The 144,179-nt window shown below is 42.8% G+C and overlaps 3 protein-coding genes and 2 pseudogenes across 10 annotated transcripts in view; 1 reads left to right on the top strand and 4 right to left on the bottom strand.

The window, feature by feature from the left end:
- PNPLA1 (patatin like phospholipase domain containing 1) overlaps positions 1–9,101 on the bottom strand; it is a 56,882-nt gene extending 47,781 nt beyond the window's left edge. The window contains exon 1 of one of the 7 annotated variants that reach the window (XM_060189705.1): positions 8,455–9,101. In XM_060189705.1, coding sequence (XP_060045688.1) covers positions 8,455–8,659 — 205 coding nt within the window. In that variant the 5' untranslated portion in view covers positions 8,660–9,101. The remainder of the gene's footprint in view (positions 1–8,454) is intronic. The other 6 variants (XM_060189706.1, XM_060189707.1, XM_007534259.2 and 3 more) reach the window with 6 other exon arrangements.
- A 34,548-nt stretch (positions 9,102–43,649) lies between these two features.
- Positions 43,650–91,069, bottom strand: BRPF3 (bromodomain and PHD finger containing 3). 2 transcript variants are annotated; one of them, XM_007534243.3, is made up of 13 exons: positions 90,670–91,060; positions 80,850–82,336; positions 77,324–77,480; positions 73,871–74,002; positions 69,337–69,465; positions 68,729–69,041; positions 67,696–67,998; positions 66,180–66,692; positions 63,258–63,351; positions 56,122–56,219; positions 51,699–51,796; positions 47,977–48,131; positions 43,650–46,043 (listed from the first exon to the last, which is right to left on the bottom strand). In XM_007534243.3, exons 2-13 carry the CDS (start codon positions 82,307–82,309, stop codon positions 45,860–45,862), a joined length of 3,636 nt encoding a protein of 1,211 aa, XP_007534305.2. In that variant the 5' UTR covers positions 82,310–82,336; positions 90,670–91,060; the 3' UTR covers positions 43,650–45,859. The 2 variants fall into 2 exon arrangements, with proteins under 2 accessions (XP_007534305.2, XP_016048510.2); XM_016193024.2 differs by lacking the exons at positions 66,180–66,692; positions 67,696–67,998 and having other exon boundaries at positions 90,670–91,069.
- Positions 88,213–92,970, top strand: LOC132538207 (collagen alpha-1(II) chain-like). The gene is made up of 3 exons (XM_060190812.1): positions 88,213–88,242; positions 90,082–91,368; positions 91,657–92,970. The coding sequence occupies exons 1-2, from the start codon at positions 88,213–88,215 to the stop codon at positions 91,345–91,347; spliced, it is 1,296 nt and encodes a 431-aa protein (XP_060046795.1). The 3' UTR covers positions 91,348–91,368; positions 91,657–92,970.
- Positions 92,971–122,999: 30,029 nt separating this feature from the next.
- On the bottom strand, positions 123,000–123,640 carry LOC103123582 (large ribosomal subunit protein uL22-like; annotated as a pseudogene).
- Positions 123,641–124,189: 549 nt separating this feature from the next.
- On the bottom strand, positions 124,190–137,838 carry LOC103123593 (large ribosomal subunit protein eL32-like; annotated as a pseudogene).
- Positions 137,839–144,179: the final 6,341 nt, after the last annotated feature.

The following is a 144,179-nucleotide window of genomic DNA, read 5'->3' as shown; positions in this document are numbered from 1 at the left end:
ATGGATAATTGTCTTGCCATGCAGTTTCTAGAGGGAGAAAGTTTTCAAGTAATAGCTTGAACAGAGATGGGGTTAGAAGTCCACCATATCCTCATTCTTTGATAAGGAGAGTGTTACTTTTCCAAAATTATGTAAGCATAGCTTTGAAATAAATTTCCAACTCCACGTTTGGCTAGATTATACATTCTAAGTTCCCAGTGAATGGTTTCATGGAATCATCTCCTCAGTGAGTGAATGAATGAAGAGACATTTACTACATCTTCAATGAAAAGCAGGCACTATATTAAGGGCTTTTATAAACATTTTCATGTACTTCCAAATCAGTTTATCATAGAACTAAACATGCATTGACAGAGATGCCCCCACCACTGCTTTCAACAATATACAACCTCAGAGGGGCTGGGAGGTGACAGATAACTCATGTTTCCATGCTCAGGGACATGGGTTCAAGCCCCCAGTCCCTATCTGAAGCTTTACAAGTGGTGAAGCAGTGTTGTGTCTCTCCCTCTCTGTCTCCCCTTTCCCTCTCAAGCTCTCTCTACATTTATAATAAATAAATAAATAAAATATTTAAAAATAAAGCAAATTAAAATATTTTAAAACACACACACACCCTCAGAAAAGAAAAGCCTGGGCATGGGGTCAGAGGAGAAAGTATAGCCCGTAGGGGTGTGGGCAGGTTAAAGAAAAAGAGAAAGACAGAGAGACAGAGAGAAACCAAAAATGTTCAAAAAGTAGAACCATCTACACATAAGATGTGAGCTACTCTACCAACAAGCTTATGGAATTACTAAGAAGGGGGAGTCAGGCGGTAGCTCAGCAGGTTAATTGCATGTGGCACAAAGCGCAAGGACCAGTAAGGATCCCGGTTCCAGCCCCCGGCTCCCCACCTACAGGGGAGTCATTTCACAGGTGGTGAAGCAGGTCTGCAGGTGTCTATCTTTCTCTCCCTCTCTCTGTCTTCCCCTCCTCTCTCCATTTCTCTCTGTCCTATCTAACAACGACATCAATAATAACTACAACAACAATAAAAAAAAGAATTACTAAAACAAGACAAATATGCAAAAACCACCAGCAGTCATTTATGTTGGTAATAATTGTATTAGAAAATGCCATAAGAAAAAAGATCTCATCTCCACAGCAACAAAACAAGTAAATCTAATAAAAGACACACAAAATTTTTACTGAAGGACAAAAATGATCAGAAGAAATAGAGACAAATCACATTTATAAGTAGGAAGATGTCCTTTCCACCAAAACTCCTACTGAGATTTTTTCATATGTAGAGGGAAAAAGGAGTTAAGAGTTAGAAGGCAATATTTTAAAGAATAAATTGGAAAGGGGAGAAAGAGAGGAACTACCATATATAATGCAGCTGTTATTAACAGGCTATATTGATTAAAATAATGTGAGTTAATGGTAAAATTCCCTAAAGAGCAAGAAGAGAGAACACAAAGCTTGAATAAGCCCAAAGCAAAATCTCAGACAAGTGTGAAAAGAGCCTTGGGGACTAGGTGGTGACTCACCTTGTTGAACACACATGCTACATTGTATGAAGACCAAAATTCAAGTCTCCAGTTCCCATCTGCAGGAGGGAAGCTTCATGAGCAGTGAAGCAATTCTGCAGATCTTTCTTTTTCTTTCTCCCTCTCTAGCTCCTTTCTCCTGATCAATTTCCCTATCTGTCTCTAGCCAACAAATAAATACATATATTTTTTAAAACAAATAAAAGACTAGATTTCTGCCTTAAACTAGTCACAAAATACATTCCTGAGAGATTAACCTACGTTTGAAAGAGCAAAACTTGGGCTGGTGAGATAACTTACCTGGGAGAGTGTGCTTTCCCATGCATTGAGACTCAGGTTCAAGCCTGACACTCCCCCACTCCACTCACACACACACTGGGGAAAGAGTGCCATGGTGTTTTCTCCCTCTCACTATCTCCCTTTCTATCTGAAAAAGTTGATCCAGAGAGATGAAAATATATAAGAAATCATATAACAAAGTAAAGACACTAAAAAAGAGAGATAAATTATAAGAAGAAAAGATTGTTGCAAATGAGTTTTCTAAATGACAAGAAAAACACTGTACTAAAAGGGAGGGAGGGGAGGGAGAAAGAGAGACCATAGAGTAGAACAAGAGCTGAAATTTCTATAGCTGGAATATTTGTATATAGATTATATAATAATACAGGTTAAAGATTAAAAGCTAGCTTGACCCACCTGTGACCAGGGACTGCGAGCTCAGTCTGACAGGGACTTAGAGGTTATACAGGCTCCTGTGCTATGAATAGATGGGCCCTGGGTCAGTTCAATAGGGCAAACAGTTAATTGTATTTATATATTTTCTTCAAGTTTGGGAGCTACTTTCTGCCCTAATCTAGCTTTCTATTCTCAACTCTGATACCACCTTCCCAGACATTTCTAGTCTACCTCCATTTTGACTATCAAACTCAAGCAAAATTTACTAAGTCATGGTCCCCTAGGAACACACCTAAAATAGACTTTCTGGCTTCTTTCCACCCTAAGTTCCCCATTATCATCTGCTTTCTTCCTACTTTTTGGTTCCTATTTATTAAACATTTTGTCTCGCTTAATATCTTACTGCCTTTCAGCCACCATGTTGCAGGTGCTATTATGATTTCATCTTGACTTCCCTTGACAGATAACTTTGTCAGTGCTGCCTGGCACCTTACTCTCCAGAGCTCTACCCCACTTGGGAAAGATAGAAAGAGGCTGGGGTGGGGGGGAGGCAGTGGTGCACCTGGTTAAGCACACACATTACAGTGAGCAAGGACCCAGGTTCAAGCCCCTGGTCCCCACCTGTAGGGGGAAAGCTTCACAAGTGGTAAAGCAGGGCTGTGGGTGTCTCTCTGTATCGCTCCCTCTTTACCTCCCCCCCCCTCAGTTTGTCTCTATCCAATAATAAATAAATAAATAAGAAAGAGGCTGGGGGTATGGATAGAACTGTCCACATCCAGGTCCAGCGTAGAAGCAATTAACGAAGCCAGAACCCCTACCTTCTGAGCCTCCAAAAGAACTTTGGTCCATACTTCCAGTGGGGTAAAAGAATAGAGGGGAGAAGATGAGAGGGTTCGGAATCTCAATTCCACCAGGAATCTTGTCTTAATATCATCATTGAAAGAGAAGAAAATCTGGAAAATACTAGAGGAAGTCAGGCACTGTTTTTCTTATCTGAGAGAGAAAAAGAAAGACTTGGAACCAGTAATAGGTATAGGTGTTACTTAGAAGAAAAAAAAAAAAAGCAATACAGGGCAGGGGAGATAGCATAATGGTTATGCAAACAAACTCTCATGCCTGAGGCTTCAAAGTCACAGATTCAATCCCCCACACTACCATAAGCTCTGGTGATTCTCTGTGTCTCTCCTGCATCTCTCTCAAAAATAAAATATTTTTTAAAAGGTAATATATCTATATCTATAAATCTAGGCATCTAGACATATAGATATAAAGTCAACCCATATCTGCAACCTGGGGAGAACTGCTGCAGGGTCCAATGGAGGGAACGGGAACACAGAGTTCTGACGATGGGAACAGTGTGAAATTCTACCCTACTACCCTGTAATCTTTAAAATCAACTTTAAGTCACTAATAAAAAAGAAGAAAAAAATGTCTGCCACAAACTCTAAAGAAAAAAAGACAGCTTGGTAGAAAACAATGAGGAAAGATCACGAGCAGACAAGTCACAGAAGAGGAAACACAAGTGGTCAATAACTACATAAAGACACTCAGTGTCACTGGTAATCACGATGTGCAGATTAAATCAAATGAGATATGATTTCACATTCATAGGACTGATTAAAACTCTGCAGTCAGACAACGTCAAGGGTTGATGACATTACAGTGAAATTAGAGTTTGTGTATTCGCTGCTAGTATTTAATTGGTATTGTCAATTTGGGGAGTAATTTGGCAAAGTCTAGTAAAGTTAATGGGAGGCATACCCTAGGGAAATATTTGTTGTGGTCATGAGAGACACAAACAAGGATGTTCATCGCAGAGCTGTTTACAATGACAAAAACTTGGCTGTCTCCATCAATAGGACAAGGAGAACCAAGATATATTGCTTTAATGGGATACACACTGACAGCTGAGAAGCCTTGAAGAAAGTCAGGAGATCTAGTCCTGGTTCTTTTGCTTCTAATGATAGGCTGTTACACTGGTCACTGGTCATTTGTGCCTCTGCATGGAATGTTCTCCCCACCAGATGACTTTAGAGACTACCTTGACCCCACCCCTGACACTACTTTGTTAAGAAATGAAGTAGTGGTATGGGTGGTTGATCATACCCATTACAATGTAAGAGGACCCAGACCTAAGCCCCTAATCCTCACCTGCAGGGGGCAGTTTCACAAGCTGTGGAGCAGTCCTGCAGTCTGTCTCTCTCCCTCTTTCTTTCCCCCTTCCTTTTCAATTTCTTTCTGTCCTATCAAATAAAATAAAGAAAGAAAAAGGGGGCAGGTGGTAGTGCCCCTGGTTAAGCGTACAAATTATAGTGCACAAGGACCCAGGCTCAAGCCCCTGATCCCCACCTGCATGGGGAAAGCTTCACAAGCGGTGAAGCCAGGGCTGAAGATGTCTGTCTCTTTCCTCCTCCCCTCCTAATTTCTCTGTCTCTATCCAGTATAAATAAAAATATAATTTTAAAAAAGAAAAAAAAGGCTCCCAAGATCAGTGGATTCACCATGCAGGCACTGAACCCACCAATAGCCCTGCTGGCAATAAAAAAAAAGAAAGAAAGAAAGAAAAAGAATAGAAAGGAAAGGAAAGAAGGAAGGAAGGAAGGAAGGTGACTTAAAGAATGAGAGTACAGACTCTGGTGCTAGACTTGTTCTAATCCCAGCTTTGCCAAGCACTGTTTGCATGACTCCAGGCAAGATATTTAAGTTTTCGTTGAGTCAGTTTCCTCCTCTGTAAAATAGAGATAATAATGGCTTTCAACTCGCAGGGTTCTTGTAAGGACTGAATGGGTTAATATGCCAAAGACATAGAACAATGCTGGATTTGAAGGAAGTGCTAGTTAGTAGCAAACTACATGGCAGTCAAGATAAGGAAGAGGACCAGAATGATGTGGATAAGTCTCACGAGCATGCTTCTGAGTAAATAGCAAGTCCCACCTGTGTCTCGACCCCCACCCCCACCCCCATCACGGGCAGCATAAGGTCCTGCTCCTAGTTACACTCACAGTTAGGGATCCTTCTCAGGGGTTTTGTTCCTCTCTCCTGCCTAGACCATCACAGTTTGGCCAAGTCAGATTTGAGAAGTATTTTTTAAATTGAATTGAATTAATTCTGAAGAGTCTCTGAGTACCAGAGGATAAAGACACTCTGAGTATCCTCCTCAGGCAGTGTATGTAAGAAGTTGCAGTCCAGGGTGGTACACACTGGTTAGAACTTTGGACTCAAAAAGCATGAGGTCCTGAGTTTGATGCCCAGCATCTTGTGTGGCAGAGTGATGCTCTGATTCTCTCTCCTTCTCTCTCTTTCATTCATAAATAATTTTTTTTGGTGGCCTGTGAGGTGGCACAGTGGATAAGGCATTGGACTTTCAAGGATGAGGTCCTGAGTTAAATCCCCAGCAGCACATGTACCAGAGTGGTGTCTAGTTCTCTCTCTCTTCCTCCTATCTTTCTCATTAATAAATAAACACAGTATTTTTAAAAACATCTTTTCAAAAATGTTTATTTTAAGTGCTGGCAAAATAGCTCACTTGAATAATGTGCTGCTTTGTCATGTGTGTGACTGACCCAGGCTCTAGCAGGTCCCGTTACACTGAATGAAGCTTCAGTCCTGAGGTTTTTTCTGTCTCATTCTGAAAAAAAAAAAAAAAAAAGGTCATCCTAGAGCACTGAAACACCTGCAGATGACAAAAAAGAAAAAGGAAAAGGAAAAAAAAAGGAAGAAAAAAAGAAAGAAAAAAAGAAGAAAAATTCAAACAAGAAGTTGAAATAAAAGTATGAGGAGTCTGGAAGCAAAGGGGGCAGATGAGAAACAAAGACCCACAAAAGTGGAGAAAATCTTAGAGGCTGGGAGTCTTTAGAACAGAAACCTGTGACTCCAGCATGTGGAGGCGGGATGCTCTTGCCATCCCTGTCCTAGGGCCCACCGCCCATCAGAGGACCAAAGCCTTAACTGCCACATTCACTGAGGATTCCGTGCATAAAAGAAAAAAAAAATCTGGAATGATTGTTTGACTTTTGTACACTGAGAAGGAATTTGTTTATTACTTGGGAATATTGAAAAAAAGAAATAATCTTGAAACAAGAGGTGCCCAAGGAATGGACATCACTCATATTCTCTAAAACAAAGTCTTCCCACTCAACACTGAGGTCCACTCCCCATGAAGGCACCCCACTTGCCCTCTTCCTCACCCACAACCACTGGACTTTCAGTCATTTCAACATCACTTTCGAAGTACCTGCTGAACCTAATCACTTCTCACCTCCCTCCCTGCTACCCACCCACCACCATCACCCTTTGCCTTGATCTACAACAAACTGTTAGGACTCTCCTTGTTCTACCCATCCATGCCTCCTCCAACTCACCACACCCAGTAGTTAGGCTCCTTAAAAACCCAAATCAGTCTACAGAGCCCAGAGCACCCGCCATGCGTGAGGCATGGTGCTGAGCAGTCCACTCAGATGAGATCAGCTAATCTTCTAACACACACACACACACACACACACACACACACACACACACACACACACACACGGGTGTTTAGGTGTTAGTGGAGTCTCCACTTTACAGGTGCAGAAACTAAGGCCCAGAGTTCCAGGTCCACATGGTGACAAGATGAACTCTGATGCTTTCCTGCCAAGATTTTTACCCATAGATCTTATCACTTCTTAGCATACATGACATATTGTCAGAATTGACTCTTTACTATCTGTGTCCTCTCTCTCTCTTTTAATTTTTAATTTTTGATTAATAATGGTTTATCAAAGTTCTGTATCTCACCCTCCCACATCCCAAATATAACCACCATAGTCCCCATAAACTCTTAGAAACAGTTTGCTGGAAGTCGGGCAGTAGTGCAGTGGGTTAAGAGCATGTGGTGCAAAGCGCAAGAACCAGAGTAAGGATCCCGGTTCAAGCCCCTGGCTTCCCACCTGCAGGGGAGTCGCTTCACAGGCGGTGAAGCAGGTCTGCAGGTGTCTATCTTTCTCTCCCTCTCTCTGTCTTCCCCTCCTCTCTCCATTTCTCTCTGTGCTATCCAACAATGATGACATCAGTGATAACAACAATAATAACTGCAGCAACAATAAAAAACAAGGGCAAAAAAAGGGAAAATAAATAAATATAAATTTTTTTTTTAAAAAAAGAAACAGTTTGCTTACAATTGAATGAAATCATCTGATCGTTGTCTTTCATTTCTTTACTTATTTGGCTAAGCACAATTACTTCCAGCTCCACGGAATACTACTCCGTAATAAAAAGTTAAAAAAAAAAAAAAAAGATGATATTGTGACCATTGGAACAAAGTGAATGGAACTGTGTCCTCTTTTGATAACCTGTTTCTTAGGGGGCAGGTACTTTGTTCCTAGTGCCTGGAACAGAGCAACAACACAGATTAAGTGAAGCCCGTGGCAGCCTATAGATATAGGACTAGACCTGCTGTGTTGGGCTGCTAGGGACACATCTGCTCCCCCTGCACAAGATGGTCCCTCTGCTCCCTGAGGCCCCATCCTTTTCTCTGGGACCCCTAGACTATCAGTGCAGAAGGTGAGATGCAATCAGCCATATTCCTTCCCAGTCACTCCCCTTCTGGCCCTTCCACACCTCAAGCCCCAGGGCTCTCACCTCCTAAGTCACCTGGAAGCTGGTCAAATTCATTCCCACAGAGGTGGAGGTAAAAGGGATGTTGGGTCCTGCCCTGCCCAGTCAGATAGAGAATAATTAGACTGGGAACTGGGTGGGTGGGTGTGTGGGTGGTGGTGGTGAAGTGGTCTGGGAGTAGAGCACATGCCTTGCATGCTTAAGTCTCTGTGTTCAACCCCTGCACTACATAAAATGACAAATTTCTGGGGAGAGAGATATAGATAGATAGAGATAGAGATAGAGATAGAGATAGAGATAGAGATAGATAGAGATAGAGATAGAGAACACTCAGGCAAGAGCAACACTTTACTCCAAAGTCAGATTGTGTCTTGGAGTAACTTCTGAGATGTCAGACTAAGACACCACCTTACCCACATCCAGGCCCAGTATGAGAGCAACTCTCAGGTTAAGCAGAGATGGGTCTGAGCTCACCCAGTGGGGCAGCTGCCCTAAGCCCCTCTCCACCCACCTCCTGCTCACCTGCCCCCAGTATCCTTTGCACTGTTCTAAAACACCCTGGAATAAATCTTGGGGGTAAATAAATCTGTTTGGGGGTATAATTCCTCCAGAGACACACCCCTCCCTGTTCCCAGGGCACTCAGCGCAAAGGTCTTACCCATTTCAATCCCGCAGATGACCAGGGCCGCCACCACTGCACCTGCTGAAGTCCCCGCAAAGCGATGGCTGGTTTCCAACAACCGGGGGGCCAGGTCTCGCAGGGCGTCCACCACTCCTGCTTGGTAGTAGGACAAGAAGCCGCTGCCGGAGAAGGAGATGGAGTGAGGGGTGTCCGGGTCCCCTTTGAACACTTGCTCCTCCATCTCCTCGGTCTGGGAGCTCCGCGCCCGCTGGGGAGGAACTTGCCCTCAGAGGCGCCCGCCTGCCTGAGCTCCAGACACCTGGCTTGTTGGAACTCGTTGCCCAGCTTCCCTTCCTGGAACGCTGCAGGCTCTCTCCACTGTCGTTGCCGGGATGCCTGTGAGTGGCAGCAGCTGCTGCCCTGGTGTAAGGTGGAAAAAGGGCCCCAGGCCCCGGAAGAGGTGTGGGCGGCCCCCAGGAAGTGTGAGCAGAGCCCCCCTGGCTTCATTGCGCGCCCAGAGTCATCGCCCGCCCCGGCTTAGGGCACCCCCAGCAGCCTGCCACCACCTGCCACCTGCCTTGCCACCTGCCACCAGGCAGGAGCTGCCGGGGAGGCGGTGCCTCACAGGCCTGGGCCAAGAAGGCTGCCCGCATCACCTTGCACAACCTCTCTGATGGTTATCACGGTGATCCAGGGCGCCTCCCTCCTGACTCCTGCCCAGGGAGTCAACTGGTGGCCTTCCCTCACCCAGGGCAGGGTCCACTCCTGGCAGTATACACCATGGCTGTAGGCTTTGAGGGGGACACACCCACACTGCCCCCCCCACACACACACAATAATGCCTCTATTGGCTCCAGGGTCTGTGCCCTGTGTGTGATTTATGACAAAAACTATTTGTATTTTTTCTTGCCTAACTGGCACTTTGATTATCCACTTGTTGATTCACATATCAGGACTGGCCAGGGGCAACACTGCAGAAAAGGATAAATTGGGTCCAGGGGCCCCACTCACTACATCTTTTCTCTGGTCCCCTTTACTGACTCACTGGCCTTCTGTCAGCCCCCTCTCACCCAGCCCCACACCTACACTCTGCCTCCTAAATGTCCAGGAAGAAATCAACCTGAAATATTTTAAGATTGTGTGTTTGTATGTGTTTAAGAGAGGGGGCTAAAGGGGAGAGAAGACCAGAACATCCCTCTGGCACTTGATGTCAGGAATAGAGTTCTGGAATTCACACTCAAAAAGTCCAACATTCTAGCCGTTATGCTATTTCCCAGGAACACTGATCTGAAACCTTTTGTACACGCATCTTCTCACCTTGAAGTGAGAAGTGAGATGTCAGTACTTAGCCTGAAGGGGAAACAGCTTGAGGACTAAGCCAGGGTAGAGAAGTGTTTGGGGGTCCAGAGGTTAAAAGAGGTAGCATAGAGGTGGGGGTCAGCTCCAGCTCCAGGGGACACCAGTGACATACCCCTCTGGAGCTGTGCAGCATAGAGAAGTGGGTCTTCCTTGTAGTCCATGAATATTCTGTCTGATAATATTGCCAAGCATCATGGTGGGACCCCAGGACCATGCAGTGGCAGGACCAGAAGTAGAACTAAGCCACCAAGCCCACTCCCACCCAACCTGGGCCCAGTCCAGCTACATACTTTATTAGGATATGACATCATATTTTATCCACCCCAGGGAGCTCACACCCACTCTGTTGGCCTTACCCATCCACAGTGGAGTCCCACAATATGGCATCCAGTCAGAAGATGGGTTTCTTGTTAATGCAGGTAGTCTTGAGTGTATATTTGCCTCCATTTAGGAGGAAAACTTTTGATCTACTCTGTGTGTGTGTGTCTGTGTGTGTGTGTGTGTGTGTGTGTGTGTGTGTGTGTGTACATACCCAGGGACATGCATCTTACTACTGTGGGGAGTGTAACAGCTGAGCAGCCCAGTCAGCTTTGAGAGCATTCTCCTCCTTCCTGGGAAATCAGGTCAGCTCCACTGAGTGTTTCTGTTCTCTGCTCACAGCTCCCTGGGGTGGGGTGGGGGGGGGCCCTGGGGGATGGGTGTGAGTGGAAGCACCATTCTCTCATGCAGACACTTAAAGGCTTCTTGGCAACATAACAGGCAAATATGGAACAACCAGAAAGCAGCATGAGGCAGACTATAATTAAGTACCAAACCAGGCAGGACCAAGATTCCTTCCAGTGAAGCTAAGAATTCAGGGTGAGCCACAGGGGGGTGGGAGCATCAGAGGCATTATTTAGTGAGGCAGTGGACTGGCAGATTTGAGGAATCTGGAAGAAGTTGGGGGTGCTGTGAACTGGAAGAGCAGAGCTCCTTACAGAGAGGGGCTGGGCCAGATGGTTGGCAGTCACACAGGATGCAGTTTGGGTCAAACAGGCTCAGCTTGAACACCAGCTCTGCTGCTTACAGGCAGCTGTGTAACCTCTTGGAGCCTCAGTTTTCCTCATCTGTCAAAGTGACAATAATACCTATGCTGCACATAAGTTGGGAAGGTTAGAGAAATAGTCATAAAATATCTGGCATGTAAAAGCCAAGGTTTCTGGGTCCTAAGGACCTGGGGATGAAGTGGAATAGAAGTGGGGGGAAGGTATCAGGTGGCCCAGGAGGTGGCACAGCAGGTAGCATGAGGTTGCAAATTTGAGGTTCTCACTTCAGTCCTTGACATCCCATATGCCAAGGTAAGCTCTAATTCTCTCTCTCTCTCTCTCCTTCTCTCCTATAAGAAAATCTTTTAATAGGAAAACATGAAGAAAGGAAGAGAAAGAGAGAGAGAGAGAGAGAGAGAGAGAGAGGGAGTTAGAAGTGGGAAATATAAACTATGCAGAAGAAAATGGTAGAGTTCCCAGATAGGAGAGTCTTGAAAGGGGAAAACAGTACCAACTCTTCCTGTGGATGTTGATGGCCAGGCAGGGCAGTGGCTGAAGGAAGACACATTAAGGAAGAAACTATTGCCACAGAAGACTCTCAGGACTGGGGACTGGTTAGATAAGTAGGATGAGTCAAGGCTGAAGCTTCATATTAGCCTGGGGACTGAGAGGGGTGGAGAAACCTTTACCAACAAGGGGAAACTGGGATAGAACCAGGAAAGTGGGTGAAGGACAACTTAGATTTATATCTGAGGTGATAATGCAAGGCTGGGAGGGATGACAAGAAGGGAACAGGGACCCCTGCCATTAAGGAGTTAGATGGATGTTCGACTCTTAGGAGTTTGAGCTCCATTAGGATCACTCATATGACTCATCATCATCTACGGACACCATACACAATTCCAAGACAACCCAAAGTGAATTTCTAGAAGAACCTGGCGCTTTCGAGTGTGAGATATATGAAGTCACTGAGATCACAGCTTTTGGTGGGAAGGAAGGAATCTAGATTGCAGATAATCCTTTCAGGTCAGAAAGACAGGTACCAAAACCTCACCAAACCTTTCCCAGTTTGGTAGTGGCCAGATTCAAACTTGGGTCATATGAGTGGCAAAGTAGGCACCTTCCTGTGTAGCTATCTTGCTGGGTTCTTTTACTTGAGTCTTAAAGTGTTAGACTTTCAAGCATGAGGTCCCAAGTTTGATCCCCAGCAGCACATGTACCAGTGAGGTTTGATTCTCTTTCTCTCCTCTTATCTGTCTCATTATTAAATGAATAAACACCTTTTTTTAATTCAGACAAATTGACACCATGAAGAAGACTAATAGACACTGTTGCTGCTTCCTAGCAGCTATTTCCAGTCCTGTCCATTGCCCACTTGCCTATAAAGCAATTGGAAAACCCTATGCTGATCTCTGTTTCCCTTACAGACCATAAAACCTATTTCTGGCCAATGACACATAAGAGAACATTTTTCAAGTACATTTCATCTCTTTGATAGAAGGCGGAAGAATATAAGGAAGTAGAGTCCCTTTCATTCACTTTACTTCCTGTCTGAGTTGTGGTCCTGTGACAACATGGTGCTTGGCAAAATGGCAACCATCTTACTCCCATCAGAGGACACATGGAAGACTCACTGAGTATACTAGTTACCACAGATTACTACAAAAATTAGTGCCTTAAAATAACAAACATCTGGGAGTCGGGGGGTAGCACATCGGGTTAAGCACAGGTGGTGCCAAGCGCAAAGACGGGCGTAAGGATCCCAGTTCGAGCCCCAGCTCCCCACCTGCAGGGGAGTTGCTTCACAGGTCTGCAGGTGTCTATCTTTCTCTCCCCCTCTCTGTCTTCCCCTCCTCTCTCATTTCTCTCTGTCCTACCCAACAACAATGGCATCAATAATAACTACAACAATAAAACAACAAGGGCAACAAAAGGGAATAAGTAAATAAATATATTTTTTAAATTATGAACCCTATACAGTTTCTACAGACTAGAAAAGCAGGGCCTAGGTGGCCCTGACTCAGGGTCTCTCATGAGGTTGAAATCAGTCTAATAACCAAGGTTGAAGCCATGTCAAGGGTCATTGAAGCAGAATAATTCACTTTTAAATACATTCTTATGGTTGTTGGTAGGCACCAGTTCTTAGCTGGCTATTGATAGAAAGCTTTAGGAAAGCAATACTGATGTCTCCACTAGATGGATCACAATAACAGTTTGCTTTCTCTAGTATAGAGATGTAAAAGTGAGAGAGAGTAAGAGAGAGAGGAAATAAAGAGAGAGAACAAGAGTGTGAATCTGTGGTCCAGGAGGTGGCACAGTGGATAAAGACTGGTCTCTCAAGCGTGAGGTTTTGAGTTCAATCCCTGGCAGCACGTGTACCAGAGTGAATCTTGGTTCCTACCTTTCTCATTAATAAATACAATCTTAAAAAAAAAATTAGTTGTCCAGGATGTCTGGTTCTTTCTCTCTCTCCTCTTATCTTTATCATTAATACATAAACAAAATGTCTTAAAAAATTCAAAATGTGAAAAAATAAGAGTGAATCTACATGGAAATGATAGTCTGTGTATAACCTAATCTGTAAATTGACTTTATCCCTTTTGCCATTTTCTATTAGCCACAAAAACCAGATATAACTGTAGTAAATGTGGGGTGCATATGAATACTGAGGGGGGTGCGGTTAGTAAGGGCTGATGTGGACACTGGCTGCTATGCTGAAAAGAGCAGAAGAGAAAGAGGAAGTCCGGGTCCTTGTGGAGCATGTTGAGTACTCGCACCACCACTCAAACCACTTGTTTGCACCCTCGATGTTACGCCAGATAAGTGAATCTCTTCAATTCATTTGATGTTTTCTGCTGAGAACCTCATGACTAATGCAAGACTTATTAAAGATCTCTAATAAAACATATACTTTGTCTTGAGAAGAATAAAAGAAATATAACCTTTGCTTTCCATAAAAACAAAAAGACTTTAAGGGATATACAGCTTGCTATTTTAGGTGAAATAATTCTGATTCAAAACAATTCTGAAATGTCCAATCTCAAAATTTCAGAAAATGCCCTACTCTTTGAAGGGAGACTGGGCTAGCCTACTCTGCCACTCAAAGAAAACTAGTTTTAATTATGTCACAATCTTGTCAATTATTATTAAAACAGTGATAAAAAATTATTTGAAAAGAAAGAAAGAAAGAGAGAGAAAGAAAGAAACAAAGAAAGAGAGAAAAAAAGAAAGAAAGAAAGAAAGAAAGAAAGAAAGAAAGAAAGAAAGAAAGAAAACTGATCCTGAAATGAATGCAGCCTAGAATGTTCCCAGCTGTGACCATCAACTGCAAATACAGACTGACAAGTACTCGGAAGTTATTCAGGCTCTGACACTAAATATGAATATATATGGGCCCTAGGCCAACTTGGTGGGGTAAATATAATTACCTTTATATATATTTCCTTCAAGTCTGGGAGCAACTCTCTGCCCTAATCCATCTTTCTAGTCTGATTTTCAACTTTGACACCATCTTCCCAGACAATATTTTAGTCCACCTCCATGTTAGCTATAGAAAAAAATAGAAAAATGATGGGCCTCTAGGAACACACTTAAAGTAGACTTCCTAGCTACTTTCCACCCTAAAATCCTATTACCATTTGCTCTATTCCTACTTTGGGGTACCTGTGTATTAAACATTTTGTCCTGCTTTATATCTTACTGCCTTTTAGCTGCCAAGTTGCAGGTACTACTATGATTTCATCTTGAACTCCCTAAGCATATGGCCCCACCAATGTGTCCCAGAACCTTACCTCTCGAGAGCTCTACCCCACTAGGGAAAGGCTGGGGATATGGATCAACCTGCTAACATCCATGTCCAGCAGAGAAGCAATAGAAGAAGCCAGAACTCCCACCTTTTGCTCCCAATAAAGAATTTTGGTTAATACACCCAGAAGGGGAGAAATGATAGTGGGAAGATGACCAGAGGGCTCTGAACTCCATTTCCATCAGGACCCAGAGAGAGAAGAGGAAAAAAGAAAAGAAAACCACTCAGAAGTACTAGGCGTCACTTAGAAAGGAAGAGAAGGGGGCCGGGTGGTGGTGCACCTAGTTGAGTGTACATGTTACAGTGCTCAAGGACTCAGGTTCAAGTCCCCAGTCCCCACCTGCAAAAGGAAACCTTCACTAGTGGTGAAGCAGTACTTCAGGTCTCTCTGTCTCTCTCCCTGTCTATCACCCCCTTCCCTCTCAATTTCTGGCTGTGTCTATCCAATAAATAATAAATATTTTAAAATTTTTGAAAAAAAAAAAAGAAGGGCCATAGGGAAGAAAGAATATATATATATATAATAGTCAACCCACATGTATGATCTTGGGAGAATAAATGCAGTTTTCAATGGAGGGAATGAGAACACAGAACTCTGGTAGTGGGATTGGTGTGGAATCATGCCTCTGTAAATCACCAATAAACATTAGAATTTTTTTCAAAAAAATTGATTCTACATTTTGCTTTTTTAAAAAAGACATTTATTTATTTATTGCTTGGATATAAAAAAAAAGTAATTGAAAGGGGAGGGAGGGATAGTGGAGACACACCTGCAACACTGCTTTATGGCTGGTGAAGCTTCCACCCTGCAGGTGGAGACGGTGGAGATGGGGACATTGTAGAATGTGCTCTCCGTGAGGTGACACCATCTGGCTCCCTACATTCTAGCTTTTAGAAATAGTGTGCCCAACTGTTACATTTGTTGGAAGAAAGAAATATTTTTTTTCTTCATTTCTTCTGGAAAGTAAAGTGGATTCTGCTGATTCAACAGCTTTCTGATATTGCATTTGCCTTTTCAGGTATCTGAACTTAATTTTAAAAAATATCCATTTATTTATTTATTTGTTTACTTGTTTATTTATTTAATCAGGTGGGTAAAATGACACCAGAGCACTAATCAGCTCTGATTTATATTGGTGCTGAGTATTTATATTGGTGAACTGTGGACCTCACAGCCTCGGACATGAAAGTCTTTTGCATAATGATCATACTATCTTTTCAGCCCTGAATTTAATTTTTGAATACTTGATTGAGTTATAGGTGTATCTTCTGTGGGTGTAAGTGTACACATTTCCCAGAAAGTTAACAATTTTGAAAATAGGACTCAAGAAGGGGAAAAAATTGACACAGTTGAAAAGAGGACAGTTTGCTGGCATTCTGTCATGGTATCCCTTTAGGTAACGTTGAAATCATTCATGCAACTTAACTCCTGTCTTCTTCTCACTATGAAATAGCTCAAATATGTGTCAAAGTGCTGAAAATAGGCCACAAAGCATCCTTCTGCCTGCCATACAGACTGAACAAATCTTTCTATTTTACTGTGTCTCAGTCAAATATTTGTTTGGTTTGAAATAAAAGAAAATAGCACAGATAAGAGGAAAACCTTCTCTGAGCTCCTTCCTAGTCTGTCCACCCCACACCCCCAGGAGGAACTATGTTCCAGACTGGTGAGCTTTTTTTATCTTCCCTGATTTCATTGCATGTTCTTATTATTTTCTTTTCCTATTGAGTGAATACATTTTATAAATAATATATGAAATATTATATATATATTGTTTTGGAAGCACTTCTGGGATTCACAGTGTTTTGTAAATATTTTTAGATTTCATATAAGCAAACACTGATTTATTCTTCACTTTATATCTTCCATTTTTCTCTCTCTCTGTTTCCATTTCTAGGGCTTCACTATTCTAGGCTGATTTTTTTCTTTTTTTCTTCTTACTTTCTTTTTTTTTTTCTCCAGGGTTTTCACTGGGGCTCGGTGCCAGCACTACCAATCCACTGCTCCTGGCAGTCATCCTTCCCATCCTGTTACCCTTGCCGTGGCTGCCATTGTTATTGCTGTCATAGCTGCTGTTGTTGTTGTTGGATAGGACAGAAAGAAATCGAGAGAGATGGGGAAGACAGAGAGGAAGAGAAGGATACACACCTGCAGACCTGCTTCACCACTTGTGAAGTGACCCCTCCCCCCCGCAGGTGAGGAGCTGGGGGCTCGAACTGAGATCCTTACGCTGGTCCTTGCACTTTGTGCCATATGCACTTAACCCACTGCACTACTGCCCAGCCCCTGGCTGATTTTTTTCAAATAGAAGCAGGGTTGGCTTACTTGAATAGCTTTGTCATATACGCAACCCAGATTTCAGCCCGACCTCTACTGAATTTAAGGAAACTTTGGTACTATGGTGTCTTTGTCTCTATCAAGACAGACAGAAAGAGAGAGGAAAAGGCAAGAGATAGCTCACCCTACAGAGCACATACTTTACCATCTTCAAGACCCTGGCAACCACATGGGAGTATTACAAAAAGGGGAAGCTTCTCCAGTCGTGGAGTGGTGTTGTGGCATCTCTCCTTCTCTCATTCTCTGTCATCACCCTCCCTCTCTGTCTCTCACCCTCTATCTGGGAAAGGAAAAAAATGTCTGCTGAGACTGGTGGAATCTCACAGGTGTGAAGCCCCAGTGAAGCTGGTGGGAAAGAGAGACCACAGTTCTGAATCTCTCCCCAGTGCCATAGTATTCCCATGCGGTGTACCTCAGGCTTGAACTTGGGTCTCATGTTTAGCAAGGCAGGAGTCTCTCCAGCTGACCTATCTTTTTTAATTTGCTATTTTCACCCAGCTTTGCAATGCAATGTGTACAGGGCTTTAACCTTTTCTATTGTACTGCTCTGGGCATTTGTTAAGAGAGCACAGTCATTATTCTACTATTGATGTATATCCCAGCTCATTTTATTGTGTTTTGCTGTAACCAGCAAATGCTCTGTGAGCATCCTTGAATGCATCTCCCTTTGCATTGTAGGGGATGTCTCAGGTCACAATGTAGGTATAGCAATTGTACTGAGGTGGAGGGTAATTTATGAATGTGACTGAGTGACTACTGAGAGATTTGTATTACTTACATATCTGGAGAAATGACACTGTATTGCCTTGAAAGGTCACATGTAGAAACAGCAGGTTTGTCTGACAAAATGCAGAACAATGAGGGTAAGTATGACCCAGAGTCTTTATTGTGTTTTCTGTGGGAAAGGAAGGGCAGTAGGAGCATCTATGGACCGACAGGTTTGAAATACAGCAGGCTCTGGACACTGTCAAGCACTTATTAAAAATGGCAAAGATGAGGTGCATTCTTAGGCAGTTTCATTGTTGTGTGAACATCATGGAGTGTGCTTACAGAAACCTAGGTGGTACACATACCAAGCTCTATGTAAGATAGGGGTGCTCTCTTACTGTCTGGCACCTAGCCCTAGGGGATTAAAGCAGAGAAACACTGCCTTTTGCAGCCACATGGAGGAGGAGGACTGATTTGCCTGTGAAGGATATGCTGTCTGTAAGAATAGACTAGTCCTGGGAAGGGCAGTCCCTCCCCAGTCAGGCAGGCCACAAAATGCCAGAGCCTCAAGAATACACAGAAGGGCAGGCACTCACCAGGTACAGCACACATTATGATGCACAAGGATCCAGGTTCAAGTTCCTGCTTCCTACATGCAGGAGGAGGGGAAATTTCATGATTGGTGGAGGAGTGCTGTAGGTGTCTCTCCTCCTCTCTGTCCCTACTTCACCCTCTATTAAAAAATAGTTGCTGGGATTGGAAGACTGCCATAAGCACTGAGTGCTAACAATAACCCTGACATATATATATGGAATATAAAGTAATTGCAGTGACCACTTCTTCAGTTCAACTAGGTGTTGTCAAGTTGTTGTCTTGAGTGTGTGCCCATTTTTACTCCCACTGAGAATTTATGAGATTGCTTCCTTTTTTTTCTATATTTATGTATTCCCTTTTGTTGCCCTTGTTGTTTTATTGTTGTAGTTATTATTTTTGTTGTTGTTGTTGTTGGAATGTTGGCTAAGGGCTATCAAGATATTACACCTGGATAGTACATCTGCTTTGCCCTGGACATGACTCAGATATGATCCCAGCCCCTCACCTCACTGGAGGAAGCTTTGGTGCTGTGGTATCTTCCCATCTCTCTCTCTCTCTCTCCAGGGTTTACTGCTGGGGTGTAGTGCTGGCACCACAAATCCACAGCTCCCAGCAGCCTTTTTTTTTTTTGGTGGGGGATAGGACAGAGAAATTGAAATAGGAGGGGAAATAGAGAGGAAGAGAGAAAGATAGACACCTGAAGACCTGCTTCGCCGCTTGTGAAGCAACTCCCCTGCAGGTGGGGAGCTGGAGGCTCGAACCGGGATCCTTACGCTGGTCCTTGTGCTTTGTGCCACCTGTTCTTAACAGGCTACGCTACTGCCTGACTCCCAATTGTTTCCTTTTTATTGATATTACTAGATTTTTAAATAATATTGTCAACAGTGTTTCGTTTTTCTTTTATGATTTGTATTTTTTGTGTCTCAAAGTTATAAAAAATACTTTACCTTATGAGTCTTCATTATTTTAAATGATTTAGCCATTTTGTTGTTACTATTGTTGTTGTTGCCATGACTTTTCTACTCTGAGCCAACTTTTTTCAGATAGAAACAAAGACAGAAAGAAAGGAAGAGGGGAGTGGATGATGGCACACTCAGTTAAGGACACATAGTACTAAGCACAAGGACCTGTGCAAGGATCTGGGTTTGAGCCCTTGGCTCCCCACCCGCAAGGGAGTTGTTTAACAAGTGGCAAAGCAGGTCTGCAGGTGTCTATCTTTCTCTCTTCCTTTCTATTTCCCCCTCCTATCTCAATTTCTCTGTCCTATCCCCCACCAAAAAAAAAAAAAAAAAAAAAAAGCTGCTGGGAGCTGTGGATTTGTAGTGCCAGCACTAAACCCCAGCAATAATCCCTGGAGAGAGAGAGAGAGACAGAGAGACAGAGAGAGGTGGGAAGATACCACAGCACCAACGCTTCCTCCAGTGAGGTGAGGGGCTAGGCTCATACTTGAGTCATGTCCAAGACAAAGCAGATGTACTATCCAGGTGTAATGTCTTGATAGCCCTTAGCCAATATTCCCAGGATTTTTGTCCTATGGTTCTCTCTCTCTTTCTCTCTCTCTCTCTCTCTCCTTCTCTCTTGATAATAAATGATAAGTCTTTAGAAAAATGAAAATAAAATATATGTAGGAACTTTGTCTTGCAGACATACTCATAGGAGTTTTCAAAAATAAAGACACAGTGTGGGGGGACAACATAATGGTTATGCAAAAGACTTTCAAGCCTGAGGTTCTGAAGTCCACACCACCATCAATCAAAACTGTGCAATGCTTTGGTAAAAACCAAACAAAGGGGTATCAGGTGGTAGTGCACATGGCATGAAGCACAAGGACTAGCATAAGGCAAGCCCTTGGCTCCCCACCTGCAGGGCGGAGGGTGCTTTACTAGTGGTGATGCAGATCTGCAGGTGTCTATCTGTCATCCCTTCCTGTCTTGATTTCTCTCTGTCCTATCCAACAGCAGCAATAATAATAACAGCAACAACAATAAGCAACAAGGACAACAAAAGGGAAAAAAAATAGCCTTCAGGAGCAGGATTTGTAGTGCAGGCACTGAGTCCCAATGATAATTCTGGAGGTAAAAAAAAAGAAAGAAAGAAAAATTATATATATAGAACTGTTAAATACAGCATCAGATGTAGTAGCAAAAACTTAGAAGTAACATAAATTTCTACCAGTGGAAAGGTAGATATAACCACACAATGAAACTCTCTTGAGCTCAAATAAAAGAATAAAAGAGGTTCATTGGTTAATAGAAACATTTTTTTTTAATTTTTAAAAAGGATACAAGCATTTAATGCAATACTACTTACATTAGAAAGGAAAAGATTCCCTGTGTATATTCATGTACAATTTCAGTCATGATTGTCACTTCCATGAGGGTGGACTAGGGCTTAAGGTAGGAGGAAAACCCATTTTTCATTGCTGATCTCTTGTGCTGTTTCCATCGTTACTTCTATTACAGTAAACAAAGGAGAATTGATGTGGATGGTCCCATTTGCTGTAAGTTGCTATTTGTTTTGGCATTTGAAATATTCTGAGGTGAAGAGGTCCTTTTGTTCTGATAGCTAGAGAGAAATTGAATTATTAGAAACAGGGCCAGAGACTGGGCATCACAAAGACAGTTTCATTATGTGTTTTCTGTAGCTGGGTCTAAAGACAAAGTGGACAGTGCCTGCAGCAACGTGCTGGCTGATGAGATTCAGGCTCGATGTCAACTGGGGGGAGCAGGCATCTCTGAGCCAAGGAGGGGGATACTGGGAGGAGGGGCAGCATGGTGTCTATGGGACAGTGGTGGAAAATCAGAGGGAAAAGAATGGAAGGCTGAGTTAAGTCTAGAGGACTCATACCTGGATCTTACAGGATGTGCCCTATAGCCCAATACCAGCAGGGTGTGAGTCCTGAGGTCTTGTCCACCCTAAGCTCTGAGTCTCCTTGCACTGTCTGGCTGCTGGGGAAGAACCAGCTCTGCACTCCAAATTCCAGTGGAAGAGGAGAATTCCTCAAAGATTCTGGAAAGTGATTCTCTGGAGGTGGGGGAAGTGGGGGAAGCTACACTCAACTTGGGAAAATGTCCACTTAATATACGGAGACTGGGGACTGAACTGTGACACTTCTGGACCCAGGTTCAAGCCCCTAGTTCCTACCTACAGAAGGAACCTTCCCAAGCAGTGAAACAGTGGTGTGTGTGTGTGTGTGTGTATGTGTGTGTGTGTGTGTGTTCCTCTTTATCTTCCCCCTCCCCTCTCGATTTCTCTCTGTCCTGTCAAATTGTAAAAAATAAGTGGAAATTAAAGGCAGCTTGAATTTGCCATTGTTGAGACTGAAGGAAGGAAAGGGATTAAGTTGGCTTTCATAGGACCAAAACAAGGTTGAACTCATCTGCTTTTTGCAGGGTAGTAAGGCAAAGTGGTTTTGCAGGGTATTTAGGCATAAGAGTCAGGCTTTCTGGGTTCAAATCATAATATGTTAGTTCCAGCTCTGATGAATTACTTAACATCTCTGTGCACTAATTTTTCTATCTCTGCAATGATAAAATATTAATTGCTTCCCAGAGGCTGCCCTGGCATGTGGTAAGGGCTTATCAAGTGTTAACTGTTGTAATGCTTGTTGCCATCATTGTGAATTCCTCACAGCTGGGACCCTGGGCAGTAACACTGTCGTCGGTATGTAGAGAATGGGATTCTGTCTGAAGTGGAGGCCAAGTTCACAGCCTAATGAATCACTGTCACCAGTCCAGTTTATTTACACTGTGAAGGGACAGCACATGCAGATAGATCCCTCAACACCTTTCTCATCTCTCTTCTTCCCATGGTGGAGCACAGGATGCTCTGAGGGGCTGGAGGTGTGGGTGCGGGGTGGGTGGCTTCTCTTTATTTCCATGGCTGATCCTGTTACATGACTGTCAGTCCCATGGGTCCAAAAGAGGACCAGAAAGCATGATTGTCAAATAAATACTTGGTGAATGAGTAAATAGTCATCATGTGTTCCCTGTCATAGCAAAACACTGGAAACAAACTAAATGTTTAACAAGAAGCTGTCATTAAATTGTGGTCAGTCACCGCACAAAACTGAATACCCCTAAAAAGGATAATTACAGCAATTATATAGAAAGATAGAGATATGCCTGTGACATGCTTTTAGAAGAATGTAAAAAAACAAAATGACCTCAACATAATGTGAATTCATTTTGATGTTTAAGTGAAATAAAAAGGACAAAAAAATGAAAGACTACACAAACAGTTAAAATATAAAATATTTCAGGTGGGGGTAGTTAGTATAATGGTTATGTAAAGAGACTCTCATGCCTGAGGCTCCAAAGTCCCAGGTCAACCTTCCTCACCACCATAAGCCATAGCTGAGCAGTGCTCTAGTAAAACAACAATAATAATAATGAATGGATGAATAAATAAATAATAAAAAAGAAAAAAGTATAAAATACTTCTGAGTGAGCTGAGGAGATAGCATAGTGGTGCAAAAATACTTTCATGTCTTAGGCTCCAAGGTCCCAGGTTCAAACTTCAGCACCACCATTAGCCAGAGCTGAGCAGTGCTCGGGAAGAAAGTGTGTGGGGGGGGTGGGGGTGGAGACTTCTAGAGGTAGACAACAGAGAGAGAAGTCACTGGCAGCTTTGCATCCCCTGACTGCTGAATCCTCTGAGCACATTTCTTAGCCAAAGTTTAAATATAAAACACCCCCAGAACATAGAAAAGTCAAATACATCAATGTGTTTTTACTACTCTATCCCTCAATTTTAAAACATGTGTTTTTCTTCCCCACATTTTAAAGTTTCTGATCTCTGGCTATATCACAATTAATGGGAATCCTTAATAAGCTCTTGAATTTTTTTTTCCCTAAAAAGCTTTTACTAAATTAATGCTAAGTCTTAAAATTGGTGGTATTTTAGAGCCAAGGAAATATAGAACACAAAAATATGTGCATGTGGAAAGGAACTGGATCTCTCCTTCTATCTTTCTCATTAATAATAAATAAAATCTTTAAAAAAATGGTCTGGGAGATGGCAAAGGGAAACTGGAGTGTGTTAACGATTGTGTAATGAAATGAGTGGGTATTTTTCTTTTTCAAATGGCTCTGGAGAGACAGATCACCTGAGGCACTTGCTTTGTCATGTACTCAGCTCAGATTCCAGCCCCAGGGGAAGCTTTAGTGTTGTGGTCTCTCTCTTTCTCTCTCTTCCTTTACCTCTGTCTTTGTCTGGAGAAGTAAAGTCATGCATGCACAGGCCCAAAGATGGAAAACACATTTTTCACATTAAAAGGTAGATAGTTCAGGCCAGCAAAGTGGTTCCTTTGGATAATGTGCTGCTTTGCCATATGCATGACCCAGGTTCAAGCCCGGCCCCCACCACACTGAAGAAAGCTTCAGTGCTGTGGTCTCTCTCACCATTCTTCCCCTCTGCCTCTCTCCCTCTCTGTCTCTATCTAAAAGAAACAAATAAATAAGCAAACAGACAAAAATAGTTCTTACTGATACTTTCACATGATATTTTAATAACTTTTAAAAGACTTTTTTTAAGGCTATATTTTACTTTTCCTATATTTGATAGGACCGAGAGAAATTGAGAGGAAGAGGGGGAAATAGAGGGAGAGAGAAAAACCTGTAGACCTACTTCTCTGCTCCTGAAGCTTGCCCCTGCAGGTGGGAGTCAGGGGCTTGAACCCAGATCTTTACACATGGTAAAATGTGTGCTCAGCTAAGTGTGCCACTGCCCAGCTCCTTTTCAATCGTTTTTTGAATTGTATTTTCTCTTTTTTATTTCTCTTTCTTTCTTTCTTTCTTTCTTTATTTTCAGATAGCAGCACTACTTCACCACTCATGACATAACATCTAAACTAAAAACTGCATCATGAGTGGTCTGGGAGATGGCACAATGGATAAGGCATTAGACTTTCAAACAAGAGTTCCTGAGTTCCTAGCAGCACATGTACCAGAACCATATCTGATCCCCCCCATCTTTTTCATTAACAAATAAGTAGCACAGCGGATTAAGTGCATGTGGTGTGAAGCACAAGGACCCACATAAGGAAACCGGTTCAAGTCCCTGGCTCCCCACCTTCAGGGGAGTCACTTCACAAGCAGTGAAGCAGGTCTGCAGGTGTCTATCTTTCTCTCCCCCTCTCTGTCTTCCCCTTCTCTCTCCATTTCTCTCTGTCCTATCCAACAACAACAACATCAATAACAACAATAGTAACTACAACAACAATAAAAAACAAGGGCAACAAAAGGGAAAATAAATAAATATTTAAAAAAAAATTTTTTTAAATACTTTTATACCTGAAACTCTGAATTCACAGGCTTGATCCCCAGCACCACCATAATCCAGAGCTGAGAAGTGCTCTGGTAAAAATAAATATATAACATAAAACAAATAAAATATATTTTTTAAAAAGTTGGAATGTAGGATCTTCAGGTGACCTAAGGCTTGATTATGGGACTGAGTAGGTGAATAAGGAAAGATGAGTGTTGGGCTAGTGATGCAAGGGAGAGAGAGATGACCCAGGAACTAAGCTTGTGGCCGCAGAGCAATACAAATCTTTATTCATTAGAATGCCCCAGAGTCGGGTGGTAGCACATCTGGTTAAGCCATGGCCAACATCAGCCTCCCAGTCTGCACGCCCCCCTCCTCCAGCTCAGGACACGGAAAAGATAAGACAGAAACGGAAGTGGTTTGACAATACCATACATGGTTAGGAAAGGGGTGGAGAAAGGCAAAGAGAGCTGGGAATGGTATGGACCTCCCCAGCAACTGTTGCTAGAGGTTTTAACTGGTAGGATTAATAGTAATACCCTGGAGGCAGGGAGGGTCTTGAGGGTAGAAAGAAGATAGATCAAAGGAATGGAATGGGTGGGGATCTTTCAGGCAAAACAATGATTATGTAGATGTCCCCTCAAGTCAAGTCCTGCCAAGCTCAACCACATCCTCACAATTTCCTGACAGATGAGGTGACTGAGGAAGAAGAAATCAAGAAACAGAAAGGCCAAGACACTGGTGGGCCAGACAGAAGGAGGCATCATGATGGGGAAAGTTAGAGCAGAGTGGTAGGAGCTAAAGTCTCAGGGAAAGCAGCAACAATGGTGAGTGTTGGGGTTTGTAAACATACATTTAATAATGCAACTTAATGATACATTTGGGAAAACCACATCTTGCTTTTATAATAATAACTTAAAAATGCCTGAAAAGCATCAAGAGGTGAAGAAAGACCTGGACCTTTTCCCTGAAAGAATCAAAGTTGCCAGGCAAAGGAATAGTATTCTAATTGTGAATCATAGCCAGCTGAAGTTGGTGGGAAAGGATCTGATTTTCTGTGGGTGAAGGATCTCACTTCATCTCTGAAATATCAAGAGGATAGCCACTGTCTCAGCAGAGACCTAGAAAAACATTATAGTGATATTATCATGTTGAAAGCCATTAACTGAAATGTAGCATTGTAGAGTGGGTAAGAATATCAGCTGAAAGGGCTGTGTGGTGGCATATCCGGTAGAGTGTACATGCTACAATGAGCAAAGACATGAGCTCAAGCCCCTACCCCCCATCTACAAAGGGGAAGCTTTAAGAGTGGTGAAGCAGAGCTGCATGTCTCTCTCTCTCTCTCTCTCTCTCTCTCTCTCCCTTTCTCTTTCTCATCTCTCCCTTCCCTCTCAATTTCTCTATGTCTCTACCCAAAATAAATAAAATAAATGGGGATGGGACAGTAGGGCAGAGGGTTAAATGTACATGGCACAAAGCACAAAGACCAGCGTAAGGATCCCAGTTCAAGCCCCCTGATCCCCATCTGCAGGGGGGTCGTTTTACAAGTGGTGAAGCAGGTCTGCAAGTGTCTTTCTCTCCTCTCTGTCTCCCCTCCTCTCTCCACTTCTCTCTGTCCTATCCAACAACAACGACATCAATTACAACAATAATAACCACAACAACGATAAAGCAACAAGGGCAACAAAAGGGAAAATAAATAAATAAGTAAAATAAAATAAAATAAAGAACATGGGCTGAGGGGCCAGGTGTTGTCACACCTAATTGAGCACATATGCTACAATCTGCAGGGACCTGGGTTCAAGTCCCTAGTCCCCACCTGTGTGTGTATGTGGGGTGGGGGGAATTTCGTAATTGGTGGAGCAGATCTACAAGTCTCTCTCTCTCTCCTCTTTATCTCCCCTTCACCTATCAAATTATCTTTTTATCCAAAATAAATAAATAAAAATAAATTTAAAAGAACCGGGTGGTGGCACACCTGGTTAAGCACACATGTGACAGTGCACAAGGACCCGAGTTTGAGCCCCCAGTCCCCACCTGCAGGGGGAAAGCTTTGTGAGTGGTGAAGCAATGTTGCAGGTGCCTCTCTGTCTCTCCCTCTCTATCACCCCCTTCCCTCTAGATTTCTGGCTGTCTCCATCCAATAAATAAAATAAAAATAATATAAAATAAAAATAAATAAATTTAAAATTTTAAAGAATAGAAAAATAATATGGGTTGAAAAGTAGCTCATCCAGCAGAAAGTGTACTTTACTTTTTAATTTTTTTTTTATTTATAAAAAGGAAACACTGACAAGACCATAGGATAAGACAACTTCATCCAATTCCCACCACCATAACTACCTATCTCATCCCCTCCCCTGATAGTTTTCCTGTTCCTATAAGGACCAGAGGTTGAGCCCCCAGCAACCACACAGGAGCACCATGCTCAGAAGAAACTTTATACATAATGGAGCAGTGCTTTGGTTTGGTATCTCTCCTCTGTATCTCAAACCCCCCCCCCAAACACACACAAACCATTTCTCTCCATCTGGAAAAGATGTGGGGTGGGCCTGGGCAGGGAGTCCACCAGGAGTGGTGGAATTATACAGGCTCAAAGACTGGGTAACAACAGCAACAATAACAGCTAGTTCTGCCTCAATTTAAATCCCAGCTCTACTCCTTAGTATTCAGTTCAACTTCTTTGTTACCAAGGGGATAATTATAGACTCTACCCTTCTGTCTCTGAGAAGCAAATGAACTAAAGCATGGAGATAAGGTTGCCTGGAGTGTAAAAAGACTCAAGAAATGTTGGTCAGATAGTCTGTTCTTCCTGATCTTTGTTGGCAAGTAAACAAGCAAACAGAAGTAGCCTTTGAAGTCATTATGCCACTGCTATTTCCTTATGCACAATTAGCAGCTGGAAGGTAAAGCTGTGAAGTCAGTACTTCCTCTGAATCTCACCAACCACTAGGAGGCAGCATGGTTAAGGGCGAGACAGGTTTCCACTTGTGCACCTGCAGGGGGAACCATCCTTCCTGCCAGGCTCACATAAGGACCAAATGAGGACATGTTCCATGAGGGCAAATAACTCACCGGGGAAGTATATGTGACTCACCTGCATTGAGTGCCCACCTGCTGTGTGAAGTGCACAGAGATTTGGAAGGCAGCCTGCCCTCTTCCCAGAAAATCCCCAGAAATCATTAGATGAGTACTCATATAGTAAGAGTCTGGGCTGGGAGGTTGGGTGGGTGGTGGATGGGGTTCAGATTACAGAAGGAAAAAGGATTTTGTGGTCAAATCTATGAGCATATTTGGGAGAAGACAAAATGGTGCTGAGTATGTTCAGAAGTTTCCCATCTTGTTATGTATATCAGCCAGGTTCTAGCCCCACCCTCACCACACTGAAGAGAACTTTGATGCTGTGGTGCTTCTTCTATGTCTCTGTCTTTCTTTTCTTTTCTCTTCTCTTCTTTTCTTTCTTTTTTTTTTCCCTCCTGGAGGCTATTTTTCTTGTAGTTGTTATTGTTGTCGTAGCTGTTGTTGTTGTTAGATAGGATAGAGAGAAATGCAGAGAGGAAGGGAAAACAGAGAGGGAGAGAGAAAGACAGACACCTGCAGACCTGCTTCACTGCCTGTGAAGTGACTCCCCTGCAGGCGGGGAGCCAAGGACTCGAACTGGGATCCTTAAACCAGTCCCTGCGCTTCACCCGCTGTGCTACCGCCCAGCCCCCATCTCTATCTTTCTATCTGAAAAAGTTGGCTGGTGACCCAGGAAGTGGTACAGTGAATAAATTTTTGGACTCACAAGAATGAGATCCTGTGTTTAGAACCTGGTATCACATGTGCCAGAGTGATGCTCTGCTTCCCTCCCTCTGTCTCTCCTTCCCTCTCCCTAGCCCTCTCCCCTAAATAAATCTTTTAAAATGCTTTAAAAGGGGAAAGGGAATAAATCGTTGCACTCTCAAGTATGAGGTTATGAAGTTCTGAATTCAATCCCTGGAGACTGGGTGGCGGCACACCTGGTTGAGCATGCATGTGACCATACACAAGGACCCGGGTTAGAGTCCCCACCCCCTACCTGCCGGGGTGGAAGCTTCATGAGTGGTGTGTAGTTCTGCAGATGTCTCTTTTTTTCTCTCCTTCTCTATCTCCCCTGCCCCTTTCAATTTCTATCTGTCCTAATTAAAAGGAAAAAAGGAGGGGAAATGGCCTTGTGACCTGAATTCAATCCTTAGCATTGCATGTATTAGAATGATGCTCCGGTTTTCTCTTTCTCTCTCTTCACTCTGTAATAAATTAATATTTTTTAATATTTATTTTCTCTTTTGTTGCCCTTGTTGTTCTTTATTGTTGTAGTAGTTATTATTGTTGTTATTGATGTCATCGTTGTTAGGTAAGACAGAGAGAAATGGAGAGAGGAGGGGAAGATAGAGAGGGGGAGATAGACACCTACAGACCTGCTTCACCGCCTGTGAAGCGACTCCCCTGCAGGGAGTCCCCGTGCGCTCAGCTGGCTGCGCTACAGCCCGACTCCCTAATATTTTATGTGTGAAAAATATTAAAAGAGCTGACAAGCAGGCAGGCAAGCAGAAAGAGTCAGCAATGAAGGCCCAGTAATGGGAGAAAAAAGTTTCTCTTCTAAATCATTATCCAACAATAATTTTGCTCATGAAAAATGGCCTGGGGTCAAGGTTATCGCCGTGGAACAGTTTATAACTGTAGAATTTTAGAAGGTCCCTAAACATACACCACAAAGAGCATGATGGATTAAATCTATGAACTGCAGAGTAGAATAAGGAAAGTCCTTTTGTGAACTGACATGGAAAGACTCCTCAGAACACCATGTGAAGAAATACAACTGGGTGCAAAACAGCATTACAGAATGTCATAACAACTTTTTATCAAACAAAAAAAGTGAAGGGGCATGATGGCACACCTGGTAGAATGCACGTTACAATGCACAAGGACCCAGGTTCAAGTCCTGGTTTTCTTTCTTCCTTTGTTTCTTTGTTTCTTTGTTTCCTTGTTTCTTTCTTTCTTTCTTTCTTTCTTTGCCACCAGGGTTATCACTGGTGCTCAGTACCAGCACTATGAATCCATTGCTCCTGTCAGCCTTTTATTTTTCCTTTCTTTCCATTTTATTCCATAGGACAGAGAAAAATTGGGAGAAGAAGGGGAGAACCTGCTCCACTGCTTGTGAAGTGTCTCTGCTGCAGGTGGGGAGTGGGGGCTCAAGCCCTGGACCTTGCACAGGTCTTTGCACATAATACTGTGTGCACTTAACTTAACCAGGTGTGTCACCATCCGGCCCCTCAAGTCCCCAGTCTTCACTCTATAAGAAGGAAAGCTTCACTAGTGCAGGTGTCTCTTTCTCTCCTCCTATCTCCCTCTTTCTTCTCCATTTCTGTCTTTATCCTAAATAAAGTACTAAAATGTATTTTTTTAAAGCAGGGAAGAATATCTATAAAACATACATACTTATATTTGCATATATTTTAAAACTAGTTACAACAAACTGGTACCATTAGTTGTCCAAAAAGGGGGGGGGAACTGGGACACAGAAGTAATGAAGAGGAAGATCACTGTTATGTCTGTTAACACCCTTCAGTTTTAGACAAGGTAAATACAATTATCTATGGGAAGAAAGAGGGTCAACTTTGGGGGAGAGAGAAGGGCTGCTATGCCTCCAGAATCAGATGGAGGGGCGTGAATTCCACCGCCATCAAGTCTTAGATGTGCAACTATGTACAAGTTACTCAACTTCCTTGAGGCTGTTTTTGCATAAAAGGGGTATGATACTATGAAGCTTTGTACTGAGCGTGGCTATTAGAGCACTGAGACTAATGAGTTTAACCACTCTGGCTCTTAGCTGGAAAATGTTTGTTGCTATTATTTAACCAACCAAGATTTCCCAGTCAGCTTCTGAACTTCCTGGAGGGCACATACAATGCCCCAAGCACCCACCCCACAGGAGTCCTCATGGCTTCTGCATTCCAGAAAGAGGTGACAGTGGTGGGTGGAGTGTGTATATGTAGTACAATACCATACATAACCTCTTCTCTCTCCCAGAATGGTGAAAACCCACAGACCAGCAGGAGGCTCACTGGTAACCAGCTCCACTGAATCCTACATTCCTTCACTCTAAGCTGTAGCTCTGTACTCAGCTGAAAACAACAATTTTCAAACATGATTGCACTCCTGAATTGTGGTGCAAATCAGAACCTTAGGACTTCACCTTTCATGCTTATTTGGGGCTCCAGGATAGAGTGTCAGTCAAATATCTGATGATCAATCCTGGATCCTTGACACTCCAAATCCACCACCCTCAACTACTCATCACTCCCTACGCATGCTCTAACCTTTCCAATTTTACCTCCACACTTTCAATTTAGAAGATCTTTCCTTTGAGATTTCTCCACTTACCTAAATTATTCCTGTCATGGCACAGGCAAGTGTCTCTTTCCCAGGAAGTCCTTCCAACATGGACTTCCTCCCCTTTCCTGCAGGTGTTCTCAGATGCTGGCTTTGCACCTGTCACAGTACTGTCACAGCTCCCTTGAGATAGAGTCATCCTTAATAATAATGAAAGCAAAGGCCTGCAAGTACAACCCCCAGAGAAATGTCACTGTCCCTGTTTTATAAAGAAGAGAGGCTCAGGGATGTGGGGTTTTCCCACTGGTGCAGGGCTGGGATTTGTAGGGGTCTTTCAGGCTGTGTTCATGTATACATTGCCCTGTCTTCTTTAGGACAACACACCCTGATAAGGGTGTGATCAATTTCTTTTTTCTCTTCTTTGTGGCTCCAGTCCAGCCCCACATGAAATACTTGTCCTTGATATGGAGGTGTTCATAAGGATGCAGCAATAGAGGCTGTCCCTGAGAAATCTGTGTGGAGATGGCAGTGTAGGTTGGCTCAGAGGAAAAGGGGAGAGGAAGATGAATATTGTCATCTGGGAGAAGATACTTCTGGTGAAATTAGACAGGGCAGCTCTGGTTCCTGCCTTGGGGAGTGTGGGGAATTCAGGGAGTGTGCTGGGAATTGGTAGAGCAAGGTCACAGGGGAAGAATGACCATCTCCCATTTTCACTTACACATCTTGGGGGGTCTCTGTGTAACACATAGATTCCCCCACATATAGGTGCATGCTCCCACCTAAAAGCTATAGGAGCTTTTCATTGAGGAACTGACTGTAAAAGACTAGAGCCAACTGTCTGTTGATCAACCAGGAACTGGTTATTCAAGCTTCATATAATAGAACAATAGATTTTGAAGTTTAAAAAATGGATAGTCAGGAGAGTAAACATTTAAGCCATAGAAATATGATTTTAAAGTGTGTTTGGGGAATTTATTTTAAGAGAAGAAGGAGGAGGAGAAGGAGGAGAAAATTCCAAGTTTTAGCAGGGAAGTGAAGTAATGGGAGCTCTCCAGCATTCTGGCAGGTAAGTAGATCTATTCATCTTGTCATTACCTGTTGAGGCTGACAGTGTGCATTTTCTTGGATTCTGTAAATGTCCAAGGGAAACTTTTTAAAATTTTATTTATTTTTTAATGCTTTTTAAACTTTGTTTACTTAATTTGATAGGACAGACATAAGTTGAGAGGGGAGAGGGATTGAGAGGGAAAGAAAGACAAGAAAGACTCCTTGTAGCACTGTCTCACTGCTTGTGAAGCTTTCCCTCTGCAGTTGGGGACTGGGAGTTTGAACCCAGGTCCTTGCACATGGTAATGTGTGTGTTCAACTGGATGAGCCACCATCTGGCCACTGCAGGGGAAATTCTTGTCTCCCTTGATTTTTTGTCCCCCTATTCAAGTCCCCCTTGCTTCCAACCATATACCCTCCGGCACCGCCCCCCACACACAGAATTAAGAATATTCACACCAATGTTACAGTTAGAAGAAAAAAATTGAGGCAACTCAAATGTACTTAAATAGTATGTTGAAAAACTGTGGTATCTACATACAATGGAATTTCATACCAAAATGAAATTGAACTACAGTTATGTGTGTTATGAGTATAACACAACCTTGGGATCATAATCATGAGTGGGATAATGTATACACTGTAGAAGGCTGCATGCAATCAAATTCTTTGTTTTCAAAATCTAGAACCATTTGGTCATTGTGGTATAAATATGCAGCAGAACTATAAAGAATAATAACAAATTTTTAAAAGTGTGATAGCTTAACATTCAGGACAGTACTTAGGGGGAGAGGAAGTAGGCCCAGGGAAGGCATGTAGAAGATTGGAAAACACTGCTTTTTTGCCTAGTATAGGTTATCAGTAGTGTGTAGTTTACTGTATCGTGTGTGTGTGTGTGTGTGTGCGTGTGCGTGCGTGCGTGCGTGCGTGATATAACTGCTATTTTTATAGGTACTCAATATTTAATTAAAGCAGATTAAACAAGTCCTAGACCAGTGTGAATAGTGCTGCTGTTTGTATTAAAAAGGGAACATATATACACATATGCATGCTAGTAGTTAAAGTAGTTTTGGAAAATTACATATACAATTGGTAAAACTGGTTGTCTCTGGGAGGGAAACTAGACTAAGAGGTTGGAATTAAGAAGAAATACTTTCTTAAAATTCTTAGGTTTAGGGGTCCTAGTCAAGGAATCCTTGGATTTCCCCATAGATACTTTGGGCCTAGTCCTCCAGCAGATCCCTCACATTACCATCACAGGTCACTTCCACTAGGAAAATCATCATAAACCCTTTTGTGGGCCTCTCCATGGCCTTAACCACACTATATAAACTAGCAGTGGTAAGGAACTGCCCCACTCTTAGAAGGGAGGCTGAGTCACCCCACTCTGCCACTTGAAGAAAACTGGTTCTGTAATGAGTGCAGCCTAGAATGTTCCCAGCTGTGATCATGGACTATAAGTTCAGACTGGCAGGGATTCAGGTTACACAGACTCCTATGTTAAATATGAATATACATGGGCCCTAAGTCAGATCGATGTGGTAAACAGTGAATTGTATTTACTGTTGTTGTTTTTTTTCAAGTTTGAGAGCCACTCTCTGCCCTAACCCAGCTTTCTTGTTCTAGTCTTAACCCTGATACCATCCTAACACAATATTTCTAGTCCACCTCCATGTTAGCTATCAAGGTCAAGCCAAGATTACTAGAGTCCTGGGCTCCTGGGAACATATCTAAAATAGATACCCTAGCTTCTTTCCACCTTAGAGCCCCTATTCTCATTTATTCTATTCCTGTTCTTTAGTTCCCAATTATTAAACATTTTGTCCTGCTTAATATCTTACTGCTTGTCAGTCAGCAAGTTGCAGATGCTACTATGATTCCATCCTGAACTCCCTAGGCAGATGATTTTGCCAACATGTCCCAGAACCTCACTTCTCCAGAGTCCTACCCCACTAGGGAAAGATAGAGACAGACTGGAGTACGGATTTACCTGATAACATCCATATTCAGTGAAAAAGCAACTACAGAAACCAGAATTTCTTCCTTCTGCACCCCCAAAATAGTTTTGGTAAATACTCACAGAGGGGGGCAATGTTAGGGGATGACCAGAGAGTACTGAACCCCAGTTCCACTGGAACCCAAAATGTTTATCACCAGGAATATTTGTTATTATACCATCATTGAAAGGGAAGAGAGGAGGCCAGGTGGTGGAGCACCTGATTAAGCACACACATTACAGTGTGCAAGGACCCAGGTTCAAGCCCCTGGTCCTCACCTGCAGGGCGACAGCTTCACGAGTGGTGATGCAGTGTTATAGGTGTCTGTCTCCTTCTCCCTATCTCCCCCTCCTCTCTCAATTTCTCTTTTTTTAAAAAAAAAATTTATTTATTTTTTAAGAAAGACTAGTGTTTTTTTTAATATTTTATTTATTCCTTTTTGTTGCTCTTGTTTTTTATTGTTGTAGTTATTATTGTTGTTGTTGTTGATGTCGTCATTATTGGATAGGACAGAGAGAAATGGAGAGAGGAGGGGAAGACAGAGAGGGAAAGAGAAAGACAGACACCTGCAGACCTGCTTCACCGCCTGTGAAGCAACTCCTCTGCAGGTGGGGGGGGGTGCTACCCTCCAACTCCCGAGAACTATTACATTTTCTACTGGAGGGGGATGGGGACAGAGAACTAGTGGTGGGAATGGTGTGGAATTACACCCGTGATCTTACAATTTTGGGGTTTTTTTTATTTAAAAAAATGTACTTATTCCCTTTTGTTGCCCTTGTTTTATTGTTGTAGTTATTATTGTTGTTGTTATTGATATCGTTGTTGTTGGATAGAACAGAGAGAAATGGAGAGAGGAGGGGAAGACAGAGAGGAGTAGAGAAAGACACCTGCAGACCTGCTTCACCACCTGTGAAGCAACTCCCCTGCAGGTGGGAAGCCTGGGGCTCGAACCAGGATCCTTACACCGGTCCTTGTGCTTTGTGTCACCTGCGCTTAACCTGCTGGGCTACCACCCAACTCCCTTATCTTATAATTTTGTAAACCACTATTAAATCACTTTAAATTTTTGTGTTTAAGATGAGTGGCTGAGCAAGTTATATGTTGTTTTCAACGGGTTATGTTGTTTTCGCCGGGCTGGCTTCACAGGCGGGTAACAGACGACCAGGGACTCATGGTTGAGCTGTAGGCAGTATCTCTTTATTCATGCAGGACGCAGCACAATCTAAGCCGAGCTAAGCTAAACTCAAGGTAAAGTACCCTAAAACTCACAATGCTGTCTTTATATATACTTGCTAAGTAGGGTGGAAACAGGATGTGACATAGAGAGGGTGGAGAGAAAAGTGACTGGTGAAAATCAGAGTGTGACAAGGAGGGGGTGGAGCAGGCGAGAATCCTATCACTGAACCACCAATGCCCTGGAGGGAGTGCTTTATGTAAATGTAAAAGTGATTTATGTAAATAGACCAAAGCTTTGAATGGGATTAAATCTATCCCTATATAGGCATATGGTTAAGCAGAAGCCAGGGGGAGCTGGCATACTATCCAACAGTTATATATATATTATGGAATACTACTCAGCTATTTAAAATGGTGACTTCACCAGTTTCAGCTGATCTTGGATGGACCTTGAAAAATTCATGTTAAGTGAAATAAGTCAAAAACAGGAAGATGAATATGAGATGATCTCACTCTCAGGCAGAAGTTGAAAATAAAGATCAGAAGAGAAAACACAAGTAGAACCTGAACTGGAATTGGCATGTTGCACCAAAGTAAAAGACTCTGGGGTGGGTGGGTGGGGGAGAGAATACAGGTCCAAAAAGGATGACAGAGGACCTAGTGGGGGTTGTATTGTTATATGGAAAACTTGGAAATGTTATGCATGTACAAACTATTGTATTTACTGTCGAATGTAAAACATTAATTCCCCAATAAAGAAATAAAAAAAAAGAAAGAAATGGGGAGGTGATCTGTGATCTTGCCTGTTTGGGCAAGAGATAACACATGCATCATAACTACTAAAAATTTTTTTTAAATGTTTTTGTTTTTAATTTTTAGGTTTAGAATTACATAAACTAACTGAAGCCAGTGAAATAGCTTTGCCAGGTGAGTGAAACAAGTTCAAGCCCAGTCCTACTATACTGAAGGAAACTTTGATGCTATGGTTTCTCTCTCTCTCTCTTTCCCTCTCTCTATCTCTCTCTACCTCTCTGTCAAAAAATTAAAAATATGGAAAAATAGAATAACATAAACTAATCTTGTGTGTGTGTGTGTGTGTGTGTGTGTGTGTGTGTGATCACCGAGTCTTCATCTCTGCAGGCCAACATTTTCAGATAGAGATAGGGAGATTGCTACCACAGCACTGGAACATCCCTCATGCCACAGTCCTCCTGTGTGGTGCCAGGGCTCAAACTTGGACTGTGCATATGACAAATGACAATGCAGATGCCCCATGAGTCAGTTATCTTGCAGGCCCCTAAACTAACTAAAATTCTAAATGAATAAAAAAAATTAAGAAAGAACATTTAAGTAGCCCAGGAGGAGACACAGTGGGCAAAACATTGGACTCTCAGACATGAGGTCCTGAGTTCAGTTCTTGGCAGCACACATGCCAGAGTGTTGTTCTGGTTCTTAATCCCTCTTGCACTCTCATTACTAAAATATATAAATCCTTTACTTTGTAAAAGGGAGGGGAGACAGCATTAATCTTTATGCTATCTTTATGCAAAAAGACTTTCATACCTGAGGCTCCAAAATCCCAGGTTCAGTCCCCACTTTCCCCCCACCCCAATACCACCATAAGCCAGAGCTGAGCAGTGCTCTGGTCTCTGTCTTTCTCTCTGTGTCTTTCTCATTACAATAAAACAAATGAAATATATTAAAAAGAAGAAAATGTATATATAACTTAAAGAGAAAGTGACAGAGAAAAGGAGACACAAGAGGGAGGGAGTGAGGGAAGGAGGAGAGAGAAGGAGTGGAAAGAGGATCAGTGAATTCTGGCCTACAAAACCTCCCTGGGAAGCCTGAAGCACCACTGGCCAGTCCAGAGCCACATGTGTCCTTAACCTACAGCTCAGGCCTTTATTCAGACCACACTCCCGTGCTAAGGACAGGGCCCGCTTCAAACAGCTATCCACACAGGCCCTGGCTTTGTAATAGTTTGTTTCCAGGGATTTGCTTCCAAACAAAGCTGCCTCTTTCCCTGACCCTGGCTTCTTATCTCAGACCTTCACCTTACCAGTAGCAGTCTCAGCAATTCCTTTGAAGTTGCTTCAGATTCTTCTGAGCCTCCCCCCTTGGTGATTCTGAAATGCCCATGTCACCAAGGTCAGTCAAAAGCAAATAGATCATTTTCATCCCTTTTAAAATCCTTCCTCTCAAGGACTCCATGTCCTTGGCTGTATTGCAATCAAAATCAGTTTGCACTTAAGTTTGTCCATATTGGAATTCGAGGAGCTGAAAAGATACCAAGGCTGCTGGCATGTCCCTAATGGTCATGACTTTAAGTACTAATGGAATATTGGGCCTCAGCCAGTGGCGAGGAAGGATTTGTACTCAATGCACAGGAGGAAACTTCTGCCCTCCTTATATTCAGGATGCCTGAGGACAGAAGTACTGGTGGCTGGCATCTGTAGATGAGAATGAGTCTCTGCCACTTGGCTAGATCCCCAGAGCCCAAAGACCAGGGATGGTTGCATTACTATGAATTAAGAAGTGCCTGATTCCCCAAGGAGCCAGTGCAGAGATCTGTGTGGCATCGTAATAGGTAGGTGGGTAAGTGCCAAGAACGTTCCTCACAGCCAGAACAAGAGGGACGGCTCCCGCACCTCAACCCTCCCTTCAATGGAGGGCAGGTTTCTCCAGGTGCAAAGCACCTAGGCAGCTCACAGATACTCCCTCCAGAGCAAGGCAGCACTTACTGGACAGGAAGGAAGAGCCTGGGGCAGTGAAGAGGGTTATTGACTGGAAAGTAACACGAAGAACTTTCTGGGCGCTAAGAATGTCTTGCATTTGATTTGGGTGGTGGTTTTGTAGTTGGATACTCACGTAATGTTTTTTTTTTTTTAGAAAGTGGGAATTATGATTTTATTTAGTTTTTGTTTTATTTTTTATATAGAAGGAAAGAATCCACAGCACCAAAACTTCCTTCAATGTGGTGAGGGCTAGGCTTGAACCTACATGGCATAGATGGCAAAGCAGAGCACTATGCCAGTGAGCTGTTTTGCCTGTTCAGACTCAAGGAGATTAAACTAAGGTCTGGGTACCTTAATTATAGCATGTAAAAATATCTAAAAACAAAAACAAACCAAAAAAAGAAAATTTAAAGGTTTAAAGTTCTGTTGTCCTTGCCTCTCCCCTAGCCTAACTACCTGGCCACTGGCCTTGCCTTAAGGAGAGTTTGTGTACTATTTAATTATTGATCTTTTTTTTTTTTTACTTTTGCCTTTCATGCCAGGTGCTTTGAGAGCAGAGATCAGGAACTTCTCAAGTTGGGAGGATAAATGGTATGATTGTTCAAGGGCCTCCTTGCTCATTTATTGTTTGATCAAGAGGCAGAATCTGGTCTGGGATTTCTTTCCCTGGAAGTGCACTCCCAATAACAAACTTTTTGTGATGCTGATAGAGAACTCCCAATAAGTTTCAACTGTGGAGACAACTACTACTGTGGCCAAAAGGCCCAAAAGTAATTAACAAGGAATGATTGCCAAATGAAGGCAAGTCAAACTGGGCCAGAGGAGGTGTGGGGCCTTGTGTTCCAGTTACGCCAGGAATTTCTGTGGGGATCTCTGGCAGCTACAGCCTCTTGGAGCAGCTGACTTCTCAGATACTCAATACCAGAAGCCAAAATATAATACATGCTCTACTTAGAAAAAAAGAGAATAAGACATTACGCAAAAAAATGATGAAAGTAGTTATTTCTAGGTGGTTGGAATAATCTTTCTCCTTTGCACTTAAAAAATGATTGCTCAAATTAGACAGTAGCTAACACATTTCAAAATCTTTCTTAACCAACTTAGATAAAATTCTTTCAGGGCCTTCCTGGACTGTGAAGTTGGGAAAAGACTCTCCCCAGGGCCTCCATGCATTCTGCATCCTTGACCATCAAGGAATTATCAAAGCTGCAGCTCCAACACTGCTTCTAAGCCCCTCCCCCCAAACACAGACACTGGTCAGTACAAAAAGAAGACTAAGTGATATAAGGGGAGTTAGACTAACACCTATTGCTTCCGAGCACCTGTTTCTGATTTCCTGGGTGTGAACCACAATACCATGCGGGAGTACCACCATGACACCAGGGGAGCCCCATGGATGATGGAATAGTGCTGTGGTATCTCTCCTCTATCTCCCCTTTAACACACACACACACACATACACACACAGGTTCTTTGTTCAAGGTCAGACTGGCTCCAGCTGGCAGAATCAGATGTTCACACTCATAGCCCTATAGACATTGGGAGGAGCTCTGCATCCCTACCCAGGGGTAGACGGATACACCCCTCAAAGTCAAAGTTCAGAGCTCAGGCAGATCTGGAAGCCCCATGTGAAAGACAAATCCACACTCAGGAACTAACGGCAAAGAGTACATTAAGTGAACAAGTTGACTGTGGCTTTGGCAAATGCTTTTCGTGACGTTTTCCAAAAATATCTTTTGGAGAACTTCATAGTTGTTTTTAGGAACTTTTGTTTTAGGAAAATGAGACTTTTTTATTCCTGGTCAAGATGCTTCTGTTTCCATTATCGTATTTTAGACCAGAGTTAAGTGATTTTCAATTACAATGTTAACACAATATCCATTGAGGATCTTCTTTCCTTCCTTCCTTCCTTCTTTCCTTTATTGATTTAACAAGACCATAGTATAAGAGGGCTACAATTCCACACAATTCCCACCACCAGAGTTCTGTATTCCATCCCCTCCATTGGAAGCTTTCCTATTCTTTATCCCTCTGGAAGTATGAACCAAGGATCATTCTGGGGTGCAGAAGGTGAGAGATCTGGCTTCTGTAATTGCTTCTCCACTGGACACAGGCATTGGCAAGTCGGTCCATACCCCCAGCCTGTTTCTATCTTTCCCTAGTTGGGTAGGACTCTGGGGAGGTGGGATTCCAGGACACATTGGCGAGGTCGTCTGCCCAGGGAAGTCAAGTTAACGTCATGGTAGCATCTGCAACTTGGTGACTGAAAGCATTAGATATAAAGCAGAACAAATTGTTTAATAATCATGAACCTAAACATAAGAACAGAGCAGATAAGATTTGGGGGTTTCCATTTTGGAAAAAGCAAGAAGTCTATTTTAGGTATATTCCAAGGGGTCTATTGTTGTATGCTTTACATTGGGTTGTTCTAGATCTCCCCCGCCAAGAGAATTGGATCAGTCCAGTTAGTTTCGCGGGCCCGCTTGGCCCCGCCCCAAGGAACCCCGAGAGGGTTCCTGAGTTCCAGAGTTGGAGAGTTCCAGAGTAAGAGAGAGTGCTTGCGCCGCTGCAAAGAGACAGCAGAGTTCTGTTTGGTGATTAGTTTGGTTTAGTTTATGAATTGTTATTCCTGAATAAAGAAATACAGCTTCCCTGCCCAGCCATTGTCTCCGCGTCTCTGTTACCCGCCCGGCTAGAGCCTCCGAATTTTAACAACAAACACAGGCATTGGCAAGTCGGTCCATACCCCAAGCCTGTTTCTATCTTTCCCTAGTTGGGTAGGACTCTGGGGAGGTGGGATTCCAGGACACATTGGCGAGGTCGTCTGCCCAGGGAAGTCAAGTTAACGTCATGGTAGCATCTGCAACTTGGTGACTGAAAGCATTAGATATAAAGCAGAACAAATTGTTTAATAATCATGAACCTAAACATAAGAACAGAGCAGATAAGATTTGGGGGTTTCCATTTTGGAAAAAGCAAGAAGTCTATTTTAGGTATATTCTAAGGGGCCTATGACTTTACTGATTTTTGCCTGAGCCTGACAGCTAAATTGCAGGTGGGCTAAAGGTATTGTCTGGGGAGATGGTATCAAGAGTTGGAAACAGGACTAGAAAGCTGGATCAGGGAAGAGAGTAGCTCCCAAATATGGGGAAAGTATATATTGTTAATTGTAAACCCCATCAATATGATCTGGGGCCCATATTCCACACAGGAGCCTGTGTAACCTTTGCATCCCTGTAGGTCTGAGTTGGCATTCCACAGTCATAGCTAAGAACGTTCTTCGCTGCACTCATTTCAGGACCCATCGTCCTCGAGTGGCAGAGTTATGTTGACCCAGCCTCCTTTCGGAGAGTGGGGCAGTCATTGAGGACCTTTCTATTCACCTCAAGAACTCTGGAAACGTGGTATGCAGAGGAAAGTGTTAATTCCTTGGTTCTGGTCCGGTATTACCTTTCCCTGCTCTGTGATGGGTGTGTCTGCCCTCTGTGAGATGATTTGGTTGGGGAGATGGTCCTTATTCTCCAGGATGGCCTTTCTTCTGGAACAGGTCCCTCCATACCATCACCACCTCCACACTGTCCCCCAATCCTGGCCTCTAAATAGTTTTCCTCAGTTCTATTCTCTCCCTTCTACTATTCTCTTAGCCGCTCTGGTGTACACCCAGGGTCCACACTTCCATCATCCATCTGCTCCAACTTTTCTCTTGATTCCAGTCTCAGTTCCACCTACTTGTAGATTTTATTTAAGATGCGCTATAAACAACACAAACTCACAAAACTAAACTTCCTCCCCCTAGTTAGACTTACAGCTAGCTGATGCCACCAGCTGCCAGTGATCCAGTCCTAAACTCCTGCTTTGGATTCTGATGTTGACATTAACTAATTTAATGTCGATTTAAGTCATATTCCAGTCAAACTTTCCTGCTCAGTCCTTCAAATGATGCTGCCACCTACCATGGACTAATTCCTTGCCCTAGCTTTAAGTTCCTCTACCAAGTATTAGAGAGACTCAGAGAGATCGAATACCATGAGACCACAAGTAGTTGAGAGAACAGGGTCTTAAATTCAACACACTGCCTCACTGCAATGGCTTCCACTCAAATGTGAGGTGGTTAGTCACTGGGAATTGAATGGACCCCATACCTTGCTTAAGCTGCTTCATTTATTAATATTTACAATGCTTTCTTATTTTTTTTTTGTATTGCCTTTATTTATTGGATACAGACAGCCAGAAATTGAGAGGAGGGGGGACAGGGAGACAGACACCTGCAGCCCTGCTTCACCACTCATGAAGTTTTTCCCCTACAGGTGGGGTCCAGGGGCTTGAACCCGGGTCCTTGCACACTGTAACATGTGCACTCAACCAGGTGCGTGACCACCCAACCCCCAATGGTGCTTTCTTGTTTTCAGCTGTAAAATCCTACTCATGATCAGCACAGGGGAGGTAAAAGAGCTCAGTGGAGAGCTTGTTGCTTCACTCTGTATGTGACCCAGGCTCAGTCCTAGTTCCCACTACATTGGAGGAAGCTGATCTCTGTGGTGTGGTGTCTTTCTTTCTTTCTCTGAAGTCTATCTAGAGCTGTAAAACCCCCATAATAAGGGGGAAAAAACCTGTCAAACCCATTATTAGCACACTGGAATAATTTGCCAATGACCCATCTGGTCATTTGTCCTTTATTTGTAAAAACACTATAAGGTAAGCTTGTGATTTTGCTCTGAATATCATCTTTGGAATCCAAAATATAAACTCACAAATAAGAATTTTGAATTTTCATTTTCCAAGGCTTAAATTGCTTCTTTCTTCTGAAAGCTTTTGTTGTTCCTTCAGTCAAATGTGTCGTTTCCTCCTACTCGCCATGCTAAGTAGGAGCCTTATTCAGAGTTATCTTTGTCGTCTTATAAATCAGATTGAGTGTGTATCTTTGCGCCCCTACCACATAACACAGAATTATTGGCACAGTGGAGGCACTCTGTCAATGTTATACCAAACTGAGAGCTTTTATACTTTATCAATTTCAATGACAAGAACTGCAAAGGCATCACCATGGAGGAGGTGATCAGGAGACTCAGGTGCACCTGCCATATAGCTGTGATCTATTATCTCCCAAGCACATGCAGGAGTCAGGAAGCACCAGAGAGAATGGGACTGGGCAGAAAGTGGGGGAAGCTATCCCAGGCCCAGCAACAGAACAGTTTATTCCTGGGAACTCTTATCTATTTTCCCCAAGGTGTTCTTTCCAGAAAGGCTGGAGCCACTAAGAAGGGAGCATGGTACAGAACAAGGTGGCATAGCCTGGGCATACTATGGGACCCACAATCAAAGCACTGACCAAACCCTTGGCCCAGGATTCTGCCACCATTTCCCAGCTGACATAAAGAAAGTAGTTCATTATTTTTCAAAACCTAATGGGCCATTTCTACCAAATGAGAAGTTCCTGCAGGAACACTACCATAGTAAGCCCAAAGTTGGACCTTCCACAGCCACAGGAAGGCAATGCTTTTTCGGGAGGAAACATTAGACCACCCTGCCCCCACCTTCACATCTGTCAGGGGGATCCAAGAGACAGGGCCTGGGTGATAGCTCAGCATCACAGCACAGGTCTCGCATGTCTGAGGCCCCAGGTTAAGTCACTGGCACAGTCATATGCCCAGACTTGAGTGGGTCTCTAGTCTTTATCATAAGATTCAATAAATCTTTAAAAGAGACAAACAGTTCTCTCCAACACTTTTGGGCATGCAGTGAGAGGTGGTGGGGTGAGGGGTGTCGGTGGCTGCAGGAATTAGGAAGGAGCAGGTCCCCTGCTGATAACAAGCAAAGTACAGCAACTGCTGCCCATTACAACATTTATTTCTCAGAGAGAAAATAAGTTTCAGACAGTCATATTATAGTAGGTAAAATTAACTTCTGTTTTCTTTACAAGCATAGATTTTCTCTGTTTATTATCTCTCTTATACCATCTGTTATAAACAATTCTAGAAAGCAAATAAAGTCACTTTCTACAATAAATAGAGCATCGTGTGCTTCACAGCAGACGCGACTGAGACACATGGGCCCCATGCCACAGCAGGATCTGAGTCGTTTCCCATTCTAAAAGAGCAGTTTGAAAAATGAGACTCAGAGAGACTGAAAGATTCAAAGGGGGCAGGGGAGGAAGGAGAGAGAGAGACTAAGAAAGAGAAAGTGTGAGTTGGGGGGATAAATACACACAGAAATAGAGAGCATGAGAGACCTGAGCTCTTACAACACAGGTTGAGACGAAGGTCACAGAGTCCACAGTCGACCAACTACCTAGGAAGAGGGGGACGCACTGGCTCCTTTAAATAAGCCACACTGTGTGCATTTCAAATACTCAGCCACACAATGGACAACTCCAGTAATGGGGACTATAGGCCTGAATAATTTAGAACAGTATTTTACAAGTATATACACCATGTCCTTCCCTAGCCATAAGCTGCATTGTGTTTTTAATTATTGTACAAAATCCAAAACCCCATCCTTTATGTTAACAGAGTTTTGTTGGTTCCCTTTAAAACTCTGGCTCATGTCCCAAGAAGTTGTGGTGGTTGGTTGGTTATATTTAAAAAGTTGAGTGTAAAAATGGCAGTGATCTCCCCAGTGACTATTTTGTCCAAAACTCCCCTATGAAAATTTTAAAACAATTAAAAAGAAGGTCAGGCTAAAAATCAACATGGCGGTCAGTGGTCTGCAACCTGGCCCTATGACTTTGGTGCTTAAGAGGTGAAAAGAAACATCCAGAGAACAGACACAAAAGCCTCTGAAATTTGTGTTAGTTTGTCAGTCAGCATTCCCTGTTTCACAGTTTTGTTTTGTTTTCCTTCCTTTCAGAGAAGATGGGGCGTGGGGGTGGGGGTGGGGATGAGAATGGGTGAAGGAAAAGAGAGAAGAGGTCAGAAGGACAGAATTAAAGTGCTGCGTCCCCTGGAACTGGGAGTAGCAGAGGCGGAGCAGGCCAGGGCACAGGACAGGAAGGTACTGGGCTGCAGACTTCACAAGGTCCAAGGTGGCAGAGAGTGAAACTAGAGGCTGCAGCTACAGATAAAAGAAAAGCCCGCAAACAGGAGAAGAGGGGGTGAGGGGACAGACACAGCTAAAAGACACACTGGACCCTAACAACCCTCAACATCTTAAGTGACTAGATGGTTAAGTGCACAGCCAGCCTGACCTGCCAAGAGAAGACTGCTCACCTCGGCCTTCATCTTAGCAGGCCATCAGGGGGAGGAGCGCCCCACTTCAACATAAGGGAACCAGCTCTCGGTGTCTAGCTTCAGCAGTGTGTCTACGACTGATGGGAAAGTTGGGGAGCGGATAGGAGGTCATGTGCTGGTGGAGAGGTCACCCAAGTGGTAGGCTGGGCTCAGCTGTGAGCCTCGAGGAGCAGGGCAGAGGCACCTACCTAGCATAGTTCAAAGAGAATGAGACATGAGAAAAGGAAAGAACTAATTTGATGGTGACTTCTGTTTGGCACAAGAGGAAGAGAAGGAACATGGGAAAAAGAGAGACAGTGCAGAGCTGCAAAAGATGGAGCAGGGATGACATGTGAGAATGGATGGTTGAGGGAAGAGAGAGGATGAACTCAGTGAGATTCTCCAAAGGACCACATATATCTACAGCACCTCTGGGGTCAGCGTGGGAGCCTCTCTTGCTCACCCTGAGGTGTACTTAGGGGGGAGTGGGATGAAAGCAGCCCCGGGCCTCTTGTCTTCTGGAACCAGCTCTATCTCCTCAATGGGGCCCAAATCTCACAGCTGTTTCTATTTCTAACTGGTTTGCCAATGGACTAGCTAGACCCTGAGGGAACCCAGATGGGAGTTTTTGGCACACAGCAGGCCCACCAGGGAAACCATACAGTTGGTCAAAGCTGGGACCTTTCCTTGGGGAGGACATGACCCAGTCCCTGGTCTGCCATGGAAAGGGGGAAGCTGCTGGCCAGCCGTATGTCTGATTGGGGCTGGAAGATGTTTCTCTGAGCCCCATGGGACAGAGGCAGGGCAGGCAGACGCAGACTAGCCCCACCCTTACAGGTAACTGGAGGTGACGAAGGAGTGGGGGCCCCGAACTCGGCTCAGATGGATCATCGCTCGATCATAGGCCACCTGTACGGATTTGCGGATGCTGGTCTTTCGGCCTTCTAGCATCTTGAGTTTGTCCACGGTGTCTTCCACACCCAGGGGTAGGACTTTGTCCCTTGGAAGCCACTGCCTAAAATACAAATATGGTAAGAGACCTTGGCTATGGGGTTCCACAATGGGGTTTGTTTAGGCCACTTGCCCAGGACCAAAAAAGTCAAGGGGAGGAAAAGGGCAAGGGCGGGGCAGACTGGACAGGATAGGAGGCCACCACTAAAACTATTCTACAATCAGACCCTTCCTTGAACTGTCCACTCTGCTTAGGAGGTAAAGAAAGCCACGTGGGGCTAGATTTTCTGGTTTTTTTGTTTTGTTTTAAATTATTATCTTTATTTTGTTTATTGAATAGACGGCCAGAAATCCAGAGGGAAGGGGGTGATAAGAGAGGGAGAGACAGAGAGACACCTGCAGCACTGCTTCACCACTCACAAAGCTTTCCCCCTGCAGATGGGGACTGGGGGCTTGAACCTGGGTCCTTGCGCACTGTAACATGTGTGCTCAACCAGGTGCACCACCACCCGATCCCTTGTTTTTGTTTTTTAACCAGAGCAATGCTCAGCTCTGGTTTATAATGATACGGAGGACTGAACCTGGCACTTTGGAGCCTCAGGTATAAGAGTCTCTTTGCATAACTATTATGCTCTCTACCCCCACCCATGTGGTGCTACCTAAAGGGCTCTGAACAGCTTGGGCTTTGGGGAACAGGGAGCTACAGCTAAAGTGCGGGACAGATGCCAGGAGCTGATGAAATAAACCCCAGCAAGGCTTGCACTGTGTATATGTGTGTTTTCTTAAAGATTCCCAGGTGAATCTAACATGTAGCTAAAAGCAAGCCCTTAGTGTCAAATCTTGGATTATATCCCAGTTCTAGTTATGGGGTTTTAGCTTTTTAGACCTTGGTTTCCTCACCTGCAAAATGGATTAAGAGGGTATTAATAAAGACATAAATGAGAATTAAGTGAGATCACATATTAAAGCAACTTTTCATAAGGACAGAGTAAACCACTCAATAAATGGTAGATGGCTTTTTTACTAGCCAGTCCTAACTACTTGTTTTATAAAAGAAGAGGTACAAATAACTCTCCTATTGATGTTAAGAGAAACCTTAAGGTGCTCATAAACTCCAGGCAAGTCCTTGTAGTGAGGACTGACTGCATTTCCCAGACCAGTCGGCCTCCCGGAGACTGAGATGCACATCCCCAGCTACAGGGAGTGTGGGCAGCTGACAGGCTCTCAACTGAGTTTCTCTCCTTACATCAAGGAAACTGCTTGGCTCAAGGTCATTCCTTCCCCAGGAGTAGCAACATTCAATAATTAGTCTTAGTTCCCCATCTCTACAGAGTATCCAGTTTCAGAGATACCCACCGCCCCTGCCTAGGATTAGCTGAGGCCTCTGAAGCAAACATCCTGTAATTCAATTTGTATCCAAAGTTGTCTCTCACCTCCACACCTCTCTCCACTAAGCTTCCTGATCAAAAGCTCCATCACAGAGTGTTTTCCAGTTAATCTGATCGATTGCACCACCTCAGGTAACTGTTAACACAACGACTGGTGGCAGGTAAGGACTGGGCAATGCTGCAACTGGTAGAGAACATACATTGCCGTGTACAATGACCCAGGTTCAAGCCCCCAACCCCTACATGGAGGCAGTAAGCTTCACAAGCAATGAGACAGTGCTGCAAATGACTTTCTCCCTAACCCCCTTCCTCTCATTTTTTTCTGTTTTTATCAAAAAGAAAGGGGAAAAAGAATTGGCCAACAGAAGCAGTGGATTCCTGATGCAGGCACTGAGCCCTAGTGGTAACCCTGGTGGTAATTAAAAATAAATAAACAAACAAACAAATCACAAGTTGGATCAACTATTAGGTAACTCTTCACGTGGGTGGAGGGAGGTCCACAGTCCCTGTGCACTGCACACACAAGCAGGTCATCATTTGTGTAGTCTAACGGTTACCCCTCTCAGCTTGACCCTGGCACACACCCTTCCTGACAGTAGCGCTACTCACCAGGTGCGTTTGTTGTCAAAGAAGAGGACAAGGAAGAGCTTCTCTCCAGCCTCGGCCTGTCTCTGCTCTCCCAACTTCAGCACATCCAGTGGGGGGACAGGGATGGGGACCCCATTGTGCAGGAGGCCTTCCCGGGGCATCTTGGGGTCGATGATCTGGAGGCAGGAAAGAAGGCAACACTCAGCCCCAGGACCAGTTATTGAACTACACCGTGTTATGAGTTTCCAGGGTTTGGCCCTTTCCACAACCAAATGATGAAAGGTTGTGGGGACTCTCAATCTCCCAGAATGGAAACTCTGACTCCCTACTTCATAGTCCTAATCCCCCAGTCCTGTGCAAACACAATTTCTGATTATGGAGTTTGCTCCCAAGAATGGTCATGCCCCAACTGAAGCAGTAGTAGTGGAAAACCAGCATGAGGCATGTCAGAATTGAGTGGGGTGTCTCTGATGTTCAGGTGAAACAGGTAGACTTCCTCCCCATATCCATCTGTGGAAATGTGCAGGCTGTATTTTTCTCAGATGATTTTCCCTTAATTTTTGCAATTCACCTCAAGGATGTTCCTAGACAATAGGGTTATGAAGAAAGCTGTACATCAGTGGGAGGGCTCACCTTTTCAGTTCTACTGCCTTCCTGTCTGACTGTATACTTCTTCCTGCTGCATGGGCCCAATTCACTGGTGACACCTCCATGGAAGCTCAGAGAAGACTAAGTAACACTGGAGGGTCACTGGAGAGAATGATGTGGTTGAAAACAAGGACCACTGGAGGAACTCACCCTAGAGGCTATATGATCCATAGCAGAAGGGGCTTAGCAAAATGCCTGGTGGTATCAAGACAGTAATTTTTCAGTCCCATGATGGACTGACAAAAATCATCAAACTTCCCCTTCATTCACACGCCATCATCTTATTCTCTTACTGATGCTCAGAGGTCTACTGGCAGATACTAGCTGATGAGGGGTGGGGAGCCTCCACAGAAGGAGGATAGAGCTGTGTTAAGGCCAGGCTGGAACAAAAGGCAGGCATCTGGACAGGGCTTGCACCTCTGCTGCCTGCTGCTTCCTGCACAACCCCCTCTTCCAGAGTAGTTGACTAATAGTAATCTCTGTGTACTAAAGTCAGAGAGACCTGGAAATCTACTGAGGGAGTGGTTTTCTCCAGAGACAGGGCAATCTTAATTCCTATACCCTGTCCCAAAGGGCCTCTTCTCATAATAAATTACTCTCATTTACCTTTGAGTGTCTGCCAGCTTCCCTGCATCCCTTTCAAGATCAGCTGCTGAATGAACACAGGGGCCCTGGTTAACAGTTTAAGGAAGGACCACCTCTACCTTGCCCCAGCTGTATGATTTGTTCAAGCCTCTATCTCCCAGCCTATCTGTACCTCCAGGGACTGAAGCTAAAGTTCCTAATAAGAACTTCCATTAAAACCCTCCTGAGCTTCCTTGAATATCAAACAAGACAGTGGAACCATTCTAATGTTTCCTCTTGACTAAGCCATACTTGTCAATGGATATGCAATGGAGAATATGGGTAAACTATGAAAATGCCCTTCCCTTTCCCAAGAACAGAGACAAGGTGAGTAAAGCTGCCATTTAAAAGAGAGCTCTTCTCCCCTTTTAAAGACGGCAAAGATAATACGTCCCCACATGATAAATAATGGTCCATTCACTCCACGAATGTAAAACAACATGGAAATAAAACTTGGGATAAAATCTGACATACTTCTAGTAAATATACACCTAGACTGGCTGTTCCAGTTAGGTGAGCTTACAGTTGACATATCAGAATAGAAGGCTTTGGGTTGCTTTTCTTTATTTTTCTAAAACTTCTATCATGTAGATATATACTACTTTTACAGAAAAACAAGAAACATTTTTAAAGACAAGAATCTTCTGCTCACCACCCATCCCACAATTAAAAAAAAAAAAAAGGCCTATATTTAACATTAACATTTAAATCTGCATAGGAAAAACATCTAAGAAAGCATAAACCAAATAAAGTAAAAATTCAAGTTGTGTTCAGGTGTTTGGGTTCACAATTGGTGGTTGAATTTTAGTCATGGAAGAAATTTATTAAGATAATTCAAAAAACTAGTTTTAGACTAGCTTTTTTAGTGTCATAAGATTTTTAAAAACAAAAACCTACATAGCCATAATCATTTCTTCAACAGTGGTCTCCCCAGCAGCAGAGCATGGAGGCTTACGAAGGCAGTCCCAGACCCAACCTCCTCAGCAGCTCCATCAGAACACAAATGTCCTCACCTGACACTTCTAGTGAGGCACTAAGACAGGCAACAAGGGCTCAAACAGGGCTCAGTAAGTTATGTAAATCTTGGCAATGTAGTTTCCTCATCTGTCCAAAAAGGATCAGAGTTCCTGCTTCTCTAAGAGTTTGCTATTAGACTTGAAAAGGCCACAGACATGAAAGAGCTGGGGAAAGTCCAGACTATGTGTGCATGCATGAGACTGGCAGAGTGGTCTCAACCCACTGACCTTCTGGGATGCTTTTTAAAAAATTTTCATGACTTGGTAGTTCTGAGATGGGGTTTCAATTTCTACATTGTTAAAAATAAATAAATAAATAAATAAATAAATAAATCCCAGATGATTCTGAAAGGCCCCAAAGGTTTAGAATCATTATTTTCTGGGGCAAGATGGCTAATACCTCCCCAATAATGATATAAGCTCTAAGGAATAATAAGGTGGTAAAATGAAAATTTTGACTACTGTTACTATAGGAAAAAATAGAAATTTGAACTATAGATGGCAGGATTATCTATGGGAACTAACTTTCTAAAGAGCAACTTGATGATCTGAATCAGAATTTTGCACAGACTCTGCTCCAAGACTGCATTCCTAGGAATCTACTATAAAGAGCTAATCATGGATGTGCACGAAAGTAACACTACCATATTTATTGCTGGGTGCTTGTTACCACTTGAAAAATTCAAGCAACCTAAATCACCAATCAGGGGATGGTCAAAATAAGGTACATGAATAAAAACGGAGACTATGCAGATTAAAAGTAGTGCTGATGAGGAATGCTTAATGGTTTAAGACGCATATGGTATGCCATTAAATGAAAGGAGGTTAAATAGAATAAAATATATCATATATATACATCTCTACATATTAGACAACAATTGGTTGAGTGGATATATACCAAGGAGTTACATTCAAATAGATGGGACTGTAATGAGATAGTTTTGTTTGTTTGTTGTTGTTTTTTTAACTCAATGGCTCATAGTGCAGGCTTTGACAGTACACATTTTGAGTCCTGGGCTTAATTTCATCTGTCACCCTGACCAACCCTAGATGGTCATAGGTAACAGCTTTAGTTTTCTTCCCTACAAAACCAGAACAGTCATACCTTCCTCAGTATTTCATGAACTTAGCATGATAGATGCTTTGTAAAGCATCAAAGGTTTAAGGATTCTCCACAATCAGCAGATACTATTATGAATAAACAAATAAGTAAGTGTTATTATGTTCCTAAGAACCTTAACCTCTGCATACTGTCGCCTATTGTAAGTGCCACAAGCTGGGAGTCTTCCTGGTTCAATCCACCCAGGCTAGGGTAAAACCTCCCTCCCTTCTCTCCCTTCTGCAGCTAATAAAAGATACCATAGCTCCCACCATAATCTGCTGGCTTGATCCAATCAGATAAGCCCCCAAGATGAGGCAGGAGAGGAAGGAGGGTGGTGTCTGGGGCAGACTCACCAAGGCAGGGTAGGAGGGGTAGCCTCGGCACTTGGCCCACACCAGCTCCAGGGGTTCCAGGTCTCCGCGGTCTTCAAAGGGCATCAGGAGGCTTCTGCCTGGGGTGGGGGAGGGGAGGAGACAGTGCCCAAAGGGGACTTGGAATGGTGCCCAGGAGGCCTGCCTACAACCTCCATTTAGCTGGGGTGGCCCAGGCATGAGTTGGCAACATTCCCTCAACTCTACCACTTCCCTGGCCCTTTCCTTAGAAGCTTTTAGACTTGACCAGGGGTTGGCAAACTAGTTCTGTAAAGGGTCAAAAAGTAAATAATGTAGGTTTCCGTGGATCACATAGTAACTGTATTGCAACTGCAATCATCTCTCAGCATCTGCAATCACCTCTAGGTATTTAGCACCCTGCAGATACCAAAATCCACAAAGATTCAAACCCTTCACATAGAATGGGTGTTCTGCAGCCTAGGAGGTTGTGCAAAGCATCAGATGCACAAGTGTGCGGTCTCTGATCACAAGCAGTGCATTATGTCAGAGAGATGCTTGAGTTCTAATGCTGCCAATGTGTTATGTCTAGCTTGTTCTATCTAGAATAACTCTTCAAAATGAGGTATTATTTGCAAGCATATTGCATATCCTCAAATATACTTTAAATCATCTTTAGATTACTTGTAACACTTAACACAATGTAAATGTTATACAAATAGTTGGGATACTATTTGTGTTGTTTAGGGGAAAATAACCACACAAAGTAAAGAAAAAAAGAGAGGAGGAGAGAAGGAGGGAGGGAGAGGGAGAGGGAGAGAGAGAGAGAGAGGGAGAAGGAGAGGGAGAGAGAAAGGAAGGAAAAGGAAGGAAAAGGAAGGAAGGAAGGAAGGAAGGGGAAGAGGGTTGGATACAGTACAATGATTATGTAGTCTTCCATGCCTGAGGCACCAAAGGTCCCAGGTTCAGTTCCACCCAAAACCACCATAAGCCAGGGCTGAGCACTGCTCTGCTACAAATAAATGAATAAATAAAATATTAAAAAGAAAAATGATAGAAAGAAAGAGGGTAGGAGGGAGGAAGGGAGGGGAAGAAGGCAAACAGGCATCTAGGGCCTGAGAAGTAGCTCACTGAGTAGGGCCCATGGCCCAGGTTCAAGCCTTGGCACCAACTGGGAGGTATTATGCCATAACACCAAGTGGGATCTCTATCTCTCTATCTGAAAGAAAAAGCAGCCCAAAGCACTGAAATGGCACATATGCAAGAGCCCAGGATCACAATAGGAAGGAAGGAAGGAAGGAAGGAAGGAAGGAAGGAAGGAAGGAAGGAAGGAAGGAAGGGGGGATGGATGGAAGGAAGGATGGATGGATGGATGGAAGGAAGGAAGGAAGGACTTTAGTAACCACCGTAAGCCTAGTTATATAGTACTCATTTTCAGTCCAAGGCTGTTTGAATCTGTGGATGCAGAATCCTACAGCTCCACAAGGTTCAACTATATGAAACTGTTTTTGTAGATGAAAGCAGTCACTGAAGATATGTGAATGACTGAGTGTGGCAATGTCCCAATAGAACTATTTCTAGACAATGAAATTTGAATTTCATGTCATTTTCATGTATTACAAATGATTTTTTTGTTGTTGTTTTCCTTTTCAATCATTTGAAAATGCAAAAACCATCTTTAGCTGTGAGTCCTGTAAGTTTGCCAACTTCTGGACTAGCACAGTAAAATCAGGCTCCTTAGAAGATTACAAGTGCTTCATTATCAGATTCCTTTATTTTAATTTTTATTTGATTATTTATTTATTATTGGCTAGAGACAGAAAGAAATTGAGAGGGGGAAGGGGAACATCATCAGGTTTCTAGGACGAAGCACCACTACCCAGCTTGACAAAACCACAGCTACTTTCTGGGCCTCAATGAATAAAGAAACAACCTGATGGTGGCTTCAAGGGAAAATATGTCTGGGAAGGACATCCCAGTGAAATCACTTGCTGAATAAGGTGGGGTTTTTTGTTTTGTTTTGTTTTCTGATGGGGCCACACCTGGCTATCCAGGTCACTTGGAAGCATAGCATTCAGCAGAGTCAAGTAGGTATGCAAGTCTTTCTTGGATATGCTTTTGTCAGAACCTAATACTAGCATATTTTCCCAGGAGTAGAAACCATCTTTCTTCAATTTACTTTGCTCTGCACCCAATGCAATTGCACTCATTAGAGTGTTTTACAATGCTTCTGAATACAAAAGCTAACTTTCCTTCCCTTCTCTGCATCTAAAACTTGGAACAGGGAGGAAAAGGTGTTTCTTAACCAATGAAAAAGGCCCAAACCCTAGAGTGGAAGGAAATATTTCTCTCACATATATATTTTTTAATGTACTAGAATACTGAGGTGTTGTTTTGTAACTATTGATTCAATAGCATAATGAATGTTAACATTTAATACAGTAAAGGCAGACCATGGGGAAACCGTTGAAATCATACACTGCTGAGGAAATTGCAGCTGAGTCATCTCAAGAGGCATTAAAAAAAAAAATGTATGAAATATCTGCTTTGGTAAATTTCTTCCCTGGGTATTTATTCTAAGAAAAATAACTTGAAAAACAAATAAAATTTGGGTTGGGGAGATAGCATAGTGGTTAATGTAAAAGATTTTTTTGGCTCCACAGTTCCAGGCTCAATCTCAGTACTACCGTAAGAACTGGTAAGTGTCCTAAGAAAGAAAGAAAGAAAAAAAAAGGGATTCTGAAGGTGGGGGGAGATAGCATAATGGTTACACAGACTTTCTTGCCATAGGCTCCCAGGTCCCAGGTTCAATCTCCTGTACCACCATAAGCCAGTGCTGAGAAGTGCACTGGTAAATAGAAAAAAAGGGGGGGAGAAGAATTTTATACAAAACTACTACTTTGTATATACCATCAACAGCTGCAACAGAATGATCACATAAATAATAAAGCAGTGATTAGAAGATACATTGTTCTAATATGAGATACAGAAGGATAATATGTCAACATGAAAAAAAAAAGAGATATCATAGAAAAAGGGAGAATACAAAAGAGCATGTATTCTGGATTAGAGCTATTAAAAATATGCCTGAAATGTAGAATAGGCAATATAGAGACATGAATCTTGGTGTATTGCACCAAAGTAAATGACTCTGGGGTAGGGGAGAGGGTTCAGGTCCTGGAACATGACGACTGAAGAGGACCTAGTGTTATGTGGCAAACTGAGAAATGTTATGCATGTACAAACTATTATATTTTACTGCAAATTATAAACCATTAATCCTTCAATAAAAGAGAAATGAATAAATATTGCTGTGTGATGGTGATGGGACACTGGAAGGCCAATTTTCTTTTTGAATATCCTTTGGTATCACTTCAATAAGTACATGACTTTAAAAATAGAATGATAAAAAGTAATCATCAAGTATACTAAATACTAGTCTTGTGCTAGATACTGTACAAACCCATCTAGAGATGAGCACTGTGTGCTAGGTACTGACAGACAGTAATGAAACACTCAGACATGCACTCATCAACACACATACAACAGAAAGTTGATGCTAAGGGACATTAAGCAGTTGGTCAAAGGAGAGAGGGGAAAAGAAATTCTGTAGTCTTGTTAGGTGGAAGCTGAAAGATAGGGCATGCCCCACGCAGGAGGGCAGGACAGATGTGCAGTCAGAGAACAACTCGCTCTGTACCCAGCCCATCTCTGGCTTTTCCTCTATGCTTTACCAGCTTGGTCCAAGAAGATGAGACCCATATATTCTGCCATCTGGACCAGATGGAATAGATGCCTCATAAGAGGAGGACTAAAAGGACTGGTTTACATGAAATTGACTCAGTGTTGCAGGCTATCACTGATTCTTCAAGTAAAGACAATCATCTGTGGAAATTACAAATGTATACTACTTTCATTATGGCAAATCAAATTCTATAGTTACAGTCCCCCTGAACACAAAATGATCTTTGTACAAGTCTGTTCACTACAGCGTTGACTATAGCAAATAAATGAAAATCTAAATATCTATCTGTAGAGGGGTGGCTAAGTAAAAAATTGCATTCCTATATGGAACACTAGGCAACCAATAAAGATCATAGAAGGATCTCCAAAATAGATTATTAACTAAAAAAGGCAGTATGAAGTTTAATTTACATATGTATACTAAACGTCTCATAAGTTTTGGCTTGTGTATATACATGAATTAGCATCTGGAGAGACAAAAACTAGGTTATTTCAGGGAGGCAAGTGTTGCATTTCATAACCCTTTTGTACCTTTTTAAATTTTTTGTTATTTATTCAACTTTTAAGAAAAATTAAGATTATGAATAGCCTGGGGCTGAGAGCCATTTCCCAGTCCAGTGCCTAAGAGTTTTGAGGAGCTCAGGGATGGGTTGCAATCAACATAATAAGACTCTGAAAGATCCACCTGTACACTGCTGCTCACCTGAGCCACTGTAGTCAGAGTCTCCATTCACACCTTCTAGAAAGGGCACTCTAGATAGAGCTGGTTTCCCACGACTGCGCTTAGGGGGTGTCAGGCCACTGCACACAAAAGAAATACAAAGGAGAGGGGCAAAATGAGCAATTTTAAATGACTAGCACAATTCTGCTAGGGGTGAGACCATGGTTTCTCACCTCCCCTTAAATAAGCATACTAACCCATGATACATTTCTGACCAAAATGTTCCTATGAACTTTGAGGCAACACTTAATCCACACAGCAGGACCAATACTGGATAGACATGCATGATATCCTGCCAATAGACCTTGAACTTCATCTAGAGGAAAGCACTTGTCAATACTTCCAGAGTCTAAAACAGCCTGGCCATGAGATGTAGTTATCTTACATCTGCCCCAAATTCTTCATTCTGTGCTTCACATTGCTTCGTATTTAGAAACCAAGTTATTTTTGAAGTACAAAAATATGTCTCTTTCCCAAATACTTAAAGAACTTACTAGTCTTAGTTCCTTAATTAGAAAAAAACATTTTTAGACTAGGAAAAAAAGTTCATTTCTCACTTCCATTTTAAGTATGTGAAATTTTTCTTAGATAGAAATGATATTTTTTTAACTAACAAGCAGACTGATATCGCATGGAAGGAAGGGGGAAAAAAACAATACCAGAAATAATATAACTGGGACCGACCCAGACACTATTTTTTTAAAAGTAGCTCCCTATCTACCTCTAATAAACAATCATAGTTGAGAGCCTCTGGGGAAAAAAGGATATGACTAGAGCTTGTTTCCATCTAACTTTAGAAAATATACTGTAAATTTTTTCAACTTTCAGAAAAACAGGTCAACAACCTACAGAAAAGTACAAGTACGGGTCGGGGGTAGATAGCATAATGGTTATGCAAAGGGACTCTCATGCCTGAGGTTCCAAAGTCCCAGGTTCAATCCCCTGCACCACCATAAGCCAGAGCTGTGCAGTGCTCTGGTATTTCTCTCTGTGTCTTTCTCTCTCTGCATCTCTCTCAAAAATAAAATACTTAAAAAAAAAAAGAAAAAAAGAAAAAAAAAGAAAAGTACAAGTACTCAAGAAACCCCTGGTAACATAAGAAGAAGCTGAAGTTAGGACTGGTTATAATGTAGTAAGTACTCCTCTTTTACTGAGTCAGACTTTGTTGTGGGTCTCCCCACCCCCACCCCAAGGTTATCGCTGGTGTTCTGTGCCTGCACTACAAGTCCACTGATCCTGGAGGCCATTTTTTCCTTTTTTTTTTTAGAGGGGGGTGGTTAGGACAGAGAGAAATTGAGAGGAGGGAGAGATAGAGGGGAAGATAGAGAGGGAGATACAGAAGAAGCAGATCTGTTTCTTCCGAGCCAGGGGCTTGAACCAGGATCCTTATTTGGGTCTTTGCTCTTCATACTACGTGTGCCTAAATCCAACCCCCAATGGTTCAGGTAACTTTGCACAGTCAGAAACCAATGAATTGCAATCCTTTAATAACTACTAAGTTAAAAGCTTTTTTTTTTTTTCACGCTTCTCAAAATGAGGACCCAGGTGGGGACTGGGGGAGTAGCCAATTTACATTTAGCATTTAGTTCACAGTTCACCCTACACAGACTTGTCACTGGGCTCAGAAGAATATGAGGCCATATACAAATGTTAGGTGCTAGTAGTCTGTTTGCGTCCTTTTTATTTTTTTGTCACCAGGGTTATTGCTGGGGCTTATGCCTGCATGAAGAATCCACCACTCACAGTGGCCATTTTTCCTTTTTAAATATGTCATTTTTGGGGCCAGGTGGTGGTACACCTGGTTGAGCATACATGTTTCAGTGCACAAGGACCATGGTTCAATCCCCTAGTCCCCACCTGCAGGGGAAAAGCTTCACAAGTGCTGACGCAGGACTATAAGAGTTTCTCTGTCTCTCTCCCTATCTCCCTTCTCCTCTCAATTTCTGGCTGTCTCTATCTAATAAATAAAGATAATTTTAAAAATTTAACATTTAAAGACTATCGTGGCTTTTTTTAATTAGATAGGGCAGAGAGAAATTGAGAGGGGAGAGGGAGATGGAGAGACCTGCTTCACTGTTCATGAAGCTTCCTTCCTGCAGGTGGGGAGTGGGCATTCAAACTCAGTTTTCTTTTATTTATTTATTCCCTTTTGTTGCCCTGGTTTTATTGTTGTAGTTATTATTGTTGTTATTGATGTAGTTGTTGTTGGATAGAACAGAAAGAAATGCAGAGAGGAGGGGAAGACAGAGAGGGGGAGAGAAAGATAGACACCTGAAGACCTGCTTCACTGCCTGTGAAGGGACCCCCTGCAGGTGGGGAGCCAGGGGGCTCGAACCAGGATCCTTATGCCAGTCCTTGCACTTCACGCCACGTGCACTTAACCCATTGCGCTACCGCCCGACTACCCAAACTCAGTTTTCTACACTTGGTTGAGAGACCAACATTTTACCCACTGCACCACCTCCCGGACCACAGCACTGGACTTTCAAGCATGAGGTCCCAAGTTCAATTCCTGGCAGCACATGTACCAGAGTGATGTCTGGTTCTTTCTGTTTCTCCTCCTATCTTTCTCACTAATAAGTAAATACAATCTTTTAGAAAAAGATAATTAAAGAGGAATAGCAAAATGGTTAACAGATAAACAATGAAGCCAGATTAGCTGGGTTGAAAACCTGGCTCTTCTACTTACTAGGACCTTCGCAGACACTGAGAAAATTATTTGACCTCTCAGAAGCTTATTTTCTCCAGATGTTGTTATGAAGATCTAGTGGACAGGGGCTGGGCAGTGGTGTACCAGGTTAAGCACACATATTACCAAGTGCAAAGTACCAGGTTTGAGCCCCCACCTGCAGGGGGTCTGCTTCACGAGCGGTAAAGCAGGTCTGCAGGTTTTTCTCTCCCTTTATTTCTGTCCTCTCTCCATTTCTCTGTGTCCTATCTAATAAAAATTAGAGGGAGTCAGGCGGTAGCGCATGTGGCGTGAAGCACAAGGACTGGTGTAAGGAAACCGGTTTGAGCCCCCAGCACCCCACCTGCAGAGGAGTCGCTTCACAGGTGGTGAAGCAGATCTGCAGGTATCTATCTTTCTCTTTCCCTGTCTTCCCCTCCTCTCTCCATTTCTCTGTCCTACCAAACAACTGCATCAATAACAACAATAATAATAACTACAACAATAAAACAACAAGGGCAACAAAAGGAAATAAATAAATATTTTTTAAAAATTAGAAGAAAAAGAACTAAAAATGGCCACAAGGAGCAGTGGATTTGTAGTGCCAGCACGAAGCCCCAACAATAACCCTGGAGGCAAAAAAAAAGAAAAAAAAAATCTAGTAGACCAAGGTACAAAATTACTCAGTATAGCACATACCAAGCAATCAGAAATGACAATTATATGGTAAATATTATTAAGTGAAAGATGGCAGATTTTAATGTTTCACTTTAATTATAAGCTATTAATGTATTATTGAATTTGTTCTATAGGGTGGGGGTAGATAGCAGAATGGCTATGCAAAGAGACTTTCGTGCCCGTACCACCGTAAGCTAGAGCTGAGCAGTGCTCTGGTTAAAAATAATAATAAAATAAATAAAATAAATGAGTTCTGTAAGGGATGAGCTGGGTAAATTGGGGTATAATACCCAAACCAGGTCTGTATATCCCTGTTTCAAGGAAAAAGACTCAAGTGACTCCATCATGACCTACCAATTTAGTCCTTTGACCAAGTCACCCAACCTAAGCAGACACCAATATATAATTATTATTATAGTGGATTTTTTTTTTCTGATTTAACATTTATTTCTCTCCTCTAGAAGATAAGCTGCAGAAAAACAGAGACCTTACTGGTAGTTAGAAGAGTGTCTAGTTCGCAGTAGGGTTTCAATGTTTAGTAACTGAATGAGTGGCCCATAGACTTAGGGTACAACCCTGACCTGCTTAGAAAATTATCAGAATAGATAAATCAAGGAGCATGCGTAACCATAAGTTCCTTTAAGGTTCTTTCTAATTCTGGAACTACATGATTCTACTTTAATAAATAAGGTCTTCCTTAATTAGTTGCTACTGAAGTGTAGAAAAATTTCTTGTAACTAGAGTCCTCAAGTCTCCTGTTTTTTTTTTTTAATATTTATTCCCTTTTTTATTATTATTGTTGGATAGGACAGAGAGGAATGGAAAGAGGAGGGAAAGACAGAGAAGGATAAGAGAGAAAGATAAGATACCTGCAGACCTGCTTCACCGCTTATAAAGCGACTCCCCTGCAGGTGGGAAGCCGAGGACTCGAACCGGGATCCTTATTCCAGTGCTAGCACTTTGCGCCACCTGCGTTTAACCCGCTGCGCTATTGCCCAACTCTCAAGTCTCCTGTTTTAAACTCTAAAATTCCACTGAGAATCATTGACTTAAAAAAGAAATACTTTCTGGACCAGCAAAATAGCTCATTACAATAGCACACTGTTTTGCCATGTGCATGACCCAGGTTTGAGCCCAGGCCCCACCACACTCAAGAAAGTTTGGGTGCTATAGCTTCTTTCATTCTCTCTCTCTTTGTTGGGAAATTGTGCAGATGTGGTTGAGTTAGGCAGGACCCACAAACCACCATATTTCCATGCAAGTATTATTATTTACATATCAGTAAATATATCTTCTGCCTTGTTTTAAAAATGACTCCTCCGCCACCACGTTATCCCCTCAGGGTATTGCTGATTCCCCCAGCTAAAACTACAGCAACCGCAACTAAGGAAGTTCTCATAATGCCTTTTTCTTTTCTCCACCCTCTTCCCTAGCCAAATCCATCCCAACTTGCACTTTCGTCTTTACCCTATAAAGCCCTCTGCTGTTCCTGGTTTCTCCCTTTTTTTTCTCTTCCGCGTCCCGACCTGGAGAAGGGCTGGTGTGCATAGCGGGAGGTGGCCATTTTGTTAGCTCCACATGGCCTAAACCCGCTGTGCTCACACCCAACTCTGGAGCACCCGCATGAATACAAAGATTTGCTGTTACTGATCCGCCAGGAGTTCCTGGTCTCTTCTCTCTCTCCTGCAACGCAACCCCAACATCTCTCTCTCTCTCTCTCTCTCTCTCTCTCTCTCTCTCTCCATATATATCTGTATGGAGAGAGAGAAACACTGCAACCTCAGGGAAGGCCCTTCACGAGCAGTAAAGCAAGTCTGCAAGTGTCTTTCTCTTTCCCTAGCTCCCACTCAAACCTTAATTTATCTCTGTCCTATCAAATAAAATGGGGGGAGGGGGGAGGAAGGCCACTGGGAGCAGTGGATTTGTAGTGCTGGCACCAAGCCCAAGCAATAACCCAGATGGCAATTAAAAAAAAATTTTTTTAAGAAAAAGAAAAGTTAGTGGCACTAGACTGGAGTTGTGCAGAAAGACAAACACACATCCTGAATCAGCAGGCTAACCAAAGCCTGGCCTGACTAGCTTCTTGTGACTCATGGAGGCACAGGCCAAGATACCTTCTACTTTTAGTCAGATAGGAGAAGGTAAGCCCTGGCTCAATCACAATGAACTGGGTTTCTAGGTACCATGTCTTTGAAGGGAGGAACAAACTCTAACTGGGGACCAGGATAGACAGCAGTATCTTGTAAGATTCTCAAGTCTGGAGCTGGGAGGTACCATAAAGATCATGCAGAAGAGGGGCTGGGTGGTGGCGCACCTGATTGAGAGCATGTTACAATGCTCAAGGACCCAGGTTTCAGCCCCTGGTCACTACAGCAGGGGGAAAGCTCTGTAAGTGGTGAAGCATTGCTGAAAATATCTTTTTGTCTCTTTCCCTCTCTGTCTCCCTCTTCCTCTTGACTTCTGGCTATCTCTACCCAATAAATAAATAAGGAAATTTTTTTAAAAATTTAAAAAAAAAAAGATCATGCAGAAGATTCTCATGCCTGAGGCTCTAAGAGGCCCCAGGTTCAATCCCCAGCATCACCACAGCCAGAGTGAGCAATACTCTGGAAAACAAACATAAAATAAACCCAACTTATTCACTCTGTTTCAATACTTTCAATGTAAAGGCAGTAATAAAGATTCTGGAATCTCTGCTTGGGGCCCTCCACGTACGTACTAGAAGCCAAACAGTACTGGAAGAAGGAGTAGAAAGAATATATATACCCAATCTACACTGACATCTTCGAATATAGACACAACGTCTTTGGGGGCTGTTCTGGAACCCTTCCTTCCTTTTTTTAAATATTTATTTATTTATTTTCCCTTTTGTTGCCTTGTTGTATTTTTTTATTGTTGTTGCCATTATTATTGTTGTTGTTATTGATATTGTCGTTGTTAGGGCAGAGAGAAATAGAGAAGGGGAAGACAGAGAGGGGGAGAGAAAGACAGACACCTGAAGACCTGCTTACCGCCTATGCAGGTGGGGAGCCGGGAGGGGGGGGGGGGCTTGAACCAGGATCCTTACCTGAGTCCCTGCGCTTAGTGCCATGTGTGCTTAACCCGCTAGACTACCGCACAACTCCCAGAACCCTTCCTTCTTACTCTGAACCCAGCACCTGTCTGTCATGTGGAGGGACTATGAGGTCAGCCTTCCAGGCATGATATTTTTCTTTTGTGGCACTGATGATCACCATTTCCCAAGAGTCCTCTGTTCCCTGGTATTTTGCAAAATACAGAACAAAGATTCAAATAACTCTTGGGCTTGGAAGAAACTTTTATGTTTCTGATGTAGGGAATCTTCCCTTCAAGGTAGAGAAAAGTATGGTCAATTTCACAATTCTTACGTGCTCATTTCTTATTCCCACACCTCTAAAATGACTACTGTTATCATCTTCCAAAACGATAAGGCCATATCTGTATCTGTAAAAACTTGGGTCACTTAGGTGGGGAGCAGGGTTATAAATGGGAGACTGGCTTATGTGTGTTAATTTCACCAGGCAATAGACTATGCTGCCCCACCTCCTAGAGCCAAACCCTGTGAAGTATCAGGGCCACTCCTCCTCTCCTAATCAGATCAGGCCTGGAGTCAAAGGTCACTGTGTTTCCTAGGAGGTACCAAAGTCACAGGAGGGGGCCTCAGGAAACAGAGGTAGAGAAGAAAACAACTAAGATAAGCAGGAAGAGGTTCAACTGAACTAAGAAGGAAAGGTTTGGGGACAACTGTTCTTACCTGCAAGCTTCAAATGCCAGTCCACCACTAAGAGCCAAACTACATTCTGAGTCAGACCCGCTTTCAGTGTGTTTCCCAAAGCCGTTGGTCACACCTGCCAAGGATACACAGAGTGAACTGAGTGCTGAAACTTCTGCTCCTGACACATACTGCAATGAGGCAGCTACTTTTTCTCCAGAGGACTCATGGTGTGTGTGTGTGTGTGTGTGTGTGTGTGTGTTAACACCTATTTTCCCTGTGGGAAATGGGACTTACATGGTAGAAAGACTCAGATAAAGGTTTGAGGAAGCACTGCAATGAGCGAATGGTGCATTTTGCTTCCCATCCTTCAGGCTTTGCTTTAAAAAGCACAGTATAAACCTCACTCCAGTTATTGCCATTTAACTACAAAAGGAAATACTTTCCCACTATGGATGGCTCATAAATTCCTAGATCTGCTTCTAATTTTAAGCCTCAATTATCAGGGAGTCTCCTCTGCCTCTGGGGAAGCCCACCCACCTTGTCTCTTCAGATAAACATTCACACACCCTATGGCTTGGCTGGCAAAACCTAGCTTCATTCTTTTGGTATGGTGTCAGGAGAGATTAGGGGACAGACAAGGGCTAGGTCAACCACACCCTGAGATATCTAGTATGGCTAGCCAGAACTGAAAATGAGGGAACTTTTCAGCAGAAAACATACCAGACCTTCGAGGGCTAAGGAGTTCTCAAATTCCCTGATTTCTAAACTATGTAGAAGGTCCCTTTCCTTTTTAATCCTTGGTTTCTCCTTTTATGAAGTAAAAATATTATTTTCTTAGACAAGGACACTTAAGTAGGAATAAAAGATGGTCTGCTTACAGCAGGGAGCTTTTCAGAGGCAAATAAAGACCCCACCATCCAAGGGATAAGACTCTCATCTGCTATGAAGGCTTCAACTTCCTTCTTTATGCATCTAATTCCTAACTAAAATCCAGAATCCACAAGTCTGAGAGATGAACCAAGAGCTAAGTAACAGACACCTTCACCAGAAAAGTTACAAGTTACACCTGTAAGAGCAGTTGTCTGAGACAAGATATCGCACTGGAGCTGCCAAGTATATGACCTCACTTTAAATCACATAAGCCAGCTGTGAAACAGATGCCTCCTCTGTAAAAAGTCAGCATCTGTTTTGGTGAGATTCAGCTAAGGCTGTATTTTTGGGCACCAGGTAGCGGGGATGGTGGGTGGGATTGAATAGATTCTAGCAGTTTTCCCAATCACGTGGTGAGTCTGGATACTTCCCAATAGTAGGATTTTTTTTTTTTTTTTTTTTTTAACCAGAGCACTGCTCAACTCTGGCTTATGGTGGGTTATGGGCTTGAACCTGGGACGTTGAAGCCTCAGGCATGAGAGTCTCTTTGCATAATCATTAGGCTATCTATCCCCCACTCAGGATTCTCTTTTTTTTTTAGCAGCCTGATACAACTGAAAGGATGACTACTGCTATTGGCTATTTCTAATCTCTGAAACACCTGCAAGGAAGATACAGGTAGTCCCTTCTAAGATAAAAGGAAACAGGCTGAGTATATTCAGTTAATTTGCTCCAGGAAATACAAACTGGTAGACCACAGTGCTGAACTCAGGGCTGCCTAATTCTAGGTGCCTCATGGTCTATAGATTCTAAAAACCTACCTACTTCCCTAATACAGGAAAACCTGGACCAGATGGAAAGGGAAGGCATTGCTGGAAACAAAGTGTTAGGCAGGAAGAGAGAGAAAACCATATGTTGGACATACAGTCAAAAGCCACCACATAAAGTAAAAAAAAAAAAAAAAAAAGGAACATGAGCAGCAAAAGCCAAGGACAAACCCTCCCTGCCAAGCAAGCTGGTTTCCTCACTAAAACCAAACTATTTCTGGCTGGCAATGGAGGCTCTGCCTATCTAGACCCACCTCACCCATCCCGCCTTGGCTCTGGAAGCTGTAAGAAGGCCCTCTCCAAAGTATCCCTCAGAGACTCTCTTTTCTACACACCCAGGTCTAAGCCCTTTAGCCTCATCTACTCCTTGCTAGTCTGCCCTCATTCCTCAAGGTCAGTTTATGCCCAACTCAAGCTTATATTCTCTAAACACCTCCAGCTGTGTTGTCACCTAACACATGACTGCATGCTACCCTGTAATGTGATATCACCACACTTAGGGAGCTCTTGGCTTATTTTATTGTCTCCAGTCCCACCCCACCAGGGCCAGCTCGTGCTAAATGTGTAGTGAGGACTCTACCTCTGGGGTCTTATCTACCACCCTTGGCTCACATGCTGCAGCTATACTGGTTCCCTTGCTGTCCCCCAGACATTCGCACCTCCAGAGCCTGTATGTTTGCTGGTCTGTCTCTCCTTTAGGAAAATTCTCTCCTCAAATACCCAAGCAGTTTGGGCCTTCAACTCCTTCATATCTACTCAACCGTCAGCTCCTCAGAGCTCCCGATTAACAGCACCCTGGCACACCCCTTTCACTGCTAGTGAAAAGCACTAGCTTTTCTCCTAGTTTCTAATAGAGCACACATTTCACTCATTTGCATAGTCTATCTTTCCTACAAGATTTTTGTCTGTTTTATTCACAGACTTTTTCTCCAGTGCCAAGAATAATGTCTGACATAAATATCTAAGGAATGAATGAACTAAAGTGAAAGTAGGAAAAATTTTATCACATATAGCTTTAGATCCCATTCAAGGACAAAGAGAGCCCTGGATATGGTCCGGCTCTATCAAAATACTTGCTTAAAGTCTATTTTCTCCAGGCCACTATTCCTGTGCCACATTCAACTGTGAACTATGGAACCTTTAATGCCACTATAGTGTCCACATGGGCCTTTCTGGGAGGTGGTCAACTGAGGGAGATGCTGGCTGGTAAGGTAAAGCAGGAAAGCAGATGAGAAGTAGCGAGAGAAGTCACAGGCTGGGTCACCTGTCTCTTCCGCCTGCTCCGGGGACCTCTCCCCTTCACTCTCACTACAGCTCCTGCTCCTTGGCCGCTTCCGATGATGTCGTTCATCCTCAATGCCAGTGGGAGAGGCAGGAGAATCCTCTGCACCATGGTCCTTGCCATTCTCCAGGGCCCTATCCGGACTCCTCGGCAGCTTAGCCCCATTCTTGGCCTTCTTGAAGAGAACTGATGTGCGGCGACCCACGTCACTGAGTGGGGCATCAGCAATATCAGAAGCATCAGGGGCCATGGGAGATAGTCTATCGATGCCATTGTCACTGAGTAGGCATTGCAAGGGCTCATTCCCTAACTGGAGGGGTGAATTTTCCAAAAGCTCATCTTCTTCCAACTTTCTGGGTTTCAGAAATCGGTTGGGAGGTTTGCTATCATTGATGGGTTTCAGAGTGGGGGGATCCGGAGGGGATTCTTGCTCAGACAAGGAAGGTGCAGGTCCAGTGGGCTCAAGGGTTGGTGGGGGAGGCAGTCTGGAGTCATCTGTTGGAGGGAAAAGAGAACCTGCTTGAATACTTTAGAAGTATGTCCTTTCAAGCCAGATAATGACACTGGTAATCAAGAGCATACGCATGGGTTACTGTAAGGCTACAACCTAGTCTCAGGTATGAAGAATGAAGGTGGAACTATTGGGCTGTCAGAAAATTCATGATGCATAGAAAAAAATGTCATGGGGTGAGGGTCGATAGCATAATGGTTATGCAAAGAGTTTTCATGCCTGAGGCTCCAAAGTCCCAGGTTCAATCCTCCGCACCATAAACCAAAGCTGAGCAGTGCTCTGGTAAAAAAGAAAGAAAAAAATGTCATGACTACTCCAACAACCCAATAAATTTTATCTACACTAGTAGTTATTTCAATCTTCACTATGTATTAGATTACCTAGGGAGTTCTTTTAAAACCCCAGCAAGGTCTCAGTCCCAGACCAATTAAAACCAAATCTCTAAAAATTGGGTATGTTTTAAAATGCTTACTAGAGAACTTACTTGATAAAGTGAAGTCTATAAACCATGTTCTATACTCAAGAAAACCCAAAACCACCTGCTTAATAATTATGTAATTCTCAGCTTCACAGATTATAGGGTCTACAACTCTCATTAAACTCAAGTGTTTTCCTATCTGTCGACATTTTTTTTTTCTTTTTTTAACCAGAGCACTGCTCAGCTCCGGCCTATGGTGGTAGGTGTGTGTTTGGGGGGTGGGGGGGCTGTCAAACCTGGGACTATGGAGCTTCAGGCATGAGAGACTCTTTGTATAACCATTATACTATCTACCCTGTAAAATACTTTGTTCCACTGTCATCCCATTGAACCAAGGACAAGCAAAAAGACTAAATAAAAATTAACATAACCCCTCGGTATACATGGAAATGTGACCCAAAGACTTATACCTTAACTCAGGGAAGGATACTTGCATTATGGGCTTTCAGCTTAACCCTTACACTCATATCCTGCTCCCACCACCCTGTCTGCCCATGACTGTCTCTCACCTCTGTCCCCATCATCTTCTGGCTCCTCCTGAGGGGCCTGCTCCAGCACAGCCACATCCCCTCTGGGCCCAGCTGGCAGTTCCCCATTGGACACAATCTTGTTCAGTGATGGTGGTTGTGGTGGTGGCGGCTGTGCTAGCTTCTGCCTGAGGACATTGATCTCCCGGCGCAGCAGGCGGACACGGCGGGTCCGGGCCCCACTGGACCTCATGGCACTCACCAGGTCCAGTTTCTCCAGCAGCTCCTTCAACTGCACCTCTGGGGACAAATGGGCTCGATTCTCTGGAATGAGGATGTTGTCCACTGCCAGGGAGAAGGGAGGACAGAAGGGGCTGAAGGACCGGACCTGCCCAGCCCAGGGCAAGGGGAAGGGGTCGAATCCTTTGGATGCAAAATATTCTCCTGGAATGCCAGGGCCAGTGACTTCCAGTAGCCTCATTGTAGGGCCTTGACCCTGGCAACATCACTGCCTGGAGGGCAGCCACAGGCACAAGGTCAGAACCTGGGAAACATCTGCAGGAAGCAGTTCACAGTCATGATCACAGGCTCTGTGGAGCAGGCAACAGGCACCTTGAAAATTCCCCCGGCCTGAATTGACTAACTGCTTGCTGCCATGGAGAAGCAGGCAGCAGGGGCAGACAGAACACAGGGTTCAGAGACAATTACATTTTCCTGATAGTCTATCTGCACTCTTCTAATGAGCCAAACACACACTGGCATTCCACTCCTCCCTCCCCATGCTTGAAAGCCATAGAGGAGGTCCAGGAGAAGAAGACTCTGGTAAGACGAGTTTTTCAAATAGTTTGTACCTGATTCCCCATTCCTACCAATCAAGAGATGCTCGGTGAGTTAAACTTTAACCCTCAAAACTATTCCAGCTACAAATAGGTGTATTCCAGCCTGTTGTCTTCCCCCAGCTTGGTTCCTATAGTTTACTCTGTATCTCCAAGATCCACCCTAATCTCTGGCTCTCTGGGCTTTGTCCCTATGCCTCTTTCTGCCCCTATTCGCCCCAGCCACCCAAGTATCTCACCGTCTTCCCAGGAGAAGCGGTAAAAGTCCTCCAATTTGGGTGAATCAGGTAAATGAGTGCCCTTCTCAGGGTCATAGCCGATGTTCTCTGCCTGCCGCCGAGCATGCCGCAGGATGGCCCCTCCCAGGTCTCGCAGGCGAACAGCTGCTCGGTGGAAAATTGTGTCTTTAGCATTATACTTCATGCAGTTGGTAACTATAAGGTTAAAGTCCTCCTCAAATTCCTCCAAGGTGCGGTACAGGTGGGATTCCAGCTTCCGCCTCATAGTAGAAAAATCCATTGGCTTGGATATGAATTCCAGGTAATCTGGAACCTAAACATATAAAACCTGTACAATTACAACAACCATTTACTAGCCAAACAGGCATACCCTTCACCGGTATTCGTGCCTTCCCCATTTCTAGTTCAGCCATGCCAGTCTGTCTTAGAGCCTTAGTGCAATGCCCACCATGGCACACAGACCCTACATCATGCACAAGTCTTGTCAAAACATACCCGCCCTCCCAAGTTTTGGAAACTCGTTGCACAACAGCCTCCTTCTGGCATATTCAAGCCCATTTCCAGCTCAGGAAGGATTCACTGCTTAGGAGGTGGGACGGGGAACTTGCCTCACTCAGGTTGACAGGTTCAGCAAAGATGTGTGCAGGATCCTTCTCCTGCAGTAAGTCCAGTGTTGTTCTCAGCAGAACATTGAATGGCATCAGCTCCAACTCCATGGCAGCCTGCTGGACCTTAACCTGTGGGAGAGAAAGGAAAGAGCAGGTTATCCCCCACAAAGAGTTAATATTTTTGTATTCCTTACCAAGTGCGAAGTAATAGTCTATACATTTATTTATTCATTTATTTATTTTTGCCTCCAGGATTATCGCTGGGGTTTGGTACCTGCACTACGATCCACTGCTTCTAGAGGCCATTTTTCCCATTTTTGTATTGCTGTTGGATACGACAGAGAGAAATCGAGAGGAGGGGAAGGATGCTGGAGAGGGGGAGAGAAAGATAGACACCTGCAAACCTGCTTCACTGCTTGTGAAGTGACCTCCCTATAGATGGGGAGCCAGTGACTCAAACCAGGATCCTTACCCAGGTCCCTGTGCTCAGCGCCACGTCATAAATGAGTACATGTGGTAAGTACAGAGGGAGCTGGTTGATTAATTGGCCATAGGTCACACAGTTAATAAGAATTAGAATTTAGTCTCAGGCAGGAGAAAGCATGACAGCATGAGGCAGCAAAAGGACTTTCATGCCTAAGGCTCCAAAGTTCCAGGTTCAAACCCCGACACCACCATAAGCCAGAGCTAAGCAGTGCTCTGATCTCTCTCTCTGTTTACCTCTCATAAAATATACTTTTAAAAAAATAGAATTTGAGGGACAGGTGGTAGCACACCTGGTTGAGTACACGTTACAATGCGCAAGGGCTTGGGTTCAAGTCCCTGGCCCCCATCTGCAGGGGGAAAGCTTCTCAAATGGTGAAGCGGTGCTGCAGGTGTCTGTCTCTCCCTCTCTATCTCCCCTCTCCCTCTTGACTTCTAGCTGTCTCTATCCAGCAAATAAAGACAAGAGAAAAAAAAATTCAGTCTCATACTGTTTGGTTTCACCTTGCCATATTGCTTTTCTATTAGTATTATCTCAGTTCATCATATAATTTTAAAAAGAAACTGTTATCTTCTTTTCACAACTATGAAATCTAAGGTTCATAAGTATGTTGAGTACTCACTAACCCAGCTAGGAAGAACAGAAATGGGAGTGCTAGGCAGTGGTGCACCCAGTTGAGCACATGTTACAATGTGCAAGGACCAAGGCTGGGTGGTGCCGCACCTGGCTGAGTACATGTATCGTAAGTTCAAGGACCCGGGTCCAAGCCCCTGGTCCCCACCTGTAGGGGGAAAGCTTTGCAAACAGTGAAGCAGTATTGCAGGTATCTCTTTGCCTGTCTCTCTCTGTCATTCCTTCCCTCTTGGTTTCTGGCTGCCTCTACCCACTACATAAATAAAATCTTAAAAACAAACAAACAAAAAAAAACACCAATGTACAAAGACCTGAGTTCAAGCCCCCAGTCCTCCACCTGCAGTGAGAGAAACTTCACGAGTAGTGAAGCAATGTTGCAGCTATCTCTCTCTTTCTCTATCTCCCCATACCCTCTGATTCTTTCTCTGTCCTATCAAATAAATTAATTAAATACATACATACATGCATATGGATAGAATGTGAGCCCAGATCTGACTGAGGCACACAATAAAGATAATATTCTGAGATAGAGGTCTCACTAGCCTATAAGGTATGTCAGCATGGATGACCAAAGTTTCTGGCTTCACCCCCTCAGGCAGCAGGCAGACTCACATATTTAACAGAAATATGTTTGGGACCAGTGGTGGCGCACCTGGTTGAGTACACATATTACAATGCACAAGAACCTGGGTTCAAGCCCCCAGCCCCCACCTGCAGGGGAAAAGCTTTACAAATGGTGAAGCAGTGCTGCAGGTATCTCTCTATCTCTCCCCTTCCATTTGAATTTCTGGCTGTCTCTACCCAATAAATAAATAAATAATTTTTTTTAAAAAAAGAAATATGCTATATCCATTCTTTTCTGTGTGTCCTATTGCAAAAAGGTGGGAAGCCATGGACCAGAATATCAAAAGTCCTTGCCTGCTGGTTATGCGTGCACATTACAGTGCACAAGGACTCAGGTTCAAGTCCCTAGTCCCCACCTTCAGAGAGAAAGCTTCACAAATGCTGAAGCAGGCCTGCTTTCTTTCCCTCTATCCCCCATTTCCCTCTCAATTTTTCTGTCTTTAATAATTAAAAAAAAAAATTCTTTTGGGTGGAGGGTAGATAGCATAATGGTTATGCAAAGGACTCTCATGCCTGAGGCTACAAAGTCCCAGGTTCAATCCCCTGCACCACCATAAATAAGCTAGAGCTGAACAGTGCTTTGGTAACCAAAATATATATATACACATATATATAATTTTTCTTTTCCCTTTCATTTCTCAGAAGCAGAGGCAGGAAAAAAGATTCAACAGTGGAACCAGACTTAAGTTGGCACAGTTTGAACCCAAGGAGGTGGTCCTGATAAGTTCTCCATGGTTACTTGTATAACAACAAATACAGCAAGAAATTCTACATTCAAAGATGGAAACTCAGCCCTACAGAGAAACGGTTACTAGTTTCTGACTAAGTCAGCCCTGGGTTTAAATTTTATTTCTTTCTTTTATAGTCAGGTGTCCTTGGACTAGTGACTATTACAAGACTAGCACTCTACTATATTAGAGTTTGTGCTTGAGCTAAACAGTGGAATAGTCCAGAGAAAGAGGAACATCTTAACTCAGGTTTTTGAAGCATGTGAGTTACAACTGCTATTCCTGGATCAAAGAGAACAGTTCCTGCTCTTTACCTATTCACATAATAGCATCTGCTCTCTGTCACGCACAGAATACCATAATAAACACCTCAGGTAACAATCCTAACGGCAGCGGCTGATACTTCTATGGTCCCTAGTATATGTCAGGTTCTGTCCTAAACTCTATGCACTAAGTCACCTAATCTTCACAACAACCTTATTTTTTTTTTAATTTATTAATGAGAAACCTAGGAGAGAGAAAGAGCCAGATATCACTCTGTGTGATACATGTGCTGTCGGGGATTGAACTCAGGACCTCATGTTTGAGAGTCCAATGTTTTATCCACTGCGCCACCTCCTGGACCACTGAAGTTAGTTCTAACTACCATTTCCCAATGAAGCAAACTGTGTTAGGAGATAAGCAACTTAATGCCACAGACCACATTTTCTTTTCTTTCCTTTTTTAATTAGGGGCCAGTGGTGATGCACCTAGTTGAGTGCACATGTTATAATGCACAATGACCCAAGTTTGAGCCCCGAGACCCTCCCTGCAGGGGAAAAGCTTTGCAAATGATTAACAGTGCTGCAGGTGTCTCTCTTCCTATCTTCCCCTCCCTGCTTGGTTTCTGATTTCTCTATCCAATAAAGATTTAAAAAATAAAAATTGAGAGAGAAAAAACACTGGAGTGGGGGCCAGGTGGTGGTGCATCTGGTTAAGCACACATAGTACTAAGCATAAGGACCCACAAAAGAATCCCGGTTCAAGCCCCTGGCTCCCCACCTGTAAGGGGAATACTTCATAATCTGTGAAGCAGATCTGCAGGCATCTATCTTTTTATCTCCCTCTATCTCACTTTCCCCTCTCAATTTCTCTTTGTTCTATCCAATAAAATGGGAAAAAAGAAAAAAAAAAAAAGGCCACCAGGATTCCTAATGCCTGCACCAAGCCCCAGTGATAATACCAAAGGCAAAAAAGTGAAAGAAAGGAAGAAAGAAAAAAAGAAAGAGAGAAAGAAAGAAAGAAAGGAAGGAAGGAAGGGAGAAAGAAAGAAAGAAAGGAAGAAACAAACCAGCAATAACTGGAAGAAAGGGAAACCCACCAAATATCATTCTGGCACATGTGATGCCAGGAATCAAGCCTTGGGCCTCAAGCTTCTAAGTCCAGCCACTGAATACATCCTAGGTCACCAAAGATCATATTCTTAGCCTCATGCTGCTCTATTTTATTCAATATTTCTTATGTTTAGGGGCTTAGAATCATCTTGAACAGAGATTAGAAAAATTAAGTAATTCAAAATACTGAAATTCAAGGAAGACGGCCAGCACAGTAGCTCACTTAGATAGTGTGCTGCTTTGTCATGTGATGACCCAGGTTTGAACCCGGCCCCCACTGCATTGAAGGAAGCTTCCATGCTGTGGTGTGTCTCTCTCTCCCTCCATGCCCCATCCCCCCAACTTCTTTGTATCTTCATAAGCTCTCAGGACAAATTCTCAGAATGGCCTGAGCTTTTCAAAAATACTGAAGACCAGGATTCCCTGATACCTCCTAATAGAAATTCTAGAGATGACCTCAGACTATGACATTATGCTTGTGCCTGAGGTCACCAGAAGCTGAGCCCCAGTGAGTCAGCCTCATCAGTGCAAGTAGTCAGGACTTGGGGCACAAAGTGCTAGGCAGGAAGGGGGGAAAACAAGATGATGCCATGCAGATGCTCCTAGGTAGATGCTCTCAGGTCTTCTGAGGACACACGAACACAGGAAAAAGATCCTGAATAAGAGGGCTGGGACTAAGGTCTCCTCCTTACCTGCTCCCGCTTGAGCTTCTCTCTCTTCCGAATTAGCTCAATCAACAACCGAGCCCGCTCCAAGTCATGTCGCAGCTTCTGCCAGTACTTTAGTTCTTCTTTCACTGCACTTGTCTTTTCATCTTGTTCTCGCTGCAGATGGGAAGGGGGAAAAAAGAGGAGCTGGGAATTCTCTCCGTTCAAACTTCAGAAAACCTCAGCACAAGAGCCCCATTCCTTCCTTGACGCACAGTTTCAAGAATCCTTCAACCTCCCAGGTCCCCCACCCCATGCCTTCTTCCTGTGCTCCCCCAGTTAGGACAGTGTTTCTTCATTACAGCACATTAATCATCACCTGTGTGAGATCCGGGACTGCTCCCCCACCCCCTAGGGACACCAGAGAGCAGCTGTGCCTCTCAGGGCTGAAAAGAATTCAAAAGGAAACTAATAAAGACCTCAGGGGTGGAAAGAATATCACCCTAGAGCTCCAAGTTGGAGAGAAAACAGAGATGTTCTTATAAGCTTCTATTAACTACCTTGAACATACTTTGGTACACCACCACCAACAAAGACATAAGCAAATTTATGTAGCTGGGGGAGACAGGAGGCCCAGGATTTGATGCAAAGAGGCATAGCAGCATAAAGACAAAAAGTGATCATATAAACTAAATATAAAATGCAAAGAGGATATAAAACAGAAAGAATATGAGTGGGTTGAGGCTAGATCAGAGAGCCTTCCTGGGAGAAACAATTTCACACTAGGGTTGCACATGTGAAAATGGACATGAATAAATAAAGCAGTAAAGGCCTCTTGGAACCAAAGGAATCATACAGCTGAGAAGTGGAGGCAGAATTAATGATTCCTTGCTTGGTGAGATACACAAAGACCAAGGATCAGGCTAACAAGAATCTTCAAATGTCAGACAAGAGTCTAGATATAGCCAAGAAGACAGAATATAGAAGTAACGGGATAAAACATGGTCTGTAGGATAGTATCAGTTGTAAAGAATGAATTAAGGGATTCAAGACCAACTAGAAAGCTATTATTAAAATTAAGAGTGTGAGGCTGGGGAGACAGCATAAAGTTATGCAAAAAGACTTTCATGCCTGAAGCACCAAAGGTCCAGATTCAATCCCTAGCACCACCATAAACCAGAGCTGAACAGTGCTCTAGTAAAACAAAACAAAACAAAACAAAATTATGGGGGGAGGGAGCATGGGCCAAGAAGATAGAATATTGGTTATACAAAAGACCTTCATGTCTGAGACTCTAAGACTCCAGGTTCAATCACCAGCACCACCATAAGCCAAAGCTAAGTGGTGCTTTAGTCTTTCTCCCTCTGTATCTTTCTTATATAAAATATTTAAATAATAATAACAGTAAAAAAGAGAAAATAAATTAAATGGCCTTGGAGGTAGCACAGTGGATAAAATGTCGGATGCTCAGGCATGAGGTCCTGAGTTTGATCCCTGGCATGACATGTATCAGAGTGATGTATCATGTATCAGAGTGATCTCGCTTTTTCCTCTCCCATGAATGAATAAATAATCTTAAAGGAAAGAGAGAGAAAAAGATAGGGAGGGAATGAAATTTTATAGTGGGATGGGGGAGATAGCATAATGGTTATGCAAACAAACTCTCGTGCCAGAAGCTCTAAGGTCCTAGGTTCAGTTCCCCCCCCACACACACACACTAACATAAACCAGAGATGAACAGTACTCTGGGTGGTGGCACTGTGGATAAAGTATTGTACTCTCAAGCACGAGGTCCTGAATTTGATCCCCAGCATCCCAAGTGTTGGAGTGATGCTCTGATCTTTCCCCACCAAATAAATCTTTTATTTTTTAAATTAAAAAAAAATATTTATTTTCTCTTTTGTTGCCCTTGTTTTTATTGTAGTTATTATTGTTGTTATTGATACTGTCATTAGATAGGAGAGAAACAGACAGAGAAGGGGGAGACAGAGAGGGGGAGAGAAAGATAGATATCTGCAGACCTGCTTCACTGCCTATGAAGCGACTCCCCTGCAGGTGGGGAGCCTGGGGCTCGAACCTGGATCCTTACACTGGTCCTTGCGCTTTGCGCCACCTATGCTTAACCCACTGTGATACCGCCCAACTCCCAAATCTTTTTTTTTTTTTTAAGTGTGCAGGTGAGAAAGGTAACTAGAAGAGACAATGGGTCATATATGTATAAATTAGGAGTTGATTATCTATGGTTTATTATGGATAGAAAACATACAAATCATACAAATGTCAGGTAAGTCTGAGTTCAAGAAGGCTCCATGGCAAGAATAGAGAATTAAGTTTATTCAGAGGAAAATTATGAATTCAACAATATCTGAGCTACAAGAAACATTTACAAAACAAGTACAGATCCTCTGTGCCAGAAATATGGTGGGAAAGAAAGAAAGGAGCAGGGAAGGTAGGGGAGGAAGGGAGGGAGGAACGGAAGAAGGGAGGAGGGGAGGGAGAAAAGGAAAGAAGGGTGGACCCCTCAGATGAGAATCTGAAGAAAGACTTGCTGAACTTGGAGCTTGCGTGCCCTTACATGTAAGCTTGGAGCTTACACGCCCTTCTAGGGTAGATGTGAAAGGCAGAGGCAGACCATTTAAAAGAGGAATGAATATGAATTTACATCAGAACTCAAGTGACAAAAAGGAAAAACAAAGTCAGAGAAAATAGAGGTTGCCGAGGTGCTATAAAGGCTTGCTTAATCTCTGAAGTTGTGGGACAGGAAGACTTAAAAGCATAAGTAATGAAGAAACTGAAGAGGTGTTGATCTGGGAGATGGCGCAGTGGATAAAGTGTTGGACTCTCAAACTATGAGGTCCCAAGTTCAATCTCTGGCAGCACATGTACCAGAGTGATAACTGGTTCTTTCTTTCTCTCCTCCTATCCCTCTCATTAATAAATAAATAAAATATTTTTTTTTAAAAAAATCGAAGAGGTAGAGAAAGTTAAAGATGCTTTTTTCAAAAAGTGCCCAAGGAAGCCTCTGCTATCTCAGAAAATACATAGCAACTCCAACTGCTAATGGCTATAGGCCACAACTGGGTAGACTGTGTGCTATAATTTATATGGTAAATATAAGTAGTATGAGCCATTTTTGACAGTACAGTGTGTTAAGGACGGTACACTGTTTTCTAACTCACATAATGTGCCTGCCTCAGCTGTCACTCAGCCTATCTAGAGGGTTTTCACCACATACATGGAAAGTTGGGCTTATTTCTCACTTACCTTTAGAATTTACTCTGAAACTCTGCCTCTCCAACCCAAAGGGGAAACTGGCTGTCTTAAAGAACTCTATGGTACTACAGTCATTGCTGGGATTGATTATATAGACAGAGATAATCTACAGGCAAGGGCCCCATGAGGGCTCATGCAAGATTGCCCTGAAAATCATTTTCCATTTCCCTTCATTGATCTGTCTGGTTCTTAGCCAGCATGCCTCCCAATCACCATGTCACCTACCTGATCAGCATTTCTTTGGGACTGCAGGTGGGAGTGCAGGCGTCTGATGAGGGGGACCCCATTCCTTGCCTGCCGCTTCAATAACCAATAGTTGTGAAGTCGCTGCATGAACTGGTTTTTCCTCTGAAAGGAGAGACCACTACAGATCTTGTTCAACCTTGAGTAAAGGCATAGGGAAGTGAAAGACAGGGTCAGCAGGAAGCCCAGATCATAATCCATGCATCCAAACCAGACCCTGGTTCGTTTCTGAACTTTTTCATAGAGAAAGACTGAATAAAGTGGCCAAATGCCTCACCTCAGAGAAAGGCTGAAAGAGGATAGCAAAATGAAGCAGTTCAGAATCAGAATGAGATATTTCACTTGATTTTTCACCCCTTCGTGCAGTTCGGAGTATCCAAAATAACCCTCTGCCAAAAACCCTGTTTCCTGCGATCCTGGACTCCTAAGAAACAAGTCTGTGTCCAAATACCACCCCCTACCACCACCACCTTTCTCTTGATAAAGGACTAAAAGGGAACCAGAACCTGAGGAAATTACAGATAAGGTGGTCACTCTACTTGCCCCTGTGGCCAAAGGCCCTGCCAGACCAGGGAGTTCACAACTAAACAGGAGGGAAAACCAGTATAATACAGCAGGCTAATGTTTTCTAAGCCCAAATGCAGTATCTTGGAATCACCTGGCTTCTGATCTTTCATTTGTAATCTCCACAGCCTAGAAATATCTATTTTTTAAAGTAATGGATCAAAAGGTATAAAAGAAAAGAGTCTCAAAATTCAGCAGGCTAAACTAACCACAAAGAGAAGCCTTACATTCAGGGTTTGAACCAGTAACACATGAGAGTAGCTGGGAAAGGGGTAGAAGTAGAATTAATGGGAGCCTACAATGTTTATCACAACCCACATTACCCACATTCCAAAGCAGGTAGTCTTACTTCCATGTTACAAAGATGAAAAGGCAGCTTGGGAACAGAAGCTAAACAAATTGGCAAAGTCACTAGCACAGTTAATCAGATAGTGGAGCTGGGTGAGATATGGACCCAAATTGGTTATCCACAGGATAAGCAAGGCCTCAGTGCTCCTTCCACTTTTTCTCTTCATCTCACTGCACTGAGAGGAAGAGTGAGAATGAGCAGGAAGGTAGAACCTAAGAAGGAAGGATATGTTGGACTAGACACTGTTACCTAAGTCTTGTTCCTTCCCAGTCAGACATTCTGCCACAAAGCCAAGCTTATAAAATTAAGGCCTAGGCCTTTCCCCCAAAGGACAGATTCCCCCACCAATGCCCATGCCAAGCACACCTGCCCAGATGCAGGAACCCTCCCTCTACAACCTCTTGACCACAGAGGGTCCCAACAGCACTTATGCAGGTAGGGGAAAAGAATAATAATGTTAAAATAGCATCAGCAGCAGTAGCCACCATTTATTGAGCGCTTACTATTTACCAGACACTGTGCTAAGTGCTTCACTCATTTCATTTGTTTCTTACAACCCTGTGTAGACTCATTTACAAATAAATACATCAAGGCATGAACGTGAATAAGCTAGAGGCCTGGGAGGTGGCACAGTAGGTAGGACACTGAACTTTGAAGTGTGAGGTTCAGCATTTGGTCCTTGGCATCCCACATGCCACAAGGATGTTCTGATTCTTTCTACCTTGTTAATAAAGAAAAACTTTTGGGTGGAGGGGAGATAGCATAATGGTTATACAAAGAGACTCTCACACCTGAGGCCCCAAAGTCCCAGGTTCAAAACCCTGCACCACCATAAGCCAGAGCTGAACAGTGCTCTGGTAAAAAAAATATATATATATATAACTTTTAAAATAATAAATACATTTTTTTTAAAAATCAAGTAACTTGCCAAATATCTCAAAAGGAATAAATGATAGAAGCAGGGTCCAAAGATAGGTGGGTCTGCTTCTTGGCCAGAAAGTTATGCTGTCCCCAGCAAGACATTATCTACAAGAGCAGCCATGACAATCAAACTGTCTAGCTCCAGGACATAACTGCTTTACAAATGGGACTAAACATGCACCCACTCACCTTAGGGAAGAGGGAAACCTACAGCAATGTCTAGAAGATATAATTCCAACTGACTGGATTCAAACTTGGATCATGGCTCACAAGAGCTTCTATATTAGGTAGCACAAAGTGCAAGGACTGGCGTAAAGATCCGGGTTTGAGCCCTGGCTCCCTACCTGCAGGGGAGTCACTTCACAGGCAGTGAAGCAGGTCTGCAGGTGTCTATCTTTCTCTCCCCCTCTCTGTCTTCCCCTCCTCTCTCCATTTCTCTCTGTCCGATCCAACAACAACGACATCAGTAACAACAACAATGAAAAACAAAGGGCAACAAAAAAGGGAAAATATTTTTTAAAAAGGTTGAAAAAAAAAAAAGAGCTTCTATATTCTTGTATCTTTTTCCCAGTCTGACAAGTCTGACTTCCTATTTCCCTTACAGAGTGCCCCACTACTCCTCAGGAGCAGTAAGAACAGAACTGAGATGTAGCATGAGCCTCAACTGTGGTCTAGAGTCTGTCACTTCCCATCTGGCTCCAGCCCTTAGAACAGGATTTGGAATATCGTAAGTGCTCAATAAATATCTTGTTGAATGAATAAAGGAGTGAAAAACTTTACCTCCTGTGGCTGCAGTTTCTTCATCTGGGGGTGTGGGAGAAGGTGCAAGGACTGCATTAGATTAATAATCTCCAAGATTTCTTCTTGCTCTAACACTGTATACTTTTTAATAAACATTACCTTTGAAATAAGATGGAAAACCTTCCCTCTTTCTTCTATGCCAAATTCCATCCCTCCAACAACTTCAGCTATATGTCTGGTACATTTAAAACAGGTACATTTAAAACAGGTTTCTCTACAAACTCAGTGAAGGCTGAAATGGCTCACACACATGTCTGGACTGTGTGATTCTCTTTCCCTAAATCTAAGTTTCTCAACTGGAGAAATGGCATCACCTCTGAATATCTCACATAAATCCCCATCAGTCCCCGAAAAGACTTTTTTGGACAGTAGATACCCATACTGATCACCCATACTAACACCTTGAAATTCTAGCTTTTCACTGGAAGTAGTTCTATCTCCCTAGGACTAATGGGAACTTGGGGGGGGAGGGGGAGCCTATGAGGCTATCACAAAGACCAAGTAATGAGGGAAGAAATACAACTGACTTTACAAACACCAGGAGAGCTAAACATCAAAAGCTACAATGGGACTAACAAACAATGAAGACTTATCCTATACAAAAAACACTTGTGCCCCTGAAAAGTATCTCTGTCACTGGGTTTTAAGTAACTGAAGTTGTGTGTTTTACCTTGAATCAAAGGAAATATACTATTCTGAGGGTATAGTCAAAATCACAAGACCAAGCAAGCCCAGGATCCAAAAATGTTTAAATTTGAGGGCACAGAAGAGAATAGATGTTTACCATCGATGCTTGGGGAAGAAAGACTAGCTTGGGGCCAGCACCAGCCCATGAAACCATGAGCCTCTGAGATCTCTCCTGGTCAGGCTCACCTGTAGGATGGTATTTGGGGGACAGTGACCACGGGGACAGTGGAGGAGATGTCTCGGCCTGCTTCTTCTGGCTCTTTCTTGATCTTTTGCTTCAAAGTCATCTTGTTCTTCTTGGGCACTCCTTTAAGGCATCCACCCACCCCACCTTGGCCTTCATCTTCATCCCCCTCCTCCTCCTCCTCCATCTCTTCCTTCTCTTCATTCTCCCCACAGTTTTCTTTCAGTCCTTCTTCCTCTCCAGCCTCACTCAGCTTTCCAGGGGAGTCACCCTTCCTCCTAGCAGTGACAGCACCAGGTGGTGAGTGGGCATCACAGTAGGCAGTCTTACGCACTGTGAAGGTAGTGCCATTGAGGCTGGTCTCACGCATGGGCTCAATCTTCATAAAGAGGCCAGCCCGCTGTGCACAGGTTACATGGAAGGCTGTGTAGCAATTTACCTTATGGCACTGGATGGCTGCACCCAGTCCCTTCTGCTTGCAGATGTAACAGGTGAGTTTCCAGCGGGCTGGTGGGATGTTGTTGATTCCCTCGATGGGCTCGAGGAATACAGTGTTAGCAAAGCAGACTTCAGGGATCCAGATGGCACACACCACGTGGGCCCAGTGCCCATCACTGGTCTGCTTGAAGGCGCCACCCTTGTTAGGGCAGAGGACGCAATCCACAGGCCGGGAGGGAGACTGCAGGCAGCAGCGGCATAACCACTGACCCTCAGGGATGTAGGGAACACCATAGCATTCCTGGTGTACGGCCAGGTTACAGATGTCACAGAAGAGAATGACATTGCTGTTGTGGCATTCATCATCTAAGCAAACGCAACAGAAGGCATCTTCATCAATGAGTGACTGCTGGGCCCCACTGCTGCGACTCTCCAAGTATGACTCCTTCTCAAGTCGATCCACCAGTAGCTCAAATGTATCTGCCGACACCAAACTGTGCCCATCTACTCGCCGCTTCTCATTCACCATGTCCAGCCAGGCAAGGTCCTCCTCATCCATGTCATACTCTACCTCTGCATCCAGGTCTTCAGGTGGCTTCTCAATGTAGCGGTAGTAGGCAGCAGGTAACGGGGGTGCTTCTGGCTGGTTACCTGGGTCCACCATGCGGAAGCTGGGCAGTGGGAGATGGAAGGAAGTTCCAGATGCATGCTTGGAGCAAGACTCCCTCTTCTTGCCCTTGGATGAGGGCTTTTTAGACTTGCCAGGGAACTGAGGCTGCTCACTATTTTCCTTATTACTGTTGCACTCGGTGATATCCTGTGCAGTCAGCTCATCCTCTGTGATGATCTTCAGTGGGTCATAGATGCTGATACGATGTAGGCGTCCATCAATGTCCACCTCAACAATCCGTTGGGCCTGGGCATATGTCAGGGTCTCCCGTGTGGGTGAACACTTCAGACTGTAAGGGGATGGGGAACGCTGGCCCTCGGCATTCTGCCGCGATTTCTGGCGCGGCTTCCTCATGGCACCTCAGATCCAAAAAAAACAGACCTAAGGAGAAAAATCCAGGAGGTCATCAGATATATATTCATATGTGCATGCATACACTCATTCAACTTTCCATCCTGCCTTCAGACATCCACAGGGGTTGTTACTTTGTTCTCCTTTAAGTCTTTCCACAAACACTGCTGTTCCGTAAGACTTCTCTGATCATTTGATCTGAAATTACAACCCCCCCACTAGCACTCTTTCATCATGCTTTATTTTTCACTGTAAATCAACACCAGTGCTAACTAGTCATCACATACAGTTATATCGATTAACAGTGGAAGTCAGGGAGGTGGTGAAGTAGATAAAGCACTGGGCTCTTAAGTATGAGGTCTGAGTTCAATCCCCAGCAGCACACATACTAGAGTGATATCTGGATCTCTCCCTCTCTGCCTATCATTCTTTGTGAATAAATGAATAAAATCATTTAAAAAAAAAAAGAAAGAGAAAAAAGAATCAATGATGGCAAAACCTCAATGGAAATAATCTTATCTGGGGAGTAACTTATCTTTAAAGAGAGAAAGAGAGATGCATCTGAGAAACTTATTGTTAGGTAAGTTCACCATGAGAATGGAACACAGCAGTGGATTTTGTATACTTAGGGAACTTAATGAACTAAATAACACAAGGTTGGTTTAAGCACAAAGCAAAATGATGCCATCCAGAGACACAGTAAATACAAGACATATGAAGCTGCTGACACTGTAAAATGCTATGATCTGAAAGGCCAGTGGTGGTGAACCTGGCTGAGTGCATGTTACTATGCACAATGACCCAGGTTCGAACCCCCAGTCCCTACCTGCAGGGGGAAAGCTTTGCAACTGGTGAAGCAGTGCTGCAGGTATCTCTCTGTCTCCCTTTCTTTCACTCTCCCCTAGAATGTACTTTCCATGAGGGGAAGAATTTTTGCTTGTCTTGTTTGTTCACTATTGGACTGGTAACGGATTCTAATAGATACTAGTAGAGTGAAAGGAGAAATCAAAATTACATGACTACTGTCCTTAAGGATCTGTCTAATTGAAGGTACAGATTATAATACAATGTGGTGAGAGATGTAGTGTTCTAATGATGTACACAAAGCTGTAAAACAACTACAGTAAAGGAGGGGGTGCTTAAACCTTTAGAAAAGAAGAAGATGAGGGGCTAAGAGGTAGCACAACTAGTGAAATATACACACTGCAATGTACAAAGACCCAGGTTCAAGCCCCTTGGTCCCACTTGCAAGGTCAAAGCTTCACAAGTGGTGAAACACTGCTGCAAGTCTACCTATCTCCCCTTCTTCTTTCAATTTCTCTCTGTCTCTATGCAAAACAAATAATTTTTTTTTTATTTTTTGGGGGGATTAATGTTTTTACAGTCAACAGTAAATACAATAGTTTGCACATGCATAACTTTCTCAGTTTTGCACAAAATAAATATTAAGGAAGCAAAAACACCTATCCAAAAGGATTCGTGTATACCTATGTTCATGGCAGCACAATTTGTAATAGGCAAAACCTGGAAACAACCCAGGTGTCCAACAACAGATGAGTGGCTGAGAAAGTGTGGTGTATATATACACAATGGAATACTACTCAGCTATTAAAAATGGTGATTTCACTCTTCACCTCATCTTGGATGGAGCTCAAAGGAATCATTATGTTAAGTCAGAAAGACAAGGATGAATATGGGATGATCTCACTCATAGACAGATGTTGAAAAATACTATCATGCCAAACTAACTTCCCTGGGCAGACAACCTTACCAACGTACCCTGGAACCCCACCTCCCCAGAGCCCTGCCCCACTAGGGAAAGACAGAGACAGGCTGGGGGTATGGATCAACCTGTCAACACCCAGGTCCAGCAGAGTAGCAATGACAGAAGCCAGACATCCCACCTTCTGCGCCCCATAGAGATCTTTAGTCCATACTCCCAGAAGGATAAAGCATAGGGAAGCTTGCAATGGAGGGGATGGAATATGGTGCTTTGGTGGTGGGATTTGTATGAATTGTAACCCCTCTTATCCCACAATCTTGTAGAACATTATTAAATCACTAGTTTTTGGTTTTTGTTTTTTTTAAGTTGAAAAGAAGAAAACTTTGCAGAACTTGGACTGGGTTTGGTGTACTGCATGGAAGTAAGACTCTGGGGTTGGGGGAGGGTTCAGGTCCTGGAACACGATGGCAGAAAAGGATCTAGAGAAGGCTGAATTGTTATGTGGAAAACTAAGAAATGTTACACATGTACAAATGACTATATTTTACTGTTGACTGTAAACCATTAATCCCTTCAATAAAGGAAGCAAATAAATAAATAAATATGAAGAGTATGTACTTTCAAGTTCTCTTTATGGCACTGGAGAGATGGCATAAGGCATATGGCAATAGGAATTTCATATCTTAAGCACCAAAGGTCCAAAATTCAATCCCCAGCACCACTATAAACCAAAGCTAAGCAGTGCTCTGATAAAAAAATAATTTACTGGAGGCTGGACAGTAGCATAATGGGTTAAGCGCACATAGTACCGAGCGTTAAGGACCTACACAAGAATTCCAGCACCCCTCCTGCAGGGGGGGGGGGTCACTGTACAAGCGGTGAAACAGGTCTGCAGGTATTTATCTTTCGCTCTCCCTCTCTGTCTGCCCTCCTCTCTCACTTTCTCTCTGTCCTATCCATTAAAAAAAATGGAAAAAATGGCCACCAAGAGCAGTGGATTTGAGTGGATTCATAGTACTGGCACTAAGCCCCAGTGATAACCTTGGCAGAAAAAAAAAATGAGTGTGTTCTTAATGCAATAAAAAATAATAATTTACTTGTTTTTATTAAACGTGGCCCCCACCAGAGGATCAAAAGTTCACAGATGTAGTATAGTCCAGAAGGTGGCAAAGTGGATAAAACATTGAACTTGAAAACATAAGATCCTAAGTTTGATTCCTGGCACTGTATATGCCAGAGTGATGCTCTGGTCCTTTCTCCCTCAGTATGTAAATCAGGGGTTGGGGGGTGATATACCCAGTACAGCAAATACTTTACCATGTATAAGGACCTGAGTCCCAATAGGCCCCTGCAGAGGGAAGCTTCACAAGTGGCAGAGCAATTCTGCAGATCTCTTCTTCTGTCTTTCAGCCTGTATCAAAATAAAAATAGGGGTGGGGGAGGCTGCTAAGAGCAGTTGGAGTCATGGGGCCAGGTGGTGGCACACCTGGCTGAGTGCACATGTTACAATGCGCAAGGGCCCAGGTTCAAGTCCCCGGTCCCCACCTGCAGGGGGAAAGCTTCACAAGTGGTGAAGTAGTGCTGCAGGTGTCTCTCTGTCTGTCTCTCTTCCTCTCTACCCACCCTTCCCTCTTGATTTCTGGCTCTCTCAATCCAATAAATAAAGATAATAAAAATTGAAAAAAGAAGAGCAGTTGGAGTCATTACGCATGCACCAAAACCCAGTAATGATACTACTGTGTTTGTGTGTGTGTATGTGTGTGAGAGAGAGACAGAGAGACACACACAGAACTTCAAGTTGACTTTTTTAGGTAAAAAGACATAGAGAGGGTGAGGGTAGATAGCATAATGGTTATGCAAAGACTCTCATGCCTGAAGCTTCAAAGTCCCAGGTTCAATTTCCTATACTACCACAGGCCAAAGTTGATCAGTTCTGGTTTTAAAAAGAGAGAGAGAGAGCTGTAGAAAAGGAAAGATAGCACAGCACCAAAGCTCCCTCTGATGCAGTGGAGACCAAATTCAAACCTGGGTATATGCATAGCAAAAACAGGTGCAATATCTAGGTGAACCATTTTGCTGGCTCACAAGTACATTCTTTTTTTTTTTTAATTTATTTCTTTATTGGGGAATTAATGTTTTACATTCAACAGTAAATACAATAGTTTGTACATGTATAACATTCCCCAGTACATTCTTTTTTTGACATTGGGGTTATCACTAGGGTTCAGTGCATGCACCCTGCACAATGATTCCACCATTCCTGGCATTTCTGGTGGTCATCCCTTCCCCACCTCTCTCTTCCTTCCCCACCTCTCCCTTTCTCTCCATTCCCCATCTCTTCCTCTCCCTCTCTCTCTGACAAAAGGAAATAGAGAGGGGAGAGAAAAAGAGAAACACCTGCAGCACTGTTTCACCACTCGTGAAACTTCCTCCCTATAAGTGGGGACTAGAAGCTTGAACACAGGTCTTTGCACATAGTAACATATGCACCTGGCCCCACAAAAATTATAACTTTAAAAAAATGTACAGGGACTGGCAAGAGCTCTCCTGGAAGGTGCCTATAACCCATACTTTAGGCCCCTATACACAAAGGAGAACTACAACAGAAAGAGGAAGCTTCAGTGCTATCCTGTCTCCCCTCTTTCTAAAAACAAAATGGCCAGGTGAAGAAAAAAATAAAGTCGCAAATGTAGGAACCTCTCCCAATCCGTCTTACAATGATTAGAACCCCTCCCTACTCCCTAACCATGCCCAGGTGTCCAGGACAAGCCATTTATCACATGCACTGAACTCTCTCAAGCATGAGGTTCAAAGTTTGACCCTCAGCATCACACATGTCAGTCATATTTTGGCATGCTCTCTCTTTCTCTCAGTAATGAATTGCTGGAGGGGAGTGGAGGCAGTAATAATTTTACACATTTTTAAAACTACAAACCTTTTACTTATTTTTTTTATTATTATTTATTTATTATTAGATAGAGACAGAGAGACACCTGTATCCTACTTCACCACTTGTGAAGCTTTCCACCTACAGTTGGAGACCAAGGCTTGAACCCAGATCTTGTGCACTGTAATGTGTGCACTTAACCAGGTTGTGCCACCACCTGGCCCCTGACCTTTAACTTTTTTTGTTATTTCTGGGACTTCACTGCTCCAGGTCCACTTTTCAGGCAGATGCAGTGATAGGGAAGAATATCACAGAATTGAAGCTTACCCCAGTGAAGTGGATGGGTTCAAATTTCAGTCACATGACAAAACATGAACTTTCCCAAGTGAGCTATTTTGCTGGCCCCAACGGTCTTTTACTTTTAATCCTTCTCACAACGAGTTAGGAAGAATAGATATTATTTCCATTTTTCTGATGAAGAAACAGTTCAGAAAGATGTCACTCAACACAAAGTAAGTGATAAGGTTATACTTCAAATATAGTTCTAATGGTGCAAGATGTAATGCAGTGGCTAGAATACTGGACTTAACAAAGCCTGAGGTCCTGAGTTTGATCCCTAGCATCACAATTGCCAAAGTGATGTTCTGTTTTTCTTTCTTGTGTAAATAAATATTTTATTCATTTATTAGAGAAGAGAGAACCACAGCATCACTCTGGCATATGAGATCCTGGGGGTTGAACTTAGGACCTCATGCTTGAGTCCAGAGCTTTACCCATTGCAATGCCTCTCAGGCTGCTTAATAATAAATCTAAAAAAATTTAAAAAATAAAATCCTGGGGCTGGGCAGTAGCGCACATGGTTGGGAGCACATGTTACAGTGCACAAGGACCCGTGTTCAAGCCCCCAGCCCCACCTGCAGGGGGAAAGCTTTGCAAGTGGTAAAGCAGTGTTGCAGATATCTGTTTCTCTCCCTGTCACTCCCTCCCCTCTCAATTTCTGGCTATCTAGCCAATAAATATAATTTAAAAAATAAAGTAAAATAAAAATCCTGAGCTGCAGAGACAATTTATGGAAAAGACTTTCATGCCTGTGACTCTGAAGTCCCAGGTTTAATCCCCAGTACTATCCTATGCCAGAGCTGAGCACTGCTCTGATGTCTGTCTCTGTATTTCTCTCATTAAAATTACATATATATAATCCATCTAGTTCTGTGCTCGAGAAATAGCTTACCCAGCAGAGCATGTGCTTCACCAATGTGTGAATGGCAGGTTCAAGCCCTGACACATGGGTACACCATGCATGGCACCAGGGAAGCTCCACGACTGGTGGAGTAGTTCTATGGTGTCATTCCTCTGAAAATGAGGCCCCAGGAACAATGAAATCACATTCTGGACCCCACCACCACTTACCACCTGCTCTAGCTCTGATCTGTTCAACTCATCTCACTTCACGTGAAGATAAGATCACCGTAACGCCACAGTCTGGTGCAAACAGAAGCTGGACAGCAATCTAAAGCTAATGGTGGCCCTTGGTGACCTGGGCCACCAGTCATTTAATCTGTCTCCATATTCCATTTGGAAAATGAAATTAATAAATCTACCTCTTGCACGTTGCTATCTGGTAATGTTATCAACATCCTTATTCAAAGGCCTTCAACTCCCAGGGGGACTGAAGCAAACACACAGAACAACTTAGCCAAAGAATGATAGACCGGAGGGCACACAACCCATGTGGATTAAAGAAAACAAAAAAAAATCCCGGGGGTCGGGCGGTAGCACAGCAGGTTAAGTGCAGGTGGCACATGGGGCAAGGATCCCGGTTCCAGCCCCCCAACCCCCAAACCTGCAGGGGGGTCACTTTACAGGCGGTGAAGCAGGTCTGCAGGTGTCTATCTTTCTCTCCCCCATCTATCTTCCCCTCCTCTCTCCATTTCTCTCTGTTCTATCCAACAACAACGATAATCAATAATAATAATAATAACCACAGTAACGATAAAAACAACAAGGGAAACAAAAGAGAAAAAGAAAACAAAATCCTCATGGCAGTTCTGTCCAGGTTCCAGAGGCTCTTGGTCACTACATGCCTTGCAAATGCCAACTCTCTGGGGGCAGCCCTGGGCCAACAAAGTTTTCTTATTCCCCCCTCCCACTCTGGCTAGGACCCCCTTGGAGAGATGAGATTCTACTGCCACTCTCACTTTCAACAGCTTACAAGGCCCCGGAGGTGGTGCTCCTCATAGAGCGCACACATTACCATATAGGAGGGCCCCATAGTCCCCACCTGTGTGTGTGTGGGGGGGGAGTCGCACTATGACTTCACGAGTGGTGAACCAGTGCTTAAGGGGAGTCAATTTTTTCTCCCCCCCACCCCCGTCCACTATTTCTCTGTGTTCTATCAAATAAAAGAAAAAAATAAAAGGAAAACAATGACCGCCAAAAACAATGGATTCCTGAAGCAGGGCCCGGATAGCTCACCTGGATAGTGCACCTGCTTTGCACATCACCCAGCTTCCAGCCCGACGCCCAGGGCACTGGAGGAAGCTTCATTGCTGTGCTGTATTTCTGTGCCTGTCTGCCTGTCTGTCTCTATCTCTCTCAAAGCATCAAGCTCAGAACACTGAAAGACTGTCGATGACTGAAATAAACAGAATGTTTACAGTGTGGCCCCTCCTGATCAACTGGAGTATCTCTCCACGAAGCAAGTGTCTATGGAAATCTCGACAGTTCCACGCTCTAAGACTGGGGGGGAGGGGTGGCAAGTTCTAAGGACGAATTTTCTCATAGCACTGCTGCTGAGGAAAAAGAAATGGACGGGGGAGGGGTCTAGATGGCATAATAATTATGCAAAGAGACTCTCACGATTGAGGCTCCAAAGTCCCAGGTTCAATCCCCCGCACCACCACAAACCAGAGCTGGTGAGTGCTCTTATTTTAAAAATAAAAAAAGAAGAAGAAGAAGAAGAGGAAAGAAAGAAATGAAATGAGTCCTGTCCACAAAAAGCTTAAAGTCTAGGTTTTTTGGCGGGAGTTTCTCATCTCAGAGATCTTCCCACAGGCACATGTTGGAGCATCTCCAACACCCCCGGAGGTCTTCTAGGCACCCACTAACCCTCCCTAGGGACCCCGAAGGATGAGGAATTCTGCCCTGAGACTGCCACCCCTGTAGCCCACACCAGATACTCTGGAGACAAGGGAGGACCCCAACCGCTGCTCCCGCCCCTTCGCAGGGGCATGTCTTGCAAAAGAATCTTGGCCCTTCGGTGGAGAAAGGAGGGAAATAAAACCTCCCCAGGTAGGAGGGGACGAGCAAGTCACAGTGCATCTGAAGCCGAGTTGTAGCCTCAGAGAAAGCGAGCGCCAGGGGCCCAGCGGAGAAGAGGCGAGCGCCCATTGGCCGCCTCAGCTGCCAGTCAGGAGGCACCCAGGGACCTGGGGCCGCTTAGGGGGTGGAACGCTTCGCTGCTCTGGCCAATTGGAGCGTGTGGCGGGGGCGGGGCTCGGCAACTCCGCTTCCAGGGCTGGGGGGAGACAAGATGGCGGCTGCAGGAGGGGGTCCTTGCTTTTCAGCTCCCCCCTCACCCGCCTTCTCCTTCCCCGCCACCGCCCTCGCTCCAGGGAAGAGCTTTCGAACCAACTGCACCCACTTCTGGAAGCACTCTGCTTCCCTCCTCCTGTCCCCTGCGCAGTCTCGAGCTCCCGTAGGCCCCGGTGCCCCCGCCCCTCTGTCCGCCCCCCCCCCCACCACCCCCATTACCTCAGCCGCCGGCCCGGCCCCACCGTTCGGGGCCCCAGAGCGCGGACGGGCCGGCCGTCGAGCAGGTCGGTGCGGCCCGGGGATCCGAAAGCGGCCTCCTCCCGCGCTGGCCTCCGCGGTCACCGCCGTAGCCCTTCCCGGCCAGCGCTGGGGCCCCGGCCCGGCCACCGCCGCCGCTCCCGGGGGAGGAGGGGGAATGGAGGCGCCGCCGCCGCCGCCGCCACGGAGCCCAGCCGAGGGGAGGGAGGGATCAGCCCCCAGGCAGGATCCGCCCCTCCGGCCTCCCCCCGCCACCTCCACCCCTTCCCTCGCTCCCTCCCTGGCTCCGCGGGTTCTCCCGCGGAACACGAGCGAGAGCGCGAAAGGGGGAAAAGCAGGGGGGGAATCCCCCCGCCCGTGGCCGGCGTGGCTGCGGCCGGCGTGGCGGCGGCCGGGGCGGCGGAGAGGAGCGCGGAGCCGCCGCCGCCGCCGCCACGGGCCACGGTCTCCCGCTCGGCCTCACGGTGGCGGTGCGGACGCGGCTGGGGCGCAGAGCGCAGCGGAGCAGACTCGGGGTGTGCGCCCGCCGCGGCCCGGGCTCCCCGGCTCCCCGGCTCCCCGGCTCCCGGTCCCCGCTCGCCGCCGGGGGAGCCCGGCGAAGATGCGGAGGGTGTTCGCGTCCGGCCGGGAAAGACCTAGACCCCCAGGCTCCCTCGAGGGGTCAGTCGCCCCGAGCCCTCGGGGGGAGGCGACGAAGGTCGTAGATAACCCTCCCCCAACTAGAAGACCCCCCCCCCAAAAAAAAAAGAGGTTAAGCGAGGTCAGTGGTTGAAGCCAAAGCCTCGCTGTCGTTTCTTGGGTTGCAGGTGCCTGCGCCTCCTCCCCGCGCCCAGGTCTGACCACAAAGGTCCAGCGAGGCCGCCGGCGGGCTCGGGGGAGACCGACCTGCTCCCGGGGCGCGGGAGGGAGGCGGCGGGACCCCACCACCACCTCCTCCTCCTTTTCCAGAAACAGCGCTGACTTTGTGGCGGGCCATCCTCTCCCTCCAGGATTTTAACTCGAGTCAGAGCAAAAGTTTTGAGAGTCAGCTCAAGGCTGTCTGCTAAACTCTAAACTCGCCTGTCACTGTAGACAAGAGACGACGCTCCTTAAACTTGATTTGGCTCGGAACCGGTTAATTGACTGCAGTAGGCGTCTTTCTCAAAAGACGCCTGACAAATGGCAAGTTGAGACACTGAGAAGTACTCAAACTGACTTTTTGTTTTGTTTTGATGAGTAAATTCCAGAAGTGAGCTCGACACTCCCTCCCCACCCCAATAAATTGGAAAGCTTACCTCGGATGACTGGGGTCCGCCTCGCCAATACTAAATGATGTTTCTGCAGGATGTATGGACAGCCTGCCTTTAATGTGCAGATGAATCGCACTTTTTTTTTTTTAAGCGTTTCGTCAGCCCGCGCTGGTGGTGGAACTTGGCGAGACTTTCACAATTTCTTGCTTGATTCTAATGATAGGGAAACACGGATTCTAGAGTCAGAATGGAAGATGAAGAAGCCTTAGGATCCAAGTCTTGCAAATGTTGAAACTAAATGTACTTGCATTCTTTCTGAAGGGCAGAGGCCCTTTGTTCTTAATTCCTTAATTCTAAGGGATCTTAAAATGTGCTTTTAATTTGACATTTTGATTAAAAAATAATCTAATTTGTATTGCAAAGGTGTCTTCTGCACCTTTAGGCAAAATGACAGCAAATATACGGCTTTAACCGTTTTTAAAAGAAGGGAGTGGCTTGTGCTTACAAGGGCAGGGCAGTGTTTTGAAAGTTGTGAAGATGGTATAATATGAATTAATGTCAATTCAAGGCTAGAGGGAATAGTTATTTGGAGGGAAGGTGTGCAAGAAAAGATGATTAATTGTGGAAGAAAAAAACCCCAGAGACAAGAGAATATCACAATTGCTCTAGTTAAGGAAAAAGGCAAAAACAAACTGAAGACTGATAGAAACATGAATGCTGAATTTCATTTCTTATTCTTTAAAAAACATAACTATACATTTGACTACTTTTATATCATGATGAATGCTTTCAAAATTTATGTGGCACAACTCCCATTAGTATGATTAGGAACTATTAATATGTTTTTTCACTAAAGATAACCTTAGTGAATGAAGAGATGGCTCATCGGAAACTTTAATACCTGAGGTCCTTGGTTTGATCCCTGGGACTACAAGAACCACAATGGTGCTCTGACCTGTCTCTCTCTCTCCTCTCTGCCACATGTAATAAATAAAATAAATCTTTAAAAAGTGAATAAATGCCCTTAAGAGTGCATTGGTTTACAGGTTTCTTTTTTAAAGCTTTTATACTAAAACCTTGTTTAGCATATTTCTTTTCCATTTTCTTTTTTTTTTTTCATTTTTTATTTGTGAATAATATCTTCCATTTGGGGGTGGGGATAGATAGCATAGTGGTTATGCAAAGAGATTCTCATGCCTGAGACTCCAAAGTCTCAAATTCAATCCCACACCACCAGAAGCCAGAGCTGGTAAGTGCTTTGGTTTAAAATAAATACATAAGTTAAAGTAATATATATATACTCCATTTTTATTTTTTTATATTTATTTCCTTTTGTTGTCCTTGTTTTTCATTATTGTTGTTGTTATTGATGTCATCGTTGTTGGATAGAAGAGAAATGGAGAGAGGAGGCAAAGACAGAGGGGGGAGAGAAAGACACCTGCAGCTTGTGAAGCGACTCCTCTATAGGTAGGGAGCCGGGAGCTCGAACCGGGATCCTTAAGCTGGTCCTTGCGCTTCCATTTTCTTCATGATAACATTACAGTTGCCTTCACATTTATATTTTTTAATATTTTGTTATTTATTAATGAGAAAGGAGGAAAGAAAGAACTAAACGTGCTGTCGGGGATCAAACTCGGGACTTCATGCTCAATAGTCCAATGCTGTATCCATTGTACCAACTCCGGGACCACTTCACATTTATTTTTGACACTTGCAACTGGTTTTCGATAATATACATCTACATATAACCAGTTCACAATAAGCCATTAAAAATGAAATTGGAGTGGTCTGGGAGGCAGAGTAGATAAAATACTAGACTCTCAAGCATGAGATCTTGAGTTTAATTCCCAGAAACACATCTACTGGAGTGATGCCTGGTTCTTTCTGTCTCTCCTTTCTCAAATAAATAAATAAAATCTTTTTTTAAAAAAATGGAGGGCCAGGAGTCGGGCGGGAGCGCAGTGGGTTAAGCGTACCTTGCGCAAAGCGCAAGGACCAGCGTAAGAAACCCGGTTTGAGGCCCCGGTTCCCCACCTGCAGGGGAGTCGCTTCACAAGCAGTGAAGCAGGTCTGCAGGTATCTTTCTCTCCTCCTCTCTATCTTCCCCTCCTCTCTCGATCTCTCTCTGTCCTATCCAACAATGACGACAACAATAGTAACTACAACAATAAAAAGAAACAAGCAACATAGGGAATAAATAAATAATTAAAAATATATTTTACACTGCAACTCCAGTATAGACAAAACTGCAAAAAAAAAATATATATATATATGGAGGGTCAATAAAATGATTTAAATTCACCAGAAACTGGTCTTTCCAAACTCAACCATATAGCAATTTAGTTACCTTTCATTCCAACTAGTAGGGTTTTTATTTTATTTTTTTTACACTTATTCCCTTTTGTTGTCCTTGTTGTTTTATTGCTGTAGTTATTACTGATGTCGTTGTTGTTGACTCCCCTGCAGGTGGGGATCCAGGGGCTCGAACCGGGATCCTTACAAATAGTAGTTTTTAAAAAACAACATTTTTTTATAAAGGCAGAGAGAAAAAGTAAAGGAGACCACTGCACCAAAGTTTCCTTAAGTGTGATAGGGGCTGGACTCAAACCTAGGGTGTGCACATGGCAAAGCGGAATACAGTCCAAGTGAACGAGGGAGAAAGAATCCACTTCTCAGCTCAGTATGTGCAAAGGGACTCTAACCAGAAGCTTCAGGAATTCAAGTATTGTGGTTTACAAACTAGCATATGTCTGGCCACTTAATAGTTGTTGGTTTTAAGTAGTGTATTTCTTTTTTATCTTTATTTATTTATTGTATAGTGGTAGTCAGAAATCGAGAGGGGAGGAAGAGATAGAGAAGAAAAATGACTGCAAGGGAACATAGCATAATGATGATGCAAAAAGACTCTCATGCCTGAGGCTCCAAAGTCCCTGATTCAGTCCCCCACACCACCATAAACCAGAGCTGAGCAGTGCTCTGGTAAGAGAGAGAGAGAGAGAGAAGAAAGAGAAGAGAAGAAAGAGACCTGCAGCACTGTTTGACTACTCACAATGCTTTCTCTCTGCAAGTAGAAACTGAGGACTTGAACCCTAGTCTTTGAGCATTGCAACGTGTGTGCATGATCAGTCAGGTGCGGCACCACCCAGTTCCTTAAATAGTGTATTTCTAGTGGAAACTAACTTATTTTGGAGTAAGAAAGTGTTTTATCATTTTGAAGGAAAAGAGAAGACATATCAAAAGTGCTCCCTAATTTTTTTTTTTCTGGCATCTCAGGATATCTTTGCCAGTGCTTTGCTATCATGTCACATTTAATTTACCAAGTCAACAGACCCCTGAAGGAGCAAACTCAATACCCATTGGATTAATATGTGTGATGGGCTTTGTTATTTTTAATAAACCATTTCACTAGGCCTTGACTAAAATTTTTCTGAAACCATGATCAGGAAGAATGTCAGTGATTGGAACCAGTGATATTTCTATATTCTAATGAAAATTATTTAAGAACTAATGTTTACTTACAAAAAGGGAAAAATTGGACAGGGTTAGCTAGCATAATGGAGTATATTGCACCAAAGTAAAAGACTGGTGTGGGTTGGGGGGAGAGTACAGGTCCTGGAAAAGGATGACAGAGAATTTAGTGGGGGTTGTATTCTTATGTGGAAAACTGAGAAATGTTATACATGTACAAACTGTTGTATTTACTGTTGACTATAAAACATTACTCCCCCAATAAAGAAATTTTTTTAAAAAGATAGCATAATGGTTATGTAAAGAGACCTTTATGCCTGAGACTCCAAAGTCTCAGATTCAATCCCCCGCATCACCAGAAGCCAAAGCAAAGTAGTGCTCTGATAAAAAATAAAAAAAAGGAAAGAAGGGAAGAATTAAAACTACACTAACAAAACAAGAAAAATCTAACTAGGCTGACAAAATGTTTTCAGTTAAATGCCACAACCTCTGTTTGATTCCATTAATTTCATTATTATTATTGTTATTGTTATTATTACTTACCAGAGCACTACTCAGCTCTGGTTTATGGTAGTGCTGGGGATAGTCAGGAAACTTTGCTGCCTCAGGCAAAGAAGTCTTATTGCATAACCATTATGCTATTTACCCTCTGCCCCTCCTCCATTCATTTATTTCTGGAACACTTATTAAACACCTAATACATACCCAACATTGTGAAGATGTCTTTGGAAAATAATTATAAGCAGAAAAAAAAAAAAAGGTGGGTAGTAGGGGGGAAGATAACATAATAGTTATGCAAAGAGACTCTCATGCCTGAGGCTCTGAGGACCCAGATTCAATTCCCCCACACCACCATAAACCAGAGCTGAGCAGTGCTCTGGCAAGAAAAAAAAAAAAAGGAAAGAAAGAAAGGAAGGAAGAAAGAAAGAAAAGAAAATGATAACAATAATAACAATCTCAATCTATAAAAGGTCCAGTCCAAAGTGCAAGGACCGGTGTAATGATCCCCATCTGCAGGGGAGTCGCTTCACAGGCGGTGAAACAGGTCTGCAGGTGTCTATCTTTCTCTCCCCTTCTCTGTCTTCCCCTCCTCTCTCCATTTCTTTCTGTCCTATCCAACACAACGACATCAATAACAACAATAATAACTACAACAATGAAAAACAACAAGGGCAACAAAAGGGAATAAATAAATATTTTTTTAAATCTTTAAAAAAAAAAAGGTGGGGGGGCGGGGAAAAAAAAGGTCCAGTCCACTTGGGAAACAGAAAAAGGCTGGAGGTATGGGCCAACCTGCAACAACCACGTCCTACAGAGAATTACAGAAGCCAGACCTCCTACCTTCTGGCACCCCCCAAAAAATTTTGGTCCATACACCCAGAGTAGTAAATGTTAGGGGAAGATGACTAGAGGGCTCTGAAATCCAATTCCATCAAGACCCAGAAAAAGAAGAGGAAAAAAGGAAAGACATTTATAAGTAGTGATGAGAGTAGCAATGATTTGGGATGGAAGAAAAGGCAGGACCATATTAAAAATGGGAAAGATAGATAGATAGGTAGATAGATGATAGGTAGGTAGATAGATAGATGATAGATAGATAGATACGTAGGTAGGTAGGTAGGTAGATAGATAGATAGATAGATAGATACATAGGTAGGTAGGTAGATAGATAGATAGATAGATAGATAGATAGATAGATAGATAGATAGATAGATAGTCAACCCATATCTGTGACTGGGAGAATAACTGCAGTTTTCAATAGAAGGAATAGGGACCTGGAACTCTGGTGGTAGGAACTGTGGAATTGTATCCCTGTTATTTTGTAAATTACCAAAAAGAAAAGAAAAGTTTGATTCATTATATATAAGTCCAAACTATATAAGCACAAACTATATTTACCTTAACCTGGAGTGCTATGCAACTAAGAATCAAGCTAGAGGGCTGGGGAGACAGCATAATGGTTTTGCAAAGAACCTTTCATGCCTGAGACACCAAAGGTCCCAGATTCAATCCCCAGCACCAACATAAACCAAAGCTGAGCAGTGCTTTGGGGCCAGGGGGGTGGGGTCAGAACAAGCTTCAAACAAATAGAGAATACATAGAGGAAGGGCCAGGTAGTGGTGTCGCTGGTTGAGTGTGTATATTACAATGCTAAAGGACCTGGGTTCAAGCTCCTAGTCCCCACCTGCTGCAGGGGGAAAGCTTTGCAAGAGGCAAAGCAGTGCTGCAGGTGTCTTTCTGTCTCCCTCTCTCTCTGCCTTCCCCTTCCTCTCAATTTCTGGCTGCCTCTATCAAATAAATAAATAAAAATTTTTTAAATGCATGGAGGAGAAATTAGATAAGGCACTAGATAGTGTTTTTTATGGAGTCACTCAAAGAGAATGGAGTGATGAATGAATTTGATGAAGAATGTGAGAATGTCAGGCTGGAGACAGGACAACTCAGGCAAAGGTTCAATATACAGGAAGTAAAGAGGAAATTGGCCGTTTTGTATAGACAATTGCTAAGGGGGGGAAAGCTTGGCTTGATTTTGAGGAATGGAAAGAATATACAAATGCGTGATCTGGGAGATGGTGCAGTGGATAAAGCACTGGACCTCAAGCAGTAGGTCCTGAGTTTGATTCCTGGAAGCACATGTATGTACCAGAGTGATGTCTGGTTCTTTCTCTCCTCTTATCTTTCTCATTAATAAATAAAATCTTTAAATACGCATATGTATACATATATACAAAGGATTAAAAATAAAATACCAAATATGTAGGTGCAAGGTATTGTGCCTAGTGCTTTAAATACTGCATGAGATATCTTTATATAACACCTAAAAAACAAAGTGGAGGGGGCTGGGCGGTGTCGCAGTGGGTTGAGCACACATAGTGCATAGTGCGAAGCTCAAGAACCCAAGTAAGAATCCTGGTTCAAGCCCCTGGCTCCCCACCTGCAGGGGTGTCGCTTCATAGGTAATGAAGCAAGTCTGCAGGTGTCTGTCTCTCTCCCAGTCTGTCTTCCCCTCCTCTCTCAATTTCTCTTTGTACTATCCAACAATAACAATAGCAATAATAACAATAACAACAAGGGCAACAAAATGGGGAAAATGGCCTCCGGTAGCAGTAGATTTATAGTGCAGCAAGCCCCAGCAATAACCCTAGAGGCAAAAAGAAAAAGAAAAGAAGAAGAAAGAAAGAAAATAAAAGAAACTGGGAATAAAGCCCTTAATCTAGTATAATAAATTAAACTTGCTTAGAGGTGGTCTGGGGGTTAAACCTGGGATCTCAGAGTCTCAGGCATGAAATATTGTTGCTGTGCTATCTCCTCAGCCCTATTAAAATTTGACAGGGCAGGGATAGATAGTTTAATGGTTATGCAATGAAACCGTCATGCCTGAGGCTCCAAAGTCCCAGGTTCAATCCCCCGCACCACTATAAACCAGATTTGAGCAGTGCTCTAGTATAAATAAATAAATAAATAAATAAATAAATAAATAAATAAAAGTGGCCCAGGAGGTGGCACAGTGGATAAAGTATTGGGACTCTCAAGTATGAGGTCCCAGGTTTGATCCCCAGCATGATATATGCCACAGTGATGCTCTGGGTCTCTCTCCTTCTTCTAAACAACCAAATAATTGGTACTCTACCTCTGGCAATCTGAATTGATATCTGTGGCCTAAAAGTCACACCACTCTGATGAGGTCTGGCCATTGTTCTTTATTAAAACCAGGGGGGACGTAGCATAATGAGCATAATGGTTATGCAAACAGACTCTCATGCTTGAGGCTCCAAAGTCCCAGGTTCAATCCCCCCACACCACCATAGGCCAAAACTCAGCAGTGCTCTTGTAAAATAAATGAACAAATAAGTAACCAGAAGAATAAGGACAGGAGCTGGCTCTTAAAAATGTGTAGGAGGCCAGGCAGTCATGCACCCAGTTGAGTGCACGCATTACGGTGCTCATTACCCAGGTTCAAGTGCCCCCACCCCACCCCCCCACCCCCCCCCCACCCCCCCCGTCGTTAACGTTTGGGTGCCAGCATGCGGTGAACAGAGACTCGAGGACACATGGCTGGGCTGAGAAGCTGCAGTTTAATCTTTATTCACGAGCGGGCAAATCACCACACCATGTGCTTCCCCATCATTCTCCTCCAGCAGCTGCTGCTGGGACTCTGGACATCCGTAGCATAGGGGGCAGGGAGAAAGAGGGGCGCGAAACTAGCAGGGGCCAAACCAAATCTCTCAGAGGTAGGGGGAAGGGGACCAAACCAACACGAAGAATACCGACAACCCTCCACCTGCATGGTGGAAGCTTCATGAGCAGTGGAGCAGGTCTACAGGTGTCTCTCCCTTCCCGTATCTGTCTCCCCCCACCCTCAATTTCTCCCTGTCCTATCTAATAAAAAATAAAGGAAAAATAAATAAATTAATTAAAAAGTATCGAGCACATTTACAAAATAGGTCCAAATATGCATGCCACATCTCATTTATTAACTCATTAATGCTAAGATTTAAAAATAAATTTTATTATCTTTATTTATTGGATAGAGACAGCTAGAAATCGAGAGGGTAGGGGAGACAGAGAGGGAGAGAGAAAGAGAGATACCTGCAGCACTGCTTCACCACTTGCAAAGCTTTTCCCCTGCAGGTGGGGACCAGGAGTTCGAACCTGGGTCTTTGAGCACTGTAACATGCGCTCAACCAGGTGCACCACCATGCAGCCCTGCTAAGATTATTATTATACTCCAGGAGGTAGTAAATTGACTAGGGCACTGGACTTGCAAACATAAGGTCCAAAGTTTTATCCCCCGCATAGCATGTGCCAGAGTGATGTTCTGGTGTTTTCTTTCTCTCATCTTTAATAATATTATTTTAGTAATGCTATGTAATCCTTAAAATTAGTATTATGGCCTCTATTATGTATAGAATAAACCAGAGCAGAAAGAGTAATGGAAGAATTTACTATAGATGATTAAGCATTATTATGAAAATAAAAGGGTAGGGCTGGCATGATAGCATAGTAGCATAGTGGTTATGCCAAAAAAAAAATTTTTTTTTCATGTCTCAGGTATCCAAGGCCTCAAGTTCAACCATCAGGACCGTCATAAGTCTGAGCTTTAACAGTGCTCTGATAAATAATAATTATAATAATAATATAAAATAGTATTTGACCAGAATGGTAGAAGTGGTAGTAGAAGAAGGATCAAATAAAAAAAAAATCAGAAGGTGAATCAACTGTTTGATAATCAATTGAACAAAGAAGTCTATCAAAGATGAATTATTTAAATCAAACTTGAAAGTTCTCCCCCCCGCCCCAGTGTTGGTATAAGTATTATGAACTAATAGATAGGAAAAGATTATTTGGAAATTTATATAGGTCTGAAGACCCAAAGATTAAAGAAATGATGAGTCAGCTCAGGTTCTCAGGAGCCTCTTTTGGTCACATTACAATATTGTGTGTGTCCAGTCAATAATTATTTATGAGTCACAGGTAAGGTTCTCTTTTCTGTCTGAATGCTCTCAAACTTGAAGGCATTTAAAATATAAGCATAGGAATAAAAACATGCAAAATATCCATACAAAACATGCAAAGAAGTATCTCAAGAGAGGTAAAAGTGACATGAGAGTTTAGAGAAAAGTTGACTCATCTGTTTGGAGAAGGGGAAGATTGAAGACAGTGCCATTTGAGCTTCACCATAAAATCAAAATCAACTAAGAGGATGATGAAGGGGTTGTTGTCCTGTCTAAGCTCCAGCACGAACAGACAAAGGTGAAATACTATAAAACTTATCAGGGAGCACTGAATTACCCTATTTGACCCCAAAATGGGAGATGTAGAGAAGAGGCTGGAAATACCAGTAAGTTAAATTCAGAATGTAGAAACTGGAGATCGGAAGTGGATATTAAGAGACAGTAATCCGTGATGATTTGGGGGACAGGGAAATGACTAGAATAGTTCCTTGCTTTAAGATCTAGTCAGGCCAGAAAATATGCCACAATATGGCTTGAATTATGCCTTAGTGTGGCTTAATTATCCTCTTTGTACTAGAATTCTAGCTAGAATATTTCACCATATACTCTGTAGAATGCTAAATCACAAACCTGACCGTAAATAGTTTGTGGCAAGTATAAACTGTTCAGTCCGACTTAATGTTTATTCATTTAAACCTTTAATTAGCACTTCTATTAAATCCTAAACACTTAATCATGAATAACTTTGAGACACCACTAAATATATTTTAACTACAGAACTTAACTTAAAAGTCGTCCACTTGGTATAATTTTGCTGAAGAGAGAAACTCCCAGTCCCCTACCCTGAAAATAATTGTTCCTATCAAGTCAGAATCTGTTTGTTTTTCTTATTTTTTTATTATTTAATAATGATTAACAAGATTTTAAGATAACAGGGGTATAATTCCATACAGTTCGTACCACCAGAGTTCTATGTTCCATCCCCTCCATTAGAAACTTCCCTATTCTTTATCCCTCTGAGACTATGAACCCAAATTTTAATATGGTGCAGAAGGTGGAAGGTTTGGATTTTGTAATTGCTTCTCTGCCGGACATGGGCATTGGCAAGTCTATCCATACCCCCAGTCTGTTTCTATCTTTCCCTATTCAGGTAGAGCTCTGGAGAGGTGAGACTTCAAAACACATTGGTGAGGCTGTCTGCCCAGGGAAGTCAGGATGGAATCATAGTAGTGCCTGCAGCTTGGTGGCTAGAAGGCAGTAAAATAAAGCAGGACAAATTGTTTAGTTAACAGGAAGCCAAAGGTAGGAAGAGAGTAGATGAAATCAGGGGTCTCTGGGTGAGAAGAAGCTAGGAAGTCTATTTTAGTTATGTTCCAAGGGGCCCATAACTTTAGTAATTTTTACCTGTGAGTTGTTACTAACCAAAACATCCGCTGTTCTAACCAAATGCCATTATTTTCAACAAATACTGCATGGAGAAGAGTGTTTACAGTGAGCATGGTATTTATCTGGTGACTTGTCAAAGCAGGTCTGATAAAGATAGTTATTTGAGGAGCCTTTGCAAAGTTCCAAAGCCATTTTGTCCTCATCTAGTAACTGCTAAACTGATGTGTTTTCATGGTTACCCTAATTTGGAAACTGTTGATATACAAGGTCACTGGGGAAATGGGAAGAGAGAAAAAAAATTTTTTTTGTTTTTTGCATGTAGTAAAGCATGCACTCTGCTGCATGAGTTACCTCAGAGTTTTTAGTGTACTTACCTAATCATTCTGGAAGTTGAACAGTATGGTCGCCACAGGAACCTTTGTGTTGTCTTTTTTTATAACCACACCTATTTTCTTCTTGTAAGGAACCATTAATGTCTATAGCTATAATTTTGTTATCTCTAGAATGTTACGTAAATGTAATCCTAAGGGGCCAGGCAACACCTAGTTAACACCTAGTGCATGTATTGCTATGCACAAAGACCCAAGTTCAAGCCCTCAAGTTTTCCCACCAACAAGGGGAAAGCTTCATAAGTGGTGAAACACTGCAGCAGATATCTCTCTGTCTCTTTCTCCCCGTCTACCTCTTCTTCCTCTCAACTTCTTTCTCTATTCAAATAAATAAATAAAGTTTTTTAAAGAAAGATTTATTTTAAAAAATAAAATAGGGAGTCAGGCGGTAGTGCAGAGGGTTAAGTGCTGGTGGCGTGAAGCACAAGGACTGGCATAAGGATCCTGGTTCAAAAGGATAGATAGCATAATGGTTATGCTAAGAGATTCTCATACCTGAGGCTCCAAAGCCCCAGGTTCAATCCCCCGCACCACTGTAAGCCAGATCTGAACAGTGCTGTGGTCAAAAAAAAAAAAAAGATCAGGAGACAGGATCCTGGTTCAAGCCCCCCCCCCCTTGCAGGGGGGTCGTTTCACAGGCAGTGAAGCAGGTCTGCAGGTGTCTATCTTTCTCTCCTCCTCTCTGTCTTCCCATCCTCTCTCCATTTCTCTCTGTCCTATCTAACAATGATGACATCAATAACAACAATAACAACTACAACAACAATGAAAAACAACAAGGGCAACAAAAGAAAAAAAAAATAAATAATAAAATAAAGAGTGGGGGAGATAGCATGATAGTTATGCAAACAGACTCTTATGCCTGAGGCTCCAAAGTCCCAGGTTCAATCCCCCATACCACCATAAGCCAGAGCTGAGCAGTGCTCTGGTATTTCTGTGTCTCTGTCTGTATCTCTCTCAAAAAAATAAAATAAATAAAGTAAAAATAAAATAAAACAAGGTGAAGGTAGATAGCATAATGGTTATACAAAGAGATTCTTGCCAACAGGTGGTGGTGCACCTGGTTGAGTGCACGTGTTACAATGCGCAAGGACCCAGTTCGAGTCCCTGGTCCCCACCTGCAGGGGGAAAGCTTTGCAAGTGGTGAAGCAGGGCTGCAGGTGTCTCTCTGTCTCTCTCTCTATATATAACCCCCTTCCCTCTGAATTTCTGGCTGTCTCTATCAAATAAATATAATTTAAAACAAATAAATAAATAAATAAATAAATAAATAAAGAGACTCTCATACCTGAGGCTCCAAAGTCTCAGGTTCAAACTCTTGCATCAATATAAACCAAAGCTGGTCAATGCTCTGGTGTAAAAAAAATAGTAAAATACATGTAATCCTATAATATATACAATTTTATTGTTTAACGTATTTTAATTACTTTTATTTATTTATTGGATAAAAAAGGCAGAAATTGAGAAAGAAGGGGTAATAGAGAGCGAGAGAGACAGAGACACCTGCAACACTGCTTCACCACTTACAAAGATTTCCCCCTTGCTGGTGGAGACCAGGGGATTGAATCCAGGTCCTTGTGCATTGCAACATGTATGCTCCACTGGCCCCATTCTGGATTTTTTTTTGTTGTTTTTAACCGGAGCACTGCCTAGCTCTAGCTTATAGTTTGCAAGGGATTAAACCTGAGACTTTGGAGCCTCAGGCATGAGAGTCTTTTTGCATAACCATTATGCTATCTACCTCTGGTATTTATTTATTTATTTATTCCCTTTTGTTGCCCTTGTTGTTTTATTGTTGTAGTTATTATTGTTGTCATCGTTGTTGGATACGACAGAGAGAAATGGAGAGAGGAAGGGAAGACAGAGAGGGGGAGAAAAAGATAGACACCTGCAGACCTGCTTCACCGCTTGTGAAGCAACTCCCCTGCAGGTGGGAGCTGGGGCCTCAAACTGGGATCCTTAGCCGGTCCTTGCGCTTTGTGCCACGTGCGCTTAACCCGTTGTGCTACTGCCCGACTCCCTTTTTAATTTTTTATTTATAAAAAGGAAACATTGACAAAACCATAGGATAAGAGGGATACAACTCTACACAATTCCCACCACCAGAACTCCGTATCCCATCCCCTCTGATAGCTTTCCTATTCTTTTTTTTTTTAATTTTTATTTCATTTATTTATTTTCCTTTTGTTGCCCTTGTTGTCTTTTTGTTGTTGTTGTTGCTGCTGTTGTTATTGATGTCATCGTTGTTGGATAGGACAGAGAGAAATGGAGAGAGGAGGGGAAGACAGAGAGGGGGAGAGAAAGATAGACACCTGCAGACCTGCTTCACCGCCTGTGAAGCGACTCCCCTGCAGGTGGGGAGCCGGGGGCTCGAACTGGGATCTTAAGCCAGTCCTTGCGCTTTGTGCCACGTGCACTTAACCCACTGTGCTACCGCCCGACTCCCAGCTTTCCTATTCTTTAACCCTCTGGGAGTATGGACCCAAAGTCATTGTGGGATGCAGAAGGTTGAAGGTCTGGCTTCTGTAATTGCTTCCCTGCTGAACATGGGCGTTGACAGGTCAATCCATACTCCCAGCCTGTCTCTCTCTTTCCCTAGTAGGGTGGATCTCTGGGGAAGTAGAGCTCCAGGACACACTGGTGGGGTTCTCTGTCCAGGGAAGTCTGATCGGCATCATGCTAGCATCTGGAATCTGGTGGCTGAAAGGAGAGTTAACATACAAAGCCAAACAAATTGTTGGAACAATCATGAACCTAAAGGCTGGAATAGTGCAGATGAAGAGTTGGGGGGGTCCTCTATTTTGTAGATAGCTAGTAGGCATATTTTAGTTATATTCCAAAGGGCCTGTGACTATATTAGTTTTTTTTTTTTTTTTCCCCTGAGCCTGAAATCTGATATGCAGATGGATCCAAGTTATTGTCTGGGGAGATGATGTTATGGCTGGAAAAGGACCAGAAAACTGGATGAGGGAAGAGAGTAGCTCCCAAATATGGGAGAGGGGTATAAATGTTGTTGACTGTAAACCCTGTCGATTTGATTTGGTCTGGGGCCCATATTCAGCTTAGGAGGCTATGTGACCTTTGCATCCCTGTAGATCTGAGCTCACATTTTGTGGTCATGAGTAGGAACATTCCAAGCTGCCCCAATATCGACCCATCTTCCTTAGGTGTAGCATAGAGTATATTGTCCAGCCTCCCTTCAGTGGATGGAACATTCTCTATCACTGTTGATCCAAGTTGAGGGCAAGGTCATATGGGGGGCCCACAAAGGGGTTTATTTTGTTGTTCCTGATAGAGATGACTGGTAACAATGGAGAGAGGGATTTATTTGAGCTCTAGGCCCATCATGTCTGTTTGAGAGTCTCAAGACTCCTTGAATAGGGCCCCAGCTGATGGGGTGGCCTGACAGTGACTAAAGAGTATTCCAGTCTCTTGCCCTTATTCAGCTTTTATAGTCCTTGCTTTGCTAAGGTTAGCTTTGGAGTGAGTAAGAGAACTGTAATAGGAAGTAGGTGAGGAGGGATCTTTATATATTTATTACATAGAGACAGCCAGAAGTTGAGAGGAAGGGGAAGAACAAGAGGGAAGAGACAGAGAGACACATTTAACACTGCTTCACCACTTGCAAAGCTTTCCCCCTGCAGGTGAAGACTGGGGACTCAAACCTGGGTCCTTGAGCATTGCAACATGTGCGCTCAACCAGGTGCACCACCACCTGGCCCCCTTTTCCTGATTTCTTGTATGTCTGCTTTGAAAACGTTCTTCATTGAAGTGGTTACTTGTTTTTGATTTGTTTATAGTTAATTTTATTAAGATTGATAATCTGTTCCTCAGCTGGTCTTTGTCTCTTTTGCTGTTCCTTCCCACATTTTTCTCTTGTCTTAGCTTTGCAAAGATGTTCTAATGAGTCATAATTATCTGGTCCAGCCATTTGGAGGAGATGCCTTCAGTGAGTATATGATGTAGGCATTTCCTGAGGTCTGCCACCACAGTGTCATGTCTCCATTCTGCCTTTCCCTTTTTTTTTTCCGCACCAGGGTTATTGCTGGGACTTGGGGCTACCCTGCAAATCCACTGGTCCCAGTGGCCATTTTGCTTCCATCCATCCTTTCTCCCTTTCTTCCTTCCTTCCTTCCTTCCTTCCTTCCTTCCTTCCTTCCTTCCTTCCCTCACTTACTTCCTCCTTCCTTCCTTTTCCTTTATTAGATAAGACAGAGATAAATTAAGAGGATAGAAAGAGACAAAGATGGAAAGAGAGACATAGAGACAACTGCAGACCTGCTTTACTGCTACTGAAGCTTCCTTCCTACAGATAGGAGCTGGAGGTTTGACCCTCCAATCCTTGCACATTGTAATACGTGCATTCAACCAGGTATGCCACTGCCCAGCCCCTCTGCCTGCCTTTGTCATTATTGTACTTCCACCCACATCTTCTGACCATTGTTTTTTTCAACACCTCTGATTTCCAGTTTTCTCAGAGCTTGTGGTGTATAAAGGATGTAGGTTGCTCTGTTCAGGGTGAGCCCTTTACCCACAGGAAATGTAGTTTTTCTGCGTTTTGCCACCTCTGGCCTCTTTTTGTTCATTTAATCTCCTCTGATATCTGTTGTAGTTGAACCTCTGTGCATCTTCTGTGATGCTTTGGCAGAGTTTATGTTGTTTTTATTTTTTTCCTCCTGGACATAGACTCATCAGTGGGGATTAGTGCCTATGTGACAACTTCACAGCTCTTGTAAGTCATCTTTTCTTTTTCTTCTCTTTTTAATAGAGACAGAGAGAAGGAAGGGGGTGCTGGGTGGGGAAGGAAACTGCTAAAGCATCGCTTCATCACTATCTCTGGTGAGCTTCCCCATTGCAGATGGGGACTGGGGGCTTGAACTCAGGTCCTCAGGCACACTACTGGATGCCCCACCACTTAGCCCCATCTATGCATTATTATTTTCATTTTAGTGTACAAATTTTGTCTATCAATCTTTCTGAAAATGGAGCAAACTGGCTTTTACCTAATATATACCCATGCAGTATCCCATAAATACCTTAATTTCTTTAAGAGAGGAACAGAGACTGTTCTCATAAATCCCCTTTTATCACAAAATTTTGACTTTTTTTTTTTTAATCTGCTGGAAGGTCTCACATCTACATGATCCTACAACTCCTAGCAAGATTGTATGCTTGCTTGTTTTGGTGTTTGTTTGTTTGTTTGTTTTTTAGATAGAGGGAGAGAAAGGAGAGATTCCACAGTGCTGCTCCACTGCTTGTGAAAGCACATGCAGTGTACAGCCAGGGCCAGACTTGTACCTGGGAGGCTGACATGGCAAATCAGATTACTAAGTGAGCCAATCCTATTCACATTTTTTAAAAATCTGCCCTTTTCTTGCCTCGCAGACCTTCCTAATGGTATCATTTTCACTGTACCTGAACTGCCCCTGTGTTGTTTTCGCCGGGCTGGCTTCACGGGCGGGTAACAGATGACCAGGGACTCATGGTTGAGCTGTAGGCAGTATCTCTTTATTCATGCAGGACGCAACACAATCTTAGACGAGCTAAGCTAAACTCAAGTTCGCTAAAACTCACAATGCTGTCTTTATATATACTTGCCAAGTAGGGTGGAAACAGGATGTGACATAGAGAGGGTGGAGAGAAAAGTGACTGGTGAAAATCAGAGTGTGACAAGGAGGGGGAAGAGCAGGCGAGAATCCTATCACTGAACCACCAATGCCCTGGAGTGCTTTATGTAAATGTAAAAGTGATTTATGTAAATAGACCAAAGCTTTGAATGGGATTAAATCTATCCCTATATAGGCATATGGTTAAGCAGAAGCCAGGGGGAGCTGGCATACTATCCAACACCCCTGTGGCTACAGACAGACTATGACCTACATAGTCAACGACTGCCACCTCTCCAGATTCAAAGGAGGTCTCGAAACTTTACATCAGGCTCAACTTGACGCTTCTTCTTCTAGCATTTGCCCTTCCTCCGTAGCCAGTCGACAGCGTCAGGTTGAGCCTGATGTAAAGTTTCAAGACCTCCTTTGAATCTGGAGAGGTGGCAGTCATTGACTATGTGGGTCATAGTCTGTCTGTAGCCACAGGGGCAGTTCGGGTCGTCTCTGGCTCCCCAGCGATGGAACATAGCGGCGCACCTGCCATGGCCTGTTCGATAGCAATTGAGGAGGGCCCAATCATAACCTGCTAGGTCAAAGCCGGGTTGACGCTTGCAGGGGTCTGTGATGAGGTGTTTGTTCTTTACCTCAGCTGACTGCCAACTCTGTTTCCAAGAGTCTGGAACAGAGAAGTTCAGTGTAGGCATAGGGGACCAGATTGGGTGACGAGACGTCAAGTGTTGGACAGGGTGGGCGAAGATATCCGCGTATATTGGCAGGTCCGGTCTAGCGTAGACGTGGGAAATGAACTTAGATGATGCCGCATCCCGACGAATATCTGGCAGGGCGATGTTGCTAAGAACTGGCAGCCATGGAACCGGGGTGGAACGGATGGTTCCAGAAATTATCCTCATGGAGGAATATAATTTGGAGTCGACCAAGTGGACATGGGGGCTATGGAACCATACTGGGGCACAGTATTCTGCAGAGGAATAGCATAATGCCAGAGAGGATGATCGCAGGTGTGGAAGCGCTCGCGCCCCATGAGGAGCTGGCCAGTCTTGCAATGATGTTATTCCTCGCGCCCACCTTTGCTGCAGATTTTATGAGATGTTTGTGAAATGGCAGAGTGCGATTGAGAGTAACGCCAAGATAGACTGGCTGGGCTTCATGCCGGATTCTCGTACCACCAAGCTGCACATTAAGCTCACGCAAGGCCGAGGCATGGTGTAGATGGAAAACAGATGATACCGTTTTTGCAGTGCTAGGGATTAGTCGCCATTTTTTACAGTAATCAGATATCAGAGACATGTCTTTCATGAGTGTTTCCTCGAGGATGTCGAACTTGGATGCCTGAGTTGCACAGCAGATGAACTTCCTTGAAGAAGTTTCTGGGAGGTCATTGATGTAAATATTAAATAGCGTAGGAGCCAGAACAGAGCCCTGGGGAAGGCCACTTGAGACAGGTCTCCATCTGCTAGACTTGTCACCCAGCTGCACCCGGAATCTTCTGTTTTGGAGAAGAAACGATATAGTGTTGGCCACCCATGGAGGCAGGCATCTTGAGATCTTGACTAGGAGACCATGGTGCCAGACGGTGTCATAGGCTGCTGTGAGATCAACAAAGACAGCACCCATCTTTAAATACTTCTGGAATCCATTTTCAATGTAAGTTGAGAGGGCCAGGGCTTGTTCGCAGGTAGATCTTCCTGGGCAGAAACCAGCTTGGGCGGGTGATAGGAATTTCTCTGTAAGATGAGAAATACGTGACAGAAGCAGCCTCTCAAGGAGTTTGTAACACACAGAGAGGAGAGAAATTGGTCTATAGCTGCCGGCCAGTGTTGGGTCTTTCTTTGGTTTCAAAACCGCTATAATCTTCGCATGACGCCAAACTTTGGGCATAGACTCAGATTCCAAGATGTGGGACAGGAATGAAGCGAGCCACTTCTTTGCCGCGGGACCAAGGTTAAGAATGAGTTCTGGGGTGATGTTATCATAGCCAGCAGCTGTTCCTGGTTTAACCCTCTTCAAAGCGTCTTCCAGTTCAGACAGTGTAAAGGGAGAGAGTTTTGGAGATGGACAAGATAACCGGAAGTGGGATGACCACTCATGGGAAATTTCTCTTTTCCAGACTGGGTTGATCTTAGCACGTCCAACTTGAGTTAGGTGACTGGCCACTGAGTTTGGAGATACGGGAGGATGGGAGACGGGAGGGGGTTGGCTACCGGCACTCAGTCTGTGAAGAAGCTTCCAGGTCTTCCTACTTGAGTGGGTGAAGTTCAGACTTTCCGTGAGTTGTTGCCAGCGGGCTTGGCGTGCTGCATCCAGGGAGGCAATGAGATGGTCAGCCACATCTGGGTCGCCCAACTCATCATACTGCTTTAGTAGTTGCTCGCATTCAGCATCAAGACAAGGCGTATAGTTAGCACGTCTCCCACGAGGAATGGCTTGGGAAGCTGCTTTGAAGATGGCTTGGCAGAAGCGCCTGTAGGAATCTTCAGAGGGGATAGAGTTAATTGGAATTGCAGGAATAGATTTGATGGTAAGATCACTGAACAGACGCCAGTTTGCTTTCTGAAAGTTCCATCTTAGTTTCTCTGAGCACAGAATCAGTGGGAGCTGGAGACCAATGTGGATGATAGCTGGGCGGTGATGACTGTGCGGGAAGATCTTGAGAACTTGTCTCGTAGCGGGAAAGGCTTGGCCGTTGACTGTGCTAATCCAGCACAGGTCGGTTGACGAGTCTTTATTCCATCTAGCACTGTGAAAAGAGCCTGGCTGTTTGGGATCGTATAATAGGGAGAGGTCATTCGCTGAAGCCCAGTCGGCTAAGATAGAGCCGTCAGCACGAGTGGAGGAATATCCCCAGTCTTGGTGATGACTATTAAAGTCTCCAACATAAACAGCTGGGTGATTTGGGCTAGGCAGGACCTCATTATCCCATGAGGCACTGGGAGGCTTATATACGTTGACAAGCTGAATAGTTCCAATAGTAATGGAGTCGTAGAAGGTCGAAGAGGCTGTGTGGTAAACGTCCACAAGACACGATTTGGCGTAGATGGCTCGGCCGTGCTTAGGATGGAGATTATAGGGGGAGTTAGGAAGATGGCGGCCTGAGAAGTCGCTGACAGCGAGTGCTCTGATCGCATCATCGGCAACGGTAGGATTTTCTGCCTTTAGCAGGCCAGTCAATAACGGGGGGCACCAAAGAAGTGATTACAGTTTAATTTGGGTTAAGAATTAGAGTAAAGGTGACACGGACTAGCGGGGCTCCAGAATTCCCCAGTGGCGCCGAGCAAGGTGAGTGCACCGGGCATTGTCCTCCGCCCCCCCAAGAAGGCGGCTCCTCCGCGGGTTGCAGAGCTCGGCAGGCAGAGGACCCGGAGAGAGCACTTTAGCTCGGGGGCTTCCTCTTGGGAGAATCCAGCATCCACCGTGATCCTGTGGGTGGATCCAAAGACTTCTTGAGTATAGCTCTCATTGGATCAAAGGACTTGGAGCTAGTTTTCATTTTTGAGAAATCCTCTTAAAAAGTCTGGAGGGGGGGGGTCTCCCGGAAGATGGCGGACGGAGAAGCGGCTAGCCTTTGAGCTCCGGACACATCTCGTGTAAACAATAGGATTTTCTGCCATTAGCAGGCCAGCCAATAAGGGGCCATAGTGGTCATACCAAGGAGGTGTCTATAACTTAATGTGGGTTAAGAATTAGAATAGGGGAAAAAAATTCTTTTTTCTTCCTTTTAATTTTCAAGCATACATCCTTCCCGCCCCCCCCCTCCCCCATAAGCAGTGCCTGGGACCAGCTACTAGCAGGATACCCCATACCACCAAACAGGGTTTTTTTTTTGTTTGTTTTTTTTTAATTCACTGATACACATTTGGGAAGTTCCTTGCACTACTCTTTAATTACAACCCTTCTTCTTATCTTCTCCCTTTTCTCTCTCTATCTCTATTTTTTTTTTTTTATCTTGTCATACACTTCTTTCTTCTTTGCCTTTCTGAATTTGTGAATTACTTTGGGGAAGAAATCTGACCCAGAGTGGACTCTCTATGTGTGTATCTCTGCTCTAGTTCCCTTTACACTCTTGTTACCCCTAGAATATACACTGGATAGTAGATTTGCATAACTGTCTATTCTTGCTATCCTCGCTTTCTTTTCTCTTTCTTCACTGGGATTTGGTTACTATTTTTCACGGACTGGAGAAATTGTTTGGCTAACTGGTAACGATTAAACTCCTTCAATACTTACTTCAGTTGCTACTGTAATTCCGGAGGTTGGTGAGTGCAATTGTCATAAAGGTATTTAGTACAGTGTTACTTGTGCTCAAAACACAACAACTGAGGAACAACAGAGCATAAAAAAAAAAGAGAGAGAAACGCATAAATAAAAAAAATGGGTAGATTAAAAACAAATAAAACTGCTACCCCAATGAATGAAGACAAGAGCCCAGAAGAAACCACAAATCAGTCAGAAGTAACCATAGATAAGAAAAGTATGCAAGCAATAATAAACTTATTAATCACAGAAATGAAAACAACATTGGAGGAAAGGAATGGCAGTATTAGGGAAACAACAGTTGAGACCCCCAAGGAAAATACTGATTATCTTGAGACAATTAGAGAACTGAAAGCTGAAATAGCTGTAATGAAGAAAGAAGCTGAGGCAAGGGAAAGCAGACTAACAGAAGCAGAAAACAGAATTAGTCAGACAGAGGATGAGTTAGAGAAAACTAAGAAAGAGGTGAAAGAGCTTAAAAAGAGATTGAGAGACACTGAAAACAACAACAGAGACATATGGGATGATCTCAAAAGAAGTAACATTCGTATAATTGGCCTGCCAGAGGAAGAAAGAGAGGAAGGGGAAGCAAACATTCTAGAGGAAATAATACAAGAAAACTTCCCAGACCTGAATAACAGAAAGGATATCAAGGTGCAAGAGGCCCAGAGAGTACCAAACAGAATCAACCCAGACCTGAAAACACCAAGACACATCATAGTCACAATGAGAAGAAGTAAGGATAAAGAAAGGATCCTAAAGGCTGCAAGAGAGAAACAAAAAGTCACATACAGGGGAAAACCCATAAGACTTTCTGCAGATTTCTCAACTCAAACTCTAAAAGCCAGAAGGGAGTGGCAAGATATCTATCGAGCCCTGAATGAAAAAGGGTTTCAACCAAGGATAATATATCCTGCTAGACTTTCATTCAAGCTAGATGGAGGGATCAAAACCTTCTTAGACAAACAACAGTTAAAGGAGGCAACTATCACCAAGCCGGCCCTGAAAGAGGTACTAAAAGACCTCTTATAAACAAGAACATCACTGTAATACTTGCAATATGTCAGAGTAAACAAATTGTTTTTTAGAACAATGGCACTACAATACATTAAATCCATAATATCAATAAATGTCAATGGCTTAAACTCACCCATCAAAAGGCACAGGGTGGGGGGATGGATCAGAAAACATAACCCAACCATTTGCTGCTTGCAAGAATCCCATCTGTCACAACAAGATAAACACAGACTTAAAGTGAAAGGATGGAAAACTATCATACAGGCTAACGGTCCACAAAAAAGGGCAGGAACAGCCATTCTCATCTCAGACACGATAGATTTTAAATTAAATAAAGTAATAAAAGATAGGCAAGGACATTACATAATGATTAGAGGATCAATCAACCAAGAAGACTTAACAATTATTAACATCTATGCACCCAACGAGGGACCATCTAAATACATTAAGCATCTACTGAAAGAATTGCAAAAATACATCAATAGTAATACAATAATAGTGGGAGACTTCAATACCCCACTCTCACACTTAGACAGATCAACAAAGCAGAGAACCAATAAAGATACAAGAGAATTGAATGAAGAGATTGACAGACTAGACCTCTTGGACATTTTCAGACTCCTCCACCCCAAAAAACTGGAATACACCTTCTTTTCAAATCCACATAACACATACTCAAGGATAGACCACATGTTAGGCCACAAAGACAGCATCAATAAATTCAAGAGCATTGAAATCATCCCAAGTATCTTCTCAGACCACAGTGGAGTAAAACTAACTTTTAACAACAAACGGAAAATTATTAAAAGACATAGAATTTGGAAACTAAACAACATGCTCCTTAAGAACCACTGGGTCAGAGACTCACTCAAACAGGAAATTCAAATGTTCCTGGAAACTAATGAAAATGAAGACACAACCTATCAAAATATTTGGGACACAGCGAAAGCAGTACTGAGAGGGAAACTTATAGCCATACAATCACATATTAAACACCAAGAAGAAGCCCAAATGAACGACCTTACTACACACCTCAAGGACTTAGAGGAAGAGGAACAAAGGAACCCTAAAGCAACCAGAAGGACAGAAATCACTAAAGTTAGAGCAGAAATAAACAACATCGAAAATAAAAGAACCATACAAAAGATCAATGAAGCCAAATGTTGGTTCTTTGAAAGGATGGAGATTATAGCATATTAAATCGAATCCACTGATGGTGAATCGAGCAGCTTCATCGACTGCTATATGTGTTTCTTGTAGGCAGATAACATCTGCCTGATGCTGTATCGCCAGTTGACCAATAAGAACGCGTTTGGCAAAGGACAGCCCCTCAACATTAAGTTGGAGAACTCGAAGAGCAGGACCAACAGCTTGAAAGCTATCAGGAGCTGCTTGTTGCTGGCTTTGAAAGTGACTGGGATCCATGTGGATTCAGTCGGCTAGGAAGGATCGTCAGTTTCCCCAATGAATGGGTACTCACGGGATGCACCACGGGAAAGTCGATCCATTGCAACCTGACACTGTTGACTGGCTATGGAAGAAGGGCAAATGCTAGAAGAAGAACTGTACCTGAGTTACACCCTTTAGAAACTCCTTCAGGGGATAAGAGATAGCACAATGGTTATGCATGACTTTCATGCCTGAGCAACAAAGGTTCCACGTTCAATCCTCAGCACTGCCATAAGATAGAGTTGAGCAGTGCTCTGGTTAAAAAAATAAAATAGGGTGGGGCAGATAGCATAATTGTTATGCAAAAAGACTCTAATGCCTGAGACTCTGATGTCCCAGGTTCAATCCTTGCTGCACCCACCATAGAGGAGAATTGAGAAGTAGTACTCTGGTAAATTAAAAAGTAAGAATAAACAAACTCCTTCAGAGATGCCTTATTTCTTTTTGTTGAGCTGAAGTATCTTGGCTCAGCATTTTTCTTGAAAGATAGCTTCTGGTGTGTACATTTATAGTTATAGTGTAACTTTTCTTTCAGTACTTTGGACACTCAACATTTTAGACTTTACTGTTGCTAATAAAAAGTCTATTAGCAGGCGGGGGTGGATAGCATAATGGTTATGCAAAGAGACTCTCACACCTGAAGCTACAAAGTCCCAGGTTCAATTCCCCCTGCACAATCATAAACCAGAGCTAGTGCTCTGGTAAAAAATATATATATATCATATATATATATATATATATATATATATATATATATATATATATATATATATTAGGGGGGCAGGCAGTAGCGCACCAGGCTAAGTGCACACATTACAGTGTGTAAGGAGGCAGGTTCAAACTCCTGGTCTCCAGCTGCAGGAGGAAAGCTTCACAAGTGGTAAAGCAGGGCTGCAGGTGTCTCTCTCTGTCTCTCTCCTTCTCTACCTCCCCCTCCCCTCTCAACTTCTCTCTATCTAGATCAAATAAATCAATAAAGAATCATGTTTTTTTAAAAAAAAAAAAAAAAGTCTAGGGGCCAGGTGGTGGCACATCTGGTTGAGTGCACAAGGACCCAGGTTTGAGCCCTCAGTCCCTACCTGCAGTGGGAAAGCTTCACGAGTGGTAAAATAGTGCTGTAGGTGTCTCTCTACCTCTCTTCCTTCTATCACCCCCTTCCCTCTGAATTTCTGTCTCTATCCAATAAATAAATAAATAGATAAAAAAATTAAGTCTATTAGTCAATTTACCGTTTCTTTGTAGGTTATCTGACTTTTCTCTTTAGGCTCATTAAAAGTCTTCCCCTTGTCTTTGATATTCTAAGGTTTACTATATTGTGCTTGCTTGCTTGCTTTTACTAGAGCACTGCTCAATTCTGGTTTATGGTGATGTGGGAGATTGAATCTGGGACTTTGGAGCCTCAGACATGAGAGTCTCTTATAACCATTATGCTATCTACCCTTGCCTACGTTTACTTTTAAAACTATTTTTATTATTTTTTTTATTTATCCCAGTCCCCACCTGTGGGGGGAAGTTTCACAAGTGGTGAAGCAGGGCTGCTCTCTGTCTTTCTCCCTCTGTATTTCCCATCTCCCTCTCAACTTCTAGCTATCTCTATCCAACAAATAAAAGTGGACAGAGAGAGAGAGAGAAACATAAAGATATCTGCAGCACTGCTTCACCACTCTTAAAACTGCCCCCTTGCAGGTGGGAACTAGGGGCTTAAACTTGAGCATGGTAATGTGTGCTCTGATGCGGTTCTTTTTTTTTTTTATTTATCTTACTTGATACACATCTGTATCCTGATTATAAGCATTCATGCAACTTATCTGATCTGGAAAATTCTCAGTAATTACTTTCCTAAACATTACATCTCTTCCGTCTTTTTCTCTCTTTAAAGACTTATTTATCTATAAGGGTGGGGAGACAGGCCACAGTAGTGACTGACATGCTGTGGCTTATGCAGTGCCAGGCATCAAATATGAGTTCTGAGAAAATAAATCCTGTGCTCCACTGAGCCTCCCCCTCCCCCGCCCCACCCGTCCAGCTCCACCTCTCCAAGACCTTCTCTTGTGATTACTTATTTGACCTTCTCATCCTATCTCCCATATGCCTTAAGCTTGCTTTTGGAGTTATAGTCTCATTTCTTTATCTTTTTGTGCTCCATTTTATATCTCTGGTAGTTCACTCACAGAGAAATATTTTATATTTTTGTTTCTTTAAAATTTTTTTTCTTATTATCTTTATTCATTTATTGGATAGACACAGCCAGAAATTGAAGGGGAGGAGATAGAGAGGGATAGACAGAGAGACACCTGCAGCCCTGCTTCACCCCTGCAGGTGGGGACTGGGGACTTGAAAGTGGGTCCTTGCATATTGTAATATGTGTTCTCAGTCAGGTGCATCACCACTGGGCCCTTTATTTTTGTTTCTTTAAGTATTTCATACATTGAAAAAGACTTATTTGGCCTGGAAGATGGCTCAGTTGGATAAATTACTAGACTCTCAAGCATGAGATACAACATATGATCCCTGGCGTTGCCAGACTAATATTCTCTCTCTCTTTAAATTTTTTTAAAAAGGGACCAGGTGGTGGTGCACCTGGTTAAGTGCACACATTATGGTGCACAAGTACCCAGGTTCAAACCCCTCGTCTCCACCTGCAGGAGCGAAGCTTCATGAGTGATGAAGCAGGGCTGCAGGTGTCTCTCTTTCTCTCTCAATATGTCCTCCTGCCCTCTCAATTTCTGTCTTTATAATAAATAAAAAAATTAAATTAAAAAATTTTAAATATTTATTTATTATTGATTAGAGACAGAGAGAAATTGAGAGGGAAGGGAGATAGAGAAGGAAAGAGATAGATGCCAGCAGCACTACTTCAGGCGCTTGTGAAGCTTTCTCCCTGCAAGTGGAGGCCAGGGGCTTGAACCCTGATCCTTGTGCACTGTAATGTGTGCACTTAACAAGGTGCAATACCAGATGACCCCGTTCTGGTTTTCTCTTGCTCGATCACTCTCACCCTCGAGTGCTTTCACGGGTTTATCTATGAGAAAGAAAATTAGAGCATCACTCTAGCACATATAGTGCTAGGTTTTGAACTCAGTATATCGTGCTTAAAAATTTTTGTGCTCTACCACTGTGCCGTCTCCTGTGCACTATGTGTCATACATTTAAAAATTCTTTTGTGTTGGGGCAGTGGTAGAGAACATAATGGTTAGGCGAAGAAACTCTAATGCCTGAGGCTCTAGAGTCCTAGGTTCAGGGAGTTAGTTTAAGCACACGTGGAGCAAAGCATAAGGACCTGCTTGAGCCCTGGGCTCCCCACCTCAGGGGAGTGGCTTCACAGATGGTGAAGCAGGTCTGGAGGTGTCTTTGTCTCCCCCTCTCTGTCTTCTCCTCCTCTCTCCATTTCTCTCTGTCCTATCCAACAACAATGACATCAATAACCACAATAATGTTAAACAACAAGGGCAACAAAAGGGAAAATAAATAAATAAATAAATATATTTTTTTAAAAAGTCCCAGGTTCAGTCTCTAGCACCACCATAAGCCAAAGCTGATTAGTGCTCTGGTAAAATAAATAAATGAATGAATAAATAATATGTCAAGTAAAAGATGCCATCCACAAAAGGGTACATAGTGTATAAGCTAATGAAATAATATTTTGTAAAAGACAAAAGAAAAAATCAGTCAACACTGAGAAAAGCCTATAGTACAAAAGTTGAGAAACAAGATAAAAAAAAGAGTAAAATATCTGCTAGCAGAAAAAATTCAAAGGCAGGGTAGATAGCATAATGTAACCATTACAAAAGAGACTTTCATACCTGGGGCTCCAAAATCCCAGGTTTAATCCCCTGTACCACCATAAGCCATAGTTAAGCAGTGGTCAGGTTAAAAAAAATTCAGTAACTAGAATAAAAATAATATTAATAAGGGTTGGGGAGACAGCATACTAGTTATGCAAAAGACCTTCTTGCTTAAGACTCCAAACTCTAAAATTCAATCCCCAGGACCACCATAAACCAGAGCTGAGTAGTACTTTGGTGTTTCTCTGTGTGTTTTCTCTCTGTATCTCTCTCATTAAAACAAAATAAATAAATAATAAAAAATAATAACACTATTAATCAGTGTTCTCCCCATGTGCAGTGGAGAAATTCACTATTAATGAAGCAGTGCAAGTATCTTTTTCCTTCTGCCCCTCTTTATCTCCCTTTCCCCTCTCAATTTTTCTGTCCTATCAAATAAAAAGGGAAGAAAAATAATGGGAAAATCATGGGCAGGGGTAGATAGCATAATGGTTATGCAAAGAGACTCTCATGCCTGAGGCTCTAGAGTCCCAGGTTCAATCCCCTGCACCACCATAATAATCCAGAGTAGGGGAGTCAGTCGGTAGCACAGCAGATTAAGCGCAGGTGGCGCAAGGCGCAAGGACCAGCATAAGGATCCCGGTTCAAGCCCTCAGCTCCCCACCTGCAGGGGGTTCGCTTCACAGGCGGCAAAGCAGTTCTGCAGGTGTCTGTCTTTCTCTCTCCCTCTCTTGTTTTCCCCTCCTCTCTCCATTTCTCTCTGTCCTATCCAACAACGACATCAACAACAATAGTTACAACAACAATGGCAACAAAAAGGAAATAAAAAATAATAATAAGCCAGAGCTGATCAGTGCTCTGGTAAAAAGAAAATAAATAATAGAAAAATCACCAATGAGAGTGGTGGATTCATCATGCAGGTATCTAGTACCAACAATAAACTTGGTAGCAATAAAGCAAAATTATAAAACTTTGAAAGGGTCATGGTTTCAGGAAAAACGAAACAAAGAACAAAAAAGAATCTTGAGCAATTAGAAAACAATTGTTGATTTTGGGAATATGGTGATGGCATAGTTTTTTAAGGTTTAAGGAATATAATACATATAAATAAACTCAATATACTTACAGTATATGAGTCATAGTTTTTCCTTTTTAAGGTTTTAGTTTTTATTAGTATTATTTATTTATTTATTTATTTATTATTGGATAAAGACGGGGAAAACTGATAAGGATACAGAGAGGGAAAGATACAGAGAGGCACCTGCAGCCTTATTTCATCACTTGTGAAGCTTTCCCCCTGCAGGTGGGGGCTAAGGCTTGAGCCTGGGTCCTTGTGCACTGTGATGTGTGTACTTAACCTGGTCCATCAACGCCTGGCCCCATTCATAATTTTTTTCTATGTGTATGTCCTTAAAACCATCACAGCAATCAGCACAAGGATCACATCTATAAAATCTCCAAGAATTTAGTCAGGCTTTTTATAACTTCTTTTTCTTTCTCCTCTTCTTCCTCCACTTTCTCCTTTTCTTCTCTGGCTATAAAAATTTTGCTGTAGCTACTGTTTATGCAATTTCACCAGTCCTGGCTAGGAAAAAAAAAATTCCCCCAAATATTGGGTGAGAGACGGAGGAGAAACACCATAACACGTCCACGCTGTTTGTGATGCTTCCCCTTTGCTTTGTGTTCCCATGTGGTGACTGAGGACTTAAACTGTGTCTTCATGCATAAAGCGCGCACTCCTCCAGGTGAGCTGTCATCCAGCTGCTCCCTCCCCACCTTTGTATGTCTTTTCTTCTATTATCTTGGTTTCCTTCCCAGGCAAACTGTGGTATATAAATTATATAACATATGTCTGATTTCTTTTTTTTTTATTCTTGTTTGATATTGTTGTTTTTCTACTTTGTTTTTATTTTTATAATCATTGTTTGTTGGATAGAGACAGCCAGAAATTGAGAGGGAAGGGGGAAATAGAGAGTGAGAAAGACAGAGAGACACCTGAAGCTATTTCACCATTTGTGAGGCTTTCCCCCTGCAGATTGGGACCAGGGGCTTGAACCCAGGTCCTTGCACATTGTAACATGTACACTCAACCAGGTGCACTACCACCCTGCCTCCCTTAATTTATTTTTGATGAAGGAGAAACACAAAGAGAAAGAAACACAGAGAGAGCAACCAGAGCACAGTTCAGCTCTAGTTTACAGTGCTGGGCACTGAACCTGGGATTTTGGAGCCTCAGGCATGAAAGTCTTTTGCATAACCATTATGCTACCTCCCAGTCCTTTGTTATTTTATTTTTTATTATCTTTATTTATTGGATAGAGACTACCAGAAATTGAGAGGGAAGGGGTAGATAGAGGAGGAGAGAGACAGACACCCTGCTTCACCACTTACAAAGCTTCCCCTTGCAGGTAGGGAAAACCTGGGTCCTTGTGCACTGTAATGTATGTTCAGGTGCGCCACCAGCTGTCCCCTTTTGAACCTTTTTATTTAGCACAAAGCTTGATAATCTGGTACTACGTGATGAGTGAAAGATAGTGAATTTTGCTACATGTGAACTTTACTGGGTATGTCACCTCCCAGCCCCCATGATCTATATTTTTTTAAACCAGAGCACTGCTCAGCTCTGGCTTATGGTGGTGTGAGGGATTGAACCTGGGACTCAGGAGCCTCAGGCACGAGAGTCTCTTTGCATAACCATTATGCTATCTACCCCTGCCCATGAATTTTTTTTCTTTATTTCCCTTTCTTTCCCCCCCCCCCCCCTCTCTTGCTTCCAAGAGGTGGGATGCCATGCCTACACTACAAAATCCACTGCTCCTGGTGGCCATTTTTTCCATTTTATTGTATAAGACAGAAAGAAATTGAGAGCGGAAGGGAACATAGGGAGAGAGACACCTGGAGACCTGCTTCACTGTTTGTGAAGCAACCCCCCTGCAGGTGGAGAGCCAGAGGCTCAAATCTGGATCCTTCCGTGGGTCCATACACCTTGCTTGTACTAAATGCTCTTAACCTGGTGTGCCGCCACCTGACCCCTATGATAATTAATTTTGTACAATTTACTATTATGAACATAAAGTAGTTCATTCACCCTATTTGTAAGTTTCGGGAGGTATAAAGAGAGAAAGTAGGAGTGGTGGTATAGCATAGTAGTTATGCAAAGAGATTTTCATGCCTGAGGCTCTCAGGTCCCAGGTTCAATCCCTCACACCGCCATAAGCCAGAGTTGAGCAGTGCTCTGGTTTAAAAAAAGAAAAAGAATAGGAAAAAAAAGAGAGAAAACAGCATTCTATTGTATTTACATGACTGTAGTCATTATATCAGGAACATTTTTTATTTGACATTAGCCAATAGTCACTAAAACAACATTTTATCATACAAAAATTTCTTTTTTTAAATTTTTTAAAAAATATTTATTTATTTTTAATATTTATTTTATTTATTTATTCCCTTTTGTTGCCCTTGTTGTTTTATTGTTGTTGTTGTTGGATAGGACAGAGAGAAATGGAGAGAGGAGGAGAAGACAGAGAGGAGGAGAGAAAGATAGACACCTGCAGACCTACTTCACCGCTTGTGAAGCAACTCCCCTGCAGGTGGGGAGCCGGGGTTCGAACCGGGATCCTTATGCCGGTCCTTGTGCTTTGCGCCACCTGTGCTTAACCCGCTGCGCTACAGCCCGACTCCCCATACAAAAATTTCTTAAGTAATAAGATATTTCTGATAATAGTCTCAATAATATTGGTGGTTTATGGTGTTTATGCAGAAGTGTGCATTGGGAAAAGATAATTTTAAAATACTTGGCAATGATGTTTCATCAAAGGGCTCCACCCTTTTTGTTGGGGGTATCTACCTTCTAGCACATAACAAGGAGCTGACCAGGTGAGCCAGAGATAACATGTTAGTCAGTGACAGTCCTTACTTAAAATGACTGAAAGATTCTCTTATCTCATATGGTCTGACTTGAATGCTTTTGTCGTGTACCCTTTAACCAAATAAGGAATTCTGTACTGACATTTGCAACCATTACATGGTATGATTTAGATGACAGAGCTGTTGAATCCATTGTCTGTAGCTATTCCCATAAGAAATGCCACAGTGAGGAGGGAACAAAAAACTCTGGGGAACCCAAAGAGATTTATTTGTAACCCAGACTGGCATCATTACATTTACTTGGTAAGAACTCATATTTATTGCTACTAGACAGGTTGATGATTTGTCATTAGCAAGGTTAAAATCATTTAAATGAATAAAAGTAAAGGTTTTTTTTTTTATACATGAGTCGTAACTATAATTTTCAAATATGCTACAATAGAATGTTTTACATCATCCCATCTTCTTGATCATACATAATAATTCATATCTCTCTAAAGTGATTTTTTTTTTTTTACTTTCAGTTACATTTATTTTATGCTCAGTTTATTCCTGGGTCATAAGTTTTTGTTTCTTCAGTTTCTTCTGTGCAACCTGCTCCTCTGGTTTAGGGACAATCTGCTCTTTTTCAGTGAGGATCATCTTGATGTGGCAGGGAGAGCTCCTGTAGAGGTCAATCCGACCGTGAGCTCTGTGAGTTCCGCACCTCATCTACCGGGCTTTGTTCATCTGGATATGCTCAATGGCCAGGGAATCTACATCTAGACCCTTGAGTTCAGTGTTACTCTCTGCGTGTTTAAGCATGTGCAGCAGAAACTCAGCACTCTTCTTGGGCCACTGACCTTGAGTCCACCCCTATTGTTTAGTCTGGGCACACCTTCCAACACCCCCATTATAACAACAGAAGGGCACACATTGCTTCTGTAGAGTGACATCCTTCAGTTACTTGGTGGCTTTTCAGATATGCATGCCTTTGATGGTGTGGGCAGTTTCTCGAATGTTCTTAAAATGAACATGAGTGTTTGAGCTTTTTTTTTTTTTATTTCTTTATTGGGGAATTAATGCTTTACATTCAACAGTAAATACGTGTTTGAGCTTCTTGACTTGCATGATTTTGTAGGGTATTCTGAGTCAAGTCAGTAGCAAACTATTGTGAGGCGCCACCTAAGGCCACTTGTGGGAAGAGCTCTAAAGTGATTTTTAAAGACACTTATTTATTCACTAATGTGTGTGTGAGAGAGAGAGAAAGAGAGAGGTAGAGAGAGAGGCAGAGAGAGAGAGAAAGAAAGAGAGAAAGAGAGAGGTAGAGAGAGAGACAGAAAGAGAGAGAGAGAAAGAAAGAGAGAAAGAGAGAAGTAGAGAGAGAGAGGCAGAGAGAGAGAGAAAAGCTGAGCATCACTCTGACTATGTGATGCTGGAAATCAAACGTGGAACCTCATTTTTTAGTATCCAATGCTGCAGTAACTGTGCCACCTCTTGGGCCACTAAAGTGACTTTTCCCCTCCCTTCCTAAGAGGTGGGTCTGTGGTTTATTATCAGGACTCGGAGTGGGGGAGGCTACTTGTTCTCCTCACTGCCTAGCCTGACATCAGGTTGGTGACCCTGATGGCCAGCTGGGCCGCTGGCTCCACGATGGCTTTGCAGTTCTTAGAGGAGACGTTGTGGGCAGTCTCTGTGCAGTAGCACTCGTTGCACATGAGCAGCACCTCCAGCTCCTTGACGTTGTGCACCAGGAACTTGCAGAAGCCGCTGGGCAGCATGTGCTTGGTCTTCCCGCTGCTACCATTGCCGATGTTGGGCACCAGGATCTGCCTCTTGAAGTGAGTGGTGCAGCAGCATGTGGTTGTCGATGCCCCTGGACTTCCTCCAGTTCCTCCTGAACTTCTTGGTCCGTTTCTTGACTATCTTGGGCTTCAAGAGGGGTCTGAGGGCCGCCACCCTTCTTTCCTTACTTCTTTTTTGAGACCTAGAGATCAGAGCACCACTAAACTCTGACACAAGAGGACCCCTACGCCTACGGACCTCTAATTTTTGACAAAGGAGCCCAAAATATTAAATGGAGGAAGGAGGCTCTCTTCAATAAATGGTGCTGAGAAAACTGGGTTGAAACATGCAGAAGAGTGAAACTGAACCACTTTATCTCACCAGAAACAAAAGTCAACTTCAAATGGATCAAGGACATGCATGTTAGATCAGAAACTGGTGCAGGCACTGTCATGTGAACTGCTTGACACAGTACCAGCTTCGCAGGAAGTTCAGCACGGCTGGACCCTCCAGGCCAAACTGAAACCATCTTACCTTCTGCCATGTATAGGGCTTGGGATTAAGCTCTGTATGGTTTTAATAATATTTACCTATGGCTAGGCTCAGAGCCTGATCAATGTCAAAAACAATGACAAAACCTGCACTGCACTCTGTAAGATTGATCATAATGGAATAAGCAATATTAGTAATGCAGAATTTTTCAGGAGACTCCAGGAGGAAGAAATGTTTCCCCTTTAACTACACCACTTCCTTTAGTATTCCCACTAAAATATAGAGAAAGATTGGTGGTTCCCACAGTGGAGGGGCCACCTTACATAGCATAATTAAAAAATGGAAAGTTATGGCACCTGCCTAGATACAATGGGCCTTTTAATCTACCACCCACCACTCTGCTTCCACTTCCGTATGCAGGAATAGTACACAAGAACCTGAGTCACATAATGAGCATACAAGAAAGATGGATTCCAGCTAGAGAGCTTAACTTTATAGAGAGGCTGGCCAGGTCAGCACCACCTTGGTGCCTTCTCAGTATGGAACAAAACAAAACTCCTTGATTGAACAATGGAACATATTTTTATGAAAAATGGACTGTTCAATTTGTTTAAGGCCCCTAGAAACATAATGAGCTTGAACTTTTTTTTTTTTTTTTTTTTTTTTTTTTTTTACCAGAGCACTGATCAACTCTGGTTTATGGTGGTTCAGGGGATTGAACTTGGGACTTTGGAGCCTCAGGCTTGACAGTATGTTCGCAATAACCATTATGCTATCTACCCCTGCCCATGAGCTTGAACTTTCTATGAACCATGGTTTCTGATGCATAGGGACAAGAGGATGGCATAAACATACAGGTAGAATATTAATCTTAGTCAATAGGACATCTGCTTAGCACACAGATAAAGGAATAACAAAAGACATAGAAACTGTGATGTGATTTCTAGGGAGAAAAGTGTTCCTGGAATGTGAATGTTCCATAATGCAGGAGGTGTTCCCTACCTGTGATTAATAATCAAAGCCTTGGTGATTTATGTATTAGTAACTAAAGCCTTGGTGATTTTTTTTTAATAATCTAAGCCTTATGAGACTATAAAAATAAAGTTCTGGGACTTCCAGAGGCGGAGCTACGAGCAGCAGAACGCTTTCTCTCCTCTCCTCTCCTCTCCTCTCCCAGATCAACTAGGAATAACAAAGGAGACCACCCGGACCAAAACAAGACAGGACTAGAATGACCACAGGAACCCAGTAAATCGTGAGTACAAACACGCGTGGCTGGTGACAGAGAGGAGAGAGGGGCCTAAGGAGAGATTAAGTGACTACTAACAGTTCAACAGTTTATCAGTGGAGACACCACCTCCAGACTGCTCCACAACAAGGGGACAGCTGAAGGGAGGAAAGGACTCCCCAGAGACTCACCAAGTGCAACTCTGAGTCTCCATTGCTACTACCCTCAGAATCTGGAGCAGGAACAGGGAGGGACACAAGGGTACAGAGATCTAACCGGGAAAATCAGGAGAAGACCTATACCTCGGTGGCATAGCTGAGGGGCTGTGAAAGTCTCTTTGCATAACCACTGGATTTTCTCTGCCACACCCTGCTTTATCTCTTGGTCAGGAGTCAGTGATTAAGCGAAGAAGCCTATTGATAGTTTAAAAGCCCTCAGGCACCCATAGCCTAAAAGGAGGAAAAAAAAGAGGCTTTTACACCACTGAGCTCCAACTCAGGGATTGAAAAAAAACTGTTAACTTCCACCACGGTAAACCCTTTAATTAAATTACTTAGACACAAGTCAATCCAGGCAATAGTGATCAATAATTTGAAAAGTACTGATAAAGGGAACTCATAACATAATATATAAAATGGTTAAAACAACAAGAAAAAATATTGGAGACTCGAACCAGGACAAGAGTCCAGCTAAAAGTCCTCCAGAGGGTGAAGCACAAAACAACGAGTTCAACATCCAAACATTAGCTAAGGAAATAATAACAGGAGTGAGTAAAGAATTTGAAAAAATTGTAATCAGAAATGCAGGAACAACAAATGAGAATATGGAAGAAAATTCTAGTTACCTCATGGTTATTAGAGAGCTGAAAGCTGAAATCGCTGAGCTAAGAAGGCAACTAGCTGAACAAGCTAAAACAGTATCACAGCAGGGAAACAAAATAGTTGAACTCCAGAAAGCAGTAGAGGGCAAAGAGAATAGAATCTATGAGGCTGAAGACAGAATTAGCAAGATTGAGGATGAATTAGAGACAACTAAAAAAGAAGTAAGAGATCTCAAAAAGAGATTAAGAGATGCTGAAAACAACAACAGAGTCCTATGGGATGACTTCAAAAGAAACAATATACGCATTATTGGCTTACCAGAGGAAGAAAGAGAAGGAGAGGAAGAAAGCATTCTCCAGGCCATAATAGCTGAAAATTTCTCTAGTCTAGACAACACCAAAGACATAAAGATTTAAGAAGCCCAGAGGGTCCCAAACAGAATTAACCCAGACCTAAAGACACCAAGACATGTCATACTTAGAATGGAAAGGAATAAGGATAAAGAAAGGATCCTCAAGGCTGCAAGAGAAAAACCAAGAGTCACCTACAAAGGAAAACCCATAAGATTAGCAGCAGACTTCTCCATACAAACACTACAGGCCAGAAGAGAATGGCAAGATATCTATCGAGTGCTCAATGAGAAAGGCTTTCAGCCAAGAATACTATATCCTGCTAGATTGTCATTCAGACTAGATGGAAGCATCAAAACCTTCTCAGACAAGCAACAGTTGAAGGAAGCAACCATCACCAAGCCTACCCTGAAAGAAGTTCTGAAAGGTCTCCTATAAACAACCAGACCACCACAAATAGGATATATATCAAAACACTCTAAAACTCTACAAGAATGGCGTTAAAATATCTTCAATATTTGATATCAATAAATGTCAATGGCCTGAATTCACCTATTAAAAGACACAGAGTAGGAAGATGGATCAGAAAACACAACCCAACAATATGTTGTCTACAGGAAACTCACCTAACTCAACAAGACAAACACAGACTTAAAGTGAAAGGATGGAAAACTATCATTCAAGCCAATGGCCCACAAAAAAGGGCAGGAACAGCTATTCTCATATCTGACATGATAGACTTGAAAATAGATAAGATTAAAAAAGATAGGAATGGACACTACTTAATGCTCAGAGGATCAGTCAATCAAGAGGACTTAACAATTATTAATATCTATGCACCCAATGAGAAGCCATCTAAATACATCAAACTTCTACTGAAAGAGCTACAGCAATATATTAACAGTAACACAATCATAGTAGGGGACTTCAACACCCCACTCTCTCAACTTGACAGATCATCCAGGAAGAAAATCAGTAAAGACATAAGGGAGCTAAATGAAGAGATAGATAAACTAGAACTATTGGACATTTTCAGAGTCATTCATCCCAAGAAACTGGAATACATATTTTACTCAAATCCACATGGATCATTCTCAAGGATAGACCATATGTTAGGCCACAAAGACAGCATCAGCCTATTCAAGAGCACTGAAATCATCCCAAGCATCTTCTCAGACCACAGTGGAATTAAACTAACACTTAATAATCAACAAAAGATTAGTAACAGTGCCAAAATGTGGAAGCTCAACAGTACACTTCTTAACAACTTCTGGGTCAAAGAGGAAATCAAGGAAGAAATCAAAATGTTTCGAGAGTTCAATGAAAATGAAGACACAAGCTATCAAAATATTTGGGACACAGCTAAAGCAGTCCTAAGAGGGAAGTTCATAGCTATACACGCACACATTAGGAAACAAGAAAAGGCACAAATAAACAGCCTGATTGCACATCTCAAAGACCTAGAAGAAGAACAACAAAGGAACCCTAAAGCAACCAGAAGGACAGAAATTACTAAAGTTAGGGCAGAAATAAATAACATTGAGAATAGGAAAACCATACAAAAGATCAATGAAAGTAAATGTTGGTTCTTCGAAAGAGTAAACAAAATCGACAAACCTTTAGCCAGACTCACAAAACAAAAAAGGGAGAAGACCCAAATAAGTCGGACAGTAAATGAAAGAGGAGATATCACAACAGACACTGCAGAAATTCAACATATCATGCGAGGCTTCTATGAACAACTATATGCCACCAAGCTAGAGAACCTGGAAGAAATGAATGATTTCCTAGATACCTACCAACTTCCAAAACTAAGTAAAGAGGAAGTGGATAACATGAACAGGCCCATCACAGCTAATGAAATTGAAACAGTTATCAAAAATCTTCCCAAAAATAAAAGTCCTGGACCAGATGGTTTTACAAATGAATTCTACAAAACTTTCAAAGAAGAACTAATACCTCTACTTTTAAAAGTCTTCCAGAAGATTGAAGACACTGGAATACTCCCTGCCAGCTTCTATGAAGCCAACATCACCCTGATACCAAAAGCAGACAGGGACACAACCAAAAAAGAAAACTACAGACCAATATCTCTGATGAACATAGATGCGAAAATATTGAACAAAATTCTAGCCAACCGGATACAGCAGTATATCAAAAAGATTGTCCATCATGACCAAGTGGGGTTTATCCCAGGCATGCAAGGTTGGTTTAATATACGTAAATCAATCAATGTGATCCACCACATCAACAAAAGCAAGACTAAAAACCACATGGTCATATCAATAGATGCAGAGAAAGCCTTTGACAAAATCCAACATCGCTTTATGATCAAAACACTACAAAAAATAGGAATAGATGGAAAATTCCTGAAGATAGTGGAGTCTATATATAGCAAACCTACAGCCAACATCATACTCAATGGTGAAAAACTGGAAGCATTTCCCCTCAGATCAGGTACTAGACAGGGCTGCCCACTATCACCATTACTATTCAACATAGTGTTGGAAGTTCTTGCCATAGCAATCAGACAGGAGCAAGGAATTAAAGGCATACAGATTGGAAGAGAAGAAGTCAAACCTCCTTATTTGCAGATGACATGATAGTATACATGGAAAAACCTAAGGAATCCAGCAAGAAGCTTTTGGTAATCATCAGGCAATACAGTAAGGTGTCAGGCTACATAATTAGCATTCAAAAGTCAGTGGCATTCCTCTATGCAAACACTAAGTTAGAAGAAACTGAAATCCAGAAATCAGTTCCTTTTTCTATAGCAACAAAAACAATAAAATATCTAGGAGTAAACCTAACCAAAGAAGTGAAAGACTTGTATACTGAAAATTATGAGTCACTACTCAAAGAAATTGAAAAAGACACAAAGAAGTGGAAAGATATTCCATGTTCATGGGTTGGAAGAATTAACATCATCAAAATGAATATATTACCCAGAGCCATCTACACATTTAATGCTATCCCCATCAAGATCCCAAGCACATTTTTTAGGAGAATAGAAAAAATGCTACAAATGTTTATCTGGAACCAGAAAAGACCTAGAATTGCCAAAACAATCTTGAGAAAAAAGAACAGAACTGGAGGCATCACACTGCCAGATCTCAAACTGTATTATAGAGCCATTGTCATCAAAACTGCTTGGTACTGGAACATGAACAGACACACTGACCAGTGGAATAGAATTGAGAGCCCAGAAATGAGGCCCCACACCTATGGACATCTAATCTTTGACAAAGGGGCCCAGACTATTATATGGGGAAAGCAGAGTCTCTTCAACAAATGGTGTTGGAAACAATGGGTTGAAACATGCAGAAGAATGAAACTGAATCACTGTATTTCACCAAATACAAAAGTAAATTCCAAGTGGATCAAGGACTTGGATGTTAGGCCAGAAACTATCAGATACTTAGAGGAAAATATTGGAAGAACTTTTTTCCGCATAAATTTTAAAGACATTTTCAATGAAACGAATCCAATTACAAGGAAGACTAAGGCAAGTATAAACCTATGGGACTACATCAAATTAAAAAGCTTCTTCACAGCAAAAGAAACCACTACCCAAATCAAGAGACCCCTCACAGAATGGGAGAAGATCTTTACATGCCATACATCAGATAAGAGTTTAATAACCAACATATATAAAGAGCTTGCCAGACTCAACAACAAGACAACAAATAACCCCATCCAAAAATGGGGGGAGGACTTGGACAGAATATTCACCACAGAAGAGATCCAAAAGGCCAAGAAACACATGAAAAAATGCTCCAAGTCTCTGATTGTCAGAGGAATGCAAATCAAGACAACAATGAGATATCACTTCACTCCTGTGAGAATGTCATACATCAGAAAAGGTAACAGCAGCAAATGCTGGAGAGGTCAAAGGAACCCTCCTGCACTGCTGGTGGGAATGTCAATTGGTCCAACCTCTCTGGAGAACAGTGTGGAGAACTCTCAGAAGGCTAGAAATGGACCTACCCTATGACCCTGCAATTCCCCTCCTGGGGATATATCCTAAGGAACCCAACACATCCATCCAAAAAGATCTGTGTACACATATGTTCTTGGCAGCACAATTTGTAATAGCCAAAACCTGGAAGCAACCCAGGTGTCCAACAACAGATGAGTGGCTGAGCAAGTTGTGGTATATATACACAATGGAATACTACTCAGCTGTAAAAAATGGTGACTTCACCGTTTTCAGCCAATCTTGGATGGACCTTGAAAAAATCATGTTGAGTGAAATAAGTCAGAAACAGAAGGATGAATATGGGATGATCTCAGTCTCAGGCCGAAGTTGAAAAACAAGATTAGAAAAGAAAACACAAGTCGAACCTGAAATGGAATTGGAGTATTACACCAAAGTAAAAGACTCTGGGGTGGGTGGGTGGGTGGAGAGAATACAGGTCCATGAAAAATGATGAATGAAATAGTAGGGGTTGTATTGTTAAATGGGAATCTGGGGAATGTTATGCATGTGAAAAAAAAAAAAAAAAAGAAGTAGAAACGCAAAGCAGAAATTGACTGAGTTTGGAGTATGGCACCAAAGTAAGAAAGCAGAAGTGCACTAGAGCTTGCAGTGAGTACCTCCCTAATACTTCCTCTCCACTATTCCAAGCTTTGGGTCCATGATTGCTCAACAATTTGTTTGGCTTTGTATGTTAACTCTCTTTTCAGCCACCAGGTTCCAGATGCCATCAGGATGCCGGCCAGGCTTCCCTGGATTGAAGACCCCACCAATGTGTCCTGGAGCTCAGCTTCCCCAGAGACCCACCCTACTAGGGAAAGAGAGAGGCAGACTGGGAGTATGGACCGACCAGTGAACGCCCATGTTCAGTGAGGAAGCAATTACAGAAGCCAGACCTTCTACCTTCTGCAACCCTCAATGACCCTGGGTCCATGCTCCCAGAGGGATAGAGAATGGGAAAGCTACTGGGGAGGGGGTGGGATATGGAGATTGGGGGGTGGGAATTGTGTGGAGTTGTACCCCTCCTACCCTATGGTTTTGTTAATTAATCCTTTCTTAAATAAAAAAAATTAAAAAAATTAAAGAAAAAGAAAGAAACAGGCTGGGGCAGGAGGAGGGGTGTCAGGCGGTAGCACAGGGGGTTAAACACACATTGCGCAAAGCGCAAGGACTAGCGCAAGGATCCTGGTTCATGCCCCTGGCTCCTCACCTGCAGAAGGGTTGCCTCACAAGCGGTGAGGCAGGTCTGCAGGTGTCTGTCTTTCTCTCCCTCTCTCTGTCTTCCCCATCTCTCTTGATTTCTCTCTGTCCTGTCCAACAATAACATCTATACAACAAGGACAACAAAAGGGAAAATAAATAAATATTTTTTTAAAAAAAGACAGAAAGAAACAGGTTGGAGGTATGGATCAACCTGCCAACATCTATGTCCATCAGAGAAGCAATTACAGAAGCCAGACCTTCCACCTTCTGCACCCCATAAAGAATTTTGGTCCATATTCCCAGAAGGATAAAGAATAGGGAAGCTTCCAATGGAGTGGGGGGACAAGGAATTCTGGTGGTGCTGTGTGGAATTGTACCCCTGTTATCTTACAATCTTGTTAATCATTGTTAAATCACTAATAAAAAATGCTTTCCAGATATTTTTTTTTTTTTGCCTCCAGGTTATCACTGGGGCTCGGTGCCAGCACTATGAATCCAGTGCTCCTATTTTTTCCATTTTGCTGCCCATGTTGTGGTTGTTATTGTTGGATAGGACAGAGAGAAATGGAGAGAGGAGGAGAAGAGATGGGGAGAGAAAGACAGACATCTGCAGACCTGCTTCACCGCTTGTGAGGTGACCCTCCTGCAGGTGGGGAGCCAGGGACTCAAAAAAAAAAAAAAAGAAAAAGAAATAAATAAAGTTCTGCCTGAGCATGGAAAAGATGTCTCTCTCCTGTTCCTGAAGCAGTTGATGTGTTTCTCATATCATTCTCACCGATGCCCCTCATCTTTCAGGATACCCTAGTAACCTGCTGGGACTGGCCCCTAGCAAGAAACTATCAAATACTTAGAGGAAAACATTGGTGGAACATTTTCCCACCTAAACCTCAAGGACATCTTTGATGATACAAACCCAACTGCAAGGAAAACTGAAACAAAAACAAATCAGTGGGACTACATCAAATTGAAAGGCTTCTGCACAGCAAAAGATACCATCACCCAAACAAAGAGACCCCTCACAGAGTGGGAGAAGATCTTCACATGTCATACATCAGACAAGAAACTAATAACCAAAATATATAAAGAGCTCACCAAACTTAGCAACAAAAAGCAAATGACCCCATCCAAAAAGAGACAGAGAATATGAATAGAATATTCACTACAGAAGAGATCCAAAAGGCTAGCAAACATGAAAAGTTGCTTTAGGTCACTGACTATCAGAGAAATGCAAATAAAGACAACATTGAGATACCACCTCACCCCTGTGAGAACAGCATACATCAAACATGACAGCAGCAACAAATGCTGGAGAGGTTTTGGGGCCAAGGGAACCCTTCTTCACTGCTGGTGGCAATGTAAATTGGTCCAGCCTTTGTGGAGAGCAGTCTGAGGCTAGAGATGGACCTTCCATATGACCCAGTAATTCCTCTCCTAGGGTTATACCCCAAGGACTCCATAACACCCAACCAAAAATATATGTGTACACCTATGTTCATAGCACACAATTCATAGTAGCTAAAACCAGGAAGCAAACCAGGCGCCCAACAACAGATGAGTGGCTGAGAAAGCTGTGGTATATTTACACAATGAAATATTATGCAGCTATTAAGAACAATGTACCCACCTTCTCTGATCCATCTTGGATGGAGCTAGAAGGAATAATGTTAAGTAAGACAAGTCAGAAAGATAAAGATGAGTATGGGATGATCCCACTCATAAACAGAAGTTGAAAAAGAAAACAGAAAGGGAAACTCAAAGCAAGATCTGACTGAGTTTGGAGTAAGGTACCAAAGTAAAAATCTCTGGGTGGAGGGTGAGAGTAGATGTTCAGCTTCACTGGGGGACACAGTCCTTCAGTGGTGGGAATGGTGTTGATGTACACTCCTATTAACTTGTATTCTCATAAATCACTATTTAATTAATATAAGTGGGGAAAATTGATTGCATATTTCAAACTTTTTAATGCACAGACCATAGGCTGAATATATGTTCCTTCAATCTAAGCACTTAAAACTTCAAATTGAAAAAAAAAAAGCTTCAAATTGGTAATTATACTGAATTTTAACAATGATCTCAAATTGTTAATACATTTCTAATAATGACTTGTTTTTTGAAATGTTGACTTTCCTAAAAGTTTAGACCATGGAGAACAGAAGCAACCAGTGATATTACTTTATAAGGTACAGCTATATATAAATAATGTCAAAGGACATAAATTATGGTGAGGTCATGTGTGATACAGCAAATCCTAACAAGGGTATTTTCAAAGTTAACCCAATTGCCAAATAATTTGACTATAGCAACAAGTATCTATTGCCTGCTTAAACCCTAAGACAGCAGGAACCGCCCGATTCCTCTATAAAGCCCATATCTCCCCCAGTCCTGGAACCTCTAGGGTGGGGCTCACTTTCCTGCATGCTTCTCTCAATTCATACCAACTGATACTGCATCCATCTGCTGATTCCAACCTAATCAATGTAATGAATATCACCTCAGTATGTTCCACTTTGGACTGTGTCTAGAGATATCAGGGCTGGAATATCAACCCTTCAGCCTCACTACTCAGGTGAGACCTTTCCTTTCTCATAGGACTCCTTAATTTCATTTCAGGTGGTTCACTCCTAACAAAGCCCCAAAACCTAGATATAGACCAGGTCCTATGAGATAGGGCATATATAAACATGTATCCATAAATTAGGGCAAAATATATACCTTAAAGCAAAAGTGCACAATAGTCTGCAGTGAGTTAGTAAATGAAGCAAGCAAGTAGAAAGACCTAAAAAGACATTATAAAGTACCGAATGAAATAGTTTCTACTGGGGGTTGGCGGTAGTGCAGCGGGTTAAGTGCATATGGCACAAAGCGCAAGGACCAGCGTAAGGATCCTGGTTTGAGCCCCTGGTTCCCCACCTGCAGGGGAGTTGTTTCACAGGCAGTGAAGCAGGTCTGTAGGTGTCTCTCTTTGTCTCCCCTTCTCTGTCTTCTCCTCCTCTCTCCATTTCTCTCTGTCCTATCCAACAACAATATAAACATCAACAATAATAAAAAAGGGAGAAACAAAAGGGAAAATAATAATTAAAAAAGAAATAGTTTCTATTTAGACCTAGATACCCTCATCACCTACTTCCTATTACACTTCCTTCAGTTACTACAAAGCTAATCTTATCAAAGTAAGGACTTCTTCTTCTAGCGTTTGCCAAAGTAAGGACTACAAAAGCTGAATAAGGGCAAGAGACTTGCATACTTTAATGATGACTCTTTAGTCACTATGAGGCCACCCCATCATCTGGGGCCTTAGTCGGGAAGTCCTGGGATTCCCACACAGACATGGTGGGCCTAGACCTCGAATAGATCCCTCTCTCCATTATCACTGGTCATCTCCATCAGGAACAACATAATGGACCCCGTTGTAGGCCCCCATAGGACCACCTTGCACTCAATGTGGATCAATAATGATAGAGAATGTTCCATCCTCTGAACGGAGGTTGGATAACGTACTCTACCTACCCTGAGGAAGACGGGTTCTGAAATTGGTGCAACTTGTAATGTTCCTACTCATGACCACAGAATGTGAGCTTAGACCTACAGGGATAAAGAGGTTACATATACTCCTATGCTGAATATGGGCCCCAAATCAAATCAATGGGGTTTACAGTCAACAATATTTATACACTTTCCCCATATTTGGGAGCTACTCTCTTCCCTGATCCAGCTTTCTAGCCCTTTTTCTAGCCATGACATCATCTCCCGAGACAATAAATTGGGTCCACCTGCATATCAGATGTCAGGCTCAGGCAAAAACTAATAAAGTTATGGGCCCTTTGGAATATGACTAAAATAGACCTACTAGTTATTTCCAAAATGGAGACCCCAAATCTTCATCTGCAGTATTCCAGCCTTTAGGTTCATGATTAGTCAACAATTTGTTCAGCTTTATATGTTAACTTTTTTTTTCAGCTACTGGGTTCCAGATGATACCATGATGTCAACCAGATTTCTCTGGGCAGACTACCCCACCAATGTGTCCTGAAGTTCCACTTCCCCAGAGGGGAAGTCTCTCTGCCCCAGGGAAAGAGAGAGACAGACTGGGTGTATGGATCAACCTGTCAATGCCTATGTTCAGTGGGGAAGCAATTACAGAAGCCAGACCTTCCACATTCTGCACCCTATAATAACCCTGAGTGCCATACTCACAGAGAGTTAAAGAATAAGAAAGCTATCAGGGAAGGGGATGGGATACGAAGTTCTGGTGGTGGGAATTGTGTGTTGTACCCCTCTTATCCTTTGGTTTTTGTCAGTGTTTCCATTTTATAAATAAAAAAAAAAAAAGAGAGAAGTCAGGGATTGAAACTGAGACCTCATGGGGCCAGGTGGTGAGGCACCTGGTTAAGAACACACATTACAGTGCATAAGGACCCAGGTTCAACCCCCTGGTTCATACCTGCAAAGGGAAAGCTTCACAAATGGTGAAGCAGCACTGCAAGTGTTTCTCTGTCTCTCTACCTTCCCCTGCTCTCTCAGTTTCTCTCTATATCTATTCAGTAATAAATAAATAAATAATATACACATACATATATACATATGAAACTGAGACCTCATGAGTATAAATAGACTTGCTGTCACAAATTAAAGTGATTTTTTTCCCTCCAGGGTTACGGCTGTAGGTCTGTGCCAGCATTATCAATCCACCTCTCCCTGTGACCATTTTTTTTTTCTTTATTTGTTACGACAGAAAGAAATTGAGAGTTGAGGTGGGGATAGAAAGGGAGAGAAACAGAGAGATATCTGCAGTAACTGCTTCACCACTCATGAAGTGTCACGCCTACAGGTGGGGAGTGGGGGTGCTCAAACCTGGATTCTTGCTCATGGTAACATGTGCACTTAATCTGGTGCTCTACCACCAAACCTGTAACAGGATTTCTTTTTTTTTTCTTTCTTTCTTTTTATTTATTTATTCCCTCATGTTGCCCTTGTTGTAATTATTGTTGTCTTTGTTGCGTAGGACAGAGAGAAATGGAGAGAGGAGGGGAAGACAGAGGGGGAGAGAAAGACAGACACCTGCAGACCTGCTTCACCACTTGTGAAGCAACTCCCCTGCAGGTGGGGAGCCGGGACTCTAACAGGATTCCTTATGTAGTTTGTTGCGCTTTGCACCACGTGCGCTTAACCTGTTGCTCTACTGCCCAAGCCTCAGATGATTTAAGAGAATATTCAATTATAATTGAGAGCTGTTTTCTTAAAATCACACTTTAATGATAAATATCATTTTCTCTAATATTTGCCCAAACTATAGTTCATTTAATAATATTCTAAATTTACAACTTCATAATAATTTCTGCAATTCGTTCCCTCTTCATTGGTTGGTACTTCATTTAGTTTTTCTAAACTTACTGAACTTTATACTCATTTTCCAAGATTTATAAAAATAGCAAATGTGACTCTATCTGTATTAATTCCTAGAAAACCATATTTAAAATTTAAAATTCCCCTTCTAGAGAAATAACTATTCTGAATAGTGCTGCTATGAGCATTGGTATGCAAAGATTTGCTAGAGATTTATTTTTAATTTGGATATACTGTTAAGAATATTCCTTGTAGAATCAGCCTAAATCCTACTTCTCATAGTATACCCAAAATAATTAAAAGTAAATTTATTTAAGTTTTTTTATTATATCAGAGCACTGCTCAATTCTATCTTATAGTGGAGTGGGGGATTGAACCTGAAATCTTGGAGCCTAAGGCATGAGAATATCTTTGAATAACCATTACACTATCCTCCCCCCACCAACCCAAAGTAAGTTTCTTTTTTTTATTTTTTAAAATCTTTATTTATTTGATAGAGACAGCCAGAAATTGAGAGGAAGGGGGAGATAGAGAGAGGAAACAGAGAGACACCTGCAGCACAGCTTCACTACTTGTGAAAGTAGGGACGGGGGCTTGAACCCGGCTCCTTCTACACTATAACATGTGTTCAACCAGCTGTGCCATCACCTGGCCCCCCAAAGTAAATTTCTTTAGCAAATCTTTGCTAAATGTTCGTAGCAGCACTATTCAGAATTCTCAAAATTGTATCACTAAGTGATATCAAAAAGTGGAAGCTGCATATCGCACCAAAGTAAAAGACTCTGGGGTGGGTAGGTGGGGAGAATACAGGTCCATGAAGGATGATAAATGACATAGTGGGGGTTGTATTGTTAAATGGGAAACTGGGGAATGTTATGCATGTACAAACTATTGTATTTACTGTTGAATGTAAAACATTAATTCCCCAATAAAGAAATAAAAAAAAAGTGGAAGTAACCCATATGCCCATTAAAGGATAAACCAAACAAAAAAGATAAATGGATAAATAATTTGTAGTCTTTTTACATAGTGGAACAGTAGTTATTATATATTTTTTTAATTTAATTTGCTTTTCTTCCCTTTTGTTGCCATTGCTGTTGTAGTTGCTGTTGTTACTGATATTGTAGCTGTTGGGTAGGACAGAGAGTAATGGAGAGAAAACAGGAAGACAGAGAGGGAGAAAGAAAGATAGACACCTGCAGACCTGCTTCACCGCCCGCGAAGCTACTCCCCTGCAGGTGGGGAGCCGGGGGCTCGAACCCGTATCCTTATACTGGTTCTTGCTCTTGGCGCCATGTGCGCCTACCCCATTGCGCTACCGCCCGACCCCCTGAACACTTTTTATAAAAGGGAATAAAGTATTGAAACTTGCTACCACATGGATAAACTGTTACAAAATATGAAGCTAAATAAATGAAGCAAAACACACAAAAGATCACAAACTGAATGATTCCATTTGTATGAAATATGCAGGATAGGTAAATTCACAAAAAGCTTGGGGCTGCCTTGAGTTATGTAAAGGAGGAGTAGAGTAACCGTTTAATAGTCCCAGGGATTATTCTGGAGTGATGAGAAGTTTGAGACTTATGTAGAAGTGGCTGTTGGAGGCCAGGCGGTGGCGCACCTGGTTAAGCATTCATATTACAGTGTGCAATGATCCAGGTTCAAGCCTCTGATCCCCACTTGCAGAAGAATAGCCTCCTGAGTACTGAAGCAGGACTGCAAGTGTCTATCTCTTTGCCTCTCTGTGCCACCCTCCTCTCTCAATTTTTCTCTGTTTCTATCTAATTTTTTTTTTAAGTGGCGGTTCATTATCGATGTACCGAATGCTATTGAATTACTCATTTAAAAACGATTAGTTTTGTTTTATATAATTTCTACCTTTTTAAAATGCAAATGTTCTCTGCAGAGTTTACCTGTGTCTCAAATACATTCTTTATAGCTCTAAAAAATGAACATTCTGGGGGGCCGGGCAGTAGTGCATCGAATTAAGCACACTTGGCGTGAAGCTCAAGGACTAGAGTTAGGATCCGGGTTTGAGCCCTTGGCTCTGCAGGGGTTGCTTAACAAGCAGTGAAATAGATCTGCAGGTGTCTATGTCTGTCTCTCCTCTTTTCGCGATTTCTCTGTCCTATCCAACAATAACAGAAAGAACGGCAACAAAAATGGAAAAAATGGCTGCTGGGAGTAGTGGATTTGTAGTGCAGGCACTAAGCCCGAACATTTTTTTTTCTTTGAAATAGTGAAGGATGGCCTAAAACCTGAAGTGTTTTAAATACTTTGCTGAATCATTCATATTGCACTCAGTCTCCACCTGCAGAGGGGAAATCTTCAGGAGTGGCGAAGCGGTGCTGCAGGTGTCTGTCTCTCTTGTTTCTCTCTCCCCCTCTCTACCTCACCCACCCTCTCAGTTTCTCTTTGTCTTATCAAATAAATAAATAAATAGTTAAATAAAATAAATACTTTGCTGAGTAATAGACCAGACCCTCAAAAGAACATGGATCACATTTCAGAGTAATTCTACGTACCTATTAAATAACAATTATTGAGAGAGCTCTAAAGGGTATAAATAACTGGAAAGGAAAATAAACATATTATTATGTGTAAATGATATAATTGTTCATCTGAAAAACCTAAAGGAACCTATTTAAAAACTGCTGCAAATAGATCTTCTTTTTCTTAATGATTATGTAATTTAATTTTTTTTAATTATCTTTATTTATTTATTGTATAGAGACAGCCAGAAATTGAGAGAGACTGGGGTGACAGAATAGAAAGACACCTGCAACACTGCTTCTCCTCTGGCAAAGCCTTCCTTCTGCAGGAGGGGGCTGGGGGCTTGAACCTGAGTCCTTGTATATTATAACATGTGCTCCCAACCAGGTGTGCCACCTCCTGGCCCCAGAAGGTCTTCTTTAGTCAGATGACTAGATATAAAATTAATATTGGGAATCAGTAAATTAGTGGAAGAATTTTATTTATTTTTTATTGTTGTAATTATTATTATTGTTGTTGTTATTGATATCATCGTTGCTGGATAGGAAAGAAATAAATGGAGAGAGGAGGGGAAGATAGGGAGAGAGAAAGATAGACACCTGCAGACCTGCTTCACCAACTGTGAATTGACTCCCTTGCAGGTGGGGAGCCAGAGGCTGGAATCAGGATCCTTACACGGGTCCTTGCTCTTTGCATCACCTGCACTTAACCTGCTGCACTACTGAAGAATTTTATTTCTAACAGTAACCAAAAGGATTTTTTATTTTAACCAGAGCACTGCTCAGCTCTGGCTTATGGTTGTGCGGGGGATTGAACCTGGGACTCTGGAGCCTCAGGCATGAGAGTCTGTTTGCATAACCATTATGCTATCTACCCTCCGCCCCCCCCCTTTTTTTTTAACCAGAGCACTGCTCAGATCTGGCTAATGATATTGTTGGAGTTTGAACCTGAGACCTTTGGGGCCTCAAGCATGAAAGTCTTTTTACATAATTATGCTAGCTCCACAGCCCAAAAGATAAAATTTCTAAGAATAAATTTAAAAAGAAATGTGAAGTTGTCTAGTATGACAAGAAAAAATATGTAAAGAAACAGGAATGAGATGATCTCACTCTTAGGCAGAAGTTGAAAAATAAGATAAAAAACACAAGTAGAACCTGAAATGGAATTGGCGTATCACACCAAAGTAAAATACTCTGGGGTGGAGGTGGGTGGGTGGGGAGAATACAGGTCCAAGAAGGATGACAGTGGACCTAGTGGGGGTTGTATTGTTATATGGGAAACTGGGGAATGTTATGCATGTACAAACTATTGTATTTACTGTTGAATGTAAAACATTAATTCCCCATTAAAGAAATTTTAAAAAGAAGAAGAAGAAAAGAAACAGGAGACCATACTTATTATTCCTTCAGCATTTGTTGTTATTATTATTTTCACTATTTTGGTGAGAATTTGAAGGGAAAGGTGTCTGGCAAAATCTACCAATATGTGATTTGATAATGCATTTCCCTAGATTTGGATTATCAGTGTGAGTTGGTGGGTAAATCATATATTTTGTATTACAGAAGGGAAGATAAAATATATAATGGTATCTGTGGGCTGGTTATTTTGATGTTTGCATTAAAAAAGTTAAAATATCTTCACAATAAAATAGTAAGTGTGACCAGTAAATAAAACACTGGACTCTCAAGCATGAGGTCCTGAGTTCTATCACAGCATCACATTGAACAGTGATACTTGGACACCCTCCCTCCTTCCTTTCTCTCATAAATACATAAATGTTTTTTTAAAAATACATTTCCTTTAAAAAAATCTTTTATTTGTTTATTATTGGACAGAGATAGAGAGAAATTGAGAGGAAAAAGGGAGACAGAGAGACAACTGTAGCCTTGCTTCACCACCTGTGAAGTTTTCCCCCTGCAGGTGGGGACTAGAGGCTTGAACCCGGGTCCTTGTGCACTATAATTTGAGAGCTTAACCAGGTGCACCGCCACCTAGCCCCAGTAAATCTGTTTTTATTTTTTATTTTTTACTATCTTTATTTATTTATTTATTTGATAGAGACAGCCAGAAGTAGAGCAGAAGGGGGAGATAGGGAGGGAGAGAGACAAAGAGACACCCGCAGTCCTGCTTCACCACTTGCAAAGCTTTCCCCCTGTAGGTGGGGACCAGGGGCTCAAACCTGGGCCCCTGTGCTTTATAACATGTGCGCTCAACCAGGTGCGCCACCACCTGGGCCCTATTTTTTATTTTTTTAAAACAGACTTTTTTTTTTAATTTATGAAAGGAAACATTAACAAAACCATAGAATAAGAGGGGTACAATTCTGCACAATTCCCATAACCCGATCTCCATATCCCACCCCCTCCCCTGATAGCCTTCCCATTCTCTATCTCTCTGGGAGTATGGATCCAGGGTCGTTGTGGGTTGCAGAGGGTGGAAGGTCTGGCTTCTGTAATTGCTTCCCCGCTGAACATGGGCATTGGCTGGTCGATCCATACTCCCAGTCTGCCTCTCTCTTTCCCTAGTAAGGTGGGGCTCTGAGGAAGTGGAGCTCCAGGACACATTGATGGGGTCATCTGTCCAGGGAAGTCTGGTCAGCATCTTGCTGGCATCCAGAACCTGGTGGCTGAAAAGAGAGTTAACATACAAAGTCAAACAAATTGTTGAACAATCATGCACCTAAAGACTGGAATAGTGCAGATGAAGTGTTGGGGGTATTCCCTGCATGCTCTTGTGTACTTCTGCTTTCAGGTATATATTTTTCCCCTAGTTTATGGGCACGAGTGAACCTATGCTCTATCTCAGGGGACCTGGACTGTATCTAGGTTTGGGGACTTTATTGGGGAGTGGAACACCTGGAATGGAATTAGAGAATACTATGAAAGGAAAGGTCTCACCCAAGTGATGAAGCTGAAGGGTTGTCATTCCACACCTGAAGTCTCTGGACACAGTCTGAAGTGAAGCATGCTGGGGTGGCACTCATTGCGTTGACTAGGTTGCGATCCGAGGATGAAATATTATTTTATTTGAATTGAGAGCAAGCAGCATGCAGAAAAGTGGGCCCCACCCTAAGGTTCCAGGACTGGGGAAAATATAGGCTCTATAGTGGAAATGTGAGGTTCCTGTTGTCTTAGGGTTCAAGAAGACAATAGATAATTATTGTTATCGTCACATTATTTGGTGATAGGGTTAACTTTGGAAAGTCCCTTTGGCAGGGTTTGGGGTATAATACCCAGCATCTTGTGTATAGCTGTGCTACCGCTTGCTTCTGTTCTCCCTGGTCTAGGCTTTTGGGAGAGACAACATATCAAAGACAGCCTATGTATTAAAAAGATGTATTTAAAACAGATTTTTTAAAATTTTTTTATCTTTATTTGTTGGATAGAGACAGTCAAAATTTGAGCGGGATGGGGATGATAGGGAGAGAAACAGAGAGACACCTGCATCATTGCTTCACCACTCGTGAAGCCTTCCCCCTGCAAGTGGGGACAGGGGGCTCTAACCTAGGTCCTTGCACACTGAAACATGTGTGCTCACCACCTGATCCCTAAATTTTTTTTTATTGAGAGACATTTTTTAATTATTATTTATTTATAAAAAGGAAACACTGACAAAACCATAGGATAAGAGGGATATAACTCCACACAATTCCCACCACCAGAACTCCGTATCCTACCCTCTCCCTTCCTAGCTTTCCTATTCTTTAACCCTCTGGGAGTATGGACCCAAGGTCATTATGGGATGCAGAAGGTGGAAGGTCTGGCTTCTATAATTTCTTCCCCGCTGAACATGGGCACTGACAGGTCAATCCATACTCCCAGCCTGCGAGAGACATTATTTTAAAGATTTTATTTATTAAAGCAGATATGCTATG

Source organism: Erinaceus europaeus, chromosome 4 (genome assembly GCF_950295315.1).
Source record: "Erinaceus europaeus chromosome 4, mEriEur2.1, whole genome shotgun sequence".
NCBI classification, from domain to species: domain Eukaryota; kingdom Metazoa; phylum Chordata; class Mammalia; order Eulipotyphla; family Erinaceidae; genus Erinaceus; species Erinaceus europaeus.
The sequence above is the reverse complement of the archived record's forward strand: the minus strand, read 5'-3'. Positions and strand labels throughout refer to the sequence as shown.

Coding starts and splice junctions, on each gene's coding strand:
- BRPF3 (XM_007534243.3), bottom strand. CDS start 82,309: ATGAGGAAGCCGCGCCAGAAATCGCGGCAGAATGCCGAGGGCCAGCGT. Junction 66,693..67,695: donor AGAAGATGATGGGGACAGAG/GTGAGAGACAGT, acceptor TCCCTCCAACAG/ATGACTCCAGACTGCCTCCC. Junction 51,797..56,121: donor CTCTGACTACAGTGGCTCAG/GTGAGCAGCAGT, acceptor CCCCCACCCCAG/GCAGAAGCCTCCTGATGCCC.
- LOC132538207 (XM_060190812.1), top strand. CDS start 88,213: ATGCATGGCACCAGGGAAGCTCCACGACTG. Junction 88,243..90,081: donor CCAGGGAAGCTCCACGACTG/GTGGAGTAGTTC, acceptor CCACCCCTGTAG/CCCACACCAGATACTCTGGA.